This window comes from Podarcis raffonei, chromosome 15 (genome assembly GCF_027172205.1).
Source record: "Podarcis raffonei isolate rPodRaf1 chromosome 15, rPodRaf1.pri, whole genome shotgun sequence".
Taxonomy (NCBI): Eukaryota; Metazoa; Chordata; class Lepidosauria; order Squamata; family Lacertidae; genus Podarcis; species Podarcis raffonei.
In genome coordinates, this window is record NC_070616.1 from 28,797,736 (window position 1) to 28,903,720 (window position 105,985).

General features: G+C 46.4%; 1 protein-coding gene across 2 annotated transcripts; it reads right to left on the reverse strand.

Moving 5' to 3' along the window:
- Positions 1 to 3,453: 3,453 nt before the first annotated feature.
- Positions 3,454 to 98,318, reverse strand: SIK3 (SIK family kinase 3). 2 transcript variants are annotated; one of them, XM_053366280.1, is made up of 25 exons: positions 98,219 to 98,318; positions 38,896 to 39,012; positions 37,616 to 37,679; positions 28,861 to 29,022; positions 28,426 to 28,550; positions 28,000 to 28,123; positions 24,205 to 24,323; positions 23,856 to 23,966; positions 23,620 to 23,763; positions 22,962 to 23,039; positions 22,754 to 22,863; positions 22,312 to 22,465; positions 21,821 to 21,976; positions 21,018 to 21,088; positions 17,907 to 18,044; positions 14,347 to 14,497; positions 13,575 to 13,700; positions 12,408 to 12,493; positions 11,639 to 11,748; positions 11,050 to 11,374; positions 9,727 to 10,571; positions 7,014 to 7,177; positions 6,697 to 6,832; positions 6,098 to 6,272; positions 3,454 to 5,459 (listed from the first exon to the last, which is right to left on the reverse strand). In XM_053366280.1, the coding sequence occupies exons 2-24, from the start codon at positions 38,935 to 38,937 to the stop codon at positions 6,115 to 6,117; spliced, it is 3,699 nt and encodes a 1,232-aa protein (XP_053222255.1). In that variant the 5' UTR covers positions 38,938 to 39,012; positions 98,219 to 98,318; the 3' UTR covers positions 3,454 to 5,459; positions 6,098 to 6,114. The 2 variants fall into 2 exon arrangements, with proteins under 2 accessions (XP_053222255.1, XP_053222256.1); XM_053366281.1 differs by lacking the exon at positions 17,907 to 18,044.
- Between the last annotated feature and the right edge of the window lie 7,667 nt (positions 98,319 to 105,985).

Genomic DNA, 105,985 nt, shown 5'->3' on the forward strand with positions numbered 1-105,985 from the left:
AAAGAGGAGAGAGAGAAAGAGAGAAAGAAAGAGAGAGAGAAGCAAGCCATAGTACCAGGAGAGGCCCAGATTCTTACCAGTTCTTTCAGCGTCTGCTGCTTCGTGTGACCGATCCTTCTCGGCGGTGGCTATTTATACCAGAGGTGGTTGTTTATTGCCGAAGATAAGTCAAAGCTGTAAATGGGGAATTCACTCCCAAGTCGTGACTATGTGGCGCTTAGAGTTCAAGGATCAAACACACATCCCCAGGGGGAACGCGCACGATCAAGGAGCAACAGGGGCCTGGCAAGGGACTCCGGAACAAACACAGAAGCTGGGCCTGGGGCCAGCTCTCTGACCCAGATTTGCACTTGTGGGCAGAACAGGAACCCCATGGACCCTCCGCTCAGCTGGGCAGCCGCCAAGGAAGGAGATTTGCAAGGCTCCTGTTGTTGTTCCCAAGTGGTTTGAGGACTCTGTCCTCGGTGCCTTTAGCAATAACTTCAGGAGAACAACTCTGTGACTTGAAGCCTCCCAGCATGGGCCAGGCAAGCCTTTAACAACAGGCCAATAACTGGGGTTGTTCTCCTTTGCTGGGGGGCCAGCGTGCGAGGAAAGTTGTACCTACAGTAAGCTGCTTTCTATCCTAGCCCCCCACTTCCCCAGGCGAAACCTCACCTCTCTTGACAAGGGCAAACATCAGAGAAAGTGGCTGACTTGGGCCTGGCTGAAAGTGATGGTGGGGGTTCACACACTGGAACGCTTCCCCATACACAAGAGGAAGAAAAAGGGTTTTGCTCACAGCAAATGGGCAGTTATCGGGGAGAAGGGCTCTTGCTTCCAGCAAGTGCCTGATTATTTTTCTTTGGAGTGCAAAACATCTGGACAGATCCAGGTTAGGGAAAGCAGCGCTATGGGAAGAACCACCACAGCCGTAGAGGGTTGTTCCAAAGAGGCTCTATCTACACCAAGAAAACCTCCTGACTCCACTAAGAAAGTAACTGCAATCTGAACACATTGTGCAGACTCAAGCATTTGGATGCATTTGCTCATTCTGCCTACTTCATTCTTGGATTGCTGGCCCCGGGGAGATAATGTGGATTATCTTTGCCCCACCCTCTGACCTTAACACAGTCTCCTTAACACAGGAGTCTCCCTAACACAGGAAACTGCCTTATACCAGATGAGACTTTGCCATGGCGTGATACGGTCTATTCCAGCCTTCCCCAACCTGACGTGTTCCAGAAGTTGTCGAACTACAACTCCCATCAGCCACAGCCAGGAAGGTCAAGGGGGATGATGGGAATCACTGTCCAAAACACTGAGGAGGCTGGTGTCCTCTGATTGGGGTTTTCTAGGATCTTAGGCAGGCAAGGGTCTTTCTGATCATTTTTCAAACTTGATGATACCAGAGATTGACCTACTGTGGGCAGAGCAAGTGATCTGCCAGAGTTATGGACCCATCCCACGACTTTTGAGATTCCATCTCATTGTTCAAGGTTGGAAAGGCCTGAAAATTGCCTTCCCAACTTAATGGAATGCTCTCCCCCAAGGGAGGCCCACCTCGTGCCCACCTTGACATCCTTTTGTTTTCTAGGGCATTTAGGCAGCACCAATGATACAGTATTGTGCTGTTTTTAAGCCAGTGTGGTGTAGTGGTTAAGAGCGGTAGTCTCGTAATCTGGGGAACTGGGTTCGCGTCCCCGCTCCTCCACATGCAGCTGCTGGGTGACCTTGGGCCAGTCACACTTCTTTGAAGTCTCTCAGCCCCACTCACCTCACAGAGTGTTTGTTGTGGGGGAGGAGGGGAAAGGAGAATGTTAGCCGCTTTGAGACTCCTGAAGGGGAGTGAAAGGCAGGATATCAAATCCAAACTCTTCTTAATATGCTGACGTGATTTTATCACTGTTATGTTTTACTTAGTTGCAAATCACTTCAGGACTTTATTCAGTGTGAAGCAATACATGCATCCAATAAACCTCAGCCTCTCCTTGAGAGTGCTGGATTTTACATCAGATAGGAAGGCTGGTGACTGTGTGGTGCAACTGAATGCATGAAATTCTGGGCATGGCTTTCTCTGTCATGGGAGGGCGGAGCCTGATTACATGAAACCTCCACAAAAGTGGGGCTGCCACTCATCTTAGAATTCACAGTGCCAGGAAACCTGTCTCCAGAGGGAGGGGGAGTTACTCTCCAAAAGACGAGAAACACATCCTGACTCTGTTTCCATACATGTCTTAGTCTGTTGGAGCAAAAGCCAGGTCTAAGGGCACCTTAAAGACTAATAATCCCTATCAGCTAGCACCATTTTGCATGTGTCCCTTTACTGCCATGCCATCAAGAGTTTTGATATCTATGGCACCTTTGAGGCTGGGGACACAGGAGATAACAGCAAGGAAAACTCTGCCAGCCTTTTAGCTGAAGCCCATACCCATCAGAACAGCCTTACTGAGGACTGCAGCTGTAGTTCCATCATCTGCAGAGCATAGGAAGCAGCCTTCTACTAAGTCAGCCCTTTAAGGTCCAGCCAGCTCCATATAGTCAGCACTGGCTGGCAACAGCTCTACAATGTCTCAGACAAGGGACAAGATGCATACAAGGAACCCCCAATCCAGACTTTCTGGAAGAGAAATCCAAGTAAACCCATTTGGGCACTGTGCTCCATTCTTAGCCTCCCACCCTGGGAATGAATCAGCAGGACTCACTGGGGGAGTAGAATGAAGCAGTGGTGACACCAACCCATTCTCTTGCAAGCCCATCGCCCAAAGAAATGTGACTGAGGTTGTGGAGGCTCTGCTTGGAATCCTAGCCCAGGGCTATCAAAATGACAAAAAGGCTGCTCTTGTATCAGCCATCTTGGCTTTAAAGGACAAACAACTTTTCTGGTGGAATCAAAGATCTCCTCAGGGAGCACAAATTGCCACTGGATGCCGCCAGACTAAAACTCTCAACAGGACCCGACCTTAGCTAATCACTCCTTGGCATGCCATTTTCAGACAAAAATGCTCACATTATGGCACCTCCTCAAAGGGAGATGCTAAGCAGATACACACCAAGGAGCATTCTATGCCCCCTTCCTCTAGGTCATGAGCAGTGTGCAGCAGGAGGGCCTTTTGATACTAACCCTGGTGATGGGATGCAATGGAGGAGGCAGGTGGGGCCCTGCGATGATACAGGTTTGGGAAACGCTGTGCTAGAAAATTCAAGCTGGGAGCTTTTGCTTGCAAAGAAGATGCTCTGTCACTGAGTCCCTTCCCTCCCGCCTGAAGCTCTACTGATCCTGAAGTATGCAAGGACCCAAACATGGGCTTGAGCTGCTACCAATGCAGCACATGGTCAGAACGCAAGGGTCCTCTGCGTAAGGAGGGTCTCCAGAGCCATCACTGCCACTTGTTCAGGGGCAATCCCAGCTTAAGGCACCACCACTCCCCAACCCTGGACACAACAGCAAGAGAAAAGCCAGACCAGAGCTGCTGAGAGCCAATCATAATCATGGGTTTATTTGTCATGATCCCACGTCCAACTAAGTTACTAGTTGCAAAATGACCCACCGAAAACGAACAAACAAACGGAAAAAAACTGAACTAAGATTTTGCTGAAAATCTGGGGAGTTTGTTTGTGTGGGTTCTTGTTTTTAGTCCAACATAAATGAGAAAAAATACTTTGGACATTTCCCCCAAAACAGAAATAATAGCAAAGTATATGATACATTCAACATATACTGCGAGTATTGATTACTACAATACAAAGCAATGATTAAAAACAAAAGAATCCCCCCCACAAAAACAAAAAACAAAAAGTGTGATACTGCAAAACAGCATAGCCAGGCCAGTCCCTGCACGGCGGTTTGCTTGGAGGGCGGCTGATGCTGCTGTCATCTCTCAGGATCATGTAAACAGAAGGAAAAACCAAAGCAAGAGTCCAAAGCCAGGCCAGAGGAGGCTTTCGGTGCCTTTTGGCCCCTCCCTCCCAGTGGCAGGAGGGAGCAGTGAGCAGCCCTCAAATTCCTCCTGCCCCTCCATGGCCCATTCTTCTTCCCTGGTAAGCGAGTCCCCCGCCTCAGTGGAACCTCGGCCACAATCCAGCCTCGAGGAGGAGGAGGAGCAGCAGGAAGAGGCTTCCCCCCACCATCGCTTGCACATCTTGGTATCCAGATGCTGCTGGAAAGGTGAGAACGAGGAACAGGAGGATGACGATGGTGATGATGACAATAGCAAAAGAACCTCAGCCATGCTGGTCTCACACTTCTTCTGTGCAAATTCAGGAGGGCTGCATTGATATATATATTTATATATATATTTAATCCTTTTTAAAAAATTCTTCCAAAAAGAGTCAGTAATAGGGATTCTCTGTTGCAGCTTTGTCAAAAGTCCCAAAGGCAGAAAAGATGACACGAGAGACTCCCCGGAGGCCCAGCCGCTGGAGGTGCCCCAGACCCTGGACCAGTCACAGAAAACAAGTTCCCCAAGGGCTGAGAGGGAGAGACGGTCTCCGCGGCAATGCCAGGGGCACCACCGCTGCCACACTGGAGAAAAGCCAATACTGGGAGGAAGATGGGGGAGGGGCAAGCAGCAACATGGGGCGGGGTAGAAGGGGAGGGGCAAAATGCATCCTGCCTTTTATTAACAATTAATTTATTATTAATAATAATAACAACAACAATAATAAAACATTTACCAAAACAAATTCCTACATGATCTGAAGGGAAAGCAAGTTAAAAACAAGAACCAGGTTTTCTCGAAACAAAGGGGAAAAGGGAAAAAAAGAAGAAGTAGTAGCACATGGAATTAAATGGGGGGGGAGATGTACAAAAAAAGAGAAACGGAAGAAAGGACAGAGTGACAAAATTTAAAACAGAAAGGCTGACAGAGGAGAGACACACAAAAGCAATATTGCACCACTGCGGTGGGGGGAAGGGGGGGCAAATGGCCAAGGGGTGGGAGGCAAGCGATGCATGGAAGGCAGACGTGGAGGCTTGGCTCTCGGCCCCTCCGCAAGCACAGCCCCCGCCACCCCCACCAGCCCCCTGGCCTGGAGGGGCCACTGCAAAGGCAGGTCATGAAGAGGCACCGTCCAAAACAGCTGCTTATTGCTTGCGGGTGGGCAGAGCTCCTCTCCCCTTCTGCCATCAGGTTTTCCAGGCAAGGCTGGCTGCCCCCTCCCCCGGCACCTGCCACTGACTGGGAAGGGGGGGCCCTCCAAGCCGGCAGCTGCCCGCAAACTGCCCCCTGCAGCTTCTGTGCGAGGGGGGGTGCTCTGGTCCTTCCAGAATGGCTGGCGTCACAGGCAAATATGGCAATAATGAACATCCGAAAGGAACAAGCACACTGTTGAACCAACGAGGAGGTTGAGGAGGAGGAGGAGGAGGAGGAGCCGCCACAAGATTTCCGTCAAGGAGAAACGGGACGGCCATTTGGCGCAACGCTGCGAGATACTGTTGGTTTGAAATGGACCTTTTTGTTTCAAAGCTGTACATACCCCTGCCGGAAAATGAGAGAGACGAAGAGAGGGGAGTGGGTGGCAGGAATACTAGACACTTGCCTACACGGCTACACAGAGGAACCTCACCAAGCCTTTCTTGTGCCCCACGCTGCTCCACACTCCCGTCGCCAGCCATGAAACTGGCTGGCCTAGCAAGGCCCTCCTGGCAATGGCTTCAGGAGCAGGAATAGCTCACTGGGGAGCCAGAGAGAGCCCAGAGCTCTGCCTCTTCCCAAGGGCAGCAGTGAGCAGTGCACCTTTCGCACTCTGAGCCTACTAAGCCTCTTGACCTCTGAGCCAGGAATGCGACACCCAACCTCAGATGCCCCAGGGACGCAGACACAATATTTCCTCATGCCTGGCTCTTCTGCCTGCAAGGTCCCAAGACTTGTGGCTAGTCCAGAGAGAACTTTGCTGAGCTCCAGTAGCAGCAGCAAACAGATAGGCCCACCCCTGCAGAAACTTTGGATGTGGCGCTTGCTTCCCCAGTGAGCACGGTGTAGTGCAGGTCCAGGTAGTGGGTAGGCCAACATTAAAAAGGAGGGTACTTCTCACACCCAAATCCCTTTTCCTTCATGGAAGGGGTCCATGCATCTCCCCAGTGCCTGGCACAGGTTTGGACTCAAATGCTACTTACTGTAGCCTGCCTGATCTCTAGACCCCAGCCTGCTCCATCCCAAAGGGCACCTCTGGGTGCTTGTAACTCAGCAGGACGTCAGTAATACACGTGGAAGAGTAACAAGAGGTGTTTAGATGCTGGTTGCCATCTGCTAGGTTCAGGTGCTCTTGACCTTCCAAGTTCTCTCCACAGTCTGCAAAACCAAAGACAAGGGAAGCTGAAGTGACAGCTCAGGCAAGGCCTGGAAGTGTGTGTTTGGCTCCAAGATTTAGAAGCCACAGAGCATGCCAAGCACAGCATGCCCCAGGCCCCAGGGAGAGAGGGCTGCAGCTCAACCCGGAAAGCTTAACCAAGGATCCCGCTGTCCCATCTAGATCTTCAACCTGGTGCCTAGTGCAAGAAGGGTGGAGTTGTTAATGTGCCCGTTCCAACTCCAGGCCCACAGACACAGAGCACTCACAGATGCTCCCCACCTCTCAAATCCAGAACTGTCCCCGTCTCGCTTTCCTGGGCCAGGCCAAGCAAGCGGGTCACTCTGCCCAGCCCTAAGTCAGATGCCTTTGGTTGGACATGCAAAGAGGCACCACCTGGCGGCGGTGGAGGCTCCAAGCACTCACCTTCTTCACTCTCCCCATCATGGAGCGGCTGGCTGCCCATGAGGGAAGACTGGCTGAGCACAGCGTCGGACATGCGGGCAGAGCTGAGTGCCTTCCCTGCCATTAGGCTCATGCCCGGCAGAGTGTCCAGTTGCACCTGCAGGCAGGAGAAAGGAAAGGCTCAGAGACCTGCAAGGGGCACTGCTAAAGAATGAGAAGGAAGAGGCTGGCCAGAGGAGGTGGGACCAGGGCCTTCACCTCCACCACACCATAGAACAGGTGTGTCACCTTGACACAGGGGGCCCCCATCCCCACCAACACCCCTCTCCCCAACATACATAGGCATCGTCACTGTTTTGAATGGTGTGGTGTCTCTGCAAAGGCCGGGATCTGTGATGCACACCAGGAATCGGCCTTGTGGGATAACCCTCTGGCCCATCTGCATCTGGCATCTCCACGTGGCCAGGAGAGCTTCTTTCCATGCAACCTGTGGCCATGGAGTCTTTGTGGGCAAGGGAGAGAGAGACAAAAGAGGAGGGAGGGGAAAGACCATTATGTCCCTTCAAAGGCACCCATTCCCCAACCACAAGTACCCTAAAATCCTTCTGGCTCAGGCCGTAAGTACAAGGAGAGAGAAACCCCTTTTCATTCCTTTTTCTCATTCACTGCACACTCTTTCCATCAAGACATTCATGGGAATTACCCCATTTTTATCCTCACAATGGCCCTGCGACAGAGCACAACCAGCTCAGGGCCAACCTGCCAATCACAACACAAACACCCCTCCTCTTTGATTCTCAGCAGCAGCAGCAGCAGAGCCACTTCCTGGTATGAAACCACGCTTTGTGTAGACTCTCTGCGGCACAGCCTGTGGAGATGCCCCTGGATATGGGAGGAGCTGAGAGCCAACTGCAGCTCTACACAGCACCCCAAAACAAAAAAAGGCAGCCTTCCCTCTCTCATGTGTGGGACACCTGCTGTTGGACACACAGTTGTGCAAAGACCCACAAGCAGCTCCTGTTCCCTGCAGTGGAGCCTGTGGAGGAGATCATTCCCAGACAAACAGGCATAAAGTGCCTAGCTCAGGCCCACAAGGCACAGCCCGCTTCCTGGCATGGGCCCACCTTCCCCCATTCCACACAACGGAGACATGCAGTGGAACGATTCCAAAGGGCGGTGCTCCTCGTTCCAAAGGGGCCAGGCCAAAGATCAACTGCTGACAAAACTGTTGTTCTTGCAGGGTGTAAAGGCTGTCCTTTATCACCTCAGGAGCCACCACCCACAGGGCACAGAAAGGGCTACTAGCAGACAGCGCTGTTGGCTCTGGCCAATGAGTAGGAGGCGTGGAGGTGGCCTTTATGTCAGAACTAGGATTCCGTATGGAAAACAGGGACAGGAGGGGAAACGCTCTTTTGGGCTCCCCCCCCCGACTGTTTTCAGCCCAGCTTGTTGTTTTAAAGGACTATTAAACTTTCAGAACTGGTGCTTAAGCATACTTTCCCCCTCCTCCCTCCCTATCCCTTTTTCTTTTTTTGTGTTGTGCCTTTTAGAATGCAAGGGGCAGTGGCTGTGGGTTTTTAAAAATAAATAAGTAAATAAAAATCTGTAAGCTGCTCTGGGAGCCTTTTCAGCTTGAGGATAAAAAAAGGACTTTAAATAAATAATTAGCCAGGATTTCACAATCCCAAAGAGTACCCAGGATTCCTGTCTATCACACCACTCTTTCTATATGTAGCCGCAAAGCTGGAGTCAGTTTAACTTTCCTGGAAAAACAAACAGAGGATGCTTCAGACAGGAGAGGGGAAATATGGCCGACTCTGCCACCAGAGAGGCCTCTGCCCTCCTTCCTGCTGCTCCTCCAAATGGAGGACCTCCAATGACCAGCTGCCTGCCCCTGACATCTGCTAGATATTGCAGCAGCATCCCATTGCCCCCACCAAAATGAGCAGCAGGCCATATTTGGCCAGAGCAGGACAAGGCAAGGAAGAGAAATAGGGTCCTGATCAGGGTGCTCTCATCAAGCCCCGGGGCCAGGCAGGTGGAAGGCAACACATAGGAGCTCTAAGCTTGGCCGAGGAGGCAAATGTGAAGCCTGGCTTGCTTTCCTTCCCCTGGGCCACTATCCCATGTGCTGAGAGCACCAAGAAGCTCCTTCTCCTCCTGAGCAAATTCACCCCCATACCAACCCTGTGCCACTAACACTTCCAGAAGCATTTGCTTGCTGCCTGAATGCTGACCTGCCTGCACTCTTAATCCCCTGAACTGGGGGGGGGGGGGCAAGGCACTACCATTCACACAAGGTCAATCCTTCTATACCAACTTGGAAAATGGCTCTATGGTATTTACCTAGCTTGTCCTCCCATTTCACAGATGGGAATGATTAAGACCAAGAGAGGATAGTGGCTCACCCCAGAATCCATGTGAGTTCCCAGCACAGCTGGGCCTTGAGCCTGCCTCTCCCAGAACCAATCTACTGAACTGCCATTAACTCAAGCAGCAAGCGGGAGGGCCCTAGTTGATCAGAAGAGATCAGCTGGACAAGGGCAATGACTCTTCTGGTCCCGATGCCTCTTAATGATCTCACAAGGAATGTATGAAGGCAACAGCCCCCTGCTGCTGTTACTCCTCAGAAGATGGTATCAGGAGGCAGGCATGCTCCAAGCTTGAGGTTTCCCTTTGTTGGCATTTCCTCTCCTGCAGGCTCCATGGATTTGTCTAACACCCTTTGAAAGCCATGGGCCAACATGACATCCTGTGGCAGCCGAGTCCATAAATTAGTGATGTCCGGTGCGAATAAACCCCTTTCCCCCCTCCAACCACCACCCTGGCCACGCCCATAACCCCTGGGAGCCGGTCCTGCTCTCCTCCCACCTGCCCATCCTCCATCAAGACAGGTGCCACCTGCAGAGCAGCATGCAAAGATGGGACCTATTCCTCAGAGTTTCTCGCCTATTTCCGCCCCCTGCCTGCCCTGCTCATCCAGGCCAGCCCCACCCAACCGGCCACCCAATGGTGCCCTGCTCTGTGCCCCTGGGCAGGGCCTGGCCTTACCTCTACCGGGCACCTTATTCCGACTGAAGGTGGCGGCTGGCTGGTGCCTGTAATGGTGCGCCCCCAATTCCTGCTCCTGCTTGGCAGTCCCAAACAAAGCGTCTGGGTCCCCAGGACCACCGGCACTTAAGAGCAGTGGAGCCTCGTGGCAAGCTTTGGTCTTATTGCCTGGGAAGCTGTCCCGTTCCCCTTCACACACGCAGTCCACTTCCTCCTCCATGCTCTCCGAGTGGACCAAGGTGGGCTGGTGAGCGTACCCGTGGGCCGGCACCGAGGCTGGCGCCTGCTGGATACATTCATGCGCCCTCACTTTCAAGAGGTGCTGGGGACTGGTGTGGTGGTGGTGGTGGTGGTGGTGATGGTGAGGGTGGTGGTACGTGTCAGTGTTCTGATAAGGCAAAGACAGAGCCTGGCGCTCTGACAGTTTCTGGGCCACGCTGGTAGCCACATGTCCGCTCTCCCCTTGGCTCATGTGCCGGATCAGCTCCTGGAATTCCTGCTGCTGTTGCTGCCGCCGCTTGATGAGCTGCGCCACCTCGGCCTGGGGCAACCGCATGTCCGTGTGGCCCGTGAGCGAGTGCCGGGGTGAGAGCAGGCCCTGCAGGATGTGTGGGACTTGCTGGTGCCGGCTGTAGTCTGGCGGGGTGGGGGACAGCAGCGCCTGCTGCAGGGCTGACGTGGCGTAGTGCTGCTGCTGAGCGCTCTGGGAGAAGCTGGGGAACTGCTCCACCTGCGGAGGGAAGCCCACTGCTGTAGCTGGGCTGTAGCTGCTTGGAGGGACACGGGCCTGCTCCGGAAACAGGTGGGGGTGCAAGTGCACCTGGTCGTAGCCAGTTGACGGATACCTGTGCGGATTGAGAGACAGAGAGAGAAGGAAGGAAGGAAGCTCTTTAGGAGCACAGGAGACACTCCAGGGAACCGTGCCTCAAGTGCTTTGTGGCCCAGAAGGAGGATTTGGGCTGGTCTTCAGCAGCAGCCAGCCAGTTGGCCCAGAAAGAAGAGATGACCTCATCACTTCCACAACCCACATCATCCAGCCTCAGGACAGAGAAAAAGTTCCATTCAGAGAGAGCCTGGCTAATAATCATTGCTCAGCTGCCCCTCTGCCCATCTACCCAACCCTTTCTCCAAACCTACTTAAGCAAGATGTCATCACCACCTGCAGACCCCACAAATGGACCAGGCCTAGCCTGGGAGAGAAGCACTGTGGTCCAGGGAGGACACCACTTGGGTATCTCACACTCTGCGTAGCTGCTAGCCAGGCCAACTGTGAATTGACACACATAACACCCCAAAACTACCCCATTGTTGCCATAGCCATACCTGTGCGATTCTGCGTTGTCCGCGCTGAGCTGCTTGGAGAGGGGCCTGTGCCCGTAAGTCAGGGAGGCCATCAGACTGGCACGATGGTGCATCTGCAGCTGATTGGCACTGGCGGGGGTGGGCATGCCCCGCCCAGCCTGCAAGAGGCTGCCGCCCATCCCATCTCCCGGCTCCTGCACTTGGATGGCTACCGGTTGCCCCTGCACTTGCTGCGGCATGCCCATGCAGGAGAGGGCCACATTGGGCGGAGGTGAGCAACTGCCCGACTGCTGGAAGATGGCGCTGTGAGAGGGCATCCCTTGGAACTGCGACGGCGAGGCTGCACCTGCGAAATGGAAGCCTTTCCATTAACTGCCTTGGCTGGGATTCACAATGGCTACTCTCTGTGTACGCAGGGAGGAGGGGTTCTTTGTCCACCATTTCAGGAAACTGTGATTGCTCACTCATCCCTCAACTGAGTTCTAATGGTGAAGGTGGCAGACTGCCTAACCTGGGACTCTCCCAGCTAGCTGGAGCAAGTAACCCCCGGCAGGGATGGGGACAAAACCAAAATGCAGCTCAGCAGGAGAGAGATGCTAATGGCACTTACTGTGGCTCTGGAGCATGCTGCTGCTGACTGGAGGGGGGCTGCTGTCCGTTTGCCTGAAGAGATGGTTGCTGGGATGGTTTGGAGGTGGGCTGGAGGGCTGGATCCGTAACCTACACACACACACACACACACAAGCACGTCAGGTATGTTTATGTCACCATAGAAAATCGCCAGCACAGGCCTAATGGCGTCATCGTAAGGGCGAGCCAGGCAATCTGTAAGTTTTTATGGCATATCAGCACCCAGGCTGTATTGCACAATACACTGGTTTACGTTGACAGAAAGTGAGAAGGCAAGAGCAGGCCTGGGCAAAACACACCACCACTGCCTTGGCCAAAGCTTACCTATAGCATGAAGTGGAAGAAGGGTGGGGTAAGGGACTGACATTGGAAGCAGCTGGGAAGGGGGCTTCCTCACTTGGCCAATGCCCCAGCAGCCCTGCCATTCCCCAGCCTTCTCTATAAGGCAGTCCTTGCAGGGACTACATGGGCCTGTGCAGCCTTTTCCTGAAAAGAACACAATAAGACAACCTCCCAACTGAGAAGGCGCCTGTCTGTCTAAAAAGAAAGAAAGCTTTTCTGAGTCTTCCATCTTAACTGAAGCACCTCTCCTTTTTTGCCTCTCGGCATCACAAACGCAGCTACAGCAGGCCAAAGCGCCTAGGCTGATCAAGCTGAGACTGGGTCCCTTTGAGCAAGAAGGTGCCAACACTTTCCTGCAAGGCACGGAGAAGGCTTGAGGCCTACCAAGTGCAGGAGCTGTTCCTTACCTCTGAAGCTGGTGAGTGAGCAAAGCAGGCTGGCTTTCTCCAGGAGCTTGCAGTGGCGGAGAAGGCTGAGGAGGGCGGACACAATCCTGCGCACCACACAGGAAAGAGGGAACAAAGAAGAGTGCTGGTGAGCAGTGGCATCCGCAGAACACTCTGAGAGCACTCTGCAAAATGGGGGCAAAGCAGCCCCATGGAGCCAAGCTATGCCAAGGCGTTCAAGCAACTCTCTTCCTGGCTGCCTCAGAGAAAGCAACCTGTCGGACATTGGCCCAAAGGGCTGGCAGCTGAAGCTCAGGAATGGAGAGAGATGATGCTGGCACTTACTGTGGCTCTGGAGCATGCTGCTGCTGACTGGGGAGGGTGGGGAGAGTGAAAGGGCAGAAGGACTACCTGGGAAGGAACTGCAACTCTCCAGGTTGCCCTATCTAAAGAAAGAGGGCCAAATGGGGGAAGAGTTGGTTCAATCTCTGGCAACACAGCATCTCCAGCTAAAGCTGGTAAAGATCCTTGCCTGAAACCCTGGCAAACCTCTACCAGCCAGTGTAGATAATACACTGCTAGATGGACCAATATTTTGAATTGCTGTAAGGCAGCTTCCTGTGTTTCTGATACTGACCAACAGGGAGGAGCATTTCAGCACTAGACAACTCTCTCTCTCTCTCTCTCTCTCTCCCCCCCCCCCCCAATGAACCACAGTGGAAGCGCTTGAGCTAACAAGACAGAGTTTTCACTTGACACAGACATGCTCGTGGGCATCTAGTGGGGGGAGGCACAGGAAGCGGACTCCTACTGAATCAGACCTTTGGTCCACCTAGCTCAGTCTCTTTTATACACTGACTGGCAGCGCCTGTTTCCAACAGGAATCGCTCCCAGCCCAACCTGGAGATGCTGCTGGGAACTGAACCTTCTGCATTGGGTTAGAGCAGTTTCCCAAACTTGGGTCTCCAGGGGTTTTTTTGGACTACAATTCCCATCATCCCTGACCATTCGTCCTGCTAGCTAGGGATGATGGGAGTTGTAGTCCAACAACAGCTGGGGACCCAAGTTTGGGAAACATTGGGTTGGAGCCATGTCCTAAAGGGGGCTGGGCTAGCATGGCACAGTCCAGAGCAGAGACATCCTAGTCACTTATGCCCTCCTCCTAATGCTCCTTGGAAGTGCCAGTACCTGGATCTGCTGATGAAGGATCTGCTGATGCTGTTCCTGCTGGTACAAGATGTGCTGCTGCTGCGTCTTCTCCAGGGTCCTCTCGTCCATGTGGCCCCCATACATCTTCTGGAGCTGCTCACACTCCTGAAACAATGCACCAAGTGACCTTTTGGTGCTTCTTGGCTAAAGAAAGCCAGAGGGGGCACGGCAAGAAGGGGAGGCTCACAGGCAGCCTTGCCACTGTGGCTCCCTCTGGTTTTCAGATGAGCCCCACTCATTGCTTCAGTGGCAGCAGGAGGAGAGACCCACATAGCACTTGCTCCTTCAGGCACTGCCGGCAACAGCAGCAAAGTAGCCAGAGGGGGCAAAAGCCCCAGATGGGGCCAGCTGGATGCAGGACAAGAGAAAGTCCTCTTGGGACTTGGAGTGTTCCCTCCCCACCACAACAATCTCAAGCGCAGGTCCTGGGGAGCATCTTATTCACCATCACATCTTTTTCTACAAGACACTGGGAGCGCTCTAGTGCTGCGAGGACTCCAAGGCTTCCTGCTTTACATTTGTCGCAGAGAAGGAGACAAAGCTATTATTCAACCTGGCCTAAGAGCAAGATACAGGGAGGATGCAATGAACAATGGTGGGATGCTAGGTGGAAAGTGGCTGGAGGTTGAACAAGGAAGGAAGCTTTTCCTGGGAGCTGAAGATCAGTTCTGCCAGGAGCCTGCATTGCTGGCCCATGCTGCTCCCCTTCTTGCCTGGCTTGGTTTCCACCCTTGCTCTCCCCTCTCAGTACCTGCTGCAGCTGCTTGATGCTGCTGTGGTTGCCCATCTTCTCCAGCTGGGCCTTGAACGCCTGGATGCTGGCAGCCCCGTCTGAGAAACGGCGGACCGGAGAGAAGCGCTCCGTGGGGAGGTGCAGGGTGTTGGAGTCTTTATAGACATAGCTGTGCATGCACGGAGACAGAAAGGTGGGATTAGAGGCACCAGCTTAAACAAAGCCATGTTCCCAGCAGCCTGGCCATGTTCTGCCCCCACCCCTCACAGTTTGGGCAAAGGAACTTGCGCAAAAGAGAATGAAAGTGTGGTGTCCTGGGGCACCTGCAACCCTAGAAGCAGGAATGAGTGGCTCTGCTCCAGCACCCAATAGTTCTCAAGCCATGTGGGACACCCAGCAGACCTTCCAGCTCCCAGGGCCTCAGACTTTCACTCCCTGTCATTAACTGCTGGAGGACCTGCATTATCCTGCACAAATAAAAGGGGGCCATTGGCAAGCTGCTGAATCATAGCACCAGAGAGTGCCAAGAGGAGGGGATCGTGTCCCAGCCAGGGAGGCCTCGGCTAACTACTAAAGCTGCCCCAGCCAAATAAGAACAAAGGAACATAAGAAAAGCCTGCTTGAAGAACAGGTCAGTGGCCCATCTAGTCCGGCATCCTGTTCTCACGGTGGCCATCAGATGCCTGTGGGGAACCCACAAGCAGGACCCAAGCCCAGGAGCCTCTCCCCTGCTGTGATTTCCAGCTGGATGCAGAAGATAACCATTGTGGCTGGTTAGCCATTGACAGTATCCTCCTCCTCCATGAATTTGTCTAGTCCTATTTTAAAGCCATCCAAGTTGGTAGCCATCACTGCTTCCTGCAGGAGTCAATTCTATAACTTAACTATGTGCTGTGTGAAGAAGCTCTTTCTTTCATCTCTCCTGAGTCTTCTCTTCCAACACTCAGCTTTAATGAATATCATACAGTCCTGGTATTTCAAGAGAGAGGGGAAAAACCCCTCTCTGTTCGCTTTCTCCACACTGTGCATCACCTTCTAGACCTCTATTGTGTCCTCCCCTTTTCTCTCAACTAAAATGCCCCAGATGCTGTAACCTTTCCTCATAGGAGTGTTGCTCCTCTCCCTTGTTCGTTCTGGTTACCCAGCTGGTTCACAGTATCAACAGACTCAGGAAGGGCAGCCTGTGATGACTAAGCAGTGAGAAGACCCAGAGTCCCCTAAACACTGCAGGCTCGAAGATCCTCTCAACCGGCATGCTGCCACTTGTCTCTCTCCCCCTCTTATCACTCTTGCCCTTTTGCTGACAGTATATTACATGAAAATATGATGGCTGGGAGGGCAGTGCCAGCCAAAGGTCAAAGGACAGCAAAGGACTCCACCTCAGAGGGAGCCTGGCTTCAGTAGAACCCTTTCTTCCCCAGTAAGCACATCTGGCCCAGGTACTAGCTGCAATGCTCACAGATGCCCCGCACTAAAGAAATTTAGAAGAAGGAAATGGGTTTGCAGGTCCACAGCCTCTGCCTTCCCTGCTGCAAAGCCCTGCTAGGCTTGCCCTTCTTTATATGTAAGCAAGAGATTGACAGGAATGGCTCATTGTAGAATGTAGGGTGAGCATGTGCAGAGTATACGACCCCCTCCCTGACTTATTTACATCCTGCCTTTCCTCCAAATAGCTCAGTGCAGGTCACATGGTCTTGTTAGGAATTAAGCAGCGCCAAACAAGTCCCACCTCTCCACTCCCAACCACAACATTGGATCCAAGCAAATTGTCTTGGGGTGGCAGCCCAGGAAGGTGGACAACAGAGATGGGCTCTGCAGTGCCGTTTCCAACTGTGTTCCAGCAGAGGAGGTGGTTCCCAAAGAGCAGCAGAGCTCAGGCTGCTCAGCTCAGCCTATATAAATCATGGCTCTGGTAGGCATCAGACAAGATGCAGCCTTGCTGAAACCCCTCTTAAAACACAAAGGATTTTCCACTGCATGTTGCAAGGTGAAGTGACTCTCAGCATCTCCAGAACTGGTTGAATTTCATTCTCACCCATGTGCCCTGCCTAGGAAACCCACTTCTGATGCCACCGCCAACCAGTTAAACGAACTTCAAGGGAAACAGCAACCATTTCCTTGCAATGTTGTGCCAGTCATGGGTGGCTGGAAAGGGGCTTTGACACTGAATCACTGGTGGATTCAAGAAGAGCCTGTTTACGTGCCAACACCAAAATCTACAGTGATTAGCTACTCAGGCCTTGAAGGCACCTGGAGACAAGAGAGCTGCAGAAAGAGCTCTTATCTCTTTCCCACCTTCCCTGGTGTAAGTCCTGGAGAAGGGCAGGTGTGCCAGGAGAGAGACCTGCAGTGGTCTTCCTTAAGCCAGCAGGAGGAACTGGGCACCTGGGAATTGCATTGAGAGGCTGGGAGGAGGGAGATGCTGGGCTCAGAGCTGCCTCCGCCAAAGCATTCTGTTTACTCAGCCCCATGATGTCCCTGTCAGAGTCACACAGGACTGTGCTCCTGTCCTGCAGCAGAGCTTAACCAGGAGTTACCCAGGGCCAGCACAGCTTATCTTTGCTTTCCTCAGGTTCCAGCGTGGCGCCAGCATGGCCTCAGCCAGCTCAGAGTTCAACTGTTCCAGCTGGCGATGTCACTGCTCGGCTCAGAAGCTATCCTGATGACAATTACAAAACAGGCTTGCAAGCCGCAGCAAGGTGGGTCAGGGAAGGGGCTTGGCAGCAGCAGCTCACACTTAGGACTAAAGGGACAGGAGGACAGCAGGGTGGGAGGGGGTGAAGGGCTACGGCTCATATGTGGACAGACTTGCAACAGGAGTCCAGGGTGTGTGTGTGTGTGATATCATGTAGAGCGCATTTCGCAACAGTCAAAGGTCACACTTGTTCCTCTGCCACAGAGCCACCCCCCTCCCCTGGAATTTTAGCGAGGAAACATTGCAGGCAAACACATACAGTTCTGGTGGTGCCAATCCCATGACAGAGCTGTTGACACAAACAAGGTTCAAAGATTCTCCTCTAAGGGCTGTTATGGTGAGGTAGCAGCCCATACCTCTATCAGACTATTCCAACAGCCTCAGGTCACTCAAACGATGCTGTGTGAACCCCGTCCACCAAGGGTAACAATCTTGCAACTATGTACGTGGTCAATGTTCATATGATGTGAAAGAGAGTTAAGTTGAGAGCTTTGTCCTGTGGGGGGGGGCAGGAGGAGGAGCTGCTGACACTCTCTCAACTAACTTCCACCCCTCCAACAAATGGGGTCAAGTGGAGTTTTGGGTTGTAATTCCAGGCAAGCCAGTTGGTCAGACAGAAACAGCTGTGACACATCCTTTCTTACAGAGGTTTCCTGCTCCCCAACAGAGTAACAAAGCGTCCCACCCTTGCTATGCCATGCCCAGGCCTGAGCGACAGCTGCCTCCTGTCTAATCCTCTCCTGCATGTAGAGGGCCTGGAGAGCCCCCTCAAGTGCCTGATCCAAAAAAGCCTTTTTCTTTTTTTTCTGCTAGGGGGTGCCATTCTGCCCAGGACAGGTTCCCTGGTGCAGAACTGCCCAAGCGGCCGGTGCCACCTACTCACCGGTGCTGGTCGGGTGCCAGGTGTGATGCCCGGGAGCGGAAGGGCTGCTGTCCTAGCTGCCTCTGCAAGTCAGGCGGGATTTCCGCAGTGGGGTTGGTCATTGCCAGTGTGTGCCTTTTTGACCTATTGGCCAAGTATCTGCAACAAGCAGGAGCACATTTGGTGAGAGGGAGGGGTGGGGGCTGTGCCTAGAATGCTCCAAAGAGGGAGCGAGGGGGGGTAGAGAAAGGGGACAGCGAGGCAGTGGAGGCACCCACCACCCAGCTTTCTCAAAAGAGTTTCTTTAATGGGAATGGGAGAAAGACCGCCCTTTTGGGGCCTGGGTAAACTCCGGAGAAAGCAGAAACGCCAGCCTACAGAAAACCCAAGCAAAGCATTGGTGGAGGTTAAGAGCAGGCTCAGAAGGTTGCAGCAGGTGTAAGGAGGAGGGCTCCCTTTTTGCCAGAAAAGGGGACTGTGGGGGAAGGTGCTATCTTGATGCTGGCACTGGGCCAATGAAGCTAACGAGCTTCCTGGAGAAACAGGCAGCTCATTCTGACACAGGACTCCCAAGCAGAAGTCAAGGCCTCACGCACCAGGAATACTGCACACGGGGCAAGTCCCCTCAGCCTTTAAGAGTTACCCAGAGGGGAGAATTTCCACTGGTGCAGCCTTTCTGAACATGGCGAGGTGGGGTAAATGATGGCTGTGACAAGGGTTTCGTTTGCGCCACTCTTAAAGGAGCAAGGGCCCTCTGGCCATCCAACCATTGCAGCACTTGGTCTAAGCGATGCTAGAAGGAAGCATCAAGAGCGCCACCTAGACTCTGTTCTTGGGCACTTCCAGGTGCCCCTGGACAAGAAGAGGAGAGAATAAGGGGATGTCCAACACAAAGGGAATTGTTCAGGTCATGTATGCAAAAGCTGCCATGTTTCAGCAAAAGTTAGATAGAAGGGCAGCCTGGGCCTCTGAAAGGCTCACTTGCCTCCAGGGAAGGCAAAGCTTGGGGGGATGCCACCCCCACAATTCCTGGATCTGTGCTAGGGACCAGCTCTTATATGGCTCTCAGATGAGTAACCTACAACATGGCTTCCTGAGTTCTCTCCTAATTTCATTGCTGAGAGTGTTGAATCCATTTATCAAAGCCAGCTTAAAAGGCAAGTGAGGAACTTTGTTCAGGGAAACTGGTGAGCTTTGGCTATAGTATACTTGTACAGACTTCAGAGATTTTAATGCCAATTACGTTGTGACCAAAGAGGAGCAGCAATTAAAGCTATTTGCCGCCACCACCACCACCACCACCACACAGGAGGAAAGCAGAGTTAAGAGGATGGAGAAGAGTTAGTGCTGTGGGAACAAGCCAGCATCTTAGGTGGAGATCAGGTTATTTCCTGAAGAGCTCTAAATCTGCCACTTGCTAACAGTGTTTCATTTCTATATCCCAGAGACCAATCTTTCCCTTAACTACATCAAGCAGTTTTGGAGGGAGAGAGAACAACGAGCTGCAATTCAAGGTCAGGTACCTCAAACAAACCCAGGGCAGGAGGCGAGAGGCCAGCCCATGGGTCCCCTCCAAGGTTCTGCAAGCACAACAGCTAACACCATTCTATGAAGGTCAATATTTGCACCCACCCCTGCAGGAAGGATGTTGACTCTTGAGACGTGGCAGCCCGTGGCATGGTGTGACAGCCAACGCTAAGTGGGAAGGCAGGCAACACCTTATTCTCTAGCCATGTAGTCTCATCCCAGTATGTGAGGTGATTTGACTCAAGTATGTTGGTTCCATTAACCTGCCCAGCAAGACTGACATCTGTCCTAGCCCAAAGGCAGTGAGGAGGGGACATAGTTCACAGGCAAAGCACCTGTCTGCCATGGAGGCGCTCCAAGTTCCATGTACAGCATCTCCTATTCCATTTTTTGAGAAACAGGTCATGGGAAGGAGGCTTTTCTGCCCAAGATCCTGGAAAGCCATGACTGGTCAAAGTTGGCAAATATTGAGCTGCAGTGGTCTCGGTTTAAAAACAGATTCAGGCAGACAGGTGTATGTATAAAAAGAATCCTAGTCCAGTGACCAGAATCTCCAGTTAAGGGAACAGAGGCAAAAACCTCCATGAACCAATAAGCTGGGCTCTAGATGCATTGCCAGCTAGACTACTCCAGGCTAGAGGAGCTACGGTATCAACTCAGCAAAAATAAGTTCCATGAGCCATTATAAAGAATATCACACAGGGTCAGATTTCATGCCACAAAGGCAGTCTCATCTGATTTACATACCGCAGCTCTGCCCCATCATACAATGACTGCTGTTCACCAAAGTAGTGAGGGTGCTGGAGAATGGACACTAGGAATGGAGAGGACACTACATTCCCAAGAGCTTTGAAGAGGGGAAAGAGGAACCACTAGAAAGCCTCCCCCAGATACATGGAATAAGGAACCACAGCTATCCCTGACAGAATCCTCCATGGATATTTCATTCCTTTAAAAAAGCGTCAACTGCCTCACCAACCAACCTTTATACCCAGTTTCTGTCTGCCTTCTTCTGTCTCTAAAGGGGAAAGGATACCCCAATCTTCAAGGAGGCATCTTTTCCAGGCAAACTCTGAGCTCTTTACAAGCAAAGGTAGTTGCCTGGAAATCAGGAAGGCTGCTGTTTGCATAGCAAGCTACTTGGTAGATGCTGTTCACAGCTGCTACCAAGGCAGCCTGCAAGACTTTCCTTGGGACACAGGCTACAAGGAGCATCAAAAGAAGCATGCTAAAGCAAACGGCTTCAGCAGCAGCATTGTAGTTGACCATTTTGGACCCCCATCAGCGAGAACAGATGTAGCCAGGGTGTCAACTGTAGGCATCTTCTTCCAAGAGCTATACTAACAGCTGAGGCCCCAAATACCAGAAGATCCACCTACCCAGGGAGGTTAGTGGGAAGACCAGGGGAGGGAGCAGGAGCAGGTCACAGCTGCGGCAGAGTCCACATGAAACACCAGTTCCCAGAGAAGCAGAGGCAAAGCAGAAACCACAAGCCAACCTGCTGCCTAGCTATGGCTAAAGCAGCTGCCAGGCACCAGAGGGTGCCTCCGAAGACAGCAGCAGCAGCACCACCACCACCAGCAACAGCAGCAGGAGGAGTGTTACCTCTGCACAGCTTCTTGATCTGGCTCTCCATCTGAGCTCTCCTCATCCACAGGGGTCACGGCGGGCACTGCCTGGAAGGACAAGAAAGGGAAGGGGGCTTGGCTCTGCAGAAAGGTTTTTACACACCCAGGTACTCCACACTTGGCACCATTCCCCACACACTCCCACTCCAGAGCCAGCCCCACCTGAAGTTCATTGCTTCCACAGAAGAAAAAGATACCCCAAGAAAGATTCTGAACTAAGAAAAAGAGGCTGAGCTCTTCCCCAGGCGAGACACATCCTGATGCCAAAGGACTCAAGAGGGACATGCTTGGCAGGGCTGCTTAGTTTGTGTCAATGAATATCTCAATAAAAAGTCTGCCTTGGCCACATTTCCTAAACAGGTTTTATAGGGTTTGGTTTTAAAAAGAGGACTCCTTCAGAAGGAATAGGGAGTTAGGCCATGGATCTGAGAAACACCATCTCGTCATATGCACTTGATCCTGTCCACCCCACCCACAAAAAAACCCATGGACATAGAGCAAGCCAGGCAGTCTCAGGTGGGGAAAGGGCCAGTAGGAAAACTAGGGAGAAAAACTGAGTTCCAGAAGATGCATGCTACACCAGCAAGGGTGAAGGGCCAGCTGAGAGAGGCACTCTGCATGTGGCAGGGCCACCACTTTTATCTGCCATGAGTAAGCCCAGAAGAAGCAGAATGCAATCACTTGGTCCATATCCATGGAGCTGTGAAATACTGTGAAAAGTGAGCACAGTGCTGTGCCAGAACACACCCACCCCACCCCAGTCATCTTTCAGTTACTTACTGGTGTCATTGTAACAAGAGGAGAAGGGCCCCGGGGACGCTTCAAGAGCTGTTGTGCGTGCAACTGGATATTGGCTCCTCCATCTGACGCCCTCCGTCCAAGGGGTCCCATTCCGTTCAGCAACTGCAAAGTTGGGGGCTGCAGCAAGGACTGCTCCTGCAAGAAAATTCTGCATCTCTACCAAACCCTGGCTGCATACCTCAAGAGTCAGGAGAAACAGCAGGGTCTGATGGGCATGGGAGAACCATGATCACACAAAAGCAGGCACTGAAATAGCAGTGGAGACTTCATCCCCTTAGACTGGCAGACAAGACAGTGATGACTTGGGTCTCCATGTCATACAGCTGGGTGGGTGGGTGAGAGGGAAGGGGGGCGTCTTCTTAATTTGGTTTTAGGTCCAATTCAACAGGTTCATGAAGCCATGGTAGCTGGTAATCTCACAGGAATGAGGACTGATGCTCAGAGTTCCCAAAGTGTTTCCTTTGCCATACCTTGTACTCTAACTGACCAGTTGGTTGCAGGTGCTGCATCGGAAGCATGTTGGCCGCCATGTTCATGTTGGGAGCCACCTGCAGGAAGGGGGCCTGGGGTGCGATGCGTGGGAAACAAGGTAGCAGCTTCTGGAGATCCTCCATCACCTCCGTGCTGCAAACACATGCACAATAACTCAGGAGACGGTCCAGGCAACCCTGCTTCTCTGCTCACATTCTGGGCTGCTGGTTTGTTTCCCACCACTTAGGAGCAGCAGAAGGGAAGCCAGCATTTTCCAGGCCAAACTTGTCAGATAATGTGTCGCTACAGAGGTGACACCTGCCAGTAAGTTGAGACAGGAGCCAGGTCCCTCTTAGGACAGAGGGCTGCAATGAGGGAAATTTGCAACGCCCTTGATGGCTCTGGGATTGTTTGTAAGAAGCAGCAGGCAGCAAAACTCACCGAGGATCAGCCACTCCCACTGTGTGCCTCCTCATGGAGAGGTAGCGGACCAGAGCTTCAGGGGACGGCTCTTCGCCTTCGTCGCTATCCAGAGTCATTGCTCCATCAGTCTAGGGCAGAAACACATGCCGTAAGGTGGTTTGTGGGGAGAAATGCAGAAGCATCTGTGACTAACAAGGGGAGATCCTGGAAGAGAAAAACAACTTACCTCCACTATTTGGTTCTCGGGGTTGATGAGCTGCACTTGTGGGACACTGATGCTCACTGGGTTGCCCGCCTGCTCTGCCTGCAAAGCGGACACCAAACCAAACTGTGAACACCAAATGCAGAAAGCCCATGGAAAGCCCAGCCACATTCCTCTTGCTCAGCTGCCACCACCAGAGGCAGATATTTACCATGGCCTTCGATACCTGTTATATATATTTCCAGGACACACCCAATTCTTATTACTATGATTTGTTTTAAGCTGCTTTTAATATTGTATTTTAAATTGCTATATTTATATTGCAGGCCTTGACATATTATGGGTGAGAAATTGAAATAATCTACTGTGGGACCCTCCTGCTGCCCAGCAACAGAAGTAGCTGCCCAAGGTGGAAGAGAAAGGCTGAGTGGGCACCTGTGGGGATGCTGAAGGCAGCCCTGTCAGTCACCTTCTCAAAGTAACAAACCCCGAAATATTTTAAAGAGGCCATCTGCCTACACAGACAAGAGTTTATCATTTCCAGCTCCAAGAGAAATAGCAATCGTCCTTGCATGAAGGCTAGTTTTGCACAGTGCAAGCTGCTAGCCAGGCACCCTCTGGAACTGCCCCATTGTGTAAGTTAATCTGAAAGCAACAGAGCTGCACCTCACAGAAGACTAACCTGGATGCTGGCTTGTGCTGGGAAGGCCATGGTCCGTGGGAGGCTGGGCAGGGTGGCAATGCGCAAGTTCTTATGCCTCTTTAGACGGTCACAGAGCAGACTGTAGATTGCACTGTAGTGATCGTAAGCATCTGTCCTTAATGACTGGGAAAGCAAGGAAACAACAAAATGATCAGCCTCACACCAAAGGCAAGCCGCTCTACATCTACCCCAGAATGCCTGGAAACAGCCAGTACCTGGAGGGTGCGCTCCTTGTCCAGCCCCATCTCAGCCATGGCAAGGAGCACATCTTCATTCAATGGTTCCATCTGCCTCTCAACCTTCAAGTGCTGACATTCGGCTATTAACTGGAAAGAACAGAGCATTTCAATGGCTGTAGCTTTCACAACAAGGAAAAGCACAAGGTTTGGGGCTAGCTGGTCACAGACTGGCTGGGAAAACACATCTCAATTCCATCTCCCAAGCAACCTCCTAGGGCAAGGAAGAGCTGAGAGATGCTGAACTCCTTGGGGAAACAAAGACAAAGGAGGCAACTAAACTGCCTGGATGGAGAGCCACCAAGGAAGGAGAGTTGTGCTGGCTCACCGTGTCGAACTCCGTATCCACCTCCCCGAGCTTCATCCACTTGTGTTTGCAGATCTGCTCCATGGAGAGCCGCCTGCTCGGTTCCAGCACCAGCATGTGGCGGATTAAGTGCTCACACTCTGCAAGACAACAGCAAGAGGCTGCTGAGGAACTGGCGAGAGAGGGAGCCATCACCAGCCACACCCGCCTCGGCACATGGGGGGGAGCCATTCCACTTCTGAACATCACCAGGATGCATGTAAATATCAAGAAAACCCCGTTACGCTCCTACAACCCCACCGGGATTGGCTGCACACAATGCAACCCCACCTCCCACAAAGTCTCTACATAACAAATCTTACTCCCTTATTGTAACAGCTGCAGAACACAAACCACCAGGCTCATTAGAATCTGGCCACTGGAGAAACCAAGCGTGGCTTCTGCTGACCACCACAAGACTCCAAGAAGCAAAGTTACTTTTTAAACACACAGGTGTGAAGCCTGTGGGGGCCCTACAGGTGTTGCTGGACTCCCCCCCCCCCCCACAATTCCACTAGTCCCAGTCAGCATGGCCAATGATCAGAGGTGATGGGAATTCCACAACAACATCTGAAGGGCCTCCACAGATATTCCCGATCCCTAGGTTAGCGTATCCCATTAGCAGAAATCTAGCATTAAGTCACACATTTACCATATTTTTCGCTCTATAAGGCGCACCAGACCATAAGACCATAGTTTTTGGAGAAGGAAAACAAGAAAAAAAATATTCTGAATCCCAGAAGCCAGAACAGCAAGAGGGATCGCTGCGCAGCAAAAGCAGTGATCCCGCTTGCTGTTCTGGCTTCTGGGATAGCTGCGCAGCCTGCATTCGCTCCATAAGACGCATACACATTTCCCCTTACTTTTTAGGAGAGAAAAAGTGAGTCTTATAGAGCAAAAAATACGGTACTTTTTTTGCTTAGTGGTGACTGGGCTTCCCACAAGAAACCAAAGAAGAATGTTGGGCTTTGATAAACTGATGTACAGATAAAATACATCACCATTATCATCATCATGTCTATATTGCCCTTCATCTGAAGATCACAGGCTGGTTTACAATATAAAACCACAAAAATACATACCATAATAACGAACAATAACAATACTTGCCCCACACATAGTTTAAAAGGCCATAGATTGTTTAATTAGCCAAAGGCCTAGAAGAGGAGGAATGTTATTGCCTGGCACTGAAAGATATGTAGTGAAGGTGCCAGGCAATCCTCCCTGGGGAGAGCATTCCACAAGTGGGGAGTCACCACAGAAAAGGCCCATTGCAACCCTCCGAGCCTCTCACTGAGGAGGCACACAAAGAAGGGCCTCATATGATGACCGTAGGTTGGTTCATATGGGGCGAGGCAATCCTTGATGTATTGCGGTCCAGAGCCATTTAAGGCTTTATAGGTCAAAACCATCATTTTGAATAGGGCCCGGAAACTAATTGGCAGCCAGTGCAGTCAGGCCAGAATGGGGGTTATATGCTCCAGTAAGCAACCTGGCTTCTGAATTCTGCACCAGCTCAAGTTTCCAAAACGTCTTCAGAGGCAGCCCCATGTATAACATATTGCAGTAATCTAACCTAGAGGTTATCGTAGCTGGATGACAGATGTTAGACCATCCCTGTCCAGATAGGGGTGCAGTTGGGCTACCAACCAAAGCTGATAGAAGGCACTCTGCACCACCTGAGCCTCAATCTACAACAATGCACCCCAAGCTTCATATGGAACAAAACAGGGTTGGATTATTGAAACGTTTCAACCGGAGCTGTGCAGGCAGTAACCTCATTCCAGCTCTCCTAAGGAGGAGCTCATAGAAGGGAGACAGAGACTGCCCAAACTGGATGCATGCCCAAAGAGCAGCAGGCCCAAAGCTCTTGCCTGTCTTCCATACAATTCTGAGAGAGACAGTCATATCTGTGCAACCCATTCACAATGCAAGTGCTCAGTTTTTAAAGGTGGGCTTTGCCTTCCACAACACAGCTGCATTTCAGGGGTCTCTCTCCTGCACATCTTTGGCAGCAAGAACTGTAGTTCTGAAAGAGGGTTTTGGTGTATCAATATACTCCAAAGCAGTTAGACCTGGTCAGTCAATGGGAGTTAGAAATGGACACCCCCGCCCCCCGTGCCTCCAATAAAAGTGCAGACACACACTCCAGTCAGGGCTTCAGTGCCATGAGAGGGGAAATGAAGGAAACAGAAAGAAGGCACGCTGTTCAGTCTCTGATGCATCTGCTCACTGGAAACAGTTTTGTTTGTTTGTTTGGTCATCATCAAACTAATATGGCTCTCACATTTGAACTGGCTGGGCCGCTGTTGTAGCAGCTGCTAGTCCTGGAGTGCTCTGGAGGTCTTAGGTAGTGCTACCAGGGAAAGCTACGTGGGAAGGGGGTCTCAGGACACCCAGGCTAAGTTGGATTCGCCAGCCACAAAGACAGGACACACAAGCACTTTGCACGCTGTGTGTGTGTGTGTGTGTGTGTGTGTGTGTGTGAGAGAGAGAGAGAGAGAGAGAGAGAGAGAGAGAGAGAGAGAGAGAGTTGTTCTAGTAACCATTTGTGTGTGAAACAAGAGACTTTGCAAAATTAGCTGGTAAAGAGAGATCTCTCAATTCAAGCCCTTTGAACAACAGATGGACTGTCTCAACCAAACTACACATATGACGGGTACACTTACGATGGGCATCTCCCACCCCTTGGTATACTTTTCTGCTTGGGGCTTCAGCTATCAAACGGGTTTCTTGCTGCCCAGCTGATAAAAGCCTCACACTGCATCACTAGTCATTAAGCCACAATGAGTTCCAATTAACAATGCCAACAGGAAGCCAGCAGTCATTTCTAGACAGTGCTGCAGCAGGCTGAAAATTAATTCTCCTCCAGTTAAATGTGGACAGCCAGAAAACAGCCCTTTGCTCACAGGAAGATGAAGGACACAGGTTCACTGGGTGGGCTTGCTGCATTGTGAGCAGGAAGGTCCAGCTGAAGGTCTCTCATGACTGATTCAAAGCACAAACAACCAATGCATGCAAGCTGTCTGGGAGTCTTCTCTAGACAGCCCTCATCCATCTCTTCCCAAGGTCTCAAAATGGCTCAGGCTTTCCCTGCTTGATACAGCCAGCATAAAAGTAGGGTTCCATCTTCCTCTTCGCCAACAGCTCCAGGAGCAGAATTTTGGGCAGGCGGGTGGGTTTTGAGACCTCTCTCAAATTACTAATGTCTGCCTGCAGCACACTGGAAAGGGCACTGCAACAGGTGGCTGGGGAGAGAGAACCTCAGCAATTCAGCTTTCCAGCTGAAGCAGTTTCTCTCTGACCCGCAGAAAAAGAAGTACACCAGAAACTGAAAATCCAGTTTTAACATAGCCATGAATTTAGCTTTCAATGAGGAGGCAGGTTCAGCTCCCATATAAGTAGTGCTCAAATCACATAGAAGGAAAAGAAAGGGCAAAAGAACCCAACCTACAACTCTTGTCTAGCGTGTTGGCCCAGACCATCTAGCATCCAAATTCTCTGACATCCTCTGCAGTTGATAATTTTGCAATCACCTGGCGTCCTCAACAGCTGGGCAGTGAAATGCAGTTACTCAGTCTACAAGGGATTTTGTTGCAGCTCTTTATTTCAAAGAGATCAGAGTGCCAGGCATGGCTGTCCCAAGCAAGGCGACCTCAAATTCAAGAAGTTGCCAGTGTGAAACTGAACCCCTGATGTCAGCCAGTACCTGTAGCTGCTGACTTTGCTGAGGAGGAGGAGGAAGAGGAAGGGGACATCTCCCCACAGAGCCTTTACCTGTGGACATGAAAAATGGAATGCGAAACTTCCCGCTCAGGACCCTCGCCCGCAGGTTCTGCAGCGTACTCCCATCAAAAGGCAGGGCCCCGCAGACCAGCACGTAGAGCACCACCCCAAGGCTCTGCAAGAGAAGAGGGCACAAACGTTAGGTGTCATTTGGGGCAACAGCAGCATGAAGTAAACAAGTGCCCTAGTAAGGAAAATCTATTTAAGAAAAGGGCCCCCGATCAGAGGAGCCCCTTTCTAAAAAGGTCCCACTTATATCTTTTAAAAAGTTTAAAATTATTGCACATTGACAATGACAAAAGTTGGTTCACTGATCAAATGCAGTGCTGCTTCAGTGTGCTCCAGAAGCAGCGTTCCCCTCCCCCTCCCCTTGCAAAGAGAAATGCTGGCAGTGCAGAATGGTTCTTGATGGTTTACCCAAATGTCCACCTTTGGCCCATCATACTCCTTCCCTTCAAAGAGTTCTGGGGCAGCATAGGGGGGACTTCCACACCAGGTCTTCAGCAGCTGACCGGGCGTGAAGATATTACTGAATCCAAAATCTGGAAGAGAAACAGGAGGGAAGCAATCAGAGACCACCCAGTATCATAGTTTTTCTATAAAGGTTTCTAATCATTTCTATTGGATTAGCTCAGCAGTGCAATCGCAGCAGGGAAGGCTGGCCCCAAGTGGAGGTGCAGAATCATGAATAACTAAGCGCTAAAAGTCTGGAAGGGCAGTGGAACACCATCCTTGGTGGCCAGTAGCAGAAGCAGCAAGATCTGTCACTTGTCAGAAACCTCAAGTTGCCAGGATTTGACCTGGGCTGCTTTGCTTAGGTAGTCTATGCTTCTATCTTTTAAAATGGCCAACCTGCTATTTTGATGTTCAGATTTGCATCCAGAAGCAAATTCTCTGCTTTCAGATCTCTGTGGACGATGTTACGACAGTGGCAGAAATGGACAGCTGCCACTATCTGCTTAAACTTCTTCCGGGCTTCTTTTTCAGCCATTCGTCCATGGGCCACGAGGTGATCTGAAGGAGATGAGGTGGGGAGGGAGAAGAGAGAGAAAGCATAACCATTGTTATTGGATCAGTATAGACTTACTTTGGTTTACTGCAGGACTTGTAAGGCCTGCACTGCCCAGAATGGATCTATCTAGCTCATCTGTTGATGGGAAAACAGCCCAAGGAGGTGGTGGCACAACTGCCAGGTAAAGTGTCAAAACATGCCCCAGCTCACAGAAGCTAACCTCTCTAGGTCTGCAGCAGGAGAGCTCCTTTCATATTTGGGCACATCTTCTCTCCCTATTCCAGTCGGATTCAAAGTCTGCCCTATACCTGAGGGTGGTGGTAGGTACCCCTATCACCAGCCCTAATTAAATGCCTTAGAATACTTCTGCAAGTTGCTAAGACTCAGCCTCTGGTGAGTCTCCCTGCCAGAGCAAAAATGCTTCTCTGGGCAAGCATAATGTTCCAATGACACACAATTGTACTTAGCAACCATGATTGATAAAAGATGTCAGCTGTAGATGAAGGCTGTTGCAATTATGCTGAGCACTGTGAGTGAGTAACAGGGGATATTCAGGTGTCACCTTCCCACGAAGAATTACAGGGATTAGGGCAAATTTGCCCCAGAGGGGGAAAGAGGCCTACGAGATTCACATTCCATGTGCAAGAAACCAGAGGAGATGCAAGTGAAAGGAAAGTCCCTGGAACAGCTGACCTCTACCTTTGAAGGGGTGCAGAAAAAAATAGTGTGCAAGGGAGTATGTGTGTACGATATGATGGATCCTGAAAAAAGGAAAAGGCCGAGGCTCTGAAGGGAAGGCAAAGTTCTGCCACGTTTCCTTTGTGAAAATGAGATTTGATTTTGATTTAGTCCCCAGAGCAGGGGGTGGGGTGGGGTATATGGAGCCCCTTTTAGTTCAGACAAAGCCCCAGTGCCAGCAAGGGAGAAGCCTCTGGGATGATGGCAGCAGCCAGAGCAGGGCAGTTTCCTGTGACAGTAGCTGTTGGCTCCAGCCTTCTCACCCTGACAATAGCTCTTTTAATAAAGAGGCAAGCAGGAAACTGGCCCAAAGGTTGTTTTTAGCTGTTTGCTGCTTCTGAAAACTGTGAACACTGTGCAACCTCCAGTTGTCAATGGGTTATTTAGAAAATGTCACAAAAGAAACTCCTGCAGAAGGCGGCCACGGATAAATAGGCCGCAGCTCTTTGGTGGGACTGGTAGATCACATGATGCCTGCCCAGCTTGAACAACAAGAAGTAGCTGGCAGAAAGAAAAAAGCAGGGGGAGATTATAAATTCCTACACATTAATGTGGAGGGAGGGGAATGGTTGGGTCAAGATAGAGAGCCTGTTTGCTAACCATTTGGGAATTCAATGAGAGGGCCATTGGACAGTGAGTAGAGCATCTGCTTTGCATGCAGAAGGTCACAGATTCAAATCCCGGCATCTCTGGGTAAGGCTGGGGAAGACTCCTGCCTGAACTCCTGGTGTCACTGCCAGTCAGTGCAGGCAGTACTGAGCTAGGTGAGCCAATCATGTGTCTAGGCAGAAGGCCCCATCTCAGGCCAGCATCATTTGAGGAAAGGGGAGAGGATGCACCAGGGAGAGTATGGGCTCCTTCACAATTTTGCTTGACCCATATTTTGATCATATGGTGTGTCAATGAATCCCCACAGGTCCGAAAGCTTTCCTTGTTGTTCTGCAGCTGTGTCTTCCGAAAGACCAATCTTACCCGCTGAATTGGATCTTATCAGACGTGCAGAATATCATTTATAAGAGAGATTTTGCTTAACTGAGCATTAGTTTAAGGGGTAAGACCAGGTTTTTGCAAGGCACAGTGACAGAAAAATGAGAAAAGCTCCCGGGTCCAGACGAATTAATCAGAACACAATAAAATCAAACTATGTGTCAGGTGAAAGTGTGGCTGCGCTCTGTTATTGCTTCTGGTAGAGAGGAACAACAGTTTTCAATTATAAAGCATGGAACCATTATTGCATTTTGCTATGGGAAGTACTGTCTTTAATTTGCTATATGTATATGCCACTCTTTCTCCCAAGATTTGGCTACATAAACACCTTTTAAAGTAGATCTGTCTGCCTGTCTGTCTGTCTGACAGAGATTTGAACCTAGAGTTTCCATAGCTTCTGAAGCACAATTTCCTATCTGTAATACAGGCAGAATATGTTGGTGCAGGAGAAAAATGTAAGCATAAAAGGAAAATTCCCTGGAGGTCAAGTTGTAGGTTTGGGACAGACACGCTTTAGTGAGAGAACCCCAGCAGAGATTCAAAATAGCAAGTATGAAGCAAAGCAAAGCATGGAAATAGTGACTGTTAGACCTTTAAAATATATCCTTCCAAGTTCCTTCCAAAGTTCCTCACTTCTCCTAGCACAGGAAAAGGCCACATGTTTGGTAAGTTAAAAATAGTTTCCTTACAAACTTTCCAAATGTTAGCTTCATGTGCTCTTCCAGACAGCAATCAGAAAAGTTGCACAGGCAGCAAATGTGGCTTAGTTGTAGGGGTGAAAAAGTTCCTAAATTATGGGTAAAGGAACTCAAGGGAGGCTGGTTAGACGAGCCATGCAGTCTGAACTGCAGCAATCAATTCAGACCTCCTCACATGTTGAGCTTCTATGGTTAACTGAGGTACAATAATACTCTTGACTACCTTTCTCCCAAGCTGCAGGGGAGTGACCTAGCTAAGCCTAGCAGGACAGTTTATTCTATGGCATTAACCCCTTCATGCACTAATTAGACCTAAGCATGTGGGTTATATGAGGCTAGTTATCCCACAGAACAGTGAAGTCATTTTATAGACAGGGAATTGATACCTTATTCCCCAGGCCCTATGAAGAAGTAAAAGTAGCAATATGATTTCTGTCGGTGGTGGGGAGAAAGAAACGGTGGCCCTCCAAATACTGCTGGACTGCAGCTCCATCATCTCCGAGTGTTAGCCATGCTGCGCCTGATGGATTCAAGCTATATCTCAAGGACCTCACTCCTGGCCCAGAGAGCTTAAGAGTCAAGGCCACAAGCCCTTCTTACATTCCCAGGTGGGATCAAAAGCAACTCCCTCATGCTTGCTTCCTCCTTTCCTCCCTTCACAGTTCATTTGGACTGCTTCTTGAGTATTCATAAAAGAATAATTTACTCTGTAAATAGTTACTGGGCTCCAGAGGCAAGAGCCAAACCATGTTCGTAATCTCCTGGAGGAAGGTTACAAACATTTCACCTCCTCTGTCTCTGAGACAAAAGCTGGTGCCTTTTTGCCATCTTCTCTTATAACCAGCTTTGTATCATAGGCCTTTCCGCCTTCTAGTGATTAATGTCAGAGGTAGCTTGCATCTACAGATTGTGAAATACAGAATTATCCAACAGGCTGCTCTTTGCTCTAAATCTTGCACAAATTTGGCAGCATTTTTGCAGCTGATAGGCCCACAAGCCATCTTTCAACCCATAAAGGAAGGTGGGCTCCCTCTCTCTTCTGCATTTCTACCTGGGCAGTAAAATTTCACACCTCAGCTTAAAGAAATATTTGCCCGGTATGTGCTAAAAAAAAGAAAGGGGCATATGTATGTGTGCACTCAGAGAGGCCAGGAGGGTTTGTGTTTTAGAATGTGTTTGTGTTTTGTTTGTTTGAATAAAGAGTTAACTTCATTGGCACCTTGTGAGTTATTGCTGAGCTGTTCCTGACTCCCGCCTTGACACTAGGGAGGCTTCAGGAGAAGCTGCAATGTTCACTCCTGCATCCAAACCCAAGACTCTACCTCCTCAGCTGCTCCTTAAAAAGAACAGTAGCACAATCCTATGCATGCTGACTTAGAAGCAAGTCCCACTGAGTTGGGCTTACTTCCTAGTAAGTGTGTATAGGCACCCTCTGCAACTTTACCACACACCCACTTCACTGCCTGCACCTGGTATCTTTTATTATAAATGAAATTTAATCGGGGAAGGAAAAGAAGCTTGCCGGCTGAAAGCCCCATCAAAATATATTAGAAATGCAACATCAAAAGAAAGAAATTGCTCTTTATCTGGAGAGGCAGAAGGCTTTTGATGTGTTTGTGTAATTAGTATTTACTGTGAACTGCTTGTGCCTGGGTATTTTAATTAGTGGGCACTTTTGGCCAAAACAACCACCTAATGGGAAAACTTTAGCTTAATTTTGATTCTCTAAAGCAGACTTTCATCTTTCGCTCTATAATTAATACAGTTTATGAAGGGAAGCAGGTTGAAACTGCCCAACCTTCCCCTTTGAGGCCAAAGAAGCAGGCTCCTTCTGAAGAAATGGTTTCTTGGATGCATCTGTGGTGCCGTTCACAATACCACACACTGGCTTTCCCGCTGCAATTTAACAGTTCCTAAAGCACAAGGCTGAACTAGGTCAATGTTTTTGGATGAATCTCAGCCCTTGGCAGGCACCCAAATGGTGATGGGGTGGGCATATGCTGAGAGCTATCATCTCAGGTGCATGAGCTCCATGTGAACAGTAGAGCAGGTCCTTCATGAGAGCAAATCTCCCTCTCTTCCTCTGTTACTCAACAGTTGGGTAAAACCAGAAGGATTTGCTTGATGTAGTCAGAAGCAGCTCAGATCCCATTCTAAACCATTCAGCACCTTCCAACTTTGATCCACCTCTCTAGCAAGACCAGGCAATGGCTCCCTTTCCATCCCAGCTCCCTTTTCCACCAAAGAGGCCTGGATCCCATTAGGAGATCAGGCTACAGACTTGATCTCTCCAGCAGACCCAGCCACCATTGGCTCTGCTTGTAGTTACCAGCTGGGATAAAGTCTACATGGCTTTGTTCCACTGACAGGAGCAACAGAAGTACTTTTTAATACAATTAACAATGTTATGAAGAGCCATTTGATTGCCCCAGGAAAAAAGCACATGTTTAGCAACAAAGCCTTCCTGCAAATGGATCAAAGCTTTCTAAGAATGGCCAGGGATCAATCTTGCTGCAAAGGCACAGAGATTTGTGTCTATTTTCTTGGACCTGAACTGGTGTTCTGTTTTGTTTTTCTAAAGTAAACACTTCCCTAGGTTAATGACAAATAAATGAGTTCTCTCTAAAAGCTCTTTGCCAGACACCAGGTCATTGGTACCAGGTCAGTGGGTGGGTCCAGAGGCACAAAGTGGGCCAAGCAATGGATGTGACTACACATGTGCAGAAGGCTACATCCCAGTTGTGCACAAGCCACAGGTCTCTGCCCTCACCCCACACATCTGCACCCCACACATTCAGGCAAGCAAGGGACATCATTACACTTCAGAGACACATTCCAGCCAGGCACAAGGGTGAGGGTGGGGTGCACAAATACAGATGCCTGGAGGGCTGTGCTTGGCCCCTGAGCCTGTGGCTTCCTACCTCTGGCCTAATTCAATTAGGGGAACTTTGATGGACCATATGAGAAATTTGCTTATACTGCTAGGATTGATAGATGCATGGTATGGACCATGTCTGCCCAATAAGCAGCTCCACTCTAGAGAATCCTAAACACACTCTCCAATCTCCTGCAGTTATTGTTCCCATGTAATGAAAATTACTGCATCCTACCCGCACTCTTTATGTAGGATTTACAGCTGTAATGTGTGCTTCATGCCCACCCAGCCCCTCCTTCTGAAGGCCTCTGAAATTGCTGAAGATTGTCAGAGCAAAAGGTAGAGCAACACCATCCATCACCACTAGCCATCCCCTTCAAAAAGAAGACTGACATTTGCACCTATGTTTTGCCTAAGGGGCAGGTTGCAAGTCCCACTATGACGCTATATGGGTGGCCCAGCCAAGAAGGGAAGGAGGAATTGAAAACCCCTTGCCATTACACCACAAAGGCCCAGCAGCGTTCAACTGCCTGGAAGCAGCTCTGCTCAGCAGAGCTCCTGCTGCTGTTTTTCCAGGCAACGCGCAGGCCGCTCTGAAGCCAACAGTGACAATGATCTGCTTGGGCTGGCGGCGGAAAGGGTAGCTCAGCACTCTGGATCACGTCAGGCCTGCAAGTGCTCCAGCTCCTTACCCGCAAGCTTTGGCCAGATTACCAACGGAAATTAAAAAGTCACTTTAAACATTGGATAAATTAAGCCGTCTCCTCCCCCTCCCCCTAAATGTCAGGTTCCTTTTTACAGTAGCTGCAGTGTAAACAAGCGACAGGGCGTTATTAACACAGCTGCAGTCAGGGAAGCCGCTCTGGGAGCTGCTCACAGTGCAGCCAGTGACTCCAATGGAACAAGTCACCCATACAGAGAAAGAGACGCTGAATGGAAGCCATGTGGCCAGCTAAGGGAGCTGCCTGAAACTGTCTTGTTTCATTCTTCCACTCCTCTTAGGGTGGAAGTTATCAAGGAAGGGAGAGAAATGCTGGGCCTCTGCTTCCTTCAACAAATCTATCTCCTCCTCCTCCTCTCTGGAGCTCCTGAGAAGCTTTTCACTAGGAAACACAGAGGAAGTTCTGGTTTCACTCTCCCAGCAGATGAGGGGTTTAGGGCTAAAGTAGATCTTGAGTGGCGGCTGAAGACAGCTGGGGAATGATGGAGGTAAACATGATGCACAGGCCAGATGACAGAAGCGGGTTCCACAATTAGGCTTGCCAGCTCTCAGCTAGCAAGCAAGGCCACGGGGGTTGGATGGCGTGCAGATCAGCTGCTCCAAACGAGCTGAATTTACTGCAGCATGAAGGGCTTCCAAAAGCAATGGGGAGATTTCCATCCGCTCTGCACGTAACAAGGTTATTTTAGTAACCATCAGAAGAAGCCTGATCAAACTCACACAGGGCGGCTTGCTGGAGGGAAGGCTGATCGGCTCAGGATAGATATGCAAGGGACAGAAGCTGGGGCTCCCTGAAAAGGAGAGATACTGAAGACAAATTTGCTTCTGACCAGTCAAACCTCCCCAGGTGTATCCAGCAGAGAGCTCATGCTTCTGTGTTCCGTCCACTGGACAGCTCATCTCCCAACCAAAAGGGAGAACAAGGCAACCACAGGCCATGCAGTCTTCCATGGAGAGTCCAAAAGGCAAGATCTCGTCAAAATGTTCTTGATTATTGATTGAAACAGTTCTCCCTGACCCCCTCCTTCTTGTCAGCCCGCTGATGTCAGTCCCCACAGACAACGCTGTGCTAGGTGGGCAAGTGGTCTGGCCAGCTATAAAGGCAGCTTTCCATGGGCAAACTCTTTACATTACTCTGTCTTTAAAAATGCTGAAAGCAGTTGCTCCATATGCAGCAGTGTTTCTTCAGTTATGTCATTATAAAACATTTCATACCACTTTCCATTTCTAGCAAGGGCCCCCAAAGCAGTTTACATAAAAGAACAAAATATCACCAAGTAAAAGAAATAAAAACTAAAAACTTCACCGGAAGTGCCTATGGCTTCCTTTAAAATGATGACTTCCACTCTACGCTTGTGACTTGGCCCGCTTGCTTGAGCCATCTTTGAAGGTGCTCTTGCTCTCTGCGGTCTGCTTTGCAGGGGCTAATCTCTGTCAGACATGTGTGTGTGTATGGTCTGAGTGCAAAAGAATGGTCCTGTTCTGCAGAGGCACACTTAGACTGGTGGCCTGTCTTTCTCTTCCGACTGAAAAGTGCTTGTCCAGAGCATTTTGAACAGTCCCAAGTAGCTGCTCTTGAAAAATGCAGAGCAACAGTCCTCAGCTGTGCATTTTTCACTGACATATCATATACTATCAACAGTTTAAAAAATAACAAAAAACCCTTAACCAGCTGGAGAATGTGAAATGGCTGGCTCTGCCCCACTGGAAATCAGATGCTGCCTCCTCTGCCCCACAGAGGTTAATTCTGCAGAGCAGGGATGGAGAACCTCACTGTGACCTTCCCTAAGGCACTTGTCATGATGGCTGAGGCTGGCAGGAGTTGAAACTCAACATCTGGAGGACCACAGCTTCCCTACCCTTGTTACTGAGTCATGGGAGAGAGCTGAGATTTGTAGAATGAGAATTCACCCAAACCATTTTTGCAAAACACGTCACCCCCAAACCATAAGGGGGGCAAAGTGTTTTCAGGTGGCACGAAAGCCCTGAGAATGTGGATGTATTGTACATGTGTGTTTATGTATGCATGCTGCTAGCCAGAATCCACAATAGAAAGCCACAGAAGCTTTGGAGATTTAGCAAGCCTGCCCAAGATGTTATTGAGTTTTATGCACTGGAAAATGCAATTTTCCAGCCAGAAATGCATTGGGACCATTTACTAGTAACTATTTATCAAACTAACCCCCCTTTTAATTTTCACAGAAGCTGCAGTAGATCATTAGCTCCATCTTTCCCACAGGAGAAGCCAACTCAGAACAGCTTTGCTCTGCTCAAATGCACCCACCAGTTTTGAAAATGAATTTTAAGCTGGCAAAACTTTTCCCAAGATTGCACATTTCAGGCCTCTAGTTATGAAAGGCACCCTCATTTTTTAAATGTTATTCCTCCCAAGGAAGGCAACAAAGCCAGTTCACTGCAGCTTGCAAGTCCTCCCACCAAATACGTTGATCAATGGAAAGTTCCAAGACCTGAAGGGCATCACTCAGCTGAAAGCGGAGAGGAGGGGCAGCTATTTTAAGTTTACTGTAGTTGACTAAGTACATTATCTGATTAAAGAATGCAATAAATGTACTTACCAAATATTTCCCCTCCGCTCGCATATTCTGTCACCAGATAAATCATTCTCTCTGTCTCCATAACCTGCACAAGGACAGAAAACTGACAGATAAGGAGATTGCCTAGGACAAAAGGAAGCTGGCGCTAATTGGACCTTACTTTTTGTGACTTGCATCTTAAATACACTGAGCCACACTCAACAAATTAGAAGCACCCACCCAGCGGCTGCACTCAAGTGCACAAGGTCTGTTAAGGTCCCAAACATCAAGCAAGCAAGACAGGCTAAACTTCAGGCTAAAATGCTGGAAGTGAGTTTTCAAGATGCCTTTTCCAAGCTGAAAGAGCCTACACTTCCCATTCTGAGGGGCCAATGTTACTCTAAAGGTACTTCCACAAGCCATGCTAAGAATGCCTTTGGGTAATTAATGCCTCTTAAGAACAACAACTTGCAAATATGGTAACTGAAGCCTATAAGGATGGGTCTGTCATTTTAATTCAAATTATATAAAGGCATTTAATCTGAATGACCTGATGGATGTTTCAGCCAGCAAAAAAGACCAGCCCATACACCCTGCTTTCTCAAAAGCATTCAGGTGCAATGCTCTAAAGCATTTTCAGAGGTGGAGCTAAGCTCCATCGTTGACCTCATAATTTAAAACACTCAAGTAGCTACAGACTTGCCAGCAAAGGCAGCAGTGTCTCTTTGTAAGGGCAAAGAACACCCCACAAGCAATTCAAGCATCTCAACAGCAGCTTGGCTGTTCACTCTGGAGGCCCTTCCATTCTGTTTAATCCAGACCAGATATCTGACAGGTCTCAGGCAAAAAATGCACCCAATTAAAGCCTTCTTGTTGTGCCAAATAACCTTGGTTCCTTGGGTAAATGATGTAGATAGGCTAACAAAGCCACTGTCTACCATGTCATTCAGACCGCTGGAGATGTAGCAGGGGAACTCCTGGAAAAGAGGCTGGTCAGCCACAAGTTCCCTGAAGGCCAAGGTTCAGGGACTCCATATCCTCACCATGCAGGGCACAGTGAATTGTGGGGAGAAGTGGCCTGGAAGGCTGGAAGCAAAAAAATCAAGGCAAGAGAACGGTTATGGTTCTCTCAAGAAGCTAAGAGGCCTCATTCCAGCAGCAGTCACTGCAAAAGCTGCCTACCTCTGTTAATGCCTGTTGAACAGCTGAATTTGGTGGTTTCCCATGTCCTACCCTAGTCCCACCCATTGTCTTTACTCCCAAACCTCAAGGACACTAACAAGTGAATCCTCAGAGTGGACACCAACACACAGCATTCATACCTGATACAATCTGATGATGTGTGGGTGGCAAAGCATCTTCATGATCTGAACTTCTCTGAAGATCTTTTTGAGGTTCTCTTCGTCCAGCTGAGTCTTATCAATTATCTTTATGGCAACCTGAAAGGGACCAGCAAGACAGGCCATTAGAAAACACAACCTCAGACTGGTCAAGTGGAATTCAGGAACATCATTGCCTCTTATAGCAAAAGTGTCAGTTTCCAAACTGTTCACAAGAAAGATGTTATCGCACCAATCAAGGCACAGTCACTATTGGGGATTTGCACAAAACCGCCTAAGTCAGGCTACTGGTCCATCTAGCCCATCACCCTCCATTTCTGCTGCCCAGGTGTTTCCCAGTCTTGACACCTAAGATGCAAGTGCCAAAGGTTGAACCTGTAACATTCCCACATGCTCTACATTACACTATGGCACCCCTCTCCACCACCACACACACCTATGTCCTATTTATTGGGTCAAGAAAGTTGTTCCACAGAATGTCTGCAACATCTCACATCAAGCAGCCTTGCCCCTTATGTGCAGAGGTGAAAAGGAAACAGGTTTTACAGACAGTTCCAAGCACTTTGAAGTTTACTACAAATGTAGAGAAACATAAGCAATCCCAGTAAAGCTTCTCTCTCCCCAGAGGAGTAGATCGTTTTAAACTATAAACATCCAAAACATTCCATTTACTAGAGATGTAGACCAGAAATTAGTTGCATCTCATGGGGCCACTTTCCAGTTGTAAAAACGCAGGTCACCTAGCACCCATTTTTTAACATCTTAAATTCCAGGATACATGGATAATTCTAACCAGGACTAGTCTCCTGGTTGTAGCCCTTTAGTGCGATACCCGCACAAGCAAGCCTAAAGCACCAGATCTCCAAAGCAGTTTTAAAAAAGAGAGAAAGAACTGCAATTCAGCGTCTTTTGAATATTAAAGCATCACCATCACAGTGTGGAATAGTTAGAAAACAGAGTCCAGATTGCTAGCAGCCCAACATGTATATTTCCATTTTATTAGTATGGCATATGTAATCAAAGGGAATCCTGTCTAGGCCCTGATAAATTCAAGATTTCCTGGATCTAGGCCACTCTATTCATGTTACGTTCACTTATTTTTCATAGCATGGAATGTTTTCTATACACTCGAATTATGCCAGCATACATGCAAACAGCGCACACAGGACTATTGCCTGCTTACTAGTGGTAAGTGCTAGTCAGTGACACCTGCCTAGAGGAATCTGCTGCTGTCCTCTACCCAGCCCATTCATTACTGCTTCCTCTAGTGCTCTGCCTGGAACAGCAAGTGTCTCATTCCACACTGACAAATGTCCTCACTGAGGCATGCTCCACAGTCTTTGAAGCTGCCTGTTTACCCGTCCCCATGGAGATGTCCAATTCCACGTGAAACCCAAGTCACTGTTGCCTTCCTGGCACAAATGTCGTAGCAAAGCCTTTTCACGGGTAGGGAAGTAGATTAAGCACAGCAGCTCTCTTGTCTTGCTGCTCAGCCAGCGAAATGTTTTCCCAGTCAAATCTTCACCACTACACCACCCTTCCCTGAAATGCAGAATCATAGGTCACTGATGCATCTCTCTCCTCCTCTTTCCCTTTTCAGTGATCTTTTCAGGTGAGCAAAGACCCCTTCCCTTCCATGTAGCTGTGGATGTGTTCCAACATGTGGTATAGAATATTGGTAGGCTGATCAAAAAGAGCTAATTTCTCCACCAGCACCAGCCATGTGTGTACAGTAAGCATTAGTAAAGAGACCGTGTCAAAGGTCTGCCATTGAAATGGCCAATGTTAAAAGCTGCTGGAGCTCTAAGAGCAAGTTAAAAGAGCTGCCTTTGGATGACACCTCCAGAATTCAGACAACTTCCAACCCAAATGACTGCTCCCATTATAAATTCAGTGGGACAGATCAGCAGGATGCTGCAGCCTCAACAGCAAGATTCGTCAGAGAACTTGGTGTGCTTCCCCTGAGTCTGTTACTGGGGAAGAAAAGGATTAAAATATGCCTTAATGTAACCCCCAGCTCATCTGAACATTAACCAAGTGAGTTTTCCTGGATAATTATGAAGTGTATACCCACTGGCAAACCTCCCTCTGAGGCTCCTGATACTTCATTCGGTATTACCCATTTACGCTCAGTGGAAGCCATAGGTGTTATCAACCCAACCCTGGAGGAGCTTCTCAATTCAAGGTTTTGGCTGGGGATGTTGACCAATGGGGTGTACAGTCTCCACCAACTGCAGCTGAGTAAGCTCAGGGTAGTCAGCCCCATATACTCCAAAGATGCCTCAAGTTCATGCACAGGTTGACCCAGATTCTGCTCAAAGCACTGGACTGTGGCCACAATTAAGTGTCAAACTAATCTATAAACAGAATCTCTTCAGTAGTGAAACTCCAAAACAAAAGCCCAGGGAAATTAACAATCCCATTATGCGACGTTAACAAAGCGTGTAGCATCTGCAGGAACTATGCCAGCTCCCAGCACTCATGCTGCCACCAATTAGAAGTACTTCAGAATCCAAGCTGCCTTCTCCTTTCCTTCTGTCCAAACTTCAACCTCGCAATTTGAGAAACCAATGCTTGAGAAGCAAGGTTGGGAGAACTACCCAACACACTGCTGGGGAGAAGTTAAGGGCATAATTCTGAAACAGAGTTCAAAGCTCCACTGGGAGCAAGTGCAAGTAATGCTAATTCATAAGTGGTGCTGTTTTATAGTTGAACATTCCTCTGCATTGCTCAGCAATGAATTTATGGGAGCCCAGCTGGTGGTGCTCTCCCCTCTGCAGGGATTAGACAGGGGTCGGCAAACTTTTTCAGTAGGGGGCCAGTCCACTGTCCTTCAGACCTTGTGGGGGGCCAGACTATATTTTGAAGGGGGAAAATGAACGAATTCCTATGCCCCACAAATAACCCAGAAATGCATTTTAAATAAAAGGACACATTCTACTCATGTAAATACACACTGATTCCCGGACCGTCTGAGGGCCGGATTTAGAAGGCGATTGGGCCAGATCTGGTTCCTTGTTTGCCTACCCATGGATTAGAGCAGGGGTCAGCAACCTTTTTCAGCCGTGGGCCAGTCCACTGTCCCTCAGACCATGTGGTGGTCCAGACTATATATTTTTTTTGGGGGGGGGGGATGAACGAATTCTTATGCCCCACAAATAACCAAGAGATGCATTTTAAATAAAAGCACACATTCTACTCATGTAAAAACACACTGATTCCCAGACAGTTTGTGGGCCGGACTGAGAAGGCGATTGGGCCGGATCCGGTCCCCGGGCCTTAGGTTGCCTACCCCTGGATTAGAGGGAGAAGGGGGGCTGAAATCCAGGCCAGAAGAGGCTTGTCCCTACCCTCCAACTGCCAGTGTGCCACCTCTCAGGCCCCTGTTCCTCATCTTCCAATTCTCAAGTTTCCTGAAGCAAAAGGCAAAGAGGTCTACTGCTTATGTTGAAAAGATGGTATGAGTAACAGCCAAAGAGCTGTGAGGAGCAGCCCTGGTGGAACTTCTCACACATTTGTCTAGGTACACCACCTGTTTCATCTCCTGCATCTGCACCACTCTGGTTTTGAATTATTACGACATTGTGGTAGAAAGTGATTCAGGGTGTTTAAGAGCACTGCTGTCTTCCAAGAGCAAACAATTTCATCTGAGCCAGAAACAAGTGCTCCAATGTACCCAGTATTGTGGACTGCATGACTGCTAGCTCTGGCTGATCTTGCATTGCTCCCAAGTTCCAAGATCCTCTATCGTTATGGAACGAAAAGTCAGTGAAGCTAGAATGTCTTGGCTTTTGACCTACAATTTCCCAAAGTAGGTCAGGATGGCGTGTAACTATGGGGCTTGTCCGCCTTCAATAACGCCACAGTGCAGACACCCTGGAGTGGGACACTACATCTTTTCCACCACCATGCCATTTCACCCAGAAGGCTGGAACAGAGACTCTGAAGCAGTTGCAAAGCAAGCCAGGGATTCTTTAGGCTGCTCCAGCATAGAAAATTGCTGGCTGTAGACTAACTCCAGTATTGTCTGCTTATTCCACGGGGTGCAAATACCTCTGGCTCAGACCAGCAGCCAGCATTCTGCAGACCTCCTGTTAATAGTCACTGGAAACTTTGCTAGGCAGGAAAGGTCTCCTAATTAGAAAGCCAGCCAGCCATTCCCATTCCAGCACAACTTGGACAAAGAGCGCTGGGTAGAACAGACCCTGGCTCCAAAGTTGACACCACACAATTTTAATGAAAATAATCCTCTCCCCTTGAAAGCACATTCACTTCCAAAAGAGACGTGCAAGTGCCAATTTCCTGGAAGCAGCTCCTCCAGTGAGGGCTTGCAGCTTCCACGGTGCTAAACGCGGACATGAAACCTTCCTATATTGCACTGAGAAAGGATAATGCCTGCAGGAGTGTGATACACAAGAGTAGTCCCATGTCACAAATAAAACAGGCATTGAGACTGTGCATGCAGTAAACATACAGGGGGAGTTGTGGGGATGAGAATGTGAGCTTACCATTACTATTCCATTTGCCTCCCAATTCATGGAGGGTGACCTTGCAAAACAGGGAGCCTCAATTCATGAAGGGATGCTAAAACAGTGACAGCAGCAGAGTGAGAACACTCATCCCTATAGCTCTGCTACTCCCCATGTTTATAACATATACAGTCTGAAAGGCAGAAGAAAGCTACAGACATGTGCTGGTTTGGGGCTCACTGAAGAGAGAACAGCCCAGCCAAATGTTGCAAGAGGAACAGGATCACTCCTCACTGACTTGTGGAATAGTGCTGCTTGCTCCCAAATTGCTCAAGGTTCTGTAACTGAATATTACTGTCCAGGGTTCAAAATTAGCAGGGCACCAGGCACATTTTGTACCTAAAGATCCCCCATTTGCGAGCACCTCAAAAAGTCTGGGTGCCATTTTTTGCACCTGGCTGGTACTCAAGGATTACTGAAATGTATGTGCTTTGATGTCTTGAAGTATATGTTAAGGACAGAAAGCATGTTAAGGAGTTTAACAATAAAGAGTAGAGTTTTTGAAAACTGAAGAATGGTACCAATATTTTTATTGCAAACACCAAATTAAACATGTATTAATAATTCTGCTAAAAATGTGATATTAACGATGTGTCACTTATGTGAATTGCGTATTAATTCATGTTTATCAAAATAATAAAAAGTGTTGCCGACCCACCCCCCGTGGCGACTAGACATTCTGTTTTGGTGCCCATAACCCCAGTGCTTTTCTATCCCGGTTTCTAACACTGCAACTGTCCCTCTAAGAAAGAAAAAGGGGGACTGCTCTTACCTACCTATTTAGCAAGCTAAAGTGTCAGAATAATATAATTGGAGATTTGGAGAGGACCCTAAGGGTCATCTAGTCCAATTCTCTACAATGCAGGAATCTCAACACAGTTCCCCATCTGATTTGAAACCATGCTGGACCCTGCTTAGCTTTGCAAATGTGCAAGCAGTTTTATTGCTGCACCACTGGAAAACAGAGGTGAATTAAGCGTACGAGGGGGGGGGAAATACAGCACACTAGAGGCAACATCAATCTCTTTACACGGAAGGCAACACCCACTTGGCACAATGAGGAATCAATGAAAACATCCTGTTTATCAATTTCAAGTGGGAGTAACATCCAGACAGGATTCCTTGAAACTTGTATTTACCTGCTAGAACGTAAACCAAATCCATGCCAATACAAAGGGGTGGCAGAATTTAGTCGTCCGTCCGTCCCAGCACTTCCACTTCAATGATGTTTCCAAATGAGAAAGCAAAAGCCCTCCATGTCACCTGGCCTTGAAGCCATCAAGCCCATCCCAGATGGGCAGCAAGGAACAGCAGGAAAAACCGCAATGCTCTCGGGCAGCTTTACTGATATTTCCTGCTCAAGCAACATGAAACCCAAGCAGGACTGGACAAGACATCCCACTGTCTAACACGTGCAGAGACTATGACAGCAGCAGCCATACAAACAGAAGTAGGTCAGCTGCACAAAGGACTCCAGGTTGGAAGGAGACAGCCCTTCGGCACATTATGAACTTACCTGCCCCATTGATTCTTTGCTCCATCTTTTCCACAGAAGCGCCCCCTTCTCTCCCCAGAAAGCTCACAGTTCTCCCACCACAGACAACTGTATAACAACTTGCCCAGACACAGGTTTTTCTCTCCCTATCAGCTGGGAACTGATCAGGTAAATGAGGAGCAGAGGGGACCGAAATGCCAATGCAGATGAACTTCCATGCCTTGTGTCTGCTCAATCAAGTGCCACCCAAGGGTCACAAAAGGCCCATAGAAGCCTATTAAAACAGCAACTGCAATTCTGAAAAAGATGCCCAACAGCAACCATTCAACCTGGACTCCACAAGTTCAGCACCACAGTTTGTGGATGGGTCCAGAGTACCATCTAATATTAAGGCATGTATTTCAGTTTCTTTGGCCTGTAGACATGGACAAAATGCTTGTAGGAGTACTGCTTATAATATGCTTGCTTGATCCTTGCCATCCTTGCCTTTTTTTTAACCTACCGGAATGGGGTGAAAGTCTGGGCCCAGGAGTTACAAATGCCTAATTATTAGGGTGTGAATATCATCTGCCTTTTAGGAGGCAGTCATTAGGCAGCAGGCAAAGACGTTTTTGTTTTTCACGCTGAACCTCTGTATTCCCTACACCCTTTGGTGAGACTTGTTGAACACTGCCTTTCATTACTTTATCCTGCTTTTGTTCATTACTGTAAACCACTGTGGGGATTTTGAATCGAAGGGAGAGAATTACAATGTCTTTAAAAGTAAAAGGATCTATTATTTTGAGTGCTGCAAGTTATCATGCCTTCCATGAAATTTGCTCCCCCTTAAGCTGTCCTGTGAAAGCCAGTAAAGGCTTGGTCTTTCAGGGTTCTAGAAGCTGCATTTCCATCCCATTGTGTGTGCAAGCAGCCAATAGGTGGCAGTAGTGGACATCAACACCACAATAATCACCCATTGTCTCAGAAAACCAGACTGCCATGGGAAGCCAGTTCTCTGGCCCCAGAGCTCTCTTCTCCAAGCCCAAAATGCCTTACAAAATTACCCCGGGGCCACAGCTTGCCTGTCACAGTCACAGGGGAAGCTAGAGCATAAAAAGTCAAGACTGCCATCTCTGATGAACAACCAACACTTTAAATCCAAATCAAGCACTCCGCAGGCCAAGAATATCAGGACACCAAATTGCCACACATTTGGGGTGGGGAGTGGCAGGGCCCAGCAGCTTTTGGGGTGGGAAGCTAAAGAGAGTTTTAGGGCAAATAATTTCAGCAACCTTACTGTGAGGGGGAGAGTCTTGTGGCTTGTTTTATTTTACCACCACCACCACCGGGGTAAGCCTATTGCTGCTGCCTTTTGCCTTTCTGCCATAGTATTAAGCGACTACTGGAAGTTTCACTTTTGCTGCTCTGCAGCCTCAAATTAAATCCAGATCAAGTGAGGAAAATGCAGCCATTCAAAGAGCTCTGAGCCGTTTACTCACATCTGGAGCCCATTTTTATTGGCAGACGCACATAAATCTCAGCTGGAGACAAGGCTCTGAACTTAGACGCTTTTGTTGGTGACCTTATATAACAAACCCTCCACTTCCGGTCAGCACCAGCGATCGTAATGGCGGATTTCCTCTAAACACCGGAGGAGATCGGCTTCGTGGAGCTGGGGTTCTACCGCTACGGCGAAGCGGGGACCCGAAAAAAACCACAGGTGGGGAAGCCTGTGAGCTGTAGGCTCGGCGGGCTCCATTTGTGCCCCCCCCGCTGCAAAGGAGCCTTTTTAAAGGCTCCGGAACGGACCGGGGGAAAAGGGTGCGGAGCTGAGAGCCGTCTACCCGTCTCCGCGAAGTGAAGCCGCACAGCCAGGATCGGAGAGCGCTGATTTCTTCTCTGGTTAATCGGACTCGAAAACAACTACCCGTGAGTAGGAATTTGACACTATTTGAAAGAAAATTTTTAAAGAATTTGGCCGAAAACGGGAAAGGCAAAAAACAGGAAGTCTGTCTTCCCGGACTGTTAACAGATCAAAGTAAAGAGACTTCAAAGCTGAGACTTTTTCGGGAGAATTTTTGGGAGGATTAAAACCCAATATCTGAAGAGAAAACTCACCCCACTGTTAGCAGGAACAGTGGAGAGATATTGAAAGATCTTAGACCTGCAAAGAGAGGAATTTTTTAAAATACATCTGCTGACTTTAAAACTTGGGAACGGACTGCCTATGACAGAGAAGCCGATCAGAGGGAACTGTCAACGGAGAATGGAGTTAAAAGTTTGATTTAGCTCTGCAAAGGATACAGTAGCTGGGAAAGGAAAGCAACATTTTGGGACTAAAAATTTGATACTAATTTGATACTAAGAAATGGGGGCCTTTTGAACATTATTGGTTATAAAGTTGCAATAAGAAGCTGGCCTGAGACCCCTAGTGGCAACTACGTTGCAAAGACACTTTAGACTGCAAGTTTTGCTGTGGGAAAATTTCTATTCTACCAAAACAAATTCCTTAAGTGTGTGACTGACCTTGGGAGTGCATGTGAGTGTTATGGCAGACAAAGCAGAGTTGACACAGGACAAAACTACCAGGTCCGGAAAACAATATAAAGTAGATACTACTAGAAGGCCCTCAACGGGGGGTGTAGCGGGCACAGCAGGAGCTGTTGCCCCACAGGCAAAAGTAAAGGCTATGTCAACTGATGAACTGTTAGCCCAAGCATTGGGTAAAATTGATGCATCTCTGGAGAAATTGGCAAACAGAGTTGAAGAGACAAATAAACAAGTGGCAGAGGCCTGTGCAAAAATTGAGGCGAACACCGCCAGCATTAATTTGAATACCTCAAGTATAAATGAACTAGGGAAAAAGGTGAATTCTAATACGCAGTCTATTGAAAAATTATTGGAAGAATCGGCGTCAACCAGAAAACTTGCTAAGGAAGCCAAGGAAATTGCAACTGCTGCCCAGGAACAGATTCCACCGGTACATAAGAAATTTGAAGAGTATGATTTGACGTTGTCGATGATAGATCTTGAAAGAAAAGCGAAAAACTTAAGAATAAGAGGCGTGCCAGAAGCTGAGAAAGATAATTTGGTAGAATTTCTTACAAAAGAATTTACACAGTTTTGGCAAAAAGACCTGGGGGAGGAAGAATTCACTATTGTGAGTGCTTTCAGACTTGGCAGAAGGCAAGGAAAGAACAAAGCAAGAGACTGTCTGATAATTTTGAAAACTAAGGAAGAAAGAGATAAGATACTGAACCTACACTATCAAAGAACCCTGGAAATTGGGGACACTTATGTGGAAATCTTCAAAGATATACCTAAACATATCTTGGAGGTAAGGACCCACTATAGAGATTTGGTTGCGTTGCTGAGGAAAAACAGAATAATTTTTAGGTGGGAATTCCCCCAAGGTCTATCTTTTAAATATAGAGGAAAGAAAATAAGAATAAGGACAGTGAATGACAAGGACAAGTTTTTGAAAGACCACGAAGAGGACCTGCAGAAGGAAGTGGACTCTGCTGAGGACGTATTGACGCCAGGACAAGGACTTTTGGAGATTGCAAATCTGTTATCTGGACGCTCCGGCCCAAGGAGAGACAAGCCACCGACAGAAGAACAACAACAACTTGGTGCAGTAGGAGGGAAAACCAATTAACTAACCATGTCTCTGCAACTTTTAAGCTGGAATTGTAATGGATTGAACTCCCCTAGAAGGAGAAAAGAGATATTTTATATATTAAAGAAAGAACATTTGGACTTGATTTGCTTACAAGAGACTCATGTTATGAGGCTACACAGGAAAATATTGGTAAATAAAAGATTAGGGCAAGAATTTATTTCGTCTGACAAAGTCAAAAAAAGAGGAGTGGTGATTTACGCTAAGGAGAAATTTTCACCGAAATTCATCCTCAAAGATGAACAAGGAAGATATTTGGCTATTGAAATTCAGTTTCAAGGGGAAAAATTTTTGATAGTAGGTGTGTATGCACCAAATGAGGGGAAGTCGGAATTTTTCAAGAAGCTGCATGAGACTTTGATGGACTTTATGGACTACAACATAATCTTGATGGGGGACATGAATGGAGTGGTATCAACTAATATGGACAAGGCCCAAAAACAGGTAGTTACCAAAGATGGTAGACTACCAAAAACTTTTTTTGAAATGACTGATAACATGGACTTGATTGATATTTGGAGAACTAAGAACCCCTTGGAGAGAGAAGGAACATTCTTCTCTGAAGCCAAGATGACATGGACCAGAATTGACCAAATTTGGATTACTAGAGGAATGGCTCCAAAGATAAAAAAAGTGGAAATCTGCCCTAAAACATGCTCCGACCATAACGCTGTAAAGATGGAGATGAAGTCAACAACAACCGGTACCTTTAGATGGAGGATGAATGACACCCTATTTAGAGATGAAGAAGTATACAACAAGGCCCAAAAGACTTTAAAAGACTATTTTGAATTAAACTTGCCAACAAATGTGGAGAAAAGAGTAATCTGGGATGCAAGTAAAGCCGTGATGAGAGGGTTTTTGATACAACAGAATGCATTAAAAAAGAGAAGGCAAAACGAGAAAAAAGATAAAATTTTGGAGAAAATTAAAGAAGGTGAGAAAAAACTGAGAGCCAAGCCGAAGTCACAAGAGATTTTGAGAGAAATAAAGATCTACCAAACACAATATATGGAACTGATGAACCAGGAAATAGAATGGAAAATTAAACAAATGAGACAGAAGACATTTGAATCGGCGGATAAATGTGGGAAATTACTGGCATGGCAACTGAAAAAAAGACAAAAACTAAATACAATCACAAATCTGGAAGTAGAGGGAAAAGACATAAATAACCCAAATGAGATAAGAAATTGTTTTCAGAAGTATTTTAAGCAATTATATGCACAAGGGCCACAGAATGAAAGGGACATTGATGGATTTTTGAAAACAAATGGATTACAAAAAATCTCACAGGAAAGCAAAGCATTGTTGAACTGTAAAATAACAGATCAGGAGATAGAAGGTGCCATCTTAAATATGCAATTGGGCAAATCTCCGGGACCGGATGGACTGACTTCCAGATATTATAGATCCTTGAAGGATTGGATAGTACAACCTCTGAAGGAAGTCTGTAACGAGATTTTGGAAGGGAAAAAGGCACCGGAATCGTGGAAAGAGGCTTACATTACACTTATACCGAAAACAGAGACTGAAAAGACCCAACTTAAAAACTACCGTCCCATATCCTTATTAAATGTGGATTACAAAATTTTTGCTGACATTTTGGCTAAGAGATTGAAAAGAGTATTGATTGAAGAGATACATAAGGACCAGGCGGGCTTTCTGCCGGGAAGACATATATCTGACAATTTGAGGAACGTAATTGACATCTTGGAAAAGCTAGATGTGGATATAAATACTAAAGCTGTTCTGATATTTGTGGATGCGGAGAAAGCCTTTGATAACATTTCTTGGAGTTTTATGAAAAAGAACCTACAGGGTATGGGGGTAGGCCAAGGGTTTGAAAATGGTATAGGTGCAATATATTCCGAACAAAAGGCTAAATTAATTGTAAATAATGTGGTTACGGAACAACTTAAGATTGAAAAAGGGACACGACAAGGATGCCCAATTTCCCCTTTACTTTTCATATCGGTCCTGGAGGTCTTGCTGAACATGATTAGAAGGGACCGGTTGGTTAAAGGTATACAGGTCGGAGCCAAACAATATAAATTGAGAGCATTTGCAGATGATCTAGTTTTGACATTACAGGAGCCAGAATCTAGTACAAAAAGAGTTTTAGAATTAATCCAAGAATTTGGTCAGGTGGCAGGATTTAAATTGAATAAGACCAAAACCAAGGTTTTAGAGAAAAATATGACATTGTTTGAAAAAGAGAAATTCCAGAATGAAACAGGTCTGTCTGTGGTGAGGAAGGTGAAATATCTGGGGATTAATATGACATCTAAAAATGGGAACTTATTTAAAAATAATTATGAGAAATGCTGGTCAGAAGTGAAAAAAGATCTCGAAATATGGTCAAATCTGAAGCTTTCCTTGATGGGTCGAATAGCAGCTATTAAGATGAATGTATTGCCTAAAATGTTGTTTCTGTTCCAAACACTACAAATTGTGGACAAGATGGACTGTTTTAAGAAGTGGCAGAAAGATATCTCTAAATTTATCTGGCAGGGCAAGAAGCCCAGGATAAAATATAAGATTTTAACTGATGCAAAAGAAAGGGGTGGCTTTGCCCTGCCAGACTTCAGACTGTACTATGAGTCAGCAGCATTCTGCTGGCTGAAAGATTGGCTGCTTCTTGAAAACACGGACATTTTGGATTTAGAAGGTTTTAACAATGTTTTTGGATGGCATGCATATTTGTGGTATGACAAGGTTAAAGCTCACAAAGCATTTAAAAATCATATTGTCAGGAGATCTTTGTTTAATGTCTGGATCAGATACAAGGATTTACTTGAAAATAAAACCCCAAGGTGGTTGTCACCAATGGAAGCGAAAGCTCAGAAAAAACTCAATATGGAGGCCAGTTGGCCAAAATATTGGGAAATTTTGGAGCAAGAAGGAGATAGACTGAAACTGCAGAGTTTTGAGAAATTAAAAAATAGAGTCCGAGACTGGTTACATTATTTTCAGATAAGGGAGGCATACAATTTGGACAGGAAAATTGGCTTCCAGGTGGAAAAATCTAAATTAGAAACAGAAGTGCTAGAACCTAAAACTAAAATCATGTCAAAAATGTATAACTTGCTGCTGAAATGGAATACACAGGATGAAACGGTTAAGTCAGCTATGATTAAATGGGCACAAGATCTTGGACATAACATCATGTTTGCTGACTGGGAACAGTTATGGACCACAGGTATGAAATTTACGGCATGTAATGCCTTAAGAGAGAATATTATGAAAATGATATACAGGTGGTACATAACCCCAGTCAAGCTCGCAAAAATATATCACTTGCCCGATAATAAATGCTGGAAATGTAAGGATGTTGAAGGTACATTCTTTCACCTTTGGTGGACGTGCCCAAAGATTAAGGCCTTCTGGGAAATGATTTATAATGAAATGAAAAAGGTACTTAAGTATACCTTCCTGAAAAAACCAGAGGCTTTTCTCTTGGGCATAGTCGGCCATTTGGTGCCAAAGAAGGACAGAACTTTTTTTATGTATGCTACAACAGCAGCAAGAATACTTATAGCAAAGCACTGGAAGACTCAAGATCTACCCACTCTGGAAGAATGGCAGATGAAGTTGATTGACTGTATGGGACTGGCAGAAATGACCGGCAGGATCCGCGACCAGGGAGAAAAGGCAGCAGAAGAAGATTGGAAGAAATTCAAGGATTATCTACAGAAATATTATAAAATTAATGAACTTTGAAAAGATGTTGGTTTGAACTTTGGTGGTCTCTAGCTGTTATGATAAAGATAATGGGGATTATAATTGTTTATGTTATTAAATTTAAAAAAGTTGAATGGAAAATAAGGTTTTATTTTAAAAGGAATGTTAAGAGATTAGGATTTGCTGAATTAATAAATTGAACTAGAGAACAAGAAGGGGAGGTATGAGGAAGTCAAAGAAACATGTGAATGAAAAACTGTTATTGAAACCGAATTGTTTTTAATATTTTTCTTTTCCTTTTTCTTTTTGTGTTTATATAAAATTGGAAAATTCAATAAATATTCATTTAAAAAAATATATATAACAAACCCTCCATCAGCATTGGGCAGCTCTCAGGATCACACCGCAGCACACGGCTTCCAAGCATGCTGTCATTACGCCCTGCCTGAGACCACGTGCCAAGGTCCTTGTGCACATTCAAGTCAGGCAAGGTGGCATCACCACTGTGCCCTTGCTCTCTCAGTCACCATGCCTCCCTGCCAGGGCCTTGCCATCTGCTTCTGTTTGCAAGCTCTAGTGGAAGCTCTCCTGTAAAAGCACTGGGGTTCTTTTCAATTCTCAAAAGGAATGACGTATCCCGACTCTGTACCAGTTACACAAATAGGATTCTTTTGAGGGCAATTAAGAGTTTAGAGCTCTGTTCTACTCCTCATTGTCGGGGTGGTGGTGGAGAAAGAGCCCAACACTGACTAGAGGGGGAGCTTGCATTTTAAGTAGTGGCAAACGTAAACCCCTGAGAAGGCAGCCCACCCAAAACCTTGGTGCTCTCCCCTGTGGGGGTTGGGTGCATTTAGTGACAAAGAGGGTGAGAGGCACAGACTCAGAGTCTTTCTGGATAAAAGGTACCAACTGCAAAGCTGCTATTTCCTATGCCTGCCCCAGCTCACACTGTCAGACTTCCTGTAAGCCTGCAATTTCCAGGTACAGGGAAAAGTTGTCCACAGTGTCAAGGCAGTCTCAGTAAAGCCCTGGGGCTTGCTTGCATTTGACCCTTACACACCTAAATCTCTCTGCCATGGAGTTTATTACCAAATAATTCTGTTAAGCGCCAATGCTTTCCAAACACAGGACAATGGGGTATTTGCATACTTATCCTCTTGTACCAGTCACCCCCAGGCTGCCAATGTTCTCGTCTGCCTTTAGCAAAGAGCAAAAGCTACCTAGTGCAAACTGGAGCAGAGAAAAGCGCTATCCTAGACCAACTCCCTTTCCTGCACATACACCACCATCTATGAACAGGTCACTGTGCGTGGCTGGTAGTACAGGTGGCAATACTGACAATGCCAAGCGGTTGGAGAGAGAGGCCCGAAAGCTAGCTGTAGGAGTCACCACACAGTTTACAACGGCCAAAGTAGTATGAGGTTAACAGACATTGTAAAGGTAAAGGGACCCTGACCGTTAGGTCCAGTCGCAGACGACTCTGGGGTTGCGAAGCTCATCTCGCTTTACTGGCCAAGGAAGCCAGCGTACAGCTTCCGGGTCATGTGGCCAGCATGACTAAGCCACTTCTGGTGAACCAGAGAAGTGCACGGAAACGCCGTTTACCTTCCTGCCCGAGCAGTACCTATTTATCTACTTGCACTTCATGCTTTCGAACTGTTAGGTTGGCAGGAACAGGGACTGAGCAACGGGAGCTCACCCCGTCGCGGGGATTCGAACCGCCGACCTTCTGACTGGCAAGCCCTAGGCTCTGTGGTTTAATCCACAGCGCCACCCGCGTCCCTAACAGACTCTGTAGTTCAGTTTTATTTTCTCTCCTTACTCTGGGAGAAGAGATACCAAGTTGACCTTCCAGGCAACACAAGCATTCCTCCTTTCCCTCAAACTTCTGATTATACTAGTCCTGAAGTAGGATTGCCATATCTTGAAGAGCAAAAAAGAAAACAGCCCAAGCCGCTGCCAGCCTGAGCCAGGGAAAGAGGTGCACAGGCGCAAGGGGATGTCACCACGCCCGTGCGCCTCTTTCCCTGGCTCGGACTGGCAGTGGCCACAGTGTTCAGAGCAGACTGAGCCCCCCCCCCCAAACAGACACTTCCTTTAAAATGTAAAAATACACCTGGATATTGCCCCCCCCCCAAAAAAGAGGACATGTCCAGGTTTTGCTGACCGTGTGGCAACCCTACCTGATGTAATTTAATTCTGGAGAAAAACTGTCACCTGTTGCTGAATAGCAGAACCCAGATTTGCTGGTAATTGACAAGACAAGTTCACTTCAGTGACCTGGTGCATCGCACACATACTAAGTTGGCTGCATTCTGCCAGTTATTATTTTTGATTTATTCAATTTATTAGTTGCTTGCTATGTAAAGCATATCAAAGTGACTTTAAAAACTATAAAAACATAAAGCAGAACATAAACATCAAAAAAACAGCAATACATTATAACAAAACTAATTTCTATAGAAAAGAGTCAGTAAAACAGCAACAAAATCATCATGATCCATCAAATGCTTGCAAGAAGAAAGAAGTTTTTCCCTGGTGCCAAAAAGATGTTTATTTTTATTTTACTTAAGATATATACTGCTTAATTATTCACATTTCTAAACAGTGTACATAAAAACTATTCACAGAAAATGGGCAATAAAACAATAAAAATTTATCATAAAACCAAACACTACTTTAAAATGTCTGCTAGAACAAGAAAAATCTCAGTCATGTGTCTGACATTCAGCAAGGAGGGGATTAATGATGGCACCAGGCAGAGCTCACTGGGGAGAGCACAGAACTGAAAAGGTTCAGAGGTAAGCATTCCCATCCAGCACAGAGGAGCTTCAAGAACTCACAGCTCTAACCAGAAGAAGTCTCTGGGGAGGCTCTCCCCACCCAAACCTTTCCCAAGAACTTCACTGTCATTGAAGAGGATCCTCAGAATGCAATCAAGGTTTCTGCATCACATAGCAGGAAACAGGAAAGCCAAATGTGCACATCTTCCAATGATTGCTTCTTTGAGATGAATCCCTGCATTTCCTCATTCTAGTCACCCTGTCAAGGTCCAGAGGCAACCACCCAAGAAAAGTTCTCTACACATCCCTCACTTCAGTACATAGCAATTGCTATGAGAACTAATATGGATAAAAGGCAGCAATCCACCTAAACTATGGGACTGGAGGGAAAGAGAAGAGAACGCATTCTGACACAGCTAAACATCAGTGCTCATGGGGATAAAGGTAGGTCAAGGTAAAGAAAAAGGACCCCTGGACGGTTAAGTCCAGTCAAACTTGACTATAGGGTGTGCCGTTCATCTCGCTTCAGGCCTAGGGAGCCAGCATTTGTCTACAGACAGTTTTTCTGGTCATGTGGCCAGCATCAGTGTTCAAAACTCCCATTGTTCTAGGCGCATTTTGTGACAGGGAATTTCATTAACATGAGCATTTTCTGAGCTCTGGGCACAGTACTGCATCTAAAAAATCAGATTAAAATTGCGGAGTGGAAGGAAAGGAGGACCCTTTTTTGCCTCCCCACTTCCACCTACTCTCTGAAGACTAGAGAAGAGATCCTCATAAGAATATTAGGGGGGAGGGAAGGGAAAGGACTAGACCATGTGAAAAATTAACAAAATATTTTAGCTGCAGTTCATTCATTTTCAGCTTTGTGTTCTTGTTATAAAAAAAGCGTGCCTAGACATTCCGTGGTTGCGCCCATAACCTAGGTTTAAGGTGCCATTTAGCTCCTAGCTTTCATAATTCAGTTTCTAACACTGACCAGCATGACTAAACCACTTCTGGTGCAACAAGACACCGTGACAAGTGCCACAGTGCATGGAAATGCCATTTACCTTCCCGCCGCAGCGGCACCTATTTATCTACTCACACTGGTATGCTTTCAAACTGCTAGGTTGGCAAAAGCAGGGTCAGAGCAACGGGAGCTCACCCTATCACACAGATTCAAACTGCTGACCTTCTGATCGTTAAGCCCAAGAGGCTCAGTGGTTTAGACCACAGAACCACCTGCTCCCTCGGACTTGAATCCAAAATGTCAAGTATCTGTTATTTAGCAGTTCCTAACACCCAGGCCCCAAAGACACATTCATGTTTGGAATATAGGCCCTTAAGCACTCATAGGGTTGGGCATTTGAGTGGTTTAAAGGATCTGGGAGTGCTATTAATCTCTCACTCTTCTGGGTCAAGCAACCTCTGTGTCACAAGGGGTCTTTTATCAATGGGGGTCGGACTGCAGCCCCTTCTGTAGAAGTAGCCTAGCCAGTTATCCATGCCTTACTAGCTTCAATGCTGGAATACTGCAATACGCTTTACATAGCTTTACCTTTGAAGACAGTTCAGAAACTACAGCTAGTATAGAACACTGTGGACAGAATAGCTAACAGGGATTGGGCAAAGGGATCATGTATTGAAACAACTCCACTGGCTGCCAGTCAGTTTCTAAGCTCAATTCAAAGTGCTTGCTTTTAAGGTTTAAAATCTTATATGGCTAAGGACCCAGATATTTGTTTAATCACCATTCCCCATATCAATCAGCCCATCCACTGACAGAGTAATCTGAGGACTTTCATGGAGTGGTGACTGGAGCAAGAGAATTTTTTCCTGAATGGTCACAAGAGAACCTTTTCTGTGGTGTCTCCTCACATTTGGAATGTCCTTCTCAGAGGTCTACCTGACACCATCATTATCAAACATTTAGGTAACAGGGGAAACTATTTCTGTTTTTCCCAGCTTTTAAGAATTGCTACTGTTGGGATCTTAGGTTAGAGTAGATGAGTTTTCCAGTTTTCCTATCTGAATAGGCAGCTGAAGTTTTACTTCATTGTTTTAATTTACTGAATTAGTTTTATGCCTTATTTTATAAATAAATTACACTCGTTCTGCTTCTTACTGCTCTGTCAGCAATTTATGCTGAAGGTGAAGGATACAAATTAAACAGGCTAAATATTTTTAAATGACTTCATTAGCACAACAAAATGAAATCAAATCATATTTTTACTGTTCTGGCCAGTGGCCATGACATCATCCATAACGTCAACAAACACTAAATACGCAATAAAACCACAATCAAATCTAACACAAACCTTGATACAAGGACAGATAAAATAGAGGGGAGTTGCATATAGGCTTAGTACAGCAATAATAATTTAATAATAAAATTATTTGATGCCTATGCTACTTACAAGAGATTAGTTAATTTCATTGTTTCACTACAAAAGTTAACCTTGTTTTTTATTTTAAAAATATCAGTGTTTCACCAACTTTCACCAATGTTACGAAAGTTTTCTATAAAAGTGACTCACTGAAACATTCTTCTCCTCTTTGGCTTTGATCACCCAACAGCAACCTTTCCCTACAAAGTGCCCTCCAGATGTTGTTAAACTCAGCTACCATAGAGGATAGGGATATGAACAGCCTCCAGCCATACAGTATTAGAATCTCAGATATATAAGCTAGGCACCAAATGGCTCCTTAAACCAGGGTTACAGTTGCCATTTTGAGGCCAGATGGCTCAAAAGTTGTATTTTTCAATATGACTTTTTGGTTCCTGAGATTCATTCTGATTGTGCAGATAAAATATAATGGATAGAATTCTACAGGATGTATTGCCAGTGTGTGAAAACAGTCGAGGTCCAAGGATCCCCAAGCATGCACCTCCAGATAGTGGAGACGTCAGGCGCCATCCTGGAACCCAGGCATCTTCACTTGGTCACAAATGTGCCTGGCAAAATTTGAACACTGCAGCCATAATGACTATGTTGTACCTCAACTCCACTGCCAAGTATGCTTTTGAATAGTAACTGCTACGACTCATCAGTGGTGAGAATGCTGCTGCACTCAGATCCTGTTTGCAGACTTCCCACTAGGGCATCTGGCTGGTCATTGTAAGAACAGGAAGATGAACTAGATGATCCCCTTTAGTCTGTTCTAGCTCTAGGGCTCTTCAAATGTTCTTAGTCCCAATCACAATTGCCAATGGCCAGGAATGATGTGAGTTGTAGTCCAAAACATCAGGTTGGGGAAGGCTGCCCTACAGTTACAATTTTTAAGAAAATTGCAGTTGACCCTTTCACTACTGCTGACTCCTTGTGTTTATCTTTAGCAGGCGGCCAGCAGGAGAAGCTTTCCTGTGCTACGACGCTTGGCACTGACTTCTGCCAACTCAAGAGCCAAACAGCTCTCACTCCTGCCCTGGCTAACAAATGACATCACTAGGAAATTAACAAGCAAGCCACTAGCAAAAGTGTGGCATACTTGGATTCAGAGAATAGTTGACAATATTTGGCTGCCATCAAATATTAGGCAGTCATTTGACAGGATCTGCCAGATGCCTGGCACGCCAACCCTAAGAGTCTTTGTTCCAATCTGTAGCTTTGCAGAGGTGGCCAGTTTGCCTGGGGAACCAATGGCATGCTAGGAAATGGCAGCAGAGGAGTACCAGGAGCACCAGTGGGACAGCAGCGACTCACAGCAGCTTAGTCGCAGCATTCCCCGCAGAAATCCCCTAATGTGACTTGCCACCACCACCTCCAAAGGATAAATTACACATTCTTATTACTGCACTTTAGATTGGTTCAGTCATTTGTGTGAACCTTATAAGAAATAGGTCGTACCATACGCCATCTGGAAGCAGGCCATCGCCTGTGCTGGGAGACAAGCTGCCTCTGGCTTTCTACCACCTGTCAATCAGCAGCCATCTTTCCATCAGACTGCCTGAACTATTCCATTGCAGAACTGGTTCCCAAACTTGCCTTTTCCCTCCCCATCTCTTTTCCCTTATGTGCCATGTCTTTCAGACTGTAGACCAGAGCTTTCCAAGCTTTTCATGTTGGTGACACACTTTTTAGACATACATCATTTTGTGACACAGTAACTCAGTTTTACTAGCAAACTGTATGTTAAATTAACCCCTTTCCAGCCCTGGGAGGAGCACGGGAAGTGTTCGTGCGACACACCTACACACTGCAACCGACATGCTAACGTGTCGCGACACACAGTTTGGAAAGCTCTGCTGTAGACTGTGGGCAGGGACTATATTGCATCTGATTTTTGTAACCACTCTGAGAACCATTTTGCAGGGAAGTGTAGAGTAAGAGTACTTTAACCAAATGAATGAAATAAATACAATTTTGGAGAGACTGGAGTGGAATCTCTAGCTGGTCTCCTGATTCAAGGTTTTCTCTTTTGTCTCCAAGAAAGGAAGCTCTAAACTGGAAGACAAAGGTGATATACATTTAGGAACCCCAAACCTGGCTCTTGACCAGAACTCTGCACTTTTATCCTAATTGTTTGAGGAAAGTTGCAGATAACCTATCCCCAAGATGTTTGCCTTGGCCTTGAATGCCAGGAAATCAGTTGTGTGCCAAAGGAAAAAACCTTAGTTTATGTCAGGGGCCTGTTGGGGGCAGGGGCACATTGAAAAGCAGGGAGAAAAAAGGATAAATATATTGAAGTGAGCTCTCTGCTATTCTGCCTGGGAAGATCTGACTTGGCCTGGCAGAATGGTATGAGTTTTCAGCACGGGGGTCAACCACAAGTTGCACATGGCCACAACTCTGCATTTCCACACAGTCTGTGTTACTTGCAAAACCCCACACATATTCTGAGGCTTACATTACCAGGAAATTCTTGCTTCTTCAACCCCAGATCTCTGCCCTGCTTATTTCTGGATCATCCCTGTCCTTGCTACTTTTAACCTTGCCTCCCTGTGACCTTGCCTTTGCACAGAGTTTCCAACCAGGCTCCTGGCCAGATCAGAGCCTCGCTTTCTTGGGGGCTAGCTCAGATCCCACACCCACTTATTCCTGGAAGGGACTTCCTTCATGTCACCTCTTCAGAGTCTGCTTCCATGTATGCCAAAACCACCCCTGCTAGCCACCATGACTGTACAGGATGCTCTGGGGAAAGATTGCCAGCAGCACATCCTCGGTCCTTCAGGAAGAGCAGCATAAAGCTCAATGTGAACTGAGTTCATGAGGCAACCATTTTAATCAAGGAAACACAAATTCAGAAAGGCCTGGCAAAAAGCAGATGATCCAAGCGGAGCTGTTCCGTCCTCCAAGCTGCCTTTTCCCACACATGTACCATAGCACGTGGGAGGGAAGAGGAAAAACAGCTCACATGTGTTCAGCTCTGAACCTCCGAGGGGGAGAAAGAGAAAGAATGAGGGGGGAGGGCAGCACAGACGTCATCGGGGTGCTGTGATCTTGCAAAAGGCCAGGTTGCCTGGAAACCAAAGAGGAAAAGGGAAAGCCATTTCTTCGGGAGCAAAAAACGCTTTTCACAAGCAAGAGTTTGGATCAAAGAGCTAACATGGGTGCTAATTAAGGGAGCTCAGCTGGGTGCATTGGTAACATTTAAGTCCATACAACCAGCCGTGCAATGATACAGCATGGGGTTGGATGTGCATTCTCTGGCAGAGAATGCAAGAGCTGAAGGATTGGTAAGATTTCCTTCCTGTGGCATATTGTGTGTGTGTGGAACTAAGAGATGCCCAAATGGAAGGGTGGAACTGTATGTCCAGTTCCTAGAAACTGGTATCAGTTTTCAGAAACCAGCTACGCGATAAAGCTGGAACAACCCCCCACATCTCCTTTTAATACAAAAGTTTTTTTGTTTGGCTAGATTTTTGTTGACTCAAATCTCAGATAGGCATACGTAGCCACATCAGTGAACTTGTTGCAGCTAAATTACTTGGAAGCACAGCAAGAACAAGTGAAATGGACCCATTTAAAAGACAAGAAGGAGATGGCAGCATGGGGAGTCTATTGAGCAAGTTGCAGAGGAACCACTAAAGAACCCCTTTGGAACATAAAAAAAATGGCTGTGCAGCTGCGGGTACACTGGCAGCAGTTGTGGTTGTCTTCTTCTTGGTATTGGAAGCAGAGCCTGTTACAGGATTGTTACAAGAGAAAGAGAGCTGTTGCATGTCCACATAAACATTTTCAACCACTTGCAGTGAAAGTGCTTCACGAACAAAAAGTGATTTCATTGCACAACTGCCAAGGAGTCAAGAATAAAACCAAAGGCAGTCTCTGTCCAACTGTGTCAGGCTGCCAAACATTTAGCGATAAAATACCATATTAAAAGTGATGTGTTCTCATAAAATGGAGGCGTGCAGCCCATGAAATCACAGAGTAGCCCCTGCTACTTCACCCAGAACCAGCAGCCAGCAGCGGTAGCAACGTCCATGCCAAACACTTCTGCTACCCTGGCCAAGACATTCCCTCTGCCAGCTATGGGACCTGCTCACGAGATAACCTGTCCCTTAATGAACGTGTTTCTTAGATTACCAGGCTTTGCACTGCTGCCAGGGGCACTGGAGCCCAGTACAGCTGCTACACACTGGCACGACATAAGAGAGAAGCTGGAACGTCAGGCAGAGTTGTTTAGCAGCTTGGGAGAATCACATGTTGTCACAGCAGTTTTTGCCTTGAGAACACTGCATGCCAGGAACTGCCAATAAGCCTGCTGACTGACAAACTCTGAGAAATCATTCTGCTGAAACACAGAATAAGGAATGAGGGGTGGGGGTTGCAAAATCACCCAAGGCAGCTGGACAGAGGTGCTGGGAAAGGCGGAGCAGCATTCGTGCCTAGCTCTGGAAGTGTCTCAAGAGAGTTCACAGAAGGTGACTTGGTGAGGAAGAGTTAAAAGAAAGGCCTGTCTGGCTGCATGCACAGGAGAGATGCATCACCATCAATGATATTAGCCAAAAATGTTTATCACTCCCCAACTTATAATAAATACTTTTCTGCAAATGGGTTCCCTGTGCTTCCACCATATGGGTCAGACTATGCACAGAAATTAGCATCACACTCGAAAGAGCATTGTGTCACCAAGAAGGCTCTCCAAGTGCCAGCTTCTGAGGAAGGCAGCCGACAATAACTTGGACACTCACAAAGCAAGAGCAACAGCAGCTTTCACTCTTGGACACCTCCTCATTTCCTCTTCCTGCTCACCCCTAGAGTGCCCAAAGCCAAGTATTTTAACTAAGGCTCCTGCCATCAAGTCAAGCAAGCTGGCACACAGCCCAGGGCGTGCTGCTCTTAGAGCCACAGGCCTGAGGGTTGCTCAGCACCTCCCAAAGCACAGCACCAGTTATACCACATGGCCTCCAGGAGGAGATGATGCGTGGGATGGCTTGGCTCATGCACGCAACTGGCAGCAGCTTCCAGAGGAATCTGTCATTACGTCCAACAGCTCCTTTTACACAACTCCAGCCAGAGAAGCTGAGCAAATTGTTAGCAGCAGCTTCTGGCTGAGCTGTTACACTGAAGTCTCCTCCTCCCCAAGTTCAAAGTGGAGGCCAGTGGGGCCCAGCACATGCAGGATTTAACATGCTGTAACAGTCCGCAACAGCTAAGCTCAGGGCAAGAAGACCTCACCCTCTCGGTTGCCTTATGCAACAGCAGACAAAAGATGATCCAAAGTGACAGGCAGAGGCATCTCTGTCAAATTGCCACTTCACTTTAGGTTGCGGGTAGGTAGTTTTGATACGGCAATGGAATAAGACACACATGGGCCTAGACATGTTTCTTTACAAGACTGGTGCACACACACGGGTATAGAAATATATACAAGGCTGCTGTATATACTTTTGGTGTAAAGACTTGTAAAAGTCTTTACAAAAACTAGTGTGCACATCACCTTTCACACATGACAGCCAGGAGTAGGAGATCAGAAGCCAAACCAGGAGGTTTGGAAGGAAGTGGACTCTCAAAATGAAATTGTAACAAGACTTATGAGCGTGGCCCAATAATTCCTTGCTCAGCAGCCACATGCACAAAACACAAAACAATCATCACAACCAAGAGGAGTTGACAAGGGTTGGCTTGGGTGGAAATTCTCTTAGAAAGGCTGCCCCTTGGAAGTTAGCAACCCCAAATTGGTTTTCTAATGTATTTAGAAGAACACAAAAAGTAGGCTTATACCTAGCTCAGGATTATTTATTCATTTAAAATGTCATTAACACCCTTTATACAGATACCAAGGCAATCAATAATGCCTGAGGGGAAGTGTGGCCCCAGTACTGTGCAAACCCTTCTGTGGAAGCCTTCATGGGACCAGTTTTGAATGTGCTATACTCAAGCAAGGTGCCTGAGCATGTGGTGGTGATGGCCCAATTCTGAACTTTCTTGGATGAGGCTGATTATCTGCTATCATTTCCAGTCTAGCTTCTGAGCTGGTTTCAGGACTGAAACTGTCTCGGTCACCTTAGGATAGGAAAAGCCAATGTAGTGCCCTCTAGATGTTGTTGACTAATGCTCAGGGATGATAGGATTTGGGCTACAACATCTGGAGGACACTATGTTGGCTACCCCTGCCCTGGTGGATGACCTGCATCAGGAGATAGGCAAGAGGAGTACATCTCTATTAATTCTCAGACCTCTGAGTAGTTTTACCATAGGATCCTTTTACAGCACATAACTGAACTGTAGTTGGGGCACCACACTTTGGCATCTCCAGTCATTCCTTGAGGGTCAATTCCACAAGGTGGTGCTGAAAAACTGCTCCTCCACCTATCTAAAATGAAAGAGCTCAGCCCTCTAAAGACCTGGGGTTTATATTAATTTATTTGCCAAGTTTTTATCTGCTTTCCCCCCTACAGAATTCACTAGAGAAAGAGGCTATGCTAACATTGCCAGATAGGAAGAAGTGGGGACAGTAGAACAATGTAGTCACCTATAAAATACCTGTGAGAGTGAACTAATAAGAGAGAAAGGTGCACTCACTAGCAGCAGCTCCAAGATTTTAGGCAGTGTTTCTTTCCCAGTCCCACCTGGAGACACCAGGGACTGAGTCTGGGACCTTTTCCATGTAAAGCTCTACCACTTAAATATGACCCTTCGAGGAAAGAATGACAGCAAGAGTAGCTAAACATGGCTGCATCTGATGAGAGATGAAGTCCAACAACATCTGCAGGGCTAATCTCTGGATTAGTTGATGTGAGAAATTGAGAGGAAGCTAGAAGATTTTCTTGACAAGCATCTTCTATGCTATTTGCTGCCATCACCCAGCAGTTTCTATGGGAACCACAGTAAAGTAAAAGAACCATTTGGGCTCTTGCAAACTGTGGTAGTTTCCAGCATTTCAGTTCTACAACTGCAAATCAGTGGCCGAGAGCACCACACAGACTTCCAATAGCCACTCTTTATACCAGAAGTAGAGCATAGAAGAACCCTCACATAAACTCAGCAATGTGGGGGGAGGGGTAACATTTCCACCACTTTCCAATGGCTTCTCATTTCTCTCTTTTGGGGATATTTCTGAGATCTAACCCTATGTTCAAACAAGATGGCATTCCAGTGGAACAAAAATGAGCCTCCAGGCACTTTATCACAAGAACAGGGCTACCCCTGCCCCCAATCTCTTCCAAAACACTTACCCAAAGAGACACTCACAACCTCTCCTAATCAAACATTTCAAAAGTCTCCAAGGCAGCCAAAGCTGAAACAATGTGTAGATTCAGAGGCCAAGTTAAGTTTTCTCATTTGGGGGGCTGTGTTAAATTCCCATTTCAGCCCATGGAACTGAACCACCAGCTGCTTTGGCCTCGCAATGCCTAGCAATGGGATACTGAGGCAGTTTCCAAGGCAAGTGGAAAAGTCGTGTTGTCAGTCAACGACTTCTAGCTGACATCCCCATTCTATACAAATTTGGGTCAGAGTACCACATAAACACATTTTCTTCAAATGGGCAAAAATTAAATAATTTAGCAGATAAATGCAATCAAAGAAGGAAAATATTAAAACACTCTTGGTCTTGCCATTCGTGGACTAGGACGCTATCCAAGCGACAGCCTTTGTTTCTCCAAGAACGACCAGAAAATTCTTGAAATGCTATCACCAGCTAATTCCTGGGTTAGTGCTGAGCAGCCGTGGAATGTTATCCTATCTGCACTAGCGTGACATTTGCTACTTAATCACAAGGGCTGCTAGCCTTGCATTATAGCCACGATCTTACTCAGAAAGCCGACACCTGGTCTGTTAGAGACACTTGCAGCTCTTAGGTCACAGTTTCCACAGGAGCTGGCTGGGATTTGCAAAGGGGCAGGATGACTTGCGCTCTCCCATTTACAGATGCACATAGGAGGAGGCTGTTTAGTAAATAGCAGTGAGGTGAACTGGTGGCAAAGAAGTATACTTGGGGCCTGAGAAAGGAGAAGCTAAGAAACACAGAGAGTTCCCATATTGCACATTTCACTTGCAGCAAGTACTGTGTTTAGAATGGAAGTTTTGCTCAAGCTGCTGAGAGACCGAAGACAACATTCCCAACAAGGAAGCCATTTCAGGGGCTTCATACAACCTGCGCTAACTCAGATCATAACAACATATCAGACAACCGTTTTACAACCCAGATCAATCATACAATTTCTAATAAGTCTAAAATCAGCAAAGAGGCTCATTTGTTTCGTCATTCACTGAGGTGTCTACATCACACACATAATCACAGGATGGAAGGAATGATGATCTCTTTAGAGCAGGCATGTCCAAAATTCATTCTGGGGCCTAATCTGGCCTGCCGGTCGATTTAATCTGGCCCACGTGGCAGTGTATGTCCTGGGGTAAAATTGTAAAAAAAGCTCAACAACTTCAATCCTAAAAACTTTGGGCGGCCCTCACTCATGTTCACTTCATCAAATCTGGCCCTCTTTGAAAAAAGTTTGGGCACCCCTGGCTTGGAGAAACCCAAGAAGGCTAACTGTTACAGTCAGCCCCTTATGAGCACATCTTAGCAGGTCACAGGAGTGGTCTACCTGTATGAATGGCTGTGCACCAAAATTCTCATCTCCCTCTTTACACTTCCTTACTACTCATACTCTCATATGAGCCATTAAAGCTACAGTTAAGCCATCAAGGCAGTCTTAAGGGTTGCTTGATTCCTTATATTCCTGCCCTGTCACCGAGATAATTGTTGTATGAACTGCTTTGTGACCATCTATGGCAAAAAGCAGTCTATAAATACAGGAAATAAATCTTAAAATACACCTCCTTTGGCATATACTACACAATATAATGCTGATCAAATTTGCAGATAAGGCTTGAAAGCTGGGTACAAAAAATGTCCAAGCATTTGTTGACAGATACCAGCTAGCAAGACTTACTGAATGCATATCCAAGATGCATATCAAAATGCAATCCTATGAGTTTCAAAGGATAAAGACATTCTCTCAGTCAGGTATTATTTTACGTGCTTCTGTCTTGCTTTTTCTCTAAGGACCCAGGACCCTGTAGGATCAGGATTTGCTCAAAAAGCTACATAGCTGAGCAGAGAATTGAATCCAAGATTCAAGTGCAACAGTTGATCCACAGCCCCACACTGGCTATCTATAACATATCACCAGCATGGCCAAAATCTTGGAGCGAGAAGCACACAATGTTCAAATGCAGCATGTGGGCAACTTAAGGAAGTCAAGAGAAAAGAGAACTTAAAACTACTCTTAATTGGCATCCATGTTAGAGACCCAAATTTGTTTCCTCTAGGATGGGAGTACTGGTCAGTCTGGAAGGCAGGAAGAATTACCGTATTTTTTGTTCTCTAAGACTCACTTTTTCCCTCCTAAAAAGTAAGGGGAAATGTGTGTGCGTCTTATGGAGCGAATGCAGGCTGCGCAGCTATCCCAGAAGCCAGAACAGCAAGAGGGATTGCTGCTTTCACTGTGCAGCGATCCCTCTTGCTGTTCTGGCTTCTGAGATTCAGAATATTTTTTTTCTTGTTTCCTCCTCCAAAAACTAGGTGCGTCTTGTGGTCTGGTGCATCTTATAGAGCGAAAAATACGGTAGTTGCTGTGGAAGCCTGACAGGAAAGGCTTCCACACTCACTAAAGAGCTTTGACTGGGAGGAGACTGGCAGCAACGGAGCTCTGCATCTTATAGCTTTTTGCAATATGAAGAATTCCACACACTGGAATGAGGCAGGGGCATCCCTGGACTATCACACTGCAGCTGAAACCTCCAAGGCTATAGATCTCCTCTTCAGGTGCAGGTGCCCCTTTTACAAACAATAGCTTCTGCAGTAGTCTTTCTTCTTCCAAATCTCCACCTTCCTTGGAGGTTTTTAAGCAGAGCTTAGGTGGCCATCTGCCATGTATGATCTAGCTGAAATTCCTGTGATAATAGATAATAGAATTCATAAATGAATGAGTGAATTTGTTCTTTAACATGGAAGCTGACCAGGTTACATTCAATGAGCGTACAATGATGCATATGATTGTGTTTGCAATGTGCTCCTGTTATCTACAGAAAATCAATCTCAGTTATTCTTTTGTTCAATCATGCCTCTGTTTTCTTCACCTGTCTTCCAGGGTTCGAATCCCCACTCAGCTATGAAGCCCGCTGGGTGACCTTGGACCAATCACTGAGCCTAAACTACCTCACAGGGTTATTGTGAGGATGAAATGGGAAGGAGAACCGTGTACCCCACCACCCCTTGGAAGAAAAAAGGTGGTATATAAATGTAATAAATACATTTTTAAAAAATAAGCAGCACAGAAATAGCTGTGAGAAAATGAATTTTTAATCACCATTAGTTTTGCCTTAGCCGATTCAATCCCTCCTGGAAGTAAACAGTTCCCACCTTATACTTAACAATGAACCACTGTGTTGCCTGTTATATATCCTCACCCATTCTCAGGAGTTTTGTAAAACCTGTTTCTAACCACAATTGCCCTCCAATTACATGTGTGTAAAGAGACACCTGAAAGGAACCTACAATGCTGGGGTTGATACTGTGACCCAAGTGGTATGTGTTCCCCCTTAGATCTTTGACCAATCCATGCCCAAATTGTTTCCCCTGTCCTACTTCTTGCTCTCGTTACCATATTGGTCTTTGGGCTCAGAGTCCAAGAAACTTCAAGACAGCTCTGAGTGTTGGTAATGAGAGTACCGTGATCAAAAAGGTACTCTGTCTCATCAAGCTATCCTATCCTATCAACAGCAGGGGGATTGTGAAGTATCAATTCAGAATTTATTTTTAAGACTGCATTTTACCGCCTAACCCTTTAGGTTTTTCTTCCTTGATTCAGGAAAAAAACCTAATTTCCCAACTATAAACATTCTGGACTGAGCTGCAATTATTCCCAAAACAGATGGCCTTGCCATGAGACCAGTTGCTACTGTCTTAAATTGTTAAAACCTTTATTGGGGCGGGGGGGGGGTGTTAAGTCAAAGTGATTCTTGTACTCTTAAGATGGAGAAGGGTGCTGAGGGAACACTACTGTTGAGCAGGCAGTTGTCCTTAGAACAACCTTCCCCAGCCTGGTGCCCTCCAGATGTTTTGGACATCTCCCATCAGCCCTAGCCTACGCTGGCTGGGGATGATGGGAAATGTAGTCCAAAACATCTGGAGGCACTAGGCTAAGGAAGGCTAATAACCACACACTGGGATGAGGAGCCACTGCTGGGTCTATTCTGGGTTTGGTTTCATTTAATAAATACAAAGTAGGTTAATGGTTGATGCTCTCTGAACCCAAAATGGTCCCAAAGGGACCACATTCTGTTGTAATGTAAGGGAATGAACAGAAAACCAGCATTTGCCTCTGGACAGAGAAGACTTGCCACTGGTGGGAGAATTCAACAACTAAGGCAAAACACATTTGTCCCCCACCAACAGAAACATTTTACTTCCATACTGTCAGGGCAGCAAATGTTTAGCATCACTGAAGGAGATGCATATGCATTTTGCATCAAACACTGAAGCTGATAGAAGGGGCAGATGCTCCTAAAGCTCCAGCTCTCAGAAGATGATAACAGGCTCAGAAAAACAAGAGCTTTCTATAGCTCTGCCAAACTAGCTTAAAACACTGCTGTGCCTCTCTCCACTGGGCACACAAACAGCCAATTAGCAGCAGCCTTCCAAGACTGTCACAACTGCCAGAGCTGCAGCCCCATGTCCTTATGCAAGGCACAGTGACGCAAATGTCCCTCCCCTGCACATCAAGAGTGCAGGATGAGCCAGCTAGAAGGAATTTCAGACCACATTTCTGTTCTTCCCTGCTCATTCATTGGAATCCTTTGCTGTGACCTTGTTCTCCAGAGGGAACCATTACCAGGATGTCGACAGCAGTGACAGGCAGTGTTTATAGCAATGGAAGCTGCACATTAAGAAGCCCCACCACCAGAGCTGTCTTGCAAAGAGGACCTGAACTTTGTCCCTCCTGGTCCGAGAGATTGTAATAGCACTACCAATCACTTGCTACGACACAATGGTCACTAGCAGTCAACCCTATTTTTTTAGCCACCTCAAGACTCCATTTAACCAACCCCACCTGAATATGGCCAAACACAGCTTTATCACTTGGGATGTCGTTTAATAATTTTAAACATGGGAAGTGTAGCTGAGGCCTTTGCCTCCTGGCTTTGGCATTGTTAGTGCTTCCTTCTTTGACACAGAGGGCAGTTGCGACAGTGAGTTCCTTCATGCTGCTGCTATCTCCCCTAGTAGGTGGGTGGGTAATGTCCCTAGGATACCCAGCTGAGCTCATCTGCCCCCACCCAACCACAATAAACAGTTGAGTCAGGTAGAGAAGCTTCTTGGCTGCTCCCTTTGCAGGAGATCCCATTTCACAATACACAAGCCAGATCTGTCAGTGGAAGCTAAATGCTGCCTTGCCATCCGTCAGCAGAAACTCCTGTGCTGCCGTCACTGTAGAAAGTCACCTTCCCACAGTTCTGGTCCAGAGCACTCTCTGATTTACACGCACAGGATGTTCAGTGCTTGACCCTCCTTTCACAAGCTCCAAGCCACAACCAGCTGATGACAACAGTAGGATTAAGCACAAGCAGTTCAGCTGTATCTATTTTTGTGAATAGAAAAAACGCCACTGAAGACTCAGCCCCCTTTGTGGGCTTTGGGTGCCATTATTCATACTCATGCATATCACAAGCCTGGGAGCTTCAGGGATGGTAATACATGACAGGAGGTTGAGGTAGAGAGGTGGAGTAGAGAGCATTTGCACAGAGGTTAAACTATGGGGGCAGGTAGGTTGTTTTTTCAAAGAGTGAGTAGACTTCAAAAGGGATCCCTAAAAATTAAAGGCCTCCCTCATTCTAAGGAGGTGGCTTAGCTTGGAAAGTATGGTTGGGCTGAAGAATTTTCAACAAAAGATTTCTATGGGCTCCCTGCAAACTGTTGGGAGAATTTCAGGGGCCCTTGGAGAATACTTGGTGAAATGTCCAGTTCCAGCCTCTGCCTGGGAAGTAATGGGTGCATGTGTGGGACCCATTTTGATATCTTATATTTTAAGATTTATTATTTTAAGATTGCTGAAGAAAAGTGTGAACTTGGCCCCTTCCTCCTTCCAGCTTTCCTCTGAGTCCACTGGTTCCTTCAGACACTAGTATGAACCAAAGAAGACAGTTTCATTTCAGTATGAACAGAGCCAACATTTACTAGAATATAAAGTTTGAGAATTTTTTTCAGCCATCCGCAGTTGTTGGAGAATTCAATGGATCTTCCCCCTGCCACCCCATTTTATCCCCACAAATAGGATGCAGAATTTTTTTTTGCAAGGCCACTTATCGCCCAGCCCAAATTCTTGTTTGTATTCCATGTCTCACTTCTCACTGTTTCACAGTATTTAAGCCATCTTTTCCCCTCTGCCCCACTTTCCTTTCTCACCTCACAAGAAAACCCAGAAGAACTTCTTGGACATCAGGGGTTTTAAAGCAAGCTTTGTACAACCATTCCTTATTCCAAAGAATATGTTCCCAATGCACAGGCATGGAAATAAGAGCCAAACACCAGGAAATAAGAGCCAAATTTGCAGCCAATCAAAGATCACAGGGCTCAGACACGTTCAGCAAACAAACTTCTTGAAAACTGGTCAGCCTAACCTGTGCTGAAGATACTCAGCTGACCCTTTGCAACTAGCAGAGGTAGACAGTGCCCAACCACTTCCCTGACTAGCATTAAGAATTTATAGAAGCAGCAGCAATTTCAGAAGCCGCCCCAAATGCCAGGGAAAAAACCAAGAGTAGATTCCTTGTGTTGTGGCTGAAGTTCAGTTGCACAGTAAGCCCCCAGCATGGAGGCACCAACCTATTTCCCTAAAGCAGAAAGCAGCTTCAGTGAGAAGACGCTTATGCATTTTCATGATAGCTAGTCCATGGATTTGAAAAGCAGCAGACATAGCATGTGTGTCAGCAGTTGCCAGGACCCAGCATCAGGAGTGCTGGAAGAGAATGTTTCTTGGTGGGAAGTAGGCCTTACATATATTTATTTGTTTATTAAAAGTATTTGTACACAGCTGTTCATGAAACAACATGATAGCAGTTTACAACAAATATACATTTACATAACAAAAGCCATGAAAACATTTAAAATCAGAGATCCCTTATTACATGTATTTGCTTAATTGCCAGCATAAGCTTGGTAACCAGCCCAGGGTGGCTCTCCCAGTAGCCCCAGTAGCCCGCCAGCACAGTCAAGGGATAGAGATGGTGGGAGTTGTAACATGGCAACATCTGGAGGGGCACAGATCCCCTACCCCTGCTCTGGTCAAATATTACTGACTAACAAAGAAACTCTCTCCATTGCCCTTAGGCAAAGAAATAGCCTTTCCAGTCAAGTTAACCAAGACTGAATATGGAGAGATTCTGCACTTGAAACCTTCTGCATGCAAAGCAGCATGTCTCTACCACTGAGCTAGAGTTCCTCCTATGAGAAATCAAAGAGGAAATAGGGATAGGAGTGAGGGAAGCACACACTGGCTTTAATCGAAGTTACCTTTTCTAAACTGCTTTTTACAGAAAGCAGCAAAATGAACACAATCACAACCATAGGCAGCAGCATCTACCCACGGCTAACAGGCTTTGCCACCAAAGGCCTCCAAAAACTAACAGCTGATTTGCACCAAGGTCATCTTCTACAAGAGAGCAAAAGTTACTCCTTGAAACTGGGATTTCAGTTTTAAGGGATCCCTAACATGCTTCAAGTTCGGCTGCATGGCCATTGGCTGCCCCACCCCTTTGTGACGTAAGAGCGCCAAAGCCAACAGAAGAAGCTTGAGGAGGAATCGAGTCCTCTGATGTCACGGAAGGCAGGGCCAGCTGTTGCCAGCCCACAGATAGATGTTTCATACCAGTTATGAATAAGCAGAAGGGGGGAAGCATTATTATTTTCCTTCTGCTTTACACCTCCTGAAAACGGAAGGCTTAGTACACCCAACATCACACAGTCATGAAGGGGTTTATGATACAACGATTAGATCAGACTGTGGAAAGAAGGGTAAATATCTGGACAAACATCGTCAAGGAGAAGGCAGTTTTCTGCATCAAGTTGCATTACTGGCAAAGCCAGAACTGGAAGGGTATGCCTTCCCAGGCACTAGGGTCCTTGGCTCTAAAAACACTTCCAGGCCTGGCAGAGAGAGCACTAGATACCCCTGCATTTTCAGCTCTTCTGCTCCATGAGTCTCCCTTTCAACCATATGTTTACTGAACGCTTATTTTCAGGACTGTACACAGGCTTAGCAGTGCTTCCTGTGCTGCGCTTGGCAGAGAATACCAGAGACCAGTTGGCAGTGCCACTCAGTGCCAAGCTGCCAAATGCTGAGGCACCTGAAGAAATGAACAAAGTCCCAAGGTTAAAGAAAAAGAGACTGCACCATTCTTTTTGGTTCTAAGGGGGTGCACACTTTCTTGCCTCATTGGTCTTGCAGAAGACACCAAGGCCACTGGAGCAAGCCACAAAATAGCAGCAGGGCACTATTAAGAACGGCTGGTTTCTATAGTAACCCTGTATCAGCCACAGTTTCATGCCCATTTCTCTCCTCCTCTCACTTGAGAACCCTTGGCTTTGTCTGTCTAAGGGAGGCCTGTCTGTCTGTCTCTATGTGACCAAAAGTATGCAAAATTATTCAGGCCTGCAGGAAAGGAATTGGGGGAGGCGGGTGTGGGAGAATCACATCTCAGCACTGGAATGTTTAGGACGATAAAGGGCACTGAGATAGCATGAGGACAGAGAGAGAGAGACCATTAAAACACTCAGGTTTGTCCTCCATGCCAAAAAGGCAGTCAAAGAGACATAAACAGCTACCAAGATTCACAGTAAAAAGTCACTTTCCTACAGAGACTTCAGTTTTTTTTAAAAAAAAGAAAGCTCTATGTGTTAAGAGTGATTCACTTGAGAAGAATGCTCCATCACTCCAATGCAATGGAAAAATCTAGAGATTAAAATGCTCAATCTACCCATCCAAGCTTAAAAAGGTTAGAGCAGCATTTCTTAAGAACACACACAAAAAACTCTATTACTCATCATTGCTCCAGCTACACTCCACTGAAGAGGTGGAAAAATTAAGCTAAGTAGTATTAGCAGCTCTCATTGATTATAGTTACCAAACAACAGGCTGAGGGAAGATGCAACAGATCAGAGCTGAGCTACTTCACCACATCATCCTGGCCTGTTGCAAACATGTGAGTTATAGATGCCCCAAACTCTGCCATTCAGGTCCCTTCCAGATGGAAATGTGTTGCTTCCATTGGCTTTGCCATCTCTGCAGCTTTTGTCAACAAGCTCACTCCAAGATGAGAGCTGCTCAGATTTAAAGAGTGTACCTATATTCACACAGTGAGAGCTTAGGAACAAACATAACCTATGTAAAAAAAATCTCAGTTTGACCGCTGTCAAGGCAGCAGCAGTGATTTGGCAACCTCATGATGAAGCAAAAGGAAGCTCCTTAGTCTCAAAGCTTAACGCTCCACAGCATTAAGAATGTGTATTTGTGAATATGAAATTTTCCTTCTCATGGCCTCCTCTGCAGTAGAATTAAACACCAGGTGTTAACTTTGTTACCCACCCTGCAACTTTGGGCAATGATTCAACTGACTCATGAAGAAGTCAAGGGCTTGTTTTCCCTGCCTCACAGTACAAAAGGAGTGCCCCCCCCCGCACAGCTTGCACACTTTCACTCACAAGAGCGTGCCCTGAACAGGCAAGACCTAGTTGCAGTCAGAACATCTGGCAATGATGCAAGTGGCAGCTACAGGTGTGCACACACACACCTGAAGAAAGGAAACAAAGAGTCCAAGGTTGAGCCACTCAAGAGTTCACCTATCTGGAGAAGAATGGACAGACATGCCTATGCCCCATGGTAAGAATCTTCACACATTACAAGGAAGTTCCAAGGAAGTAGAAGAGCTGCTACAGCAGCCCTCAACTTGCCAGCTCCTTTCTATCTATCCATCCTTCCGTGTGCTGCATTTCTGGTAATATGCCTTTCATCTCAATCTACTTAGCAGAGTGTAAAATAATCAGACTTACTGTCCATTGAGTTTGGATGGTAAAGCCAGCAGTGGGCAATCACCAGCACAAACAGTCAAGATTACTGTGCAAGGAATAATGACCCCAGGCTTCCTATCATACTTCCAATCGAAGTAGTTAAGAGCTGCAAGAGGGAAGATCTCCCAATGTTTCAGTGCATTCTTATGGGTGAATAGAGAGGAGCTCCAGCCTATATTGATTTGGAGAGCAGGCCGGATACATCACAGAGCTACCACTGAGAGTCAAGGCATAATTCTCCAAAGGGTAGAACTATCATCAGCTGACAGAGCAGGGGTAAGTTAGATCACAGAGGTCTGGCCAATTTAGAGGCAACTCTCGAAAAATCGACAGCTTGAGTCTTACTGAAAATGTAACATAGGAAAAGCACTGCTGGATCACACCAAAGGCCTATCTATAACAGTATTCTGTTCACCTTGGGATGCCTATGTGAAGACCACAAGCAGAGACAGGAATGCAACAGCACTCTCCTTATCTGTGATCCCCAGCGACTGGCATTATCAGAAGCATATTGCTTCTGCTTCTAGTGGTAATACAGCCATCAGCACTAGCAGCCATTGCTGCTATGAATTTAGGCTGTTGCTGCCAATTTAGAAAGTGTTTAGCTCTATCAGGGTACATCCCCCTCAAAAAAAAGAAGAAGAAGTCAACAGGATATATGGCACCTTACCAAACTACAACTGCAAAACAGGCTGGCTTCTGCCCACAAGAAGCTTATCCAAAATAATATAACAGAGGAGTTCCTACTCATATCCTTCTGCTTAAATAACAGGGGTGGTGATGGGGAGGAGTATGAGTTGGGATTGCAGAGATAGAGACAGTTAACACAAGCAGATAGACAGACTGTTCTTTATTCCAAACCTATGTGAGTCCTTTTTTACCCCCCTTTAGGAAACACAGTAAAAACTGCTCAAAATTTGCCATAGGGGTAGGATTTTTTAAAAGTATTTCTTATGTTTTAGGAATAAAATATCCCCTCACTCTTGGAAAAAGATGGTTTTTTGAAATGTACTGGGAATACAGACCAATCAGTGACACTGTTTCCTTACTGCACATTAACCTCCCTTCCCCCGTTCCAATCCAAACCACTGCAGTTATTAAACTTTTAAGAATATTGGGTGATCCAGTCAGTGTCGCCTGTAGTTGCGCCTTAGGAAACAGTAGGTAGGAGAAACAACTGAGGCAAAAAGAAAATAAGATGAGGGAGAAAAGGCCAGATGCAGTTACAGGTCCTTTAAAACTTGGGTTAGTGTTGAGAAAGGATTAAAAGCACACAGCAAATCACTTGACATGCACAACATACAAAGAGATGTAGCAAAATGTAAGCATTCATAAAACATTATTTACATACATTTTTACCAAAGGGGCCATGGAGGATATAGCAAATAGATGCAAATGCTTTCTTTGTTTACCAGTTGACAACACTATGTCAAAATATATACAAAACATAACACAAATGCTTACTGAGTTTCTATTTTATACAGGGGTGTGTGGAGTGTTAAGAGAATGGCAGTACCTCTGGTGGGGGGCATGCCATGCTCCTGGGGTAGTCTGTTCACCTTTGGACCCCATCCTGCACTCAGTTCTTCTAGAAGCTGTCAGCATGCAACAGCAGCCACTTCTGGGGAAACAGCTTCAATGGGCCAGCTAAACAGAGTGAGGGTAGCCAATGAGTCTCAGATCCTCCATGCATTAGGGACTTCCACTGCATGCAGAAACAGACTGGCGGATTGAGTGAACAAGACCAATAGTGGGTCCAACAGTCAAGGAAGCAGTTACTGCATGTGCTGTAGAGGGAAACGAGGGGCAGATGGGGCTTGTCAACCTGGGAAGGTAGCTCATCTAGGAGAAGGAAAAATCTGGTCCTAAACCTCTGCTGCTTTGCTAATTTGTGAGAAGGGCTTTGGGAGTAAACCCCGAAGAAAAATTCATACTTGCTGCTTTGTGGGACATCTTTGGGAGAAGAAAAGGCTAAGGAGCAGAGTCCCTAAGATGGTTGGATGGCTCCTTCCAGCAACTCCTGCAGCCAAGCTGCTACCAAATGTATTTCCTTTGGACCACATCAGCGAGCCCGAAAGTGGAGTCTTGTTGTCTGGGCAGCCCAGGACCTCCATACACACTGCCCAGGCTTGCGCCCCAAGGGGTCATTTTGGTGCTGCTATCGCAGCAAAAAACAATGCAGGAGGCAGCAGTTACAAGTTACCAGTCTCTGCAGCCACAACAGGCGCTGTGATTCTCCAGTGGTTTGACTTTGCTCCCGGAAGCACTTTCCATTGTCTCTCAAAAGTCAAGACAGACGGATGCCAACAAAAATTTATACAACAGCATAAAATTTAACATTTATCCATCTCACCTGTCAGCTTCCAAGTGCTTCCTAGAAATGCTTACAGGCTTTAAGATGATAGCTCCCGACATGCCATAGAGTTCAGGTGAGGTGTTCTATTCCTACATCCCAAGTCAAAACATTTGGAACTCACAGCAGAATCAACATGTCTGATGGCTCTTTAAAATGCCCCGTTTTCTGTTTAGAATAATATTTTTTTCCTCATGGAAAGGAATATCCATGGATTCCTATTTAATGTATTCATTAGTATTAATTTACTGCATTTGTGTCCCACCTTTTCGTCTAATGAACTCAAGGTGTTATTCATGGTTTCTCTGCCCTCATTTAATCCTCACAACAACCCTGTGAGATAGGTTGGGCAGTGATTGGCCCAAGGTCACCCAGTGAGCTTTAGGCAGATTTGAAGCCTGGTCTCCCAGGTCCCAGTCAGCACTGCTTTGCCACCACACAGCTTATTCTAGTTAACTTAATTAGCTAGCATTTGATGTTCCAAAGTCTTAACCTGCTCAACTAGATACAGTCTGTAAAGTAGCTTTGTGATTAATAGCAGGGCTCTAAATACATTTGTAGGTTAAACTAGAATAAAGGTAGGATTTCCAAGAGTACAAATGGCTAGGAAAGTTTTTAATGTGTGATGTTTTATTGTGTTTTAAATATTTTGTTGGGAGCTGCCCAGAGTGGCTGGGGAAACCCAGCCAGATGGGTAGGGCATAAATAATAATAATAATAATAATAATAATAATAATAATACCACAAACTCCAGGCGTAACCTCACTTGCCTAACATGATGGCAATCCTTGCACAGCTTTTAAGTCCCCCAAAGTACTAGATTGCTAAATTAAACTACTGAATGCAAGGAACTGTTGTGGAAAGTTTCTCCAAAGAGTAAAGAGTATTCCTGATTTAATTTCAAACCCAAACCATCACACACAGCTCCCAAGGTAAAACAGTACTTATCGAATAGGTATGCATGTGCACACCCCTTAGCTGTGTTAATGAAAGCAAATAATAGTTTGGATGTGTCTCTTCCCCCCACACCATATCACTTGTTTCAACTAGACCATCTGGCTCCAGCGCCTCTATGAAGTGTGACTCACTCCCGCAAGCCTGAGGTTTTGTGCCCTAGAGTACCTCAAGTGCAGACTTCAGAGTCAGAAAGATATAGTTCCCCTCCTGAATACCAAGAAAACAGGCTTTTATTTATTTAACACATTTCACCTTTCCCAGGGCAGTTTTCTACAACACACACAAAACACACCAAGAACAGAGTAAAGCAGTGCTAGGACCGGTCACAGCAAAATTGGGGGGCAGGAGAAGCACAGAGTGTTCAATACCAATAAAATCAAAAAGGCATTTGCCTGTTGTCTAAGAGAGAGCAGTGAAGGTGCTAGGTGAGTCAGGAGAGAAAAAGTAACACCACAAAAGTGGAAATGCCTTTTCTCGGAGCAATGTACCTCACATCAGCTGAGGAAGGCAGCCTTCTGAGAGATATCTTTGTGCTTTCCCTGGCTGATGTGAGAGGAGAGGTTTCCGCAAGTACCCAAGTCCCAAGCCACGCAGGGCTTTAAAGCGAACACGAGCACTTTGAATTGTGCTCGGAAATAGACCAGAAGCCCGTGGAACTCTTGAAGCACTGGCAAGATGCATCCCCAATTCATAGCCTATCAACTAGATTCTGAACTAACTAGTCTTCAAAGGGCAGCCCCACATACAACACATTGCAGCAATCTAACATGGAAGTTGGGACGCGGGTGGCGCTGTGGGTTAAACCACAGAGCCTAGGACTTGCCGATCAGAAGGTCGGCGGTTCGAATCCCCGCGACAGGGTGAGCTCCCGTTGCTCGGTCCCTGCTCCTGCCAACCTAGTAGTTCGAAAGCACGTCAAAGTGCAAGTAGATAAATAGGTACCGCACCGGCGGGAAGGTAAACTGTGTTTCCGTGCGCTGCTCTGGTTCACCAGAAGCTGCTTAGTCATGCTGGCCACATGACCCGGAAGCTGTACACCGGCTCCCTCGGCCAATAAAGCGAGATGAGCGCCGCAACCCCAGACTCGGTCACGACTGGACCTAATGGTCAGGGGTCCCTTTACCTTTACCTTTTTAACATGGAAGTTACCAGAGCACGGATAAGTGTAGCCATTCTCTTTCTTTCTGGGAGGGGTTACAGCCAGCATACAATCCTTAAGTTTGTAAAAGACACTGTGCCAATGAGATTCTTGGGCCTCTAGTGAAAGAGGTGGATGGGAAGCACCCAGACTCCAAACTGATTACTTTGGCAGGACAGCCAACCCTCCCACAAGATCCTGAACACCACGTCTCTGGACAGATAAACCAAGCACTCCATCCCATCTTCTAAGATGGCCCTTATTCAGTTGTTTTGAGTGACATCTGCAGCCTGATGGCACCAAAACCCAAAATTCATCCCACAGTTTCATGTAGATGGTGAGAAGCCCAGGGGAAAAGATGGAGCTCTGTGGGACCCAATGTCATAGATGTTATGGGAATGAGCAGAAGTCCCCACCACCACCACCTTCGGGAATTGGGCTCCTTTAGAAGTAGAAGCACTAAACCCCTGACTCTCCAACTCAGTGAGTTCTTCTTTAGTGATCACTTGTAGCAGAGTAAGATTGTCTTCCATAAACAAGGTTTTAACAATGAGTCCCTAGAAGTATGCCATGGTTAGTGGCACTGTAAGTGACCTGAGAGACCAAGGAGAATTAGAAGCATTTTTCTGTAACATTTCTATACCACTTGGTATAGAAGGTATTTACACATATTCCCCCACTGCACTCCCCTGTTCTTCTCCCAGTGCAGGTCATCCTTCTGGGTGACCTGAACAGTTTCTGCAGTAGCAGCACTCTCAATCAGCAGCACTTGTCAGAAATGGGAGAGCTTCATTGCCAGGCTGCTCTGGGAGGTTATGCTTTAGACATTTCATTCTATCTGGCAGCTTGTGTTCTTCAGCCATGTTTGTCAACATAGCTCACAGTATCAGTACTGCCATCAGCACTCTTTCACAAGGCCTTGAACATACCAGACAAACACATAATGCTACCTTCTACCAAGTCAGATGATTGGTTCACTCAGCCCAGTTTTGTCTGACTGGCAAGAACTCTCCAAGGTCTCAGGCAATCTTTGCAGCCCTTTTACTTGGGAGTGCTTTCAAATGAAGATGCTAGGGGTGAACTTGGACCCTTCAGCATGCAAAGTCACATTATATCTATGGAGTTTTCCCCCAACTGGGAGCGGGAGCAGCCGTGGGGGGAGTATTTGCTTTGAGCTCTTTGCTGAAGACAGAGTATCTTTGTGGAATACAAGAAAAGCCATTTCTTCAGGGCCGGTGACTTTCTCCAATTAACTAGCACACTGCTTAAATCAGGCATTAACACTTTAATTGGTGGGATCAACTCCATTGAGACTTATAGCCCTCCAAGGAAGTTGTGTGGGTGCCACTAGAGTCTGTATCTGTGTTATTCATGGTGTTGTTCTTCTCTTTATTGGAGCAAATTTACCCATCATTTTATGTATTCTCCCCAAGTCAAAAAATGTACAAAGATCAAAGGTGTTGGTCTTCAGCTACTGGGTCAAGACACACCAGTGGGTCAGGGATATCCACATCCCCCATTGTTATTGTCCCTTTTCTTTAAGTGAAAGTGAAAAATGGGGGGGAGCGCTGAGAAGCAATAAATAACAGTCAAAGTGAAACACTTATTGCAGAAGGATGAGGGTTGTAAGTGGGTCTCAGACCACAAAAGGAGGCTAACAACGAACCTCAAAACAGATTTCCAGCTCAGCCATCATGATAACGCAGGTGGACAGATCCATCTTCTTCCCCCCATACCCTCACTGTTGCTTGTGCTCTCTTTGCTCTGCCCCCGCCCCATGCAAAAGGCTTGCCTAGGCAAACACAATTGTGATTATGTTTTCCACCAGCCCCTAAGTTAAAGCAATGAGGACAGAATGGGGTATTTTTCATTAGTGAGAATACAAATGTGAGCTCAGCCCTTCAATTTAGAATACTCTGAATAGGAGATGGTCAGTGCTGTCTTTTTTATTTCATTATTGTTCATTATTGTTTACACAAAAAACTTAAAATGGATAAGTATTTGAAATGAACAGTATTTTTCTCTGGGCTGGGGGGTGCACACATGTTCGTGTTTATTGTTTGAGCAATTGCACAAATCTACAGCATTAATGTGCTGGAGAGTATAAGGAATTGCACGGCCTCACTGTGACAGAAATTCACATTTTAGTGGTTGAAGAGGGCAATAGGAAAGAGTGGCATTCCAAAGCCCTTGCCCACACATCCCTAGGGGCAGCGTGGGAAGAGAACCACACCCACAAAGTCTGAGGAAACTCTTCTGGGTGTGTTGCTGTGGATACACATTTGCATCCAGTTTAGCTGTTAAAATGAGACAAGCAAGTACAGAAGTGGGGTGAGTTTGTCTCCCTGTATGCTGCCCAAGAGTCATTTAGCTGAACTTGCACCATGACCTGTAAAGCAAACATAAAGCAGGAGAACAGCCCAAACAAGGCAAGCCAGGCTTCTCCCCTGCCCCCACCCCGGTTTATCCTCAGCTGCTAATACAGACAACAAGGGCTCCATTGCTGCAAGCCTCCTCCACCATATTTTCCTTTCTCTCTGTAGATTACCAAAATGTCACTCGGGCACAAGTAGGTCATCATTTTAGAGGTGGTCAGTGGACTGGAGAAGTCTGTCTCAACAACATTCAAGGAAATAAAAGGAGAAGAAGAGGACTTCCTGGAGAGGCAATAAATTGGGGGTGGGGGGGTAGGGAGAGAGAAGAACCGTGCAGGGAGAGCTGAAGTGAAGAAACACACTTAGCACTATGTGAGCAACCACTGCAGGAGAAGGAAAAGGGAAGTTTGGGCAGCTGAAGACATGGTGATGTTTTTTATTGACTGGGTTTCCAATTCCCCTGAATGGAGCAGTGGTTACTGTTGCTAAGAAAGGAGGATTTGATCACACAGGGAGGAGAGAACTCGAACCATACCCCAGAATAGAAGGAGAGGAGCCAACCACTACCAAGAGGGATGGAGGCAGCCAGAAGCCCTACAGGAGCTATAGCATGCTGGCATTGCACACGAGCAAGGTTTTTTGGTCAGTGGAGCGGACCCCAGCTGCAAACAAGCCACAACAGGCCCCATTAGAAACAGAGCTGCTTTTCCATGCTCTTTAGCCAAAGTGGGAGCCTGGCACAAGACTAGTGCTCTTAAGGGAAGCTGTCAAACATTCCATTTGAGGTTTGCAAGGGAAAGGGTTATAGACTGAGCAGGAATCTTTGCCCCCAATGCAGAATACCCAATGCTAGAGTATCTCCAACTGATGGGAGCCAAACCTCTGCTTGAAAACCTCCAGAGCCTGCCCTGTGGTCATTATTTCCACTGTTCCAACTGCTTTCATCAGCAAGAGGCTTCCCTAAATGTTCAACTGTAACACGCTCTCCAACAACTTCAGTCCCTTACATCTACACCTACCCGGGAGGGCAGGGGAAGAGCAGAGAACAATTGTCTATCTCAATATAAGGCAGCTTCCAGTATTCCTATCTGATGGTTCAGTTCACAATCAATAAAATTCCATAAAATGTCAATGAATAAGGGGTAATAAAATAACAAAAAATACAGACTTTTGCCATCCATTTTGACCAGCCAATGTACAAAATCATTTGACTGCATAATAATTTGGGCATGGCCAGCTTCATCCTCCTCCTCTGAGTGCATCACAATTTGCCCATAACTTTCTGAAAGAGTGGCCCAGACATAAAGCACGGTTCTCTAGAAGAGGTTGAATTAGAGCATAATAAAGTAGAACTGTTACTTCCTGTAACTTGGAAATTATGGTTTTATTAATGCAGCCTATAAATCATGGTAGCCTTTTCTGCAGCCATAGCACAGTGATGGCTCATGTTCAACTACAATCCCAAAATCCTTTTCACGTGCTAAGTAACCCCCATGCTATACCTGTGAGTTTTATTTTTCTTTCTGCCTAAATGCAGAACGTGGCATTTTTCTCTGTTGAGTTTCATGTTGCTTCAGCTCTGTTTTCTGTTCTATCAAGGTAATTCTAAATGTTATTCCCCTCTTCAGAGGCCTTAGCTATAGCAGTCCCTCCCCATTTTGTGTCATACACAAAACAGAAAGACTCAGAAGATTTCTTCCATACCTTCATCAAAGTCACTGATAAAAATGTTGGAAGAGAATCAAGACCACAGCAGATGTCTGCAGCATTCCACTCAAAACCTCCCTCTGGTAGGATGAGGAACCACTGCTGAGCATTTAGAGTATGGTTGTCCAAACAGCTGTGAATCCACCTATCCAGGATGCTAGCACTGCAAGACAGGCCTTTTAGTCACTTGCTTGGAAGCAGTTCTCATCACAGAAGAGTTAAAAATATTAGTTCTAGTTTCATGAAGACCCCCCCACACACACCCCTCTACATGAAGGCAAGTGGGCTAGTAAACTCTTTAGCTTTGTTTTCAAGGTCAGTCTTGGGGCAGAGCGTACAGACAAACAACTACAATGCACTGTAAAGCGCATCTCTCTTTACATGAAGCAGAACGGAGTCTTTAATAAGGGGGGTGGGAATAGATGAACACTCACTTTGCTTTGTTCCTCAGCTCTGAGCAGCTCTCCTGGGCCTCTTAATCCCAGGCACTGGTTGTTATTCCTGAACTACAACAGTATCCATTTCAGACCATAAGCCTATCTAAGCTTCCGGGAAGCCTCCCTGTGGATCTGTTCCAGCACGCTCCACTTCTGTTCCACAAGCCTGGGAAGCAGTCGCAGCCCGTGACAAGCAATGCACCCACTGCCATATCAGATCCCACCTTTGTCCTAAACATTGACAGAGCTGCTCCCTTTCTAAACTGCAACCCATTGGTGTAGCTTGCTTGGCCCTCAAAAATGATGCCTCTATACAGCATCAAGCACCACCGTGAGGCGTCTGCATCAGACCTGGGTAGATGAGAAATACGCTTTAGGAAATGTAGACAAGCAAAATTCTGTCATGTGAGTAGGCAACGGCTTTTTGGGAATGTTCCGAGTGCTACAAGCTGCCTTGGGACCAACGTCTTTGTACTTTTGCCACCGACTGCAGGGTGTGCAAATGCAGGCAACCATCTACGGGTCAGCACAGATGCAGCACCAAGACAGCTGAACTTCCCACTAACGTTTGCAGCAGTTGTAGTTCCACACAAATATATAAATATATGAGCACACATGCACGCACTCACACACAGTGGTGGTATCTGAAGCACTCCAGAAGCCAAGGGAAGTTTTCAGATTCTTAACACTTAAGCAATGCCTCTTCAGTTCTGTGATCTGTATTGCACAAATGACAACGTGAAATACAGCTGCAGCTTCAGTTTCCAGAGCCCAGACAAGTGCCACTCGGAGGTTATGGAAAGTTCATGAGCACCGACTGGCAATTTGGGGGCAGCACTTGCGCTACATTTATTAGGACAGGACAGTCTCCTAAGCCTTCACACCCTGCAGCTCTGATCTCTCTCTGGACTCTTAGTTAGCCCACCACCCCCTGACCCCTATTGCCTTTTCACTGTTCTTAAGCCAGCAGAAGCAACTCTGTTCTTGGAGAAGGGGGTGAAGGTCCCTGGTTGCCAGTACAGTTTCAAAGCTATGGCAGAGTCATTCTCCTGCCTCGGCCTCCGTGTGGCTGACCTGCTTTGTTTTTCTCTTCTCTCCCTGACAGGAACAGGGTATGTTTGTTGCCATGGCAAAAGCTGCAACACATTTACTTTGCTTTCCCCACAGATTTCCTGCCTCGTTGGCATTTGTTCTGGATGGCCAAGACTCTCCCCTGCTCTGTGACCTGCCATCTTTCTATACCTTCATCTCACTCTAAGGACACTCTTAGGGCTGCCAACCAGTTAGGGGGTCCTTTGGTCTGTTTTAGTCTGTTTAGCAGATTCAGAAAAAATTCAAAGGTTACAAAAATACATATTGAAAAAAGCTTTGGTGAACAGGTATTGAGGAATGGAAGGAGACAACCTCTCTTATGCAAAATCACTTCAACCCAAGCCAAACGCAGCGGCAGCAGACTGGGGCAACATGATGCAAGATGCCACTAAGAGCTTCTCCAAATGACCTATTAATTGAACATCCATCCCAGTTTGCTGCCACAAAGCTTACAAAGGTTAGATTCAATCTGGTCTTCATTGTGTATTCCTTCTGATTTGTCTTCAGGAAGTTCATTCTTCTCTCACCCCAGTTTGTTTGCAAGGTGCGTATACACCTTCCCATCAGTTCACTCCACATTTTTCAATTCATTTCCCCATCACTTTCCTAACCACTAAGGCCTGTTTCTTTTTAAAGTGAATTTATTGACCTAGGACAGAGCACTTTAATCCACTTTAATAAACCTACATTTCACAGTATTCCTTTAATTCCTCCTAGAAAATGTTGACAATCCAGAGATACCCCAAGTGACTATTTTAGAATGCACAGGGGAGGGCAGAAAGGAGTACTCAAAACTTTAGCTTGCGCTCTTCCCAACCCAAAGCCACATCTTGTCAGCTATTTTTTATCGTGGCTGGGCTGCAGTCTCCAAAGCTGTACCAACCCGCACTAGGAGTAACACAGTTGGGGAGAATGTGCGTGCAAAGGAATTAGCATTCCCTGGTGCCATCACATTTAACTTGTTTCAGTGCAAAAAAGAGATCTTACACAAGTAACCACTCACTGTTAGAATGCTATCTTTTTTTAGTCATGTTTATTAATTTCAAAGAACCAACTCTAATTAACACTGGATGCAACCCTAGATGACTTCATAAACAAGGCTGAGAGACGTGGATAGTGCAGGACAGGAACAAGGAAGCTGTGGCTCTCCAGGAGTTATTGGACTCCAACTCTCATTTTCCCCATCTCACATAGCTAACGGTCAGGGATGATGGAAGCTAGAGTCCAACAACATCTGAAGTGTCACAGGATTCCTATGCCTGGTGTAGGAGATGCAAGTTTAAAAAGGTATACAGACAGTGGAGCAAATGACTCTGTAGACTGGCACTAAGGAAATAAGATCTAGATAACTGCACAAACCATTTTCCACTCTGAAAAACAAGAGTCTCCTTAGAAATCATATCCAAAATCTCAGTGTATGCACACCATACATTCCTTGGGTATACCTACGTCAATGCAGCCACTGACAGGCAGTGTCATCACCTTAAGCTGCCAGTGCTTTTATTATGAAAAGAAATCCACGGCAGTTACCCTAAATGGCAAAATGATGCAGAATGGAAAGAAAACCCACTGCTGAAATATCATCCATCAATGCTGGTGCAGGGAGCAAAATACCAGGACCTCTGTGGTTTGCTTGCTGGCAGATCCTTCAAGAGTGCCAAGTTTTGGCATGATGCTCACATCATCAGTGAACCAGGGCCAGTTTTAATCTGGGATTTAAATACTAAATGACTGCAATTAACTGGAACATCTTGAGATACCAAGGCTACAATCTTATTCCCACTTCCCTGGGAGCAGGCCCCATTGAATTCAACAGGACTTCAGAGTAGATGTTAATTAGGAGTACTAACAAAAATTATTAAAAGAGAAGAAATCAAAGAGTGGTGGTGTCTGTCTGCCAAGTATAAAAATCTACTGCCCAGAAGTTACATACAGATGCTTTCCTTCTCTTACAAAGGAAAGCATGAAGCTGCCTTTTACCATGTCAAAATGAGCTGCGATAGCCTGGACTTCAATGCAAGATGCCCTCATCAAGAGAGAAGCCTCAGTAATAGTTGTGAATGGCCAAAGGCTAGACACACAAGAACAGCACAATGGCACCCAGAAGACAGCTACTGGGAAGGGCCATAGCTCAGGGACAGAGCATCTGCTTTGCATGCAAAGGGTCCTAGGTTCAAACTCCAGGTAGGGCTGAGAAAAATCATAGCCGGTAACCCTGGAGAGTAGCTGCCAGTCAATGTAGACAATACTGAGCTAGATGGACCAATAGTTTGACTCTGTATAAGGCAGTTCCCTGTGTTCCTCCTGTCATGCTAAAATATATTCTTTGGTTTTAGTAGTCATTCTGGGAGGAGAACTACCGTATTTTTTGCTCTATAAGACTCACTTTTTCCCTCCTAAAAAGTAAGGGGGAATGTGTGTACGTCTTATGGAGCAAATGCAGGCTGCGCAGCTATCCCAGAAGCCAGAACAACAAGAGGGATTGCTGCTTTCACTGCACAGCAATCCCTCTTGCTGTTCTGGCTTCTGAGATTCAGAATATTTTTGTTCTTGTTTTCCTCCTCCAAAAACTAGGTGCGTCTTGTGGTCTGGTGCGTCTTATAGAGTGAAAAATACGGTACATGCTATCCTTTCAGAGCACGTTACCAAATTCATGGGGGCCGGGAGAGGCCACATTTGGAAGTCAGAGTCAAATCAGGAAACGGGGGCTTAACTATCTGAATCTTGAGGCCTAGCTGTGGAAGCGATGGGATAACAGCAGAGTTTGCTGAGATTGGATAGGCATTGAATTAAACACTACTAACTTCATGAGCACGATGTTGGGAATCCTGCATTTGTCTTAACTTTGGTAGCTTCATTCTTTCTCTCTCAAAAAAAGGACACACAAATTAGTTACATTTCTGGAAGTCTCTTAATCTTCCATTCTTCTGCAAAGCTTAGGCTGCTGCAGGGCCAAGCCTAGCCAGCCTCTCCTGAGGCAAATATGACACTAGAAGCAGCAAAGAACAAGCAACTTGCCTGCTTTAGTGCACGAGTGCTGGAGGTACCAATTTTGGCAGGCTATTTACAAACTCTGCATTATTGTGCTGGCTCTACTGGTTTGTCTTCTCTAGATGCTTGAAACACAGAGATTTTCTGGGAAGGATATTTTTAAGTAAAAACTGGAGTGGTACTCTGTGTATACAGTTGTCATTATGAGGACTATTCCAACTCACTAGCCAAGACAATTTAGCAATTTAAGTAGATCTTACCATCACTCCAGCATGTTGCCTCACAGCTGGGAAAGACGCAATCCACATTTCTTTAACCACCCTTCATAATCTTGGAGTCCAGTTTTAATCAGTTTAGAACCTCAACAGAGATTTTTCCCTCCCAAGCTTATTAGTTTCTCCTCTACAAACTTCTTTCATAGCAACACTCAGATAAGCAAAACACTTGACATATGAGGTGTGTGAATATCCAGCCCTGCGTTGGCTGACAATTAACTACATACCAGCTCAGGAGGCACTACCTTGCCTTCTGCAATGTCAGGTTGGAATTTCACAGTTAACCAAAACTAACAACCAAGCACTTCCAAAGCAGAGAAAGGTCACTATGTCAGATTCTCATCCAGTTTGCTACTGCAGGCTCAATCACATAAAACACAAGCACTGTTCAACCCCAGATTCTAAAGGGAAATTTTAATGTATGGCAAACAGGCAACGAGGTACTGTTCATCAAGTTCCTGCCTTTCCCATCAACATTCACTATACATTTTTTTTAAGAAAAAGACTGTTCAAAGCAGATTGAACACCGATTATCTGTGTTATCCCTATAACAATCCTATGAATTGTTTCCCATTCTGTCATGGAAACTGTGCCATTGCTTTCTGGAAAGCATGGCATGCTATTAGCCTTCTCCCTAACTTCCAGGCATTGTTGTAGCAGCAAATCCATCCCCATGCCTTCCCAGCTCCAAGGCTGAGAGGTGGCATGAAATGGAATGGAATGGAGTATCCTGGAAGAGGGCCTAGCTGGAGGTGAACTGTGAACAGGAAGACTCTGTTAGAAACACTGCAGTATTTTAATTCCCACATGGGAATTAACAAGCACCCTAGGAACTTGCTCGGCCAACCTGACAAAACCACTCAAAAGACAGAGTTAAAAAACCACACTTTCTTGGATGTATGTGGACAGACTTGAGTAGTTGTCATATATTTATGAGTGGAACTGCTACTATGTAGCAATGGGAACTGCTACTATGTGTTCTTTGCTTCAGTGTAGCATTGGCACAAGATAACCTAGACATTTTGCAAGAAGGATGCTCTTGCCCTCCTTTAACGAACTATTTTAAACCCTCCCCCCAACTCTTATGTTTTAACATTAAGCAAAATGAAGAGTTATGTGGTACTCAAAAGGTAGATTAAAATGTCCTAAATGTTTTTTTACTGAGACCAAATAAAAATCACACAATACCATTCCAGTTGGGGGGGGGCAAGTTTCCATAGTTAGCACTCTCCTTCTTTTGCATGCCCAACAAGACCGATACATAACATGTATAGCTTTCAGACATTTTCAAGAGACAATAAAATAACGTGACTAAAGTGATAATAGAATTGATTCAGAAGCAAAGAGAACATGCCCATCTCTTCAGCCAATTTACAGACATCATGGGAGAGAGGGGACACACAAAGCAAAGGAGGGCTTGGAAAACATTTTATTAATATACAGAAATATAGAAACAGTGCAACTTGTTTCATCTAAAGCTTTAGCTCTGCTTTCACTTTTGCAGTTGTTTCAGCTTTGCTACAGTAACTTGTCAGTGGCCACCCTGAATGCTGTTCCTAGGAATAAGATGCCATACAAATATTTTAATAAATATTGAAAGAGACATACCAAAGAAACTTTGAGAGATTTAGAATAAAAAAGTGTTCTTCTTTAACCAGGCCTTTGGCTACTGACATCCAATGCCCTTTTAAAATGTGTTGGGGAGGAGAGGGATTATTGGGATGTTCTTGTTTTTATTATGTTTTGTGTTTTTATATTGTGATTTTATATTGAGAACCGCCCTGAGACCTGCGGGTAGAGGGCAGTATACAAATTTAATTAATAATAATAATAATAATAATACCATGCAGTGCCCCTAGGCCAAACAAGATCAGACAGATTGAAATGCCGAAGAGCAGTGGTGGGAACAGAGAACACTTTCATGCTCTGTGATCTCCAGAAGCAGGTAATTCATATCACATCTGGAGCACTAATAAAAGGATGAGCTACAGCCTGTTAAGAGTGACCCAAGAGTTGTCAGTAGAAGAAATATTATTGGCTGCATAGAGAGATTTTCTGTAGCCCAACAGCCTCCCTGTTACCTAACACACACACACACACACACCAAAAGAGAGTTGTTTCAGAATGATTCGCAATCATTAGTCATTTTTAGAACAAGTGACTCATCTCCACGCAGAAGTCCCCAATACATACTGAAAAGAGGGTACCACTGATGCTTGGGGCTTCTCCAAGCCTTTCTCTATAGAGCTGTGGCAGGTGGCTACACTTCAGGCTTCTCAGAAGGCCTTAAAATACTTGCTTGTTTTGACAGGGCTTCAGTGACTTTTTTTTTTGTCCCATTCACTGGCATTTTATGTAATTGGAGTTCTGAATTTGCTTTGAATATTATGATTCTGGTTTTTTTTTATTTGTAATATTGATTTTATTTAGTATTTCAATATGAATAAATAGCAAAAGGGGCTCCAGAAGCCTGGAAGTCCAATTTTCAAATGTGGAATTATATTACCTATAGATTCAAAGTGATCTTCAGCTATGATCTTTAAAAAACCAAGTAACCCACAGAATATGGATTCGAGCAAAGCTTCAACACACTTAACACAGATCTTGACAGCAAAGGGCATTTAAGGGCATACATGCACTTCTCTTGTCCCCACCCAACATGAACGTGACCACAAGTCACTAATTCAATTTGTTTCTTAGAGCCATTTCCAGTTTTTTCCAACAATGACTCAAAATCCAGGGCACCTCAGAAATTTTGTCTCTTGTGGTGTACACAGCCATCACATTTAGATCTCTGGAATCACCTGTGCCTACCACCAGACATAGGGAGTCATGTGCATGCAGTATGTCAATTACCATTTTCCCTTCCAAAAGGGGTGCAGCACAGGACACACTAGTCACAAAGTCAGTCAGCCAACTTTGATCCTCTTTCTGGCCTTTCTCCCACCCCAGCAGACAGTCACTGGAAAACAAGCTGCAGTACAACCATCAAGAGAGGGAGGGATGAGCAAGTGCTGTTTGTTTACGAAGCAAACAAGTGAACTCTTCATAACACGTTTTTGGCATTATCTAACCATGGAAAGAAATGCTGAACAAGATTTTGATCTACCTTAAATCTCAATATTGCAGAGAGCTCTCCAGCACCACCCGATAAGAGCTTGAGAGAACACCAAAGTTCTGGTCTTGTTTCCTCAGATTTGATCATGTGAAGCTCTTTTCTTTGGGGAGGGTTAGGCAAGAGCTAGACCTTAATCCCCCCTCCCCCGACACACCTACACACTTTCCAGTTTTTACAGCCCTCACAAAAGGAGGTGTTTTGAGGCACACAAATGTCACCTGTCAACAGAACTGAGCTGGAGGTGATGAACATTTTATAGTGGTCCTTTTGCTGACTACACTAAAATACTTTTAGAAGTTAAGAGTTGTTTAGAGTCAGATAGCACAGTTAAATACATGTTGGCGATTAATGCATTCTTCTGCTTCTAAGGAGTGTCGAGGGAATCACAGAGTGAATATGCTGGCAACAGTTCTCTGCCTCTTTTCCACATCCTTCTTCATTCAACAGCAAACATATCAGGATTCTTTGAGAAACCACAAGCCCCAGGAGTACTGCTAGAAAAGGTGTCTTTCCAATAGATGTCAGACATATTTCACAAGATTCAATTGATAGAGGGGAGGGGGAATCATAGTCCCTGTGCACTGTGAGTAAAGATCTGAACCAGAAAAGAAGGCCACATCAAGCTAGCACTATGCCATGATCAGGAGACAGCAGTCTCCTAGTATACATTGCTTTGTGTGGCAGAGGGAGGTATGTGCATGAGGAACAGCAGAAGAGTTGAGCAGGGAAGGAGAACAGCCCTGAACATGACCCTTTTCTTTTTCTGCATTCAGGCAAGTAACAAATCACAAATGCTCCCAACAACTAGCCCTTCCAAACATGCCATATAAGACGTCCTACAGATTCCCCAAAGAACAGAAGCTTTTCCCCACCTCAGCTAGTAGTAGGGCTTCGCTTGATGATGATGATGATGATGATGATGCATTCTGCTGATCTGATTACAGAGGATTTCAACAAACAGAATCGTGGTTGCTGTTCAACATCCTACACCTCAGACTCAGAAGTTAGGTCAACCAGGAAGCCACATTTGCCAGAAGCCACCAAATGTGAAATGTCAGCAAAAAAAGCAGTTTCACTTTCCTAGTTAAAATATTGGTAAACTGGGGGGTAAACTAGAGCAGCCTGGGAAATCAAGTGCAGATACCAATATTGAGATGGTAACTCTGGCAACTTGGCAAGTTAAGTTGCTTTCAGATTACAGTGCAGCTTAAATTAAAATTGACTGAGGAGTTAGACAACAAACAATCAACTTCTCAGGCAGGGGTCAGCAAACTTTTTCAGCAGGGGGCCGGTCCCTCATACCTTGGGGGCCGGACTATATTGGGGGGGATGAACGAATTCCTATGCCCCACAAATGACCTAGAGATGCATTTTAAATAAAAGCACACATTCTACTTACGTAAAAACACCAGGCAGGCCCCACAAACAACCCAGAGATGCATTTTAAATAAAAGGACATATTCTACTCATGTAAAAACATGCTGATTCCTGGACCATCCGCGGGCCAGATTTAGAAGGCAATTGAGCCAGATCTGGCCCCTGGGGCCTTAGTTTGCCTACCCATGTTCTCAGGCATGAGTGATATGTGAGGAAAAGACTACACTATCAGTAACAGCTTCACCTTAGACTTGTCAGGATTGTCCCCAGCATATGACAAGGTAATCAGCCCTTGCAAGTTGAGCTTCCAGAAGGAAAAGGCAGGAAACCAAGAACTAACTATGGAGACTGTGAGTATGCATCTCAGACAAAGCCTACCTGGCCCTCCTGAGGACACAAGATGGAGGGATTGCAGCATTACTGAGCGAGCACTTGCATATTTGCCAAATGCAATGCGCTATTGATGCACATCAGGTTTCTGTACAAAATACTATCTTGTATGCAAATACAGGTACACAGCATAATGTTGTGAGAGAGAATCAGAAGATCACCAACAAAACTACATCCAGAATAAATTAGCGGATAAGGGCCCAAGCTTCACCACAGTTGCGTAACAGACACCACACACATGGCACTGCCCAGTAATGGGGCAATTTCAAACTCCCTCTGCCTGCAATGACACCACTGGGTTGACAGTGCAGCAAATTCTACTCTGTAACTCAACAAGGACACTAGAAGGATTTGTACACAACAGCCTGGTAGAGAGGTCATAGAGCATTTTCCCTCCTCCTTGTGCAACATCAGAATGCAAGAGAAATGAGGTGAAAGGACACAGGAAACAGAGAGGGAGGAACACAGTAAGATATCCTGCAGGTGTCCTGTTAATACCCCCAGAGAAGCAAGTCGGTTCCTGTCTAGCTGACAGCAGCATCCTTGCCATACACTAAAAGTTAACAGGATTTAAAATCAGCTCCTCTAAACCTAGCTTCGCATGCATGCATCCAAGTTTATTTCCCAGATGTTGTTGTTGTTTAGTCGTTTAGTCGTGTCCGACAACATCTAAACATTGTCTCTGAAACCAAATAGCCTGCATTTTTCAAGTGAACAATGCTCTCTTACCACAATGTTCCATCACTGTGAATTTCAGCAAACATATTTTCAAGGTTAGCAAGAACGCAGTAAATAAATGGACCATCTGCGCTTTTAAGTGAAAGGGTCCATTTCAACAGTGTTTGTGGCCTTGTGCTTAGAAGGAATCTTGCCAGCGCTAAGCTCAAAAGAATTTCTGACAGACAAGGAGACTGGAGAAAGGCTACTGGGAAAGCTAGAAGTCTCTACTGAGAAGCAAGGGATCTTCCATAAAGAAAGGCAAGTAGGCAATAAAGTTACCGCTGTAACAAGCAAGAACTTAAGACTTGTATGAAGCAAGCCACACTGAGTTTCTCAGAATCTAAAAAACAATGACATGTTCTGTGAACCTTGAAATGTTATTGGTCTAATACAACAGCTCCTCTCACCTATTTGCCCTTCCAAAATGATCCTCAGAGTTGTAAAACACAAGCATGTTCCATATTTTTCAATGCTTGTGGCTTTGCCAATTTTACTGGGAGTTCCATTCTCCAAGAGCTCTTAACAAACAGGACTCTTGGATTCTGCAGCTTCACCATAAGCAGACAGAGGGGAAATAGATGGGTAACCTCTACTGCAGTCAGATCCACCCCCACCCCAATGTTTCAATTACTATCACAAAAGCTCTGTGAAACCTTTGGATATTGCCCCAGGGCTCCAGTTTTCCATGGATCTGTCTGTCCCTACCAAAGTCTACTTAAGTCAAGCCCCAGACAGAATTCCTGTTAACTGAAAAACACTGGCCTGCTTTTGAATGCGGGCGGGTGGGGTGGGCATGGGGGGGATTTCCCCACAACACTTTCCCACTTCAGTATTAGTGCCTTGCTCAACACTTCAGGCTTTCTGGTGGACTTTGTAAACAATCACCTATTTGTTTCTAAGCCTGTTTGCAGCCATCCATCTCTGAATCACTACGGTGACTGCCTCCAATTGAGACCACAGAAAAACACAAGGACTGGAGAAACCCCGCATAAGCAGACATCTGCTGGTCATGTACTCTGCTTGCTGGAGACAACAAAATGAACTTGAGGAACCTTTAGATGAAAAGGTTTTGAGAGGCACAAGGATCCTCTGCCCCTTCTTCAAAGTCTGCATTTCTTCTCTCACCTGCCCCCACCCACCCACACATGTTTTGAGAGTACAGGTCAGATATTTGGCCTTCAAGAATTCACTTTGAACTCTTGACTGAATTACAAACTCGGGTCAGGCTAAATATTCTCAGAATGCAAGTTGCTCAAACTGATCAGAGAATCGACTTCCAAGGAACAGCAGTTCCTCTCCACCCACTGGCAGAAGTGAATCAACAGGTTCAAGAAGCATTTCAGATACATGCTAGTCAGTCTCTTGATCCAAGAAGCTACGAAAAAGTCTTTGTGCAACTAAGACCCACTCTAAACAAAACAAGGAAAGTAAGATTTATTTTAAATTGAGATTTCTTGTGTTAGATGCAATGAGCTGAATCCATTCTCATAATGAACAGAGAGCTCTACTCGGTGCTCACATTATAAGGGGTTGGAGTGGCAATTTTCACCAATTCCTCCTTTCTCTTACAGTCCCCTAAAAAGCTGCTCCAGGGGATTCCAGAACAGCATGGGAAGTGATTCTGGGGGCTTGGGGAAATAGAAGTTACTTCCTCCTGCCTCACCCACTTTCTAGCAAGAAGCCTCTTCTGGGTGCTGGTACCTTCTGCAAGTGGAAGGTGCCCTTCGTTTTTGTATTCAGAATGGGCTCCAGATCATAAGATATGCAGGGAAAACTCTCAAAGAAGCAGGTTCTTCAAACTTCAGTTCCCATACTAAGCCTCTGTTATTCATTAACACAGCTTTTACCCTGATATTTTCATAGACTTTAACATCAACCACTGTCAGTAATCCTGGTTGAGTTAGGCTTTTTAAATATGAATTTAACAGTGGAGGGTAGCTCTACCTGGGAAACTACCTGGAGTACATGCACCCATATGCTGCTGTTGGACTTCACTCCCATCATCCCAGCCAGCATGAGCCATGGTCAGGGGTGATGGGAGTTGTAGTCCAACAATAACTGGAGAGCCGCAGGTAGGGAGAAAGCAGCAATTAAGCTCTGCAACAAACTGAACGATAGCACCAGCAGCACTGTGCCACCTCAGATGTTGCACACCACAGCCATAGATGGACCGAAGGGCTTCTTACATAGATCGGAAACTCACCATCATAGGACCACTGCTTCCTATCTGCTTTCTATACTATGCAGAAACAAAATATCAGCACAAGTAACAGAGCTGACCTAGAAGCTCTGCTGGACTAGCCTACAGACAGAGATGAAGATTTTATTCCAAATTTCTGCAGATTTCTGCATTGCTGCCCCTGGCACCAGATTAACAGTAGATGGGAGCAGGCAAAAAGCAGGAGCACTGACTTATTCTCACCTGACTTAGTCCAACAATAGGAGAATTTCTCATAATGTACAGTGGTACCTCGGGTTACAGACGCTTCAGGTTACAGACTCCGCTAACCCAGAAATAGAACCTCGGGTTAAGAACTTTGCTTCAGGATGAGAACAGAAATGGCGTCGCGGCAGCAGCGGGAGGCCTGGTACCTCAGGTTAAGAACAGTTTCAGGTTAGGAACAGACCTCCAGAACAAATTAAGTTCTTATCCTGAGGTACCACTGTATATGTTGGTTAGTCAGACTTGCTGTCAAGCTGCATTCAGCAACATTTGATGAACAAACAGCTGATTAGCACATCATCAATCTAAAAGGCCCAGCAGCTAAGACGACAACCCAAAATTCAGCTTCATGATCAGAGGATACAAGTAGTACCTGTGTTTGGTTCAGGTAGCATGTTGAAGACCAACTAATTTGTTATGACAAGTTTCATGGACAAGAGTCCACTTTATCAAATGAATAAACTGTAGTCCTCAGTTGGCAGATATATATATATATGTATATAATGGGGAAAGTAAAAGATAGAGTCAAAGAATGTAGTCCTTGAGTTTCAATGCCATTTAACAATTCAATTAGAAGTTACATATGTGCAAAAAAAAAAAAAATCACAAGGACCACTCTTAGCAGCAGTAACTGGTGATTAAGGAATAGATTACATGGCAGGAAACAAAAAAACAACAACCCAACAACCCCTTTTCTCCCACTATTGATCTCATCAAGTTGCTTTCTCCTCTCAGACCCAGATTTCAAAAGTTCCATCAGACCAGCTGGTGACACCCTCCTCCCATCAGTCACCCGGGATCAACCATCACAAGCCAGACCACTCCTTTCCACATGCAGAATGATAATTGCCATCTCAGAAGATGCTTACAGGGCAAAAATCTTGAGATTACTGCTGCCAGTAGTCAGGCTTCATGCTTTAAGAGAAGGTGTAAGATTCCAAGGCTGCTGCCACCAGATCAGACAGGAAATTCTGTCCTGCCCCAAGCAGAAGGTATCCTTGGAAAGTGACCAGCTTTGGTTTAGATTCTTGCCAAATGATGAATGAAATACCGGTAATCTGGTCAGTTTCAGAATATCACACCTTGGACAGAAAAAATGCCAAATCAGATCCCAATTGATGGAAAGGGACCCTGCCACTATGAAGCCATCATCCAACATGGCAAACGTAAGCAGCTAGCACAGGTACGCATTGCCAGCTAATGCACCAAAAGCATATGAAAGAAATTGACTAAAGAAAAAGGCACTAACCTCTGCTAACAGGTGCCAGGCCTCACAAAAGGCAACGTTCATTGCCCTTGCTCTTTTCAACAGCACAAAAGCATTCCAATCCTCCTTCACTGAATAAAAATTGGTCATGAGAAGCCTTAAAAGGTCCTGCTGTTTAAGCAAAATTTAAATGAAACAAAAATCTAAATGAAGTTTCTGAACCATCTCCTAAAGACCTCCTTTCCACAGACAGGCGCGCGCGCACACACACACAGAGAGAGAGAGAGAGAGAGAGAGAGAGAGAGAGAGGAGGGGAATTTTCTTTATTAGTCGGAGATCAACAGAGGCCCAGTGCAAACTGACAGCAAGACCGTGCCCGGCTTTTGGATGAACCTTATCAGTGCCGGAAAGCAAGGTGCTCTCAAAGTTACCACCGTGGCTACTTTGCATGGAGGCACCCCGGGGTGCCTGCATCCCTAGCCACATGTGTCTAGTCCACAGCAACCCAGCAGCAGCGCCTGCCTGGACCACAGGCACTTCAAGGAGCCAGCAGGCAAAGGAAAGGACCAGGTTTGCTCTGGCAGGGAAAAGTGGCACTCTCGGAAGAAGCCTCCCCTCTCCGGGAGCGCGGAAAGCGGGAGCACAAGCAGGGCAGCCTGGTTGTGGGGACCAAGTACTGGACGGGGAGGCGGCAACAGCATCCCTCACAGCGAAGAGGAAAGGGGCAAGACCACCTTCCCAAGCCAGTCTCCTGCAAGCGCAAGGAGCTCGTTGCAACGCCTCCGGGGATGCCCAGAGCCGCGCCACGCACATTCTCGGCGTGGCGGGGCTCGGAAGGCTCCCGCCGGCATTCCCAGGAAAAGAGGAGGGAAAAGGAGAGGAGCCGGGGTGGCCGGTGCCGGGGTGGCGGTCTGGTCTGGTCTCCCCTCTCGCTTTGTCGCTGCCGGGCACGAAGCAGACGCGACCCCCCACCACAAGGCCGCGGGGGCGGCGCGCTCCAGCCTCGGGGAGCGGAGCTGTCAGGCGACCGGGCGGCGGAGGAGCGGGTCCGAGGCCCCTCAGAGTCGCGCCCGCCTCACCTTGACGCGAGTGACGAGGTGCGTGGCCAGCTTGACGACGGCGAAGTTGCCCTTGCCGATGGTGCGCTCGATTTCGTAGTAGCCGATGCGCGCGGGCCCCGGCGGGCGGGCCGCGGAGGGCGGCGGGGCCGGGGGAGGCAGGCGGGTCCCGGGCGCCGGGAGCGGGGGGCCCCCGGCGCTTCCACCGCCGCCGCCGCCACCGGACGCTGCAGCCGCCGCCGCCATCTTGTTGTGAGGGAGCAGCCGCCCCTCCCCCCTCCTCCCGGGGCTGCGGCACCGCGTGAGCTCATCCGCACGGGGGCGGGGCCCCAGCCGCCGCCATGGCAACCGGCGGAGGAGGAGGTGGTGGAGGAGGAGGAGGAGCCGCGCGCGGGCCCAGCCGCGGCGGCTTCTGACGCGAGAGGGACGTCAGCGCGCACGGCAGGCGGCCGGCGCGCGCGACGGCTACGGGGAGCGCGAAGGGACAAAACTGCCCGTTCGTTGCAATTTCGGCGGCAGCTGCTGCTGCTGCAGATCAAGCCGTGCGGGAGACCACCAAGGAAGTGGTCTCGTCCCCCGCGCGCTCCAGAGCAGGGCCCGACCAGGAGCCTTTGCCTTCGCTTGCACTAGGGCTGCTGGACACGACGCGCGACCTTTCGCACATGCGAGCCGCGGTTCGTCTGCAGAGCCGGGCGGCTGCACCGCCACATGAGGAAGAGGAGCGCCGGCTGCCGAGGGAGCCTGGGAGGCTGTGGCCCAAGGCTGAAGCCCTCCAAGCCAGCCGGGGTCTCTTGGCATCAAAAACTTGGGTGGGTTAGCCTTTCTCTTGGGGATTGTTGTTGCTGTTGTTTAGTCGTTTAGTCGTGTCCGACTCTTCGTGACCCTATTGACCAGAGCACTCCTGTCTTCCACTGCCTCCCGCAGTTTGGTCAAACTCATGCTGGTAGCTTCGAGAACACTGTCCAACCATCTCGTCCTCTGTCGTCCCCTTCTCCTTGTGCCCTCCATCTTTCCCAACATCAGGGTCTTTTCCAGGGAGTCTTCTCTTCTCATGAGGTGGCCAAAGTATTGGAGCCTCAGCTTCACGATCTGTCCTTCCAGTGAGCACTCAGGGCTGATTTCCTTCAGAATGGAGAGGTTTGATCTTCTTGCAGTCCGTGGGACTCTCAAGAGTCTCCTCCAGCACCATAATTCAAAAGCATCAATTCTTCAGCGATCAGCCTTCTTTATGGTCCAGCTCTCACTTCCATACATCACTACTGGGAAAACCATGGCTTTAACTATACGGACCTTTGTTGGCAAGGTGATGTCTCTGCTTTTTAAGATACTGTCTTAAAAATAATCTTGGGGATTATAGGGACAGTTTAAAAGAAAAGAAAAAGATTTATGCATGCACAAAAATGAGTGGAAGAATTCCCCACCAAAGAAGAATGGAGAAGTAAGGTCAGATGGACCATTGACGTAGCCAGGATATTTTTAGGGGCCGCCAAAGTTGTTCAACTTTGTTTCTTGTTTCTTTTTTGCTTTTATTTAAGGAAGTCAAAGTTGTTGAGCCTTTATTGGGAAATCACGGGTAAAAAATACACCGTAAATAGAGGACAAGAAGACATTGTGGGGGGCAGGCTTCTGTTAGGGGGGCAGAACCTCGGAAAATTGAGTACTTTCTATGCTTTTCAACAGTGCTTGAGGATCTAGGGGGGTACCTGGCTCCTCACCCTTGGCTACACCCATGCGATGGACTATGCAGAATTGGCGAAGTTAATAGCCGAAATAAGAGAATCTAACGATGATTGTTTTGTGGAAGAAGGGAAGCCCTTTTCGGACTACTTAAGGAAATCTTAGTTTGATGAACACGCAAGGTGGATTTTAAATATGAGCAACAGAAGGAACTAGAGAATACAGTACTGATGTGTTGGTATAAGAAATAGAAGGTATTGTGCAGTAGAGGGGGAGAAATTAAAACACCATGGAAAATGGGTCTGGAAGTCGGGAAAAGACAATTTTATCATGTACTGAAGTATTTTTAAAAATTGAGAAATCAATAAAAAGTTATATATAAAATCTTGGGTGGGTTTTCTGCTGGGCAGGTTGTGGGTGGCTGGAGTGGACTCTGTGAAGCGGAGAACATGGTGTGAGCAATGCTCCGTTTATTCCTTCAGCTCCATGATGTGGGAGCAAAAAGCAACTAACAGGGGTTGAAGAAAGAACAGGGCCATTTCCCTTCAAGCACTGGCCAGCCCTGCCAGACAGCTGCAGCCCCTTGCGGTGGCATAGCATGAGCAGGGCCACAGAGGCAGTTGCCCACATGCAAAATTTCAAAAGAGAAAAAGTCATAATAAAATAATAATAGTGTGCTCTCTCCCCCTCACACAGAGAATTTCACCATTTCTGAGCTTTCTACACAGTTTTTCAACAAGAAGGGGCCAATAAACTTTGCGACATAACATTTTACAGTATTTTCCGGGCTAATTACAGCCATACTGCCCTCATGTAATTCTTATCGGTGATTTACATAATGCCTGGTAATAGTATTATTTCCCATTTGAAGATACCGGTATTGTAATGTTCCATAACATATTAAAAAAAAATAATAATAATAAAACTCATAATTCACCACAAGTTGCAATGGGCACCTAGAAAGCCTTACTTCTTCTCCCCTACCAGTCTCAGCTCTGTGATGTGTGTGACAATGATAGTTGTGTTGCACAATTTAAAAAATCCATCTCGTGCCTAAAGTAATTCTTAAAATGCATATGTGTACAGAAGATTTTCTACTCGGAATGACATTCTTTGACCTTAAAAATATTTGCAGAAACTCGTGTTACACTTTGTATTTATGAAACATGCTGTGACCTCCATTAGTTGTGCATGTGGCAACAATCTGATCGCTAAATTAAGATGTGTCGAAATATCAAAATACTTCCACCAAGTAATGCCAATTGAGTGTTCCAACACAGAGTTAAAACATGATGCTATTGCCAATGTGCACGTGTGCTGAGTTTGATCATTTGGTGAATTGTGTTGTTCTGGCATGTCAACAGGATATATATATATATATATATATATATATATATATATACACACACACACACACACACACACACACACACACATACATATATGACATTTTCAATTTTACATCACACAGTAAACATTTTACATAATATTCCCTCCTTCCAAGGTTCATTTTACTTAACTATCATTCCTGCATATTTTACTATAACCATTTAGGTTAGTTTTTTGCTGACGCAGTAATTTCTTATTCTTTTGTTTCAAGTATATAATGTAAGAGAGAGAGAGAGATGTAGATATAGATATTCAATTTTTAATGGTTTAAACATTTACCAAAGTAAAGAAATTGTTATACAATGAAGGGGCTGAGTGGTTAAAAAATAAAAACGGAGCAAGGCATAAAAGTGAATAAAAATATCTGACTTTTAGAAGACATCTGAAGGCAGCCCTGTTCAGGGAAGTTTTAATGTTTGGTGTCATGTTTTAATTTATTGGAAGCCCCCCAGAGTGGTTAGGGAAACCCAGCCAGATGGACGGGGAATGAATAAATTATTATTATTATTACAGTGGTACCTCTGGTTACGTACTTAATTTGTTCCTGAGGTCCGTTCTTAACCTGAAACTGTTCTTAACCTGAAGCACCACTTTAGCTAATGGGGCCTCCTGCTGCTGCTGCGCCGCCGGAGCATGATTTCTGTTCTCATCCTGAAGCAAAGTTCTTAACTCGAGGTACTATTTCTGGGTTAGCGGAGTCTGTAACCTGAAGCGTATGTAACCTGAAGCGTATGTAACCTGAAGCGTATGTAACACTGTAGTAGTAGTAGTAGTAGTAGGTTTTTTGATTTTTCACAGAATACTACACATCTAGACATGCCATGTCAGCCAGGATGCTAAAAAAAAAATGAGGTGCACAAGGCAGGAAGAGGAGGAAGATAAAGCAGGAGCAACAAGCTCAGCTAGCTGGAAACCTTGACAGGTTTCTTGTGATCACTGCTAACAGCACACCAGGCTCACTAGCAGCAAGTGCCACAGGAGCCTGATCCAGTGTATGTGAACATTCCTGTTGTTGCTTTAGAAGCAGAGACAGCTTTGCCTGAGGATGCTTCTGCTTCTGCTCAGCTATATTTTCTGCCAGAGAGTATTGACCTAAAACTTTTTGCTGATATTGGCTATTGGCCTGAAACGGTTGATGCAATCCAGTTTGAGCGTTAAGCACCAGATCACCGCTGCACCTGCATAGTTCTCTCTCCATTAACCATCCACCAGGCAAGGTGCACTTTGTACCACAGACAGTCATGCAATGCCGCTGGTACCTGGGTGCATAATAGTGCTATTTTTAACTAGCTCTGCCTGAGCAGCTTTTGCTACTAGGCATCACCACGTCACAAAAGGTATTGCACCTGCTGTTGCCGTGGGCTGTGTACACATCTCACAGCTGTGCTGGGGGCGGGCAAGCAAACCACATTGTAGTTCTTGCCATAAAAAGGTCACATACATGAAAGTAAACAAGCCTTAACTTCCTAAAATACACTCCTCACACCCAATTCAGTGTTCATACATAGCCTGAGCCATCAAAACAACTCGGCCAAGGTATACAATTTGCTTACCTCTGCACCCTAGGCCAGCAGTTGCATGCTTGCAGTTCATTTTTGTCCTTCGGGGTTGTATCCAGCACCAGACATACTCTGTGTAGTCCCACTGAAATTATTCTGTATTCTGAAATTATTCACTGTATTCTTTTGGGTGCCTGCTGAAGGCATTCTTATTTAGACAAGTCTACCCAGATGTTTAGAAAGTTCTACGAGTTTTAATTTGTTTAATGTATTTTATTGTGGTTTTAAGATGGTTGCAATTCTTTAAGTGATAATTTTCTTGTTTTAGTCTTTTTTTTTGCAAACTGCTTTGAGGGGTTTTTTCTACAATCAAGCGGTATATAAATTTTATGAAATAAACAGATATGCCCAAAATGTTCCGTTAATTTAGTGGATCTACTCGGAATAACCATCAATTGGATACAGCACTGTACATTTTAAACAAGATTCTTTCCTCTTGCCCAAAGAATTGATCATTCAGACGCAAAGGGGCCCCCTGCTGGTTAAACACAGGTAATATATATAACATTGACTTACCAAACAACTGCCACCAGCACATTGGGCATACCATATGGAAATTGGCCTTGAAATGTTTGACTCCACAACTTAAGGAGAGAGACTAGACTTGCTCTAGAATAATTATAGATGAGCTGTCCTGAAAATCTGGTTCAATTTGCACAAGAGGCTGAGCTGTGGTACTTGCCTTCTGTACTCCACCATTGCCATGTGCAAAGCAAATTACTGTTTTAACAGCACACAAACTGGTCAAAAGCAGCCCCCATCCACATTAGTAGGATAGCCATTGTTTATTTTTGCTGAGGAGCACTGCGCAGTCGCCAAGGGAACCACACCAGAAGCCTGCGGGCAAAATTGCTCATTAATGGCTCTGGCTCTTCCATAGCTGCTGGTAATACAGTTCAGAAACCAGTGAGTAAACCAGAGAACGCTCCACTTTTTAATCAGTGCCACCTCCATGAGACAAATTAGGACTATGGGAAGCTGCCTTACACCAAATCAGAACATCGGTACATTAACATTTACAGTGGTACCTCTGGTTACATACGCTTCAGGTTACAGACTCCGCTAACCCAGAAATAGTGCTTCAGGTTAAGAACTTTGCTTCAAGATGAGAACAGAAATCGTGCTCCGGCGGCGCAGCAGCAGGAGGAGGCCCCATTAGCTAAAGTGGTGCTTCAGGTTAAGAACAGTTTCAGGTTAAGTACGGACCTCCGGAATGAATTAAGTACTTAACCCGAGGTACCACTGTACAACTATTAACAAGCAGCAAAGTGCAATCTCGAAAGAATAACAAAATATGGTATAGAATCTAGTAAAAAGAATTAGTTCACCAGAGTAAGTTATGCCTCTCCAACTTACTGAATATGATCTAAGATTGTTGGGGACGTGAGGTGCTGTTTTGGACTAGTTTTCCATCCAGCCCTGTATTGTCTACTATTGACTGACAGCAGATTTTCAGGATGTCAAGATTCTCCATTCCTCATCGCTCAGATGTTTTGTTTTTAACGCTGAATAATACTGATTAGACCTGGAACCTTCCCTTATATACAGCATATACTTTGCAACTGAGCAAAAGTACTACATGTAAGTACATTCTACATAAAGAGAGACACTGGCTTTGGAATCCTCAGTGGCAGGAAGCACATCATGAAGAAACAGCCTAGTAGGGTCAAGCAATATCACAGGTTTAAGCAGCACCAAGGAAGGGGCCTAGGCCAGCAGAACTGCCTGGGTCACACACCCTTTGCAAAGACCCACAAAGCTAACTCCTCGGGCTCCTTGTCTCCAGCCTCACAATCATTTTAAGATGAGAAGTCTGAATAGTCTCGCTCCACCGGCAAAAAGAAATGCAGACATTTATCCTCTAGAATAAAAATGCAAAACAACAACATCAGCATAAAACCTTTTTTCTAGGACAAAACAAACAAGTGATGTCACATCAGAACTCTTATAATTCACACAACCCCTCAAAAAAACAACAATAATGAAAGGAGACACTGCAGGGAGACGTGCAACTCTCAGTGGGGAATAACGAGGCTCCCCTTCCTCAGATGAACACATAAAATACTTATCCTCATTCTCCCTTATTAGCCAAGTCTAGGGCACAGCTCTGTATTGTTGAAAAAGCAGCTCTTTTGAATTTGTTGCAAGACTAGCAGTTTTGTTCCCTGTTGTAGAAGCTGATTTGTTTGCACTGTACTTTGTTTATATGTTTGTATTTAAATACAATACATGTTGCTAAGCCACTGTAAGCCTCTAGTTTTCCCTTTCATATCCAAAGGAACCCAGCCCAGTACTGCTACATCCGATCTTCTCAAGAACTAGGGAATACATGAAAAATAGCAAAGTCTTCAAACAAAAGCAAGCCTTTTAAAGCCTGTTAAGGCAAATCCTCAGACCCCCACGCCACTTTGCTCATCTTTGTAGCATGCTTACTAAACAGCCTAATTCATCTTCATACCCAGAGATTAGGCTAAACCCATCTTATTTGTGTATGTGTTTTAAATAGGAGCATGGGTGAAGCAAACAACGCCTGCTGATATTCCCTCTTCTATTAAACTTAATGGTACAGGAACCTGGTCCTCTTTCCCAACCTAACTGCTGGATCGCAGCTATGTCCCATTTTTCTACCTCCCATCTGGCAGTCTCATTTTAGCGTGTTGGGATGTTACAAATATTATTAAATTATTCACGGAGTGGAGAAAGATAGCTTTTTGTTACCCTTCTTCCATAACACCTGAACCCAGTGGTTTTCAACCAGTGTGCCGTGGCACCCTTGGGTGCCTTGAATGATGGTCAGGGGTGCCACAGGCAATACTGGCCTCTGTTCCTCTTTCCTTCCCTCCCTCCTCTGATGCCCTCTTGCGTCTCTTCCTCCCAAAGGCTTGCACAGCTGTTTGTTGCATCAGTAGCTGCCCAGAGGACTCTCGGGGAGAGGAGAGGAGGCTGAGGGAACACTGCACAAGGAAGGGTGTTTGAAAAAGGGTGAGAGGCTGCCAGCTCTGCAGGCAAGAGGTGACATGGCTGGGCTCCTGAGCCCCCACAGGGGTGCCACAGAAAGAATGTAGTTGGTCAAGGGAGCCATGGACTCAAAAAGGGGTCCAGTGAAGTGGCAAGTTGGAAGGTTCAGGACAGACAAAAAGGAAGGCTTCTTCATGTTGTTCAT

Coding starts and splice junctions, on each gene's coding strand:
- SIK3 (XM_053366280.1), bottom strand. CDS start 38,937: ATGAAGATGCTTTGCCACCCACACATCATCAGATTGTATCAG. Junction 37,680..38,895: donor ACATCATCAGATTGTATCAG/GTATGAATGCTG, acceptor GTCCTTGTGCAG/GTTATGGAGACAGAGAGAAT. Junction 6,833..7,013: donor AAAACAGTGACGATGCCTAT/GTATGTTGGGGA, acceptor TCCTGCCTGCAG/GTGCAACTGGACACTCTGCC.